The 139424-nt window shown below is 45.1% G+C and overlaps 1 protein-coding gene, 1 long non-coding RNA gene and 1 other non-coding gene across 8 annotated transcripts; 2 read left to right on the plus strand and 1 right to left on the minus strand.

The window, feature by feature from the left end:
• Positions 1–30142: 30142 nt before the first annotated feature.
• On the plus strand, positions 30143–30215 carry TRNAG-UCC (transfer RNA glycine (anticodon UCC)). The gene has a single exon. It is a non-coding gene; the product is annotated as a tRNA-Gly (tRNA).
• A 17599-nt stretch (positions 30216–47814) lies between these two features.
• On the minus strand, positions 47815–99712 carry XPNPEP1 (X-prolyl aminopeptidase 1). Of its 6 annotated transcripts, none has more exons than XM_070780804.1 (21): positions 99573–99712; positions 93016–93104; positions 87664–87788; positions 76339–76402; positions 74848–74952; positions 71469–71561; positions 71003–71146; positions 69234–69329; positions 67038–67119; positions 65367–65577; positions 63218–63307; positions 62887–62937; positions 61577–61635; positions 61362–61439; positions 59411–59482; positions 57299–57359; positions 54958–55027; positions 53923–54096; positions 52961–53037; positions 51624–51722; positions 47815–48379 (listed from the first exon to the last, which is right to left on the minus strand). In XM_070780804.1, the coding sequence occupies exons 1-21, from the start codon at positions 99602–99604 to the stop codon at positions 48251–48253; spliced, it is 2001 nt and encodes a 666-aa protein (XP_070636905.1). In that variant the 5' UTR covers positions 99605–99712; the 3' UTR covers positions 47815–48250. The 6 variants fall into 6 exon arrangements, with proteins under 6 accessions (XP_070636905.1, XP_070636910.1, XP_070636907.1 ...); XM_070780809.1 differs by having other exon boundaries at positions 99478–99582; XM_070780806.1 differs by lacking the exon at positions 99573–99712 and adding an exon at positions 97898–99118.
• A 71-nt stretch (positions 99713–99783) lies between these two features.
• Positions 99784–104067, plus strand: LOC139179977 (uncharacterized). The gene is made up of 2 exons (XR_011564280.1): positions 99784–100040; positions 101589–104067. It is a non-coding gene; the product is annotated as an uncharacterized lncRNA (long non-coding RNA).
• The last annotated feature ends 35357 nt before the right edge of the window (positions 104068–139424 follow it).

Genomic DNA, 139424 nt, shown 5'->3' on the forward strand with positions numbered 1-139424 from the left:
AGTACAGTATTGTTGACTATAGGCTCTATACTATACCATCGCTCTCTAGGACTTATTCATCTTATATACCTGAAACTTTGAATCCTTTGACTAATACTTCCCCACTTACTCTTTCCTCCAGCCTCTGGCAACCACCACTCTGTTCACAGCTTCTATGACTTTAAATACTTCAGATTCTTCATGATGGTATCACATAGCATTTTCCCTTCTATGGACGGCTTATTTCACTTAGTATAAGTCTCTTGAGAGTCCCTTGGACTGCAAGGAGATCCAACCAGTCCATTCTGAAGGAGATCAGCCCTGGGATTTCTTTGGAAGGAATGATGCTAACGCTGAAACTCCAGTACTTTGGCCACCTCATGCGAAGACTTGATTCGTTGGAAAAGACTCTGATGCTGGGAAGGATTGGGGGCAAGAGGAGAAGGGGACGACAGAGGATGAGATGGCCAGATGGCATCACTGACTCAATGGATGTGAGTCTCAGTGAACTCCAGGAGTTGGTGATGGACAGGGAGGCCTGGCGTGCTGTGATTCATGGGGTCGCAGAGAGTCGGACACGACTGAGCGACTGATCTGATCTGATCTGATAATGCACTCCAGTCCAGATTCAACCACCTTGCCCCAAATGGCAAGATTTTCAGCTTTTCAGGCTGAATTGCATTCCAGGGTACATATATACCATATTTTCTTTATCCATATCCATCCCGCCATCCATTGATGGACATTTAGGTTGCCTCCATGTCTTGGCTAATTTGAATGATGCCACAGTGAATGTGGGGGTGCAGATATCCCTTCAAGATGCTGATTACAATTCCTCTGGATATATATTCAGAAGTAATTGCTGGATCGTATGGTAGTTATTTTCTTAATTTTTTGAAGAACCACCATACCGATTTCCAGCTGACTGCATCAACTTACATTCCCACCATCAGTGTATAAGGGTTCATTTTTCTCAACATCCTCACCAGTATTTGTTATCTCTTATCTTTTTTATAAATCTGTGTTTTATTTTATTTACAGTTCATAGCAACCGTGTACTCCTTTTTGACTTTTGCATTTTTTATTGTGTACTGGGGTATAACCAATTAACAATGTTGTAGAAGTTTCAGGTGAACAGCAAAGGGACTCAACCATACATGTACATGCATCCATTCTCCCCCAGACTCCCCTCAACATCCAGGCTGCCTCGTAACATTGCACAGAGTTCCCTGTTGACGACAACCATTCTGACAGATGTGGGGCAGTATCTCAATGGATCTGGATTCTCCTAATTATTAGTGATGTTAAGCACTTTTTTGTAAACCTATTTGTCATTTGTACATCTGCTTTTGGAAAATATTCAGTTCTTTTGCTTATTTCTAATTGGATTATTTTGGTAGTTAGTTTTTTAATTTTTTGAGGAATTTTTTGAGTTTTTTTGCTTTTGATTTCTGTGAGTCCCTTATGTATTTATTTAGCATCATTGATGTACAAAGAAGTACACATTTTTAATGTGTACAGTCCATTGTAAGCATTTACCATATTTTGTTTATCCGTTCATCCAACAGTGAACACTTGGTAGCTTTTATTTCTTGGCTATGGTAAATAATGCTGCAGTGAACATGGGTATCATATACCTGTTTAAGCCCCTGCTATCAACTCTTTCGGGAATACTCCAACAAGTAGAATTGCTATATTGCATTGTAACTCTGTTTTTAACTTTTTGAGTGAATAAATAGTTGAATATATTTTAATTTTTCAATTTATATATCTTAAATTTTTTAGCGAGGAGTGACATTTAGAATAATTTTATAGGTCTTGGCATTTCTTTGGTTGTGATTTATGAGTCCACATTTTTGAACATTTATAATTTTTATGAACATTAATAACAGTAACTATTTCCTCTTAATAGAATTTGCAAATATTTTTCCATTTATTACTTACTTTTTACTTCATTAAAGGTGGTGTGTGTATTTCTGCATGTATTAATTTTAGAAGTGGGATGAAAGGAATGGAAACATTCTAAAATAAATATGTGCACTGTGAAAATTCAGAGTTCATATGCTGACATGAAGCACAGTCTGACCAAAGTGGTTTCCAGAGAACAAGACATGTGGCATTTGGTTCTGCCTTTGCCACGATCCTTGACAAGCAGGCACAGCTGTTCACAGAATAAGTTCCCTCTGCCCAGCGTTTAAGGAGGAAGATGTTCTCGCAGGAAAAGCAGTAAATCTACAGGAGAGATGCCCATAAAGTCTCATTCAAGACGCTTAGTGTGAGAGACTCTGGTGGAAAAAGAAAATTCCGACTATATTGTCACTGAACTGTTTGAAAAACAGGCAATCGGGTCTTGATTAATGAGCATTTCCTGCATCATCTGTGCTCAACCTCTCTGCAGCTCGCTTCTGTAAACTCTAATACATGGTCCCGGAGGAAGTACTATTTTCTCTGGTTTTGAGGTTTCTTTGCTTCCTATGTCACTCCTGCTTTCTTGATCACACTCATGGCAATCAGGTGACAAAAAGAGCAGAAGAATGATCAGGCTTAAAAAACAAAAAGACAAAGAAAAACCAAACAATTCTCAAATATGAAGAGTCTAGTTTAAACCTTCACCCACAGATATATTTAGATTTCTTAAGGCTCTTTTTCTTGATCTCTAGACTATCAATTAGCTGTTTTTCTTTCTCACAACTCAATGTGGCATCTGTATGAATTAGTCAAACTGAAAGGCAAGTGGGAAACCTATATCTTTGCTCTAATCCTAAGCTCAAACCTACTTCCTTTACAACAGTGTTTTCAAACATTTTTTCCATTATTATCCCCCCAAAGAGCCCTTTCAGACAATTTTTACTAATTACCCTCCTTTAATGAAATTCACTGGAAGGACTGATGCCGAAGCTGAAGCTCCAATACTTTGGCCACCTGATGCGAAGAGCTGACTCATTGGAAAAGACCATGATGCTGGGAAAGATTGAAGGCAAAAGGAGAAGAGGGCAGCAGAGGATGAGATGTCTAGATAGTACCATCGACTCAATGGAGATGAGTTTGAGCAAACTCCAGGAGATAGTGGAGGACAGGAAAGCCTGGCATGCTGAAGTCCATGGGGTTGCAAAGAGTCGGACAAGACTGGGGTTGCAAAGAGTCGGACAAGACTGACTGAACGACAACAACAAATGAAATTTTAGTATCACGGATACATTTATGAGCTGATGGGATTTACTTGCTCTATGCAATAAATTCCAGAAACATCTCCTTCAAAGTTCTGGTTGATCTCTTTTCCTAGGACAGAGTCATAATCCTAGAGCCTTTGGTGATAAATTAATTCCTTGACCCTAGGACTATTTCCTTGTGAAGCTTCTGATTTCATTGAGTGGTATCTGCATATCTCCTCTGTAGTAAAACCTCATTGACTTGTATAAGAAGACTAATAGAGAATAGGAAGATATGAAAAGAGAGGAAAAATAGGATCCACAGAGAATATATCCACTTGATAAATTCATGCAGCTGGATAAAGTCAATGAGGCGTGAGTCAGGCATAGAAAGTAGAGAAAGTCAGTGGTTGAGAAAAGGGAACGTGACCTCTGAGGAGGATGAGGACAGAATACTGAGAGAGGAGGTGATGGGCTTCAAGGAGTGTGACCTGGAGAGAGTGTGCACCAGTGTGAGATCTGCTCAACCACTCATGGGAGATTTTAAATCAAATGATTGGGTGTCTGCACATCTTTGGTATGATATCTGGACTAGCCCAGGGGGAGATGTTGACTTAAGAGAAATGAATGAGGTTGGTCCCATGGAGCTTTGCAGGGGAACAGGCAGATGGCTCTGGTGGATGAAACAGAGACCTTCCTGGCCGTTCTCTGCCACGGTCCCTTCTCTGGGTGGGGCGGGAGGCATTCCGTTCCCTCTGATACATTCTTTCTCTTCCTGTATCAGCCCACAAATAGATATTCTTTTGCCTCCAGATAACAACAACGACCCCAAAGCCATGCATTTTTTTCAAGAACTTTTATTTTATTTATTTATTTATTTTTGGCGGCACTGAATCCTCGTTGCTATGCAGGGGCTTTTCTCTAGTCATGGCGAGTGGGGACTGCCCTCTAGTGGTAGTGTGTGGGCACTCATTGCGGTGGCTTCTCTTGCCGTGCAACACGGGCTCTAGCGCACACAGGCTTCAGCAGCTGCGGCGCAGCGACTTAGTTGCTCCACGGCATGTGGATCTTCCCGGACCAAGGATCGAACCCAAGCCATGTGTTTTGATTCCTACCAATCTGTGCCCTGCTTCCAGCCAGGCCTCCTTGCTAAGTGAGAATGGAGGCAAACAAGGCTCTCCAGACTCAGGTTGTGCATCTTCCCCCAAAGCTTCCTGGCTGAGGCTTTACCAAGTGAAAACTTCCTTTTTAAAAGAGTGCCCTGCAAAGGGCAGCCCTGTATTTCTCTGTGACTTGAGCAATGTCGTTACTGCCCAGAGGATGGAGGGAGATAGGATTTACTGCTTAAAGGGCCCCTCCATAAGTCACCACCCTCGGCAGAGATGCATATCCATAATTTATGGAGGAAGTGATGAATCACTAGAAAATACATCCTGCCCATTAAAGAGAGCTGCTGGCCTCGGGACTCCTGTCAGCCCATCACGCTGAACTGAAGGGTCTGGGCCAAGGACATGATACTACCTTTCTCTGCCACTGGTATTTAGGGCACAGACAGGAATTTTGTCATTGTCTCAGAGGCTTCAGGGGCTTCCCTGGTGGCTCAGATGGTAAAGAATCTATCTGTAATGTGGGAGACCCCAGGTTCTATCCCTGGGTTGGGAAGATCCCCTGGAGAAGGGAATAGCTACCCACTCCAATATTCTTGCCTGGAGAATTCCGTAGATAGAGGAGCCTGGCAGGCTACAGTCCATGGGATCACAAAGAGTCAGACACAACTGAGCAACTAACATTTTCACTTTTCAGAGGCTTAACAACCTCTAATGGAGTCCAGGTTTGGAAAATAGGTTCATATAAGGGAAACTAGGAGAAGCAGAGGGATCTATACTTCATCAGGTCGACCTTAAAGGGAGAGAGAAACTGAAAGTGAAGTCACTCAGTCATGTCCGACTCTTTGTGACCCTATAGAATGTAGCCTCAGAGAAGGCAATGGCAACCCACTCCAGCACTCTTGCCTGGAAAATCCCATGGACAGAGGAGCCTGGTAGGCTGCAGTCCATGGGGTTGCCGAGAGTCGGACACAACTGAGCGACTTCACTTTCACTTTTCACTTTCATGGATTGGAGAAGGAAATGGCAACCCATTCCAGTGTTCTTGGGCCTGGAGAATCCCAGGGATGGGGGAGCCTCGTGGGCTGCCGTCTATGGGGTCGCACAGAGTCGGACATGACTGAAACAACTTAGCAGCAGCAGACTGTAGCCTACCAGGCTCCTCCATCCATGGGATTTTCCAGGCAAGAGTACTGGAGTGGGTTGCCATTTCCTTCTCCAGAGGATCTTCCCACCCAGGGATCGAACCTGGGTCTCCCGCATTGTAGGCAGATGCTTTACCGTCTGAGCCACAAGGTTCAGCTCTTCCTGCAGGTGATGGGGAAGCATGCAGGAATCAAGTCTTCTATATGTGGCCAGAAATGAGATTTAGAGATTGAAAGCTGGTGGTCAAGCTGAGGATACAGAGACACACAATGAGCGTTGGCTTATCTAATCCACTTGCAAAATAAGAGGAAGGGGCAAGAGGGACACTGAAGGGAAAGCAAGGGAACATGTGAAAGACAGAAATAACCACAGAAGAAAAATGAAAATGAACTCTTTACTCATTGAAGAACCAAAGGGAACAAAAAGTTGAAACCTAGAACCATAATATGTCTAGAATTGCTCAACAGTGTGGCAAATTTGGCCCAGATCTAATATTATTCTCATTTTCAAAAGCTCAGGAACTTTAAGAGGTACCTGTTTTGGGTCCCTAGAATTTACCAAAATGGAAAAACCCAGACACCAGAGCAATTCAGCAGACTTTCACAACCCACTGGCCTGAGCTCCTGCTGTTTCTTCAGACCACACACACCCATCAGGCCCTCTGGAGAGGAGGAGGCTTTGACCAATAGGAGCAGCCAGAAGATATTTTCCTCCTGGTTCCATTGAGGCAATGCTATAAGGGCCTCTATGGGCGGAAGTAAGAAGCAATGGCCCCCCGCCCCATGTTCTTTGTTCTTCATTCAGGACTCCCACTCTTGCCCTAACACAGCCTGCTCACAGAGACATCATTTATACCAAGATATCAGTGGAATTTCCTCTTCTCTGTGTTTTCACATTTTAATGGAGACCAAGACCTAAATCTAAAAGAATGAATTGCCAAGAATCGGATATTAGTAATAGCCAGCCTTATGAACAGGCTGTGCATGCGTGCATGCTCTTGCTCAGTCATGTCCAACTCTTTGCAACCTCACGGACTACAGCCTGCCAGATTCCTCTGTCCATGGGATTTCCCAGGCAAGAATACTGAAGTGGGTTGCCAGTTCCTCCTCCAGGGGATCTTCCCAACCCAGGGATCGAACATACACCTCCTGAGTCTCTTGCATTGGCAGGTGGATTCTTTACCACTGCATGACCTGGGAAGCCCCATGAGTAGGCTGGTTCCAGGCAAATCACTCTTGATATGGCCTGTTAGCCACAAGGATCCAGCCTCTGCCCAGGCTGACTTATGTCCACCTGTGATACTTGTCTCCCTTCACAAACACACCACCCTGTCATCAGCCCCAGGGCCTTTGCACTTGCTCTTGTATCTATCTGTAGCTGTCTTCCTCAGCCCTTCACATAGTTAATAGTCCACGACTATTTATCCCAGGACAAATGTCACTCCTTCAGGGAAATCCTCCCTGCCTCCCAAGACAAGGTCCTGCTCCCTAGTGGAGGCTCCCCAGTGGAGGCTCCCCAGGACTGTGCACCACACCTCCATTCCTTCTTTGTCCTAAAGGCCTCAGATCACAACAAGCTTGACAATCTCTGGATACCTTATAAAATATCAGTGCGACTGGGGTATAGTGGGCAGGAGGGCTCAGTAGGTCAGAGAGGCAAATTAGCCAGGCCCGGGAAAGCTTAATTCAGGATTTTATTCTAAGGACAATCAGAAAACACTGGGGTTTTAGGGCAGTGGAGTGGATTTATATTGTAAATAATTGCTCCAGCTACTGTGTGGAAATGGATGGAGGTAGGAGACAACCTTAGAGGCAAGGAGGTCAGTTGGAACACTGCTGTGCTATGTGCTAAGTCACTTCAGTTGTGTCTGACTCTTTGTGACCCTATGGACTGTAGCCTGCCAGGCTTGCTTCCATGGGATTCTCTAGGCAAGAATACTGGAGCGGGTTGCCATTTCCTTCTCCAGGGGATCTTCCTGGCCCAGGAATTGAACCCGCATCTCCTGCATCCCCTGAATTTCAGGCAGATTCTTTACCACTGAGCCACTAGGGAAGCCCAGTGAATTGTACCAGAGGTATTTAGTGGAGGTGCAAAGGAGCAAATGGATTCAGTGCATGTTTGGGAAGAAGACACCAAAGATGTATTCATAGATTGAATGTGGTGTTTGAGGGAAAGAGAACAACTAGTTTTTTACTTGAATACCTAGTAAATGCAGCATTGTTTATTGACACGAGGAAGACTGATAGGAGTAGGAAAGTGAGGGAAATCGATGATGTTTCGGGAAGTTAAATTTCAAGTCTGTTAGACCTCCAAGTGGAAATGTCAAGAAAGCAGATGGAATTGCTAGGAAAGGTCAGAGCGGGAAAAAGATATTGCACAATTATTGATTTATAGATTGGTTTACCAGGGCCAAGGTTCCTACTTAAGTACAGTGGAGAAAGGGACTGACATCAGTGTTTGCAAGTTAGAACCTTGGAGCCTGACTGAGTGAGAAGCGAAGAAAGGACACAAGAGCAGTGAGAACAGGGGAAACGTTAATAGCATAAGAGATTTGAAAGCATCAGTGAGGGACTTCTCTGGGGGTCCAGTGGTTAAGAATCCATCTGCCAATGCAGGGGTCACAGGTTCGATCCCTGGGCCAGGAAGATTCCACATGCCCCGGGGAGACTAAGCCCCTGTACCACAACTATTGAGCCCACATTCTGGTTCCCTTGAGCAACCACTGAGCCTGCGTGCCACAACTCCTGAAACCCACACACCAAAGCCCATGCTCCGAAACAAGAAAAGCCACTTCGACAAGAAGCTTGTGCACCATAGCTAGAGAGTAGCCCCCACTCTCTGCAACTAGAAAAAGCCTACCCTACATGCAGCAACAAAGACCCCAGTGCAAAAAAAGAAAGAAATCAAAAAGCAACAATGAGGTTGGCTCATGAAGCAGATCCAGAGTAGGCAAGATGGAAGCACAGAAGATGGTTGTCAGAGAGTGGATTTAAGAGACAGAGACCTTACACATTCCAGATCCCAAGCCTTTGCTATGGTGCTGGTGGTGTTGCCCTGCTCCAAAACATCTTCCCTCCTTTTTCAGCATCAGCCCCTCCATGGATGTTGTTACCCACTCTGTAGCTTTAAACCAGCTTGATGCCCATTAAGCCGCCTACACATTGACCATGAAGTAGGCACTGAACAGCTCCATCAGTGACCACCTTCCCACATCACTCCTGCTGCTGTGGCTCTGCCTGATTCCTCACCCTGCAGAACTCTGTGGGGCTCTTATCATCTTTGCTCTGGTCTGGAGCCTCGGTTCCTTTTTCCATGCGACATCATACCTCCAGCTCTGGATCCTCTCGGAACTACTGCTGCAGTTTGCTTTTTGGAACTCTGCCTCTGGCTGACAAGGCACCCCCGCAGGCTCCGCCTGGTTCTCCAAGAGGGAGAGGATGAGAAAACACCCACGACTTCCTCCATCCTCCCTTCCCCACAGCCTTCCCTCACAGATGCCACACTGATGAGCTCCTCTTCCTGTTTTCTCTCCACGCCTAAGAATACGTTCCCATCAGCTGTGTAAACATATTCCTCTGGCCTGCTTTGCCTGTAGGAATCTTATGCTGCTCCTTATTCCCTTTTTTTTTTAAACACTTTTATATGAAATTTGATCTTGATCTTTTTGTCATTCATTTTTACATGGAACTGGTTGTTTTCCTTCCTCGCTTCATGGCTCTCGAGCTCCCTCTTCTGCTGTTTTTGTGAAATGTTCAGAACATGTTCTTTCTGAAAATTTCACCCTGGTCTCTCCTCATTCCTTCGGAACTTTCTTCCTTCCTTGCCTCTGTTGACCCCTGCTGCTCACTTTGAATCTTATTCCCGGCAGATTCAATTCAGTGAGGGGTGTCATCTTAGAAGGAACTTCGTCTGGTTAGCATTGAAAGTTCACCGGGTCCTGAATGCCAGGACGCAAGGGTCCTGGGAACTCAGCAGAGGCACACAGGCTGGCAGAGTCTGAAAATCTCCTGGTTTCAGCAGCTGTTCTCAGGTTGGCCCTCCAACCTCCACTGCATACCTGTCTGCTTGTGGTACCCATCAGATGCCCACTGCTTTCCTTCGCTTTCCCAACACTCGTGTGGCTATAATTCCAGTTTTGGAATTTTGATGGTTTGACTCCACCTACTCATATTTACTGTTCATGCAGATACTTTGTCAGCTAGCTTTTTTATAGATGTTGACTATAAATTTGGAGGAGTTGGGGTTTTTCCTACCTAATTGGTCTGTTTAACTTTATGGGTATACTTGTGTTCAGTCGCTCAGTCATGTCCAACTCTTTGCGGCCCCATGAACGGTAGCCCACCAGGCTCCTCTGTCCACGGGATTTTCCAGGCAAAAATACTGGAGTGGGTTGCCATTTCCTTCCAGAGAAATGACAAAATTATGCCACCACTGCTGTTTTCCCAGACTCCCTTGGGTTACCTGTTTAAGCCTTTTAACAATCCTCTTAAGTACTTACCATCATTATTCTCATTATATAGATGAGAAGACCAGAGCCTAGGGAAGTTAAGCAGATTTCCCAAGGTCAAATACTATAAGCAATAGAAATCAGATAAGAAAGTGCCATTACACCACCAGAGGAATAAGTAGAAATTGGACAAATGATCAATAGGGAGAAACCTGTTCTGGGTTGAAAGAATAAAATAGACGAAAGCCCTGAGGCCTTCCTGCTTCTGAGGAATTAGACGCCAGCGTGGCTACAGACTTTCTGAGACACAAGGTGGTGCGTGAACAGGAATCAATGTAGATTATTCAGGACACTGCAAGACAGGAAGAGATTTTGGATTTTATTCTATATGCAATGCAAAGTCATTAACAAGGCTGCCTGCAGCATTCCAAAAGAGCTTGGAGGAAGGATCACTCTGCTCCACTTAAAGAACGGAGTTAGGTATCTTTGCTGTTTTATCCTTCCAGTTTTATTGATGTATAATTGACATACAGCGCTGTGTAAGTTTAAGGTGTACAATATAATGATTTGACTTACATACATCAAGAAATGGTTACCACAGTAGGCCTAGTGAACATTCATCACCTCATATAGATAAAAAAGAAAAGAAAAAGGAAAAACACTTTTCCTTGTGATGAGAACTTGAGGACTTATTCTCTTAACAGCTTTCATATATAACATTTAGCAGCATTAATTTTATTAACCATGTTGTACGTTATATCCCTAGTACTTATAACTGGAAGTTTGTATCCGCCGGCTGCCTTCGTCACCAAAGAGACTGCATAATTATGGACTGTATCCCTCACACTGCACTTTTCATCCCCATTACTCCTTATTTTGTAACTGGAAGTTTGTGCCTCTTAATTCCCCCATCTATCCACTCATCCTCTCACCCCCACACCTCTGAATTAGGTATCTTTGAACCTAAAAAATGATTAGGCCACAGACAAGATGAATTGTGTTGTTGTTCAGTCACTAAGTTGTGTCCAGCAGCACACCAGGCTTCCCTGTCCTTCACTGTCTCCTGGAATTTGCTCAAACTCACATCCGTTGAGTTGGCAATGCCATCCAACCATCTCACCCTCTGTCGTCCCCTTCTCCTCCTGCCTTCAGTCTTTCCCAGCATCAGGTCTTTTCCAGTGAGTCGGCTCTTCAAATCAGGTGGCCAAAGTACTGGAGCTTCAGCTTCAGCATCAGTCCTTCCAATGAATATTCAAGGTTAATGTCCTTTGAGATTGGCTGGTTTGATCTCCTTGCTGTCCAAGGGACTCTCAAGAGTCTTCTCCAGCACCACAGTTTGAAATTATCAATTCTTCGGGGCTCAGCCTTCTTTATGGTCCAACTCTCACGTCCATACATGACCACCAGAAGGGGAAGCATCATGAGAGAGGAGGCTAGAGAGCTTGTCTAGGGGCCAGACTGAGAAGGCCCTGGGCAAGTCCTTACTCAATGGGTTCCTGGGAGCAATGGCCTTTCTTCACACCAATTGCTTTTGGGAGAAGTGTGGTGACAGAGCCACAGAACCTGTGACACAGTCAGAACTAAAGAGAACCGCTGCTTTACACTGAAGAGAGCAGTGCGTTTTTTCAGGAGGCTGCTTCCACTTTTACAGCCTTCTAGACTCTGCCTCAGAAGGTCAACCACACTCCCCTGTTGAGATATTTTGGGTAGTAATGACTCCCTTTCTTGCTGTTCACATCAGTTGCCTTTTGTTACAGTCACTGAGGCTTTGTGAGCTGCCTTTGTGAGAAGTGTTCTTCACAAAATATATGCGGCATTTTCCTATTCTTCTTTAAACTTCACAAAAGTATCAGGGAAAATGAAAAAAAAAAAGGATGATGCCTATGACATGGGTATTATTTTTATCTACATCTCATGGAGGAAAGATGCTTAAATGTGGTGGGATTATTTTTCTTGGAGGTCACTATGCAGTAAACAGATAAAGCAGACTCCCTTTTCTATACCCTTGCTGATGAGTCTACTTCTAGAGCTGCTCTGGGTTTCTACTTGAAACCCTGCCTTCTTGTTTTAAGTCTGCAGTCTTTGGGAATTCTCTGTGGAAAGGCCACTGAATGAACAGACAAAGGCCATAAGCTGAAGGAAGATTGAGACAGGTCTAGTCAGCCAGGGGTTATCATGTGGAAGAGACTGCAAGTGTGAGTCACTAGCAGCAGCGGGGGGAGGTGGGCACCAACCCGACCAAGGCAATCTGGGTGAGGCACCAGGAGCACCCGCCACCTGGGCTTAGGTGGCACCACTGCCTTAATATTTCCAAGAACACTTTGGTCTGGTTATAAAGAGATCTACTCAGTAATCAGTCAGTTCAGTCACTCAGTTGTGTCCAACTCTTTGTGACCCCATGGACTGCAGCACCCCAGACTTCCCAGACCATCACCAACTCCTGGAGCTTGCTCACAGTCATGTCCATGGAGTCGGCAATGCCATCCAACCATCTCATCCTCTGTTGTCCCCTTCTCCTTCTGCCTTCAATCTTTCCCAGCATCAGAATCTTTTCTAGAGAGTCAGTTCTTCACATCAGGTAGCCAAAGGATTGGAGTTTCAGCTTCAACATCAGTCCTTCCAATGAATATTCAGGACTGATTTCCTTTAGGAGGAACTGGTTGGATCTCCTTGCAGATCAAGGGACTCTCAAGAGTCGTCCCCAACACCACAATTCAAAAGCATCAATTCTTTGGTGCTCAGCTTTCTTTATAATCCAACTCTCACATCTATACATGACCACTGGAAAAACCATAGCCTTGACTAGACAGACATTTGTTGGCAAAGTAATGTCTCTGCTTTTTAATATGCTGTCTAGTTTTTCATAGCTTTTCTTCCAAGGAGCAAGGGTCTTTCGATTTCATGACTGCAGTCACCATCTGCAGTGATTTTGGAGCCTACTCAGTAACATCTTAGTGTTTTCGGAAATGTTAACAAAGACCGTGACATTTGTTTGCTCTGCAATTTTGTCTTGGGGTCATGCTCTGGCTTTGGTCTTGGTGCTAAACGTGGTTCTGGGGGCAGAGGAGGGGGACTGCTCTCCTACATCCCACTTCATAAGAGATGATGGTGATTCTGTTCCTACTGCTGCTGTTTATGATGGTGATGGTGATGATGATGGTGACAGATTTGTCCTTCTAAAATAATGAGACGGATGTGCTGTGGAGGCTTACGGAAGGGCTCAAAAGACCATCTCCTCCAAGAATCTTCCCTACTACGAAAGGAGGCAACATTTTTCTCCTCTTGCCCATCACTCAAAATCCCTTGTAGAATCACTGGCATAAATGTTTGAAATAAATCTAAGCTGGAGGCACGGATTTTGTTCTTATTGTTGTATAGTATTCTTTTTTAAATAACATTTTGAAGTAGAAACTTTGGAATCAGAAAAATTTGAGCTTGAATCTGAGGCAACTTACTTATTGTATATCTTGTTGTCTTAAGCAGTTGACTTAGCTTTACTTAACCCTTCTAAGTCTTAGTTTTCTCATCTGTTTAGTGGAGATAATAATATCTGCCTTATAGCATTATTGTGAAAATTATAATAAAATTGCTTATGCTTACTAATAGAGTAAGTACTTTTTTGTCTCTTCTTTTATCTCTTTTGGGGCTTCCCTGATAGCTCAGTTGGTAAAGAATCCACCTGCAATGCAGGAGGCCCCAGTTTGATTCCTGGGTCAGGAAGATCTGCTGGAGAAGGAATAGGCTACCCACTCCAGTACTCCTGGGCTTCCCTTCTGGCTCAGCTGGGAAAGAATCCGCCTGCAATGGGGGAGACCTGGGTTTGATCTCTGGATTGGGAAGATCCCCTGGAGAAGAGAAAGGCTACCCACTCCAATATTCTGGCCTGGAGAATTCCGCAGACTGTATAGTCCATGGGGTCGCAAAGAGTCGGACATGACTGAGCGACTTACACTTTCTCTTATCTCTTTCACTTGCCTTGTGTAATATCACTGCACACAGGAACCCCAAGGGTGGGATTCATTTTCACAGGGGAAAATGAAAGGCATAACCTTGTACTTTCCAGTTTCCAGTAATCCTTATATTAGTAATGATCAAATTCCCCCACTGAACAGATACATTCCTTAAGCCTTCGAGGTTTGTGTACCATCTTTCTAGAATGTTAGAACCAAAATGGGTCTTCAAATTGGTCTATTTAATGAAAGCTCTTTATTTTTTAAATGAAAAAATAGTGTCCACAAAAGTTGAAATAACTAATTCAAAGTCATTTGGCCAGGTGGGAGCAAAGCACAGATTACAATTTGTTCTAGTTCATCTTCCTCTCTGTTATCCTAATAGCTGAAACTGAAGACACCAGGATTTTCTCCTGCTAAACTTTTAGCTTGAAAAAGGGAAAAGAATCTGATTTCTCTTCCCACTTCATCTTGGCTCCAGATCAGGCACCTAAGTTTTTAAAGCAGAGGACAATGGAATAGACATGATTATGGATGTATTCAGAGAGCAGCAAGAGCAAAACAACTCCATGGAACTCAAAATACTTTTTAAAAAAGAAGATAATCTTTGCAGAATCCAGTAAGGAAGCACAAGAGCCCTCCCAGACCACCCACATGGTTGTGCGTTCAGAAACATCCAGAAGGAGGCCAACAATGTGACCCAGAGAGAAGGCAAATTAAAGCACGCAGCAGGGAATGAAGCTGGCACACCTGCATCCTCAATAACTAGGGTTTGTTTGAACAACTGTAGCCCTGAGAGAAGAAAATTCCACTATTGTAGTTGATTCAGAGAGAGGCATGCTACAGTTTCTTTGATATTCTACCGGAGTGGATCTGCAACAAGCAGCCAGGCTTGAGAATACAGAGCTCTTCGGTGGGAAGGTTTAGCATTAAGACCAAACGATGTCAGGAAAGCTCAATGGGAGGGACCCGGTGATTTCTACACGTGTGACTTGGATGCAGGGCAAGGCTGTTTACCCCTGATAGACTTGTGTGGCATCCATCTCTGTACCATGCCCTAAGGTGGCCAAGACAGTGGCGGGAGGTAGACCATGGTCTCCTTGATCTAACTGGAGAGGGACAAGGCAGCCCCACACTAATGATACTAACTGCCAGGAACATCAAACCCCAGTGCCCGGTGAGTGAAACAGCAGTGACAGCAGGAGGAGTCCGGCTGAGCAAAGACCCCCTGGAGTGGAGCTGAAGGAGAACTTTAATTAGACAGGAGGTCCTCACTCTCTCGCCTTCCTGACCACCTGCTCCTGGGCCTGTGGAACTTCACCTTGATAGTTCATTTAGGGCCACTCTAGTATCATCCATTACTGCCCTCCTTGTTCCTACTCAGGACTGATAGAAAAGTTGGGAACATAAGCTCCAGCTCTCCTGCCACTTCCTCGTGTTCCCAGCACTGGCCAAGGCTGCCTGGGAGGCTCTTTACCAGCTCAACCTTAACACCATATGGTGATGATGGTATCATGGTCCTGCTAACACACTCTTCAAGCCACATGTCTTCCTCGCAAGGCCCCTAACAGTTTTCATCCCCATTTCTCCAAATCTTCATGACCCCTTTCCCCAAAACACCTCTGAAACAGTCTCCTTCCTTCCCCAAATTATTAGCTTATTGATGTGCCTCATGGACCCCTGCAACCACTGGGGGTTTCTACTCCCTAGTTCCCTTTATTCATATCTTTGAATGATGCAGCTTCTGGGTAATTGATGATTTGTGCTTATCTGTATAACATCAGTGAATCTCTTCACTGTTCTAATACAGAGTTAACTTGGACTTAAATATTCCAGTGAGCTACCCACAATATAAGAAAAATTAAAAGTTATCTAAAAGCTTCTTAGTTTCCCCAAGACATACTCCAAGGTTGTTATCCTTAAGTATTATTGTATTATTTAACAATGCACTGGCTTCTGGGAAGAAACAAAGGTGTGTTTCAATGAGTTAACAATTTAAATCAGAGAAAGAAAATACACATGCATATATGTATATACATATACGTATTTCTAGGAAGTCAGGGAAAGCACAACAGGAAAGGAAATAAAATACTGAGAGACTGTTAATTACTTTGTAAGAATGATTGAGATGCATGGAGTGGTGTGTGTTTCTGGGCATGTGTTTAATAAACCTGGGAACCCACCAGAAGGTACTTTTGAGACTCTTGGAGTGTTGCTTTGATGACTTAAACCAGCAGCAAATTAGTTTCCAAATGGAAAAGGTTTCCTTTACTCAGTTTAAACAGTTGGTGTTAATTGTTCTAATTACTTTGACCAGTCCACCCACAGGTCTCTGGATCCTGGTGGTTAATCTCTGGCCATTTCCAGAAGGGTCATACCTTTCTACAAGTAGGCTTGTCACTGAGCATGGGCTGTAACCTACACATTCTTCCTACAGGAAGGAGTAAGATTCCAGAAAGGACAGAAATTCAAAGGTCCAGGGGATACAGTGGTGAGCAAAGCAGACAAGGTCTCTGTCTTCTTTGAGTTTACAGTGCAGTGCAGTGGACACGTTCGCTTGTGCACATGTGTGATTGTGTGTCAAATTATACCTGCTCTGGAGGTAGAGTCCTAGGAGAGCTCAGGTGAGGGACAGGGATACAAACTAGTCCAGGAATGGAAGTGGCCAGAGTTTTCTTTGAAAATGGGTGATTAAGCAATGGTGTGAGAGGTGGAGATGGGGAGAGAGCATCTGGACGTCCATTAGCACAAGAAAGGTGACACATTTGAGAAAACCGAACAATGCTGATCAGTGTAACTAGAATGCAGGCAAGACTGGTCAGATACGGGTCCCAGGAGCCAAACCAGGACCAGGTCAGGCAGGTCTTGTGGCTCACATGGACAATCTTGAATTTTATTTCAGGAACAATGGTGAGTCACTGAGGTATGTGAAACGATTGGATTTGTGGGGCAGTATCTACGAAGAGTGGAGCAAGGCATGAATGTTCAAAGTAGGCTTGCATCTGACCGATACAAAATAGTTCTTTGAATATCTCTCAAAGGTGTGTATGTCTTTCTACAGGAGAACCTTAAAACTGTCAGGGGAGGCTTTTATACTCTCAACATCTTCCTGGAATCTCTGCCCTTGACTGCCCAGATGGGGTGAACCCGGCTCTGCTTTGGCTCTGGAGAAAGTAGAGCTCTCTTGTGTGCTGTACGCCTGCCTTCCTGTGCTTCCTTCAGAGATCTACCCCGTAAGCTGGAGCTCGATCATGGAGTAACCGGGGAGGTGACCTAGGGAGCGGGGCGTGGGTCAGGTCAAGTTCCCATGTGGAAGAGGGTAGCTGGTACTTCCTTACCCTCACTCCCAGCTCTTCAGGGACAGGTGTTCGAACCTTGGGTTATGCCAGCTAACATGGACAGCTATGGAGTTTGGGCAATAATTCAGTATCCATTTAAAGTTAGCAACCTAAAAATCGAGCAAATCCAAAAAGATAAGTGAAAGCGGTGTCTTGAGGCACACCTCAGCTTAGAGAGAGCTCAAAATTAAGAAGGAAACTTTGCTGCTGCTTCTGAACCCCTGCTGCCTTTTTTGGTTCATCCCTGAGGACCGTCTCCCTCCTCTTGCCCTTTCTTCAGGCACCTCCTGGCACAACCCACTTCCTCTCCTCCTCTTCCCAGCCAGCAACTCTTGCTCAACTACCCATTCTGTCTCCTAACTACTTTCTTTTCTTTTTTTTTAACTCTCAATGATTTCCTTACAGAATGGAACCGAAAAGGGAAAAATGTATGAAGAAACTGTACACAACTATACTATGTCAAGAAGAACTTCCTCAGCATCAGGTCCAGTACATGGTAGATTGAGCTTCCAAGAAAATTAATGAGACCAATCACCCGAGTTATTTAAAAATCAACTGGACAAAGACACAGAGGATGTGCTGGCAGGAAGGCCCTAGTCTCAGCCGCACTGGAATGAAGAAAATTATCCTAATCGGATTCTTCTCTCGTCATCTTACTTTTTCTCTAGGGTGAATTCTTTAACTCGTGCTGAAATCAGTTCTATCCAAAGACAGCAAGATACACTACTTTTCTGTGGCCAAATTCATCAGAAACTAGAACAAAAGCAAGGAGGGGGGATATTAAAGAATCCCTTTTTCTTTTATTTTCTTTTACCTTGGCCATACTGCATAGCATCAAATATCCTAGTTCCCCAACTAGGGATCAAATCCATGGAATTCCCTTGCATTGGAAGCATGGAGTCTTAACCATTGGACCTCCAGGGAAGTCACAAGATTCCCTTTTTCAACTATCAAGAAACACCGTGGTCCCATGGGAGAAAATCAGTAGAGCTCTCATTCTTGGCCTGTCTTGCTTCTGTGATCAAAGGAAAAACTTTCTGGAATCAAGAGGGTAAATTCTGCTAACATTTCACGGTTAAAAACTTCTATGTTATACATAGCTTCCTGCAGTGTTTGCATATAATTTTTGTCCATCAACAAGTAAAATTTTATCCCCCAAACAGCATGTGTTCTCCCATTACATGTTTATGGCAATTTCTCTGAAATCCATTTGTTTTTTTATACAGCTTTGCAGAACACTGCAGAAAACTTTCAGACTTAAAATGTATGAAATATGAGCATTTCTATATTGGGGCAGATCAATGTCCTACCACCTAGCACTCTACGATCCAAGCAAAGATGTTATGGTTTTCTATCTTAGCATCAACAGATAAACATATCCCTTTACTCGACCCAAGACATCAGTGAAAAATCTACCATGATTGGATAATCAGATAGTACCTCATACTTGAAGCACTTGTACTTTATAAACTCTTTCACTAGTATCCACTCTTTTGATCTTCAGTTTGAATGTTATTAAGTCCAGCTTACAAATGAAGGATCTGAAGCTCAAACACAGGGAAATAACTTGCTCAGTGAATGATACAGAGAGAGCAAGGGCAGATTGGAACAAAATCCTGGATCTGTCTCCAAAACCCTGGGTTCTTCCCATTCTACCATCTTGCCCTTCTTGGGGAGTTAAGGGAGCCTCAGCCTAGAAACATCCAGATGATGAGTTTTAGATGCTGAATGCATCCTTTCTATACATCAAACCAAAAACCTACACCCTCCAATAGACTGGTTGTATCAATAAAAACAGCGTTCTAATCACTGACCCAGATGAAATAGCTGCTTATCTGCTTTCAAGTATTTTTCATTCATGGGGAATCAAGTATGAAAATTAATTTGAACTTGTGTCTCTGGGTTGAAGGAACTCACCTGGTCCCTGAAAACAAGATCCATTCTGTTCCCTTTTCAGAACCCTCTCCTCCTGGCCTCTTTACACCCCCAGGGCACCTACAAGTGTTCCCCTAGTACTGAGAACACTGTGTGTTGGAGTAACAGTAGCTTACTGCTGATTAGATTTAAAGGGGAGATCAAGAAATGTAAACCCACACAATGCCTTGAGCAGGAACTTCCTGTCTCCTCCAGCTGATTGGTTCTCTTGCCATTTCCAGGGACCATCAAAAATGGCCAAAACTTGACCCTAAGTGTTGCAAAGAGTAAAGGAAGCAATCTTATGAATGTAGAATTAATGCCTTACTGAAGGGAGTGTTAGTCACTCGGTCATGTCTGACTGTGCAACCCTGTGGACTATAGCCTTTCAGGCTCCTCCAACCATGGGATTTTCCAGGCAAGAATACTGCAGTTGGGTTGCTGTTCCCTTCTCCAGGGGATTTTCCCAACCCAGGGATCGAACCTGAGTCTCCTGGATATCAGGCAGATTCTTTACCACCTGAGCCACGAGGGAAGCCCTACTGAAGGGAACCTCAGTAAAAATATTAACAAGGTTCATCACTATCCCTGAGTGCAGGCAGGACCTGACACGTGCTTCTAACTAATAGAATATTGCAAAGGTGGTGGGATACTATTCCCAGCTGGGCTTGGTGAAGTAAACATCCATGTTCACAGAGCTCATCTCTTAAGATTAAGATGATGGTGTGGGGCATTGTTTTTAGTTTTCTGTTGCTCGCAACAGGAGTTATCCTCACTGATATTATACCACTGGCAAACTCAGAAGTCTGGTTTCCCAGGTTGATCTCCACAGCAACACAGATCAATCAGAATTATAGATTTTTAAGGGCTGAAAAGAACCCATTGGGTTTCTAGTCCAGCACACTTTCTTTATGAATTAATAAAGTCTACAGTGTTTGGAAAAGAACCCTCAAGTAGGTGACAAACTATATATCAAGACCAAATTTCTTGACCTGAAGTCAAATGAACTTTTTCGACTACTCCACACTACTTCAATAATACATTAAGAATCTTTTAGATAGTGATATTTGATAATCAACTATGTGCTCAGATTTCTGCTCTCACTTTAAAAAGACAATATTGAGAAATACTGCCCTTTGGAAAAATCAAAGAAAGACATACGAACATCTGTGCAACCAAGAAAATAGCAATAAAAATTCTGTGCCCCCTCCAACACTCTAAGATGATATAAGATTTTGTGGGACTTATATTTACCCACATCTAATTTTCTTATTTTTTCCATTTTTTTACTGTGGTAAAATACACATAGCATAGTATTCATAATAAAAGTAGTGAGTAGAAATCTAGCTGAACTACACTTGTTAAGGACCTCTTAACTATGTGTTTAACTCCAATACTTTGGCCACCTGATGCAAAGAACTGACTCATTGGAAAAGACCCTGATGCTAGAAAAGATCGAAGGTGGAAGGAGAAGGGGACGATGGAGGATGAAATGATTGGATGGCATCATCAACTTGATGGACATGAGTTTGAGTAAGCTCCAGGAGTTGGTGATGGACAGGGAAGCCTGGCATGCTGCAGTCCATGGGGTCACAAAGAGTCAGACACAACTGAGCGACTGAACTGGACTATGTATTTGCAATTACTCCCTCGTTTCCTTCCTGCTATCATTGTCATGTATTTTAATTTTACGTGTGCTATAAACACACAAAATATTGTTACTATATTTGCTTTAAACAAGCATGTATCATTTAGACCAGTTAAACTTAAGTAACTTTTTATTAAAAATAGGGTATTATCCTCTCTCTCCTGTCTCTTCTTCCCTTTTCTCAGCCACCATATCATTTATTGCAAGATATATTTTAGTCAATGAACTTGATCACAGTCTAATTTAATTGACAGGTTCTTAAAATTTATTTTAATAGAGCTATTTTTAATGGGATTCTGGATATAGGGTGAAGGTAAGAAACTCCCTATTTGACCATAATTTTCAATTCCTTTGTCATGTAATAAGTAATTTCTGAATTATAGCTATTAATAAAATTAAATTATCTATCCACAAAATGTAATATTATCTAGAAATTGTAAACTTTTCTTTGGTCATTTTTTTTTTAATACACAGTTCTACATGGTGCTGGAGCCAGAAGTGATCATTTGAACCTCCTATTTTACTTGTTTTCAGTGGGAAAAAAATTATGTTGATACCAAGAAACTATTCTTTTTAGAAAGGAACCAGCTAAAAGCACTGGATCAGGAATCATCTCTAAATATGGATTAGTATTACATCTGCTTCAAGAGGGCTTTGGGGACCTGTTTCAATCTGGTTTAATTATGGGATGTACATTCAAATGTAAAGGAAAGAGATTTTGCTTCTGGCTGTAACAGAATAGCTATAGCATCCTATCTTTTATTCTGTTCTGTAGCCAGCTTGTCCTAATGGATATCTACAGAACATCCTACCCTAAACTGCAGAATGTACGTTGTTTTCAATTTCACATCTGATACTCACCATAATAGATCAGATGCTAGGCCATAAAATAAGAATCAACACATTTGAAAAATTGAAATCAAGGAAAATATGTTCTCTGACCAAAATACAATTAAATTAGATATTAATAGCAAAAAGATATCTTTAAAAATCTCCATGTATTTAAAAATTAAATAACATACATCTAAATAGCCTATGTGTCACAGAAATCACAGAAGAAATGAGAAACATGAGAAACATGTTGCATTCATGAAAATTAAAATAGCATGTCAAAATATGTATGACGCAAACAAACAAGAATCTGCAATGAATCCATGCGCAGCACAAGGAATATAACCAATATTTTGTGATAACTATAAGTGGAGTGCATATGTGTCAGTTGCTCAGTCATGTCCAACTCTTTGCAACCCCATAGACTGTAGCCTACCAGGCTCCTCAGTCCAAGGAATTAATACTGGAGTGGGTAGCCAAGGAATTAATACTGGAGTGGGTAGCCATTCCCTCCTCCAGAGGATCTTCCCAACCCAGGGATCGAACCTGCATCTCCTGCGTTGCCGGCAGATTCTTTACCATCTTGCCACCAGGGAAGCCTATAAATGGAGTACAACCTTTAAAAATTGCAACTCACTATGTTGTACACCTGAAACATGTAATGTTGTGGCTCAACTATACTTCAATTTAAATAAATAATAAAATAAGAAGAAGTGTCTGCAGGAAAACGTATAACTTTGATTGCATTTTTAAATGATAAACATATAAAAATCAGTGTATGACAAAGATATTATAAGAAAAGAAAACTACAGGCAGACATCCCTTCTGAACATGGATTTTTTAATTATTTTTTTTATTTATAAGGTAAATCCAGAAATATATTAAGAAGCCAAGAAATTATGATCAAGTGGAAGCAGACATTTCACAAAAGAAGTTACATGAATGGGCAATAAGCATATGAAAAGATGCTCAACATTATTAGTCACCATGAAAATAGAAACACAATTACCACTTCACATACACTAAAATGACTAAAGTTAAAAGGCTAATGATACCATGTGTTGGTGAGGATACAGAGCAACTGGAACATTGTGTGTTGCTAATGGAAACATAAATTAGTACAATTGCTTTAGAGATCATTTGGCAATATGCTAAAAATTTAAATCTACATTTACCATATGATCTTGTAGTTCTTCTCCTAGATACTCACCTAGGAGAAATGAAAATGTATGTCTAGAAAAAAGACATTTGTTCACAGAAACTTCATCTATAGCAGTCCAAAACTGAAAACAATGCAAATGTCCCTCAACAGGTAAATGGATACATTGTGCTAGATTTATACAATTGTGTCTGACTGTGCAACCCCACAGACAGCAGCCCACCAGGCTCTGCCTTCCCTGGGATTCTCCAGGCAAGAACACTGGAGTGGGTTGCCATCTCCTTCTCCAATGCATGAAAGTGAAAAGTGAAAGTGAAGTCACTGAGTCGTGTCCAACTCGCAGCGACCCCATGGATTGCAGCCCACCAGTCTCCTCCCTCCATGGGATTTTCCAGGCAAGAGTACTGGAGTGGGGTGCCATTGCCTTCTCCATTTATACAATGGAATACCACTCAAAAACAAAAGGAAAAGACTACTGAAACGCACAATATGGAAGAATCTCAGAAACCACAGGCTGATTAAAAGAAGCCAGAAACAAAAGAGTGTGTGCCATATTGTTCCATTCATTTACAAATTTTGAGTAGGTACACCTAATCCATAGTAACAAAACCCAGAGGTTTCCTGGAGCTAGGAGTGAGGGGCATTGAGTGGAAAGGGACATGAAAACATTTGGAAGGGTGATAAAAATGTTCTGTATCTTGATCATGGTGATGGTTACATGGATGCATATATTTGCCAAAATGTTAAACCGTACACTTAAAACACATGCATTTGATTGTAGACAAATCACAATAAAGTTGGTTTTTAAAAAGAAAAAACAACAACAAAAAAGAAGAGTCAGCTGCAGGGGCAAAAATACTCTTCCTTGTTCAGATTACTCCCCAGATTACTCCTCCAGTTACTCAGATTTTTCACATGATATTGGCCCTTCCAAAGGACAGAGTGCTGAATGTGCTGATGAGCCCATGTGCCAAACTGACAGCTTCCTTTTAGTGACATCCAACTGTCACAAGCAGTGCCTGAGAGATGCCTTGAGATGTCCTTTAAATGGGTCTTATGTCTATGAACAGTGGAAGGATGGCAGTTCTGCTTTCCTGTCCCGGGGGATGAAGATGGCGTTCTGATTTAAGGACTGAGTAACTTCCTTGTCAGCATAACCAATGTGTTCTCCCAGTGGCTGTGATCAAGGGAGACTTGTTCTCTGGCCCCATGAGCAGACCTTCTCCCAGTTTGTTAGGATGGAGCAGGAAGAGCTGGCCGATTATGCAGAGGGAAACCAGAGGTGTTATATATCACTGGTGCCACATAATTCTCGCACTTGTCGACATCTAGTCATCTCTATAACTCAGCCATGCTTTAAAATGGCAAGCAGTTGTTTACTGGAGCCAACAGAGGTCTAGCAATTATAAAACTAATTACTAAGATGTCCCTGCAAAAAAAAAAAAAAAGCAGTAGTGAATAAGTATTCTCCTTGCAGTTTTTTTTTTACTAAGTTGTTATCAAGAAGCAAGTAACTTAGCTGGCATCCCCAGAAAGGGTCATGGTATGATTTTAGAGAATACATATAGCTGAAAGGACTTTTTCATGAATATTTTCCACTTAAATTTACCAGGGATGTTGAGAAGCATACTGCCAGGAAGAAATAAACCAGACAATGAAGGATACTTTACTGAACTCAAGGATTTACTAAATAAAGTGGCTCAGCCAGTAAAGAATCTGCCTGCAATGCAGGAGACCCAGGTTTGATCCCGGGGTCAGGAAGATCCCCTGGAGAAGAGAATGGCAACCCACTCCAGTATTCTTGCCTGGAGAATTCCATGGACAGAGGAGCCTGGTGGGTCACAATCCATGGGGTCGCAAAGAGCTAGACATGACTGAGTGACTAACACTTTCACTACTTTCACTTAACTTCCTCATCAAAAACTGACATTTGGTTCAGAATACAGTGAAACAAGGAAAGGGTATGTGGGTTTGTTGGGGGAGAGGGCAGTCTCAAAGGAGCCATCTGCTTCAATTCTGTTTAAAAAATTGTGAAGTTTGGTAGCTAGAGGGACCTAGAGCCTTCTAGTTCTGAGGTTCTAACCCTAGAGGAATGAAGTGGTAATGCCTGTGGGGGCTAGGAATCCAAGGCATATATGTCTCTGCTTCCAAGATAATTCTGTGCATTGAGGTTTTCTGCAAACACATTCTGTATTAAATAGTACACACACAGTTGTACTAAGTCAAGTGAGGGATTTGCCTGACATTTTTTAAGCGACATTGTCAAAGTCATCCAAGCATGAGTTCACGATTGCCTCTTCTGTCCCTTGCTAAGCCAGGCCCCTCCTTTAGCTGCCTGCCCGCCTCCACATGCCGCAACTTGGTGTCCCTGTCTAGACCCACTGGTCCAGCCCCACCTCGAGCCAGCCTGCCTCTCGGCTCCTTCATACACATCATGCCCTTTCTGCCCCTAGCTCACCCATAGTACCTTTGCTGAGAACGTCCCCTCTCCCTTCTGCTCCCCCTCTTTAAGTCACCCTGGCCTTCCCTGATCACTGTCTTCGCTGAAAACCTCCTCTAGCTACTGCACTCCACAAGATCCCGACATCCACACATTTCATGTCTCGGCAGTCCTCAGCACCGTAGTGGTTGACTTAATTGTTTTCCCTCTTGACTTGCTATGTCTGTGCTGCTCTCATCTTTCCACAGGTGATATGTCCTCTGAGAGCGAGGTTTGTGTCTTATATGGCTCGCCTGGTCCCCTGGGTGTCTTTCTCTGCCCTTCCTGATGCCCTGTGTTTCCCTCCATCCTGTTGAAGGAGCGAGTGCCAGGGAGCAACTATGCTCATCCCCTGGACCTTCCAAGAAGGAGAAGACCCTAGATTTCAGAGGCCAACCAGCCTCTAATAGTGTGGCAAAACCAATGCCAACAAACAATTTTTGATGGGTAGGTTTCGTCTCAAAGCATCACTCTATCTTGCCATTCACTACATCTCCATGCTTTGCTCTTTTTTTATGGCAACACCTTTCCCTTTCTGACTCACAAGATGGGATTGTCTTTTTCTGCTAATCCAGTGAAGTAGGAGCTCTGGATTCTCAAAGACTAGGATTGACAGACCGGAGAGGGCAATGGCACCCCACTCCAGTACTCCTGCCTGGAAAATCCCAAGGATGGAGGAGCCTGGTGGGCTGCAGTCCATGGGGTCGCTAAGAGTCGGACACGACTGAGCAACTTCACTTTCACTTTTCACTTTCATGCATTGGAGAAGGAAATGGCAACCCACTCCAGTGTTCTTGCCTGGAGAATCCCAGGGACGGGGGAGCCTGGTGGGCTGCCATCTGTGGGGTCGCACAGAGTCGGACACGACTGAAGTGACTTAGCAGCAGCAGCAGCAGCAGGATTGACAGACACCAGCTGGGTTTGTGAGCAGTGTCGTGATTTCTCATCCAGATTCTTCTTATCCAGTTAGGAGATTACAGAAATGTTTTGTGTTTACTTCATTACCAGAACTTTAATACTTAGAATTTTGCTTGATCCTTGCCACAAAGTTATGAGGATTTTTATTATACCAAGGAAGAAATGTATTCAACCAGTGTTTACCGAGTGTCCTCATGGGCCAACACTATGTGGTGGATATGAAGGGGAACCACACAGACCTCTTGTTTTTTAAATAAATGTATTTACTTATTTATTTGGCTGCTCTGAGAGTCGCAGCACACAGACTCTCTAGTTGTGACATGTGGGCTCAGTAGCTGTGGCTTGGACTTAGTTGCTCCTCAGCATGTTGGATCTTAATTTCCTGACCAGGGAGCACACTTGTGTCCCCTGCAAGATGGATTCTTAACCATTGGACCATCAGGGAAGTCCAGTTTTGTTTTGTTTTGATCCGAATAGTTGTTATTTATTAATCAGACACAAATTTAATCAGCAATGGACTTCAGTTGTGTCTCTCCCTGAACAGAAAGATGAGCGCATGTGCTTCTACTCTGCCATTTTAGAAAATCACCAGTTTCCTGTTCACTGTCTTGTGTTGTATCCAAAGAAAACGCATCTGAGAGTTCAGTTGAGCTGGACTCAGATTCCTCTGATGGAAGTGCCTGGGTTCCCAGGGAGCCACCAACACTTTTCCTTCGGCCTCCTTCCTCCTGAGAAATCTGTATGCAGGTCAAGAAGCAACAGTTAGAACTGGACATGGAACAACAGACTGGTTCCAAATTGGGAAAGGAGTACTCCAAGTTTGTATATTATCACCCTGCTTATTTAACTTGTATGCAAAATACATCATGAGAAATGCTGGAGTGGATGAAGCAGGAGCTGGAATCAAGATTGCTGGGAGAAATATCAATAACCTCAGATACGCAGATGACAACACCCTTATGGCAGAAAGAGAAGAATACTAAAGAGCTTCTTGATGAAAGTGAAAGAGGAGAGTGAAAAAGTTGGCTTAAAACCCAACATTCAGAAAACTAAGATCATGGCATTAGGTCCCATCACTTCATGGCAAATAGATGGGGTAACAATGGAAACAGTGAGAGACTTTATTTTGGGGGGCTCCAAAATCACTGCAGATGGTGACTGCAGCCATGAAATTAAAAGACACTTGCTCCTCGGAAGAAAAGCTATAACCAACCTAAACAGCAAATTAAAAAGCAGAGACATTACTTTGCCACCAAAGTTCGTCTAGTCAAGGCTTTGGTTTTTCCAGTGGTCATGTATGGATGTGAGAGTTGGACTATAAAGAAAGCTAAGTGCCGAAGAATTGATGCTTTTGAAATGTGGTGTTGGGAAAGGCTCTTGAGAGTCCCTTGGACTGCAAGGAGATCCAACCAGTCAATCCTAAAGGAAATCAACCCTGAATATTCATTGGAAGGACTGATGCTGAAACTGAAACTTCAATACTTTGGCCACCTGATGTGAAGAACTGACTCCTTGGAAAAGACCTTGATGCTGGGAAAGATTGAAGGCAGGAGGAGAAGGGGAAGACAGAGGATAAGATGGTTGTATGTCATCACTGACTCGATGGACATGAGTTTGAGTTGGTGATGGACAGGGAAGCCTGGTGTGCTGAAGTCCATGGAGTCACAGAGTTGGACACGACTGAGCGACTGAACTGAACTGAACTGAACAGAAAGTTTGGTGAGAAAGCATGCTGGAAAAAAAAAGTCAGTAAAAAATATCTGGTAACAACAAAAGGAAGCAACCACTCTCCTCTCAGAAATGCTGTTATGGCTTTCCCCTGAAACGGTAGCAACAAGAATGATTCCAGGCAGCTTGAAGAGGTGATTATTTTCCATCCAACCTGAAACACTGCACCTGACCCAAGGGATGATGATGTCCCAGTGGGTTGTACAGCTGCCATGGTGCAGACTCAGTCACAGAGCAGAGGGAATGTGACAGGTTGTTCTGGATCCACTGGAAACCCCATGTCCAGCTCTAGGTCTAAATGGAGAACTGTTGCCATGTCTTCCATCTCCTGTCTCCTGAGGTCCTGGGGAAGACCCCTCATCATCACCACAAATTTCTGCTATCTCATACTTGGAACCAAACTTCTTTTTTTTTTTTAATGTCTTTTTTACTCACACCTAACTCTAACCAAACTTCTTTTTTTTTTTTAACGTCTTTTTTACTCACACCTCCTGAAGGTGTGAGAAAAAAATAATAAAAAAAAAAGTTTGGTCAGCAAATAAACAAATAGAGCATCCCTGGTGGCTCAGATGTAAAAAATCCACCTGCAAAGCAGGATACTCAGGTTTGATCCCTGGGTCAGGAAGATCCCCTGGAGAAGAGAATGGCAACCCACTCCAGTATTCTTGCCTAGAGAATTCGATGGTCAGAGGAGTCTGAAAACAAGTTACACTCCACGTGGCTGCAAAGGGTCAGACATAACTGAGCAACTAACACACACACAAATAGGTAAATAATTCTGTGATAAGTGAACCCTGCTAACACCAGACTACCTTATGTGTGGTATTAATAAATGTGGATGGTTGTCCTTAGTCATCTGCTATACCCAGAGAGACCAGGGCAAAGTCTAATGATGGGATGCTCTTTTTTGAAGGAAGACAGTTCACCAAGTGGACGAAGCTTTAGAGAGAAAGAAGAGGGCTTTCTCTACAGAGGGAACAGGGTATGCAGAGATCTGGCAGCACTGGTTTGATGAACAGTGTTCAAAAACTTCATCCTGGGGGCAGGGCTAAGTTTCTTGGATACAAGATCCTGCTGCTCTTCAAGGCTTGACTTTAAGGATAATTCTCTTTCCATGGCACCTTTATCCCTAGTGGGACATGCCAGGCTCTCCCAAACACACTGAGTAAGCTTCCTGAAATGGAATGCTGCCGGCCCATTTGCCCTCCAAATGGGTACTCACGGCAAATCATCTCTGTTATTCTTGATTTCAAGCTGCCTCTCTCCAGACAAGTCGTCTCTATATACTAGCAAATTGCAACAGCTATGATCATAATAATAACATCACAAGAATAATCAAATGCTATTGAAACAAAATGCACCAATTTAGGCCAGGCTTCAGCTACTGTAATGTGCATTTAAGTTCATGCATATTTGTGATTTATAACAAAGACAGTGAGTGCCCTTTATGATTCCCTGGAAGCTGTGATAGACTACACTCTGCAATCCAGTTTTGTTTGGCCATTTATCTCCCCTTCCCCCCATCCTCAAGCTTGAAAGGAGGGAAACCACCCACTTGCTGCTATCTGAGCCCAGGTATACTAAGGTGAAGCTGAAGCCATGTGCGTGCGTGCATGCCAAGCTGCTTCTGTCATGTCTGATGCTCTGTGACCCGATGGACTGTAGCCCACCAGGCTCCTCTGTCCATGGGATTCTCCAGGCAAGAATACTGGAGTGGGTTGCCATGCCCTCCTCCAGGAGATCTTCCTGACCCAGGAACTGAAACCGTCTCTTATGTCTCCTACATTGGCAGGCGGGTTCTTTTCCACTACCACCACCTGGGAAGGCCAGGTTGGAGCCATGATGAACCACTAATTGATGATTCCATTCAATCCACTTTCCTCCAGCAGGACCAGACTGGGTCTGTGTAAATTACCTTCCCTCAGTCCCTTTATCACTTCTCTGAGGCTGGGTGGACTCTATGTTCCCCATGTCAGCTGGTTTCATGCTGCCTACTCTGGTAGCTTTCAGACTCTTGAAAGCAGACAGCATCTGCCACTAATCTGCTCTATGGAAAGAAGAAGTCTGGTTGCAATAGGAGCCAGAAGACTTTTTTTGAAGCTATATTTGCGTGTCAAGGACACTAGCTTTACTCCAATCATGTGTTTACTTGGGATGACCTGAGAAAAGCTGATGGAAGGTGGAATTAGAACTCTCCCAGCTCAGGGTAGGAGGACATGGCAACCCACTCCAGTATTCTTGTCTGGAGAATCCCATGGACAGAGGAGCCTGGCAGGCTACAGTCCATTGGATAACAAAGAGTTGGACACAACTGAAGTGACTTAGCACACACAAACACAGCTCAGGGACTTCCCTGGTGGTCCAGTGGTTAAGACTCTGCACTTCCAATGCAGAGGACATGAGTTCAATCCCTGGCCAGGGAACTAAGATTCTACATGCTACATGGTGTGGCCAAAAAAACCTTTTTATTAATAATAATAAAAGAGAACTCTCCCAGTTCAGGCCTCAGTACAGCTAGCAGGAGGCCCCATTGCTCTTCCACACCCATTTTAAATTTCATATTCCCCAGGTAAAGTCCTCTTTCCATCTGTAACGTTATCTGGGTACTCTTCACCTAGCTGAGCACTTTTTACAGTCTGCCAGGTACAAGGATTCCTTTGATCTATGGATCTTTTCTCAATTCCATAATGAGCTCTGAGAGAAGAGAATCATAGTTATCTCTGCTGCCCCCATCCCCGCAAGTATATTAGAGGTTCAGTAAAGCCTGGGCAGCTTGTCAAAGGCAAGAAACAGTCAATCATATCTCAGTAAAGCTGAGGGAGGAAAACAAATGAATATGAAGACTGATCGTATTCAGGCTATTGCAATAAAAAGATCTCAGGATCAGAATGTCTGCACGGCGGGGGGCGGGGAGAGGGGTTGTTTTGCTTCCCTTTAATGGGAAGCAAAGGAGAATAAATAAGCTACAGATAAGGCGATTTACAGTCAGGTTGTTTTGCAAGCAGGGCAAGTTTCAATCAGTTGTCAGACCAGGAAATGTTTTTCTCTGTGGTTAGCTAGTTTCGGGGGACAAACGGTTCTAACCTCAGCTGATCAATCATGAGACAAAGACCAGGAAGCTGGAGGGGCTGTGTCCAGCCTTGTCAGCAGGCTCAGACAAAGGGGGCACGAGCTGTGCTTGGCCTTGTCACAGGTAAATAAGGCAGCCACCCACAAGTCTGGCGAGAGTCCTGGGAAAGTGTGCACTGTCGGCTTCATCTAAGCCACATGCGGAAGGCTAATTCTTTGTGGTAAACTGACTATAGGGATGCAAAGGTTAGGGGAACTTCTTAACTGCCACTGTTTCCAGGAGCCCAGGGCTCAGGTAAAGTTCAACGTTGTCAAACTGAATGAAAGAAAACATGCAATATAGATAAATAGACAGACAGACAGATAGGCCAGTGGTCTCTTCAAAGAAAGATTATTCCTGCTCTCTGTCCCTGACTCAGCTCGCTATTTGTGAACTACTAAACTGGAAAACAAGAGAGAGAAGACAAGAACTTCCAAATGGAAGAATTACCTTTAAGGTTACTGGACTTTTAAACTTGCAGTATAAATGTCACACTGTAATTCTGCAGTTTGAAGATGTGAGAAGCAATGAGCGTAAAGGATGCTGCTTCTGCATGTGTATTCAGGAGAAGATGGTGGTCACAAGGACTGTGATCCTAGGAGCTTTAGTCAAGGAAGTCATTGTCATTTAGATTTTGTTTGTTTGTTTTTTTAGCTTATTTTATTGACGTACAGTTGATGTACATTGTTTTGTTAAATTCTGCTGTACAAAAAGTGATTCAGTTATATTCTTTATACATGCCGTGCTAAGTTGCTTCAGTCATGTCCAACTCTTTGTGACCGTATGGACTGTAGCCCTCCAGGCGCCTCTGTCCATGGAGTGGGTTGCCGTGCCCTCTGCCTGGGATTTTCCCAACCAAGGGATCAAACCAGGGTCTCTTAAGTCTCCTGCATTGGCAGGCTGATTCTTTACCACTAGCACCACCTGGGAAGCCCCCTTTATACATATATGCATTCTTTTTTATATTGTCATTACAATTTGGTTTGACCCTTGCTTACTCAGCAGAGATCCATTACTCACCACCCCTGCAGTCTGAAGCTCCATATACAGGTTGTTTCTGCAACCACCAACCTGTACCTGAGGCTCACTGGGTTAGGGTCCCAAGGAAAGAATGCAGCTCACTCAGAAATCAAACATTCTTCCTCCTGACACACTTTTGCCTATGTTTCTAGCCCAGGCTTGAGAGGAGAGAGTCAGGAGGCTTGAGCCAGAAGGAAAAGAGTTGTAAGCTGAGGAAGTCCTTTGAAAATCAAGCTTTGTTTGAAGTCTGGGCAGAAGTTCTAGTTGCCTCTCCTCTTTTATTTTTAATCACTTTGTTTATTCCTAACAGCAGACAAGCAATGCTGGGAAATTTCTGTTGTTCATTCACTAAGTTCTGTCTGATTCTTTGTGACCCCATGGACTGTAGCAGGCCAGGCTCCTCTGTCTTCCACTATCTCCTGGAGTTTGCTCAGATTTATGTTCATTGAGTTGCTGATGCTATCTAGCCATCTCATCCTCTGCCATTCCCCTTTTCCTTCTCCCTGCCTTCAATTTTCCCCAGCATCAGGGTCTTTTCCAATGAGTCAGCTCTTCGCATCAGGTGGCCAAAGTATTGGAGTTTCAGCTGCAGCTTCAGTCCTTCCAAAGAATATTCAGGGTTGATTTCCTTTAGGATGGACTAGTTTGATCTCCTTGCAGTCCAAGGGACTCCCAAGAGTCTTCTCTAGCACCACAATTCAGAAGCATCAATTCTTTGGTGCTCAACTTTCTTTATCGTCCAAGTCTCACATCCATACATGACTACTAGAAAAACTATAGCTTTGACTGTACGGACCTTTGTTGGCAAAGTGATGTCTTTGCTTTTTAATACTACCTAAGTTTGTCAGGGCTTCCCTGGTGCCTCAGACAGTAAAGAATCTGCCTGCAAAGCAGGAGACAAAGGAAACTCAGGTTCAGTCCCTGGATTGGGAAGATCCTCTGGAGAAGGGAATGCCAACCCACTCCAGTATTCTTGCCTGGAGAATTCCATGGACAGAGGAGCCTGGCATGACCCGTCTCCAAGAGAGAAATCAATCAATAGAAACAAATACAGAAATGAAAGGCATAATGGGAGTAGCAGAAAGGGCTTTAAAATAATTATTACAGGAGATAGAATAACGCCCTAAGTAATTTTCAATTAATCTTAAAGAATGCAGGAAAGGAGGTAAAAGAACGCTGCTGCTGCTGCTAAGTCGCTCCAGTCGTGTCCGACTCTGTGTGACCCCATAGACGGCAGCCCACCCTGGGATTCTCCAGGCAAGAACACTGGAGTGGGTTGCCATTTCTTTCTCCAATGCATGAAAGTGGAAAGTGAAAGTGAAGTTGCTCAGTCGGTAAAAGAATAGATGGCCCAAATAGAAAACAAACAGCAAGATGCTAGACTCAAACCCAGCTGAACGTACGTAGATCAAACACTCCAATTAAAGGGCAGAGGGTGTTTGGATAAAAGTAAAACTGGAAATAATCATGTGGGTCTACTTCTTTTTTTGTTACATTCACTATGTTTTTGTATTTTTTTAACGGTTACCAGTGAGGGGGGAGGGCACTATAGGAGTAGGGGATTAAGAAGCACAAACTATTAGGTATAAAATAAGCTACAAGGATATATTGTACAATACAGGGAATATAGCCAATATTTTATAACTATAAATGGAACATAACTCTTAAAAATTGTAAATCACTATATTGTATTCCTGTAATTTATATAATCAGATCAGATCAGTCGCTTACTCGTGTCTGACTCTTTGCGACCCCATGAATCTCAGCACGCCAGGCCTCCCTGTCCAGCACCAACTCCCGGAGTTCACCCAGACTCACGTCCATCGAGTCAGTGACGCCATCCAGCCATCTCATCCTCTGTCATCCCCTTCTCCTCTTGCCCCCAATCCCTCCCAGCATCAGAGTCTTTTCCAATGAGTCAACTCTTTGCATGAGGTGGTCAAAGTACTGGAGTTTCAGCTTTAGCATCATTCCTTCCAAAGAAATCCCAGGGCTGATCTCCTTCAGAATGGACTGGTTGGATCTCCTTGCAGTCCAAGGGACTCTCAAGAGTCTTCTCCAACACCACAGTTCAAAAGCATCAATTCTTCCGCGCTCAGCCTTCTTCACAGTCCAACTCTCACATCCATACATAACCACAGGAAAAAACCATAGCCTTGACTAGACGAACCTTTGTTGGCAAAGTAATGTCTCTACTTTTGAATATGCTATCTAGGTTGTTCAAAGCTTTCCTTCCAAGGAGTAAGCGTCTTTTAATTTCATGGCTGCCGTCACCATCTGCAGTGATTTTGGAGCCCAGAAAAATAAAGTCTGACACTGTTTCCACTCTTTCCCCATCTATTTCCCATGAAGTGACGGGACCGGATGCCATGATCTTCGTTTTCTGAATGTTGAGCTTTAAGCAACTTTTTCACTCTCCTCTTTCACTTTCATCAAGAGGCTTTTTGAATCAATTACACTTCAATTAAAATAAATAAAGATACAGGAGGGGGGAAAAGAAAATCAAAAAGCAACATAAAATAAAAATGTCTTCTTATAAAACTACAAAAGAATCACGTGGGAAATGACAAATGTCCAGTTTAACCAACTCATCAGATTTGGAAAGATTAGAAACAAGAGATAAGCCTAGGAAGTTTGATGAAGCCAGATTATGTTGCGTCATAGAGGCCAAAAACCTATACTCGCGCCTTCTGTGTGCAAATAAATAGTTTACCTTGTAAAATGAAATGACCTTCTGGGAGAACAGCTATAAAGCTGACTTACTTTCCAGAATAATTTATTTCATAAGAAAAGCAAATATTTCTCCTATCTCCTGGTTTTCCATTTCCTCGTGAGAAAACAGGGTGGCTATAGTCATGCATTTAGCTGCCTGAGCCCCCACCTTGCATAAATAGGCCAGGTGACAAGCAAAACGTTCACCTTCAAGCTACATGCTATGATCTTTCTTTTAAGGTGAAATGTACTTGGAAACTGAAGAAAACAGTAAGTCTAATCTTCCCTTGTCATTAAATCAATAAAGAAATTAAAGACAACATTACTCGAAACTGTAGTTCTTAAAAGACATCACTTTTTTATTATTGTCATTATTATTATTGCTATTTCATTTTTCAGTGGCCACCAAGTATGAAGGTTTCTGAAGTTAAAGGCATAGCAAGATATAGAAAAGATATTGCTTTTGCCTGAGTTTCATGAAGCTGATGTCAATCTTTTATTTCATAAACTTCAGGCTGGTTATTGCTTTCAACACATGCTTTGGTGCATTAAATGTGGCTCTGAGAAGGATACAAATAAGAGAATCCCCAATGATACTCAGCAGGGGTGGGGGCGCTAAGGAAGAACCGACTTCCCTCCCACGCCCGGAGAATGGAATTCAAGAAAGGTCACAAAACAGCCAGACTTCGGGGATAAATCTGAGCTAAAGTGACTCAATGAACAACACAGAGGGACAGTTTTCACTGTTGTTTTTTTCCCAGGAAGAAGAGAAAGGACAAAGGATTTAATTGAGCCTCCAAAAGACATCTGACTGTGTGGAGGCTGAAGGGGCCCAGACCTCAGAGTCAGACGATCTGGAGTTTACCCCTATCTCAGCCCCTAAATAGCCCACCCCTCTGAGACTAGTTAGATCTGTGAGATGACAGCATTTGGCAGCAGTTAATCTCTAAAAACCCTTTCTGGCTTGAAATTTTAAGGCCCTAGTACATACCTCCATGGAGCAATCGTTCATATTTGGGAAATACTTTCCAAAACACCAGTGGCCTTGATACTAATCCCAGCCGTGAGAGGAATAAAGGGTTGAGCTGAGTGAACTGACGTTTAGCTAAGCTGAAGGACACACAGGTAGCTAAACAGCGACAGGTCTGGTCCTGGGCTGCAGGTCTCCTGGCTCCTAATCACGTGTCTCTTAATCCCATCCCACACTGCCTCTCAACAAAGAGAAGATGAGTCTTATTTAAAGGGAACATTCAAGCCAAACAGGGAAATGGTGCTTTTGAGTTGCTCAGGATGGATATCGGACCAAACTGTGAAAATGGAATGGGATTGTCCATCAGATCAGGATGAAGGGAATTTGCCCACTTCTGGGTATTTGCACAAAAGAATTGAAAATAGGTGCTCAAATCATCTATGAATGTCTTTAATATCAGAGGATATGAACAGGAAATCTGGATAATTTCTTCTCGGACTACAGGTTAAAAGACAAAGTCCTTAACTTCCCAAATGCCCCCAGTCTGGCCTTCTCTTGCATCCCTAGTCTAAGCTTCACTCTTCCCTTCACGCACCTGCCTACGCGTCCCTCTGCCACGCCCTTGCTCACACTAAACCCTCGGTCCAAAGCTGTATCCTTTTGTTCATCTAAACCCATCTCCATTGTTCCAAGTGTTCTCTGATTCTTCCAACTGTAACAATTTCTCTCTTTCTCCTAAACACTTGCCTCTTTCTCCTCTACAGACTCGACTTCTCTCCTTTATTCCTGAACCTGCCTTATTTCCCCTCTTAAATGGTACATTCCTTTAAGGCTAGAGGAATATGGACTTTCACAGACCATGGATTTAGGGATTCAAATCCATCTAAACTCGATCTCTGAGGTACCAGGAGCTGCTAAGTGTCATCTCAAATTGGATAATAAACAGCTCAATATATAGTACGTGCTCAAAAAGATTTGTTAAACATTATTTGGTTTTTTCATTTTATTTCAAAGCCACTTCAACACTTAAACCTTGTCTTCCATCTTTATTGGTTAATTTATTTTAAAACTGGCTTTTGGAGTAATATTAGCTAATATGAAACAAATTTGTAAAATAGCTGAGAACATCTGTGAACATTTTAGGGAATTTTCTTCTATAAAAGAAAAATAAGAACCTAAAGTCCAAGACCCAGGATCTTTCAGCCATCAGTTGTGTTATCACCAGGAGAAACTCAGCTTTTTTTCTTTTTTGGCTGTGCCCAGAGTTAATTGCAACATGAGTTGCAATTTAGTTGAGTTTCTTGACCAGGGACTGAACCCTGAGCCCCCTGCTTTGGGAGCATGGAGTCTTAGTCACTGGACAACAAGGGAAGCGCCAGGAGAACCTCAGGTTTGAAGATAGAATTTTTTCTATGACGTATTCTTAAAGCCCTCAGATGAAAATATGCTGAACTTGAAATATTTTCATTTCATTGCTTTAAGCCCGTATTCATTTAACTACCAAAACACACACCTAATCACGGCATATATTTAAAGCCGTGAAATATTTACAATGCAGTGCCTAAGGCAGATGATGTATAGTGTATTCATTCTACGCTTCAGTAAATTCTGGATACAAAGACTCAAACTGATGCTCTCAAGTGATTGTGTCAGTGCAAACAAGCTTCCCTTAAAAGACAGTTCTTCCCCACCAGAATTTGATTTCCATTCTGAAATACGGTCTTCTCTAGATACATCTTAGCTGACAAACAAAGCTAGGCTCTAGCTCTTTCCTACAGTCATCAGAGTCCATTCTGCCTTGTGATTGAAAATCTGAACAGCTAAGACTCTTCCCATTGCTCGTAACATTTAAGGGCTACCCCATCAAAGACTCTGCCTAGGTACATATCTGCTAATAAAAATTCTCCGTTGAATTTCCCAGAGTTCTGAACAACCCCCCACTACTTACCCAGACCTCTTGCTAAAACTTTTCTAAGGCAGGTTTTCCAGCTGCTTCACCTTCTTGGTCTGCCTTCTCTGACCGCTAGATCAAGGTGCTCAACAGGCTGGCTCAAGGTGGCTTTATCTCCCTAATCAGTCTACAAGCCCCGTAAGAATGGGGACCTTCATCATAATTGTGTCTATAATGCTCATACATCCTGGCATCTTGCATCACTTAATGTTAGACCTATCTTGTTTTGGGATGTAACTTGTGATTTAATTAAGCACTGCATGCCCAGCCCTTACAGAGCCTAGCTTGCAACATCCCCCAGAGACGGCAAAGAGCTTGCAGCTCTGGAATGGTATCCTCGGCTGAACTGAGCATTTATATGATCACCTGGCACTCCAGTTCACTGTGTCATTCTGCCTCCTACCATCCTGGCAGGCTTAGAAAACTGAGGCTCACATGACTTTCCCAAAGTCACTCAGTCAATAATGAGGAGGATCCAGGATTTAAACCCAAGTCACTCTGACAAGCAAGCCTGTGATTGTGGTCACTAGGCCATGATGTAGGCAGATAAGGAAACAGAGACTCAGAGAGGTCTCATAGCTGGGATGGGAATTGTCCCTCCGACCAATGAGGAAACAGATCCAACTGCCCCCTCCCAGGGTCCCACTTCCTGCCAGCCAGTCCCCCATGTCCCTGCCTCTGGTCTCTGTGCAAACCCTCTGTTCTGCAGAGGCTCCTGGTTACCCACGAGGTAAGCCTTTCCCACTCTGCAGCCTTTCAGAACTCATCAGTTCTCTTGGGTGCTGCCTCAGCTGCCCAAGAGTATGTGATGGGCTTCTCTGAGAATGTTCTTAAGTCGTGTGTGTGTGCGTGTGTGTGGTGCACATACATGCACGCAGGTGCACGTGTTCTTTCCCCAACAGCTTTCTGTCCCCTTGAGGCAGAGAGACTAGGATGGTCTTCACAGCACTGACCTTGGAGCCTGCACACAGGCCCTGCACATAGTGGCATTAAACCGCTTCTGTCCTGGACACGCCGAGGGAGACAGCAGGGCTAATGACTACAGGCAGGAGATAAGAAGACACAGGAACAGTGGCAGGTGACCTGTTGTGGATAAATTATATTCAGACAAAATGCAGAGTAAGAAGTGCAGTAGCCATCGGAGAGATTCGGAGTTCTAGAGAAAACTTCCTCTTTGGGTTATAATAATAATCCGGGCAGGCTACAAGGAGAGGGTGACATTTCCTCTGGGCTTTGAAGGATGGTAGAAGTTGGGCATCTGGGAGGGTATGGGTGTCTCAGAGGCCAGCGGGGACAAATCTCTGAGGTGGGTATCACAGGGAGGATGTGAGAGAGAAAGATCAAGTCCATTGAGCTGGTTCATCCGGCACAGGCAGGGCACAGCAGTGGAATGAAGTTGGTTAGGCAGGTGGGGTCCAGGTGGTGAAGCCAAAACAGCTACACTGGAGATTTGAGATCTAGTCTGTGGACCGTAGGAGGTTTTAGAGCGGAAGAGTGATGCAATCGAAAATGTGCTTCAGAAAATATTCAATTGCTATTCACATGGAAAAAGGACTGGAAAGGGAGGGGACTTGCAGCAGAGATATGGGTATGAATAGGTCAAGAAGAAACAAGGCTCTGGAACAGTTAGGGCAGCAGCAGTGGGAAGGGAGAGGAGAGGGTTTTGGGGGGCCCCAGGAGCAGAATGGATAAGATGGGGTAAGGGAGAGGAGGGAACCATCGGGACCCCTGAGAGGCTGGGACTAGCACAGCACTGATGGGATGTTCACTAGTGGTAGGCACTCGGCGCAAGTCTCAGCCCACAGGATCCTCACTACCCGCTAGAGGGAGGCTGCCCATTTCACAGGCGTGGTCACTGAGACACCAAGAGGTTAAACAATGTGCCCGAGCACACTCAGCTGGTGAAACGCCACTAGGATTCGAACTGGAACATCTGTTGCCACAGCCAACACTCTTCATAACAAGACTGGACTGAATCACAGAAATTGGGATGCTGAGAACTCAAGCAAGTTAGGGCAGGAGAGGCTGAAAAGCCAGAGAAGAACCTAGAAAGCCTCAGAGAGCTGGAGGAGCCCCTGGGGAGTCCAGGCGTCGAGGGAGGAGGGAGCTTCAGGAAGCTACTTACCAAGCACTTACCTCATGCCCAGAGCCACACCAGCTACTTTAAGCACTTCCCTCTCTGAAGCCAGCAGCTGCCCTATGAAGTAGGTAACTCTTGTTCCTCTGATTTCTGATAAAAACACTGAAGCTCAGGGTTTGTGTATAGATGAGGTTCTGGGATTTAAAGTCACACCTGTTTTTTATCAAAGCCTGAGCTCTTAATCAACACTTGGCCAAAACTGACACAAAGTTAACACAAACGAGCAAAAGAGGCCACTGTACATGACTACCAAGAGGCAGTGTGGCCAGAGAGCTCAGCACCCACGTCAGAGCGCTGCCGCGAGGGCGACACGGGGCGCTAGTCCTAACCGTGCTACGAGAACGCGGGCGAGAGGGGACCGTCCCAGGCAACCTACGCGTGTGTTCATCTGGCTCAAAGGACGCTGGCTTTAAAAAACAAATTAATTAAACAACAAAGCAAAATGGTAGTGAGGGTGGAGTCAGTTAACAGTGAGTGGAAGAGAAATAGGGGCATGAGGAGCCGGAAAGAGTGCAGAGGGCTGCAGCGTCCTCAGAGTCTGAAAACATTGAAAATAACTTGCGAGGCAGCAGGACCTGCCGTCTGTGACCGGGGACACTGTCCATCCTGTCCTTGTACAGGGCCCAGCACAGGCACTTCCCACGTACATACTGATTCATTAATCAGGACCAGGAAAGGGGTTGTTTGTTGGAGAGAAAAATACCGAATATATTTGTAGTCAGAAGGATACGACTCTATGGGGGGAAAGAGATAAAACATGCAAATACAAAATAATTCAGTAACAATTTGATTATCATAAATTAATAATACCCTCAAGTGTATAAGTGGGCAAAGAATTTGCCTTGAAAAGGAGAAGTTTCTTCTCTTAAGAAATAAATAAAATGAAGCTGCTGTGAGCAAAGGACTTGCCGATGGAAGCAGACAGCTCTTCAGCAGGGGAACTGAAGAGCCTCAGGGTAAGGACAGCTCCCGTGGTGAGGGTATCAGCAACACCCACTCCACACTTCAACCATCAACTGAGCCCCACCAGGTGAGCCTCTTCACCTTCCTTGAGCCCCACCCACCACCCCAGACAGCCAGGACCCATCCTGCACTAGCGCAGCCTTCAGCTCCATGGTTCCTGAAAAACAAGGAAGCCGGAAGCAGCGAGGGGTCCCGGAGCTAAGCTTCAAGCTGCAGACTCACTTTGGCCAGTGACTTGCTTTGTCACCCAGAATGGGTGCCTCCCTTCTCAGGAGCTCCGTTTCCTCCTCTATCAAACATGGAGGTTGAACTTGATCAGTGGGTCCCAAAGAACTAAAGACTCAGGGTAGGCAATGATGAAGCATGTGTTTTTAACACTTAATTCCTGTATAAGGCATACAAAAAAGTACAAGTTTTATAAGTACAGAGTTCTCTGGATTTTCACAAACTGGACATGCTATGAAACCAGCACCCAGATGAGGAAGCAGAGCATCACCAGCAGCTTTAGAGCCTTTCATGCTCCCTTCCAGTTACTTACCCCCAAGCCCAGGTAACCAGATCTGGCCACATAGACCAGCCTTACCTGTGTCTCCTGGAGGGAGCCTCACCTGTGCTCATCCTTTCTCTATGTGACTCCTGGGGGGTGCCCTATTTTGTGCCTGGTTTCTTCCATTTAGCATCTTCCATGGTTCTGTGTGTAATAAGGATGTTTGCAACAAAACAATCCCCCGAAATGAAAAAAAAAAAAGTGAAGCCAATATCATAAGTTTTACCATGAGTTAAAATGTGTTTACGTTAACTGTCCTCTATTCTGAGATGATGTTTGCATATCTATTTTGTAATAGTGTCCTGGAAGTTTGGTTGGTTTTTGTTTTGTTTAATGGTTGGTATATTGGGGTTTGTCTCTGTTTAGCAAATTCTCTCTTTACATTATGTTGGCTTGAAATTTGACTGGGCCAGGATGGTGGGCCCTGCTGGTCTGAGCTCCAGGGTTCTGGGCCCTGTGATGTACTGGGCAGAGTTTCAAGTCTCAGCTTTCTGATTGGAACCCCCTCTGATGACTGATTCTGAAAGGAGAGAAGTCCACAGATTTTCAGCTGTGCCTGGGAAGCTGCAGAACTAAAACGTCTGACTTTTCTCGGAAGGAGACAGAAATTGGGGAAGGGATTTGTAGCCTCCATGTAGTGGGTCCACACAGTGACCCATAAACAATAGCTTCAAATTCTCTTTTTAAAAAAGACTGCTGTTCAGTTGATAAGTCATGTCCAATTCTTTGCAACCCCATGGACTGCAGCAACCCCAGGCCTCCCTGTCCTTCACTATCTCCTGGAGTTCACTCAAATTCATGTCAGTCCTTATAAGAACTTTGAAACAGTATGCCTCCATTTCTTTCTTAGTCCTTCATGCTGTTGTTTTATATTTTAACAACTTCAGTCAGTTCAGTTCAGTTGCTCAGTCATGTCCAACTCTTTGCGACCCCATAGACTGCAGCACACCAGGCTTCCCTGTCCATTACCAACTCCCAAAGTTGATCAAACTCATGACCATTGAGTCAGTGATGCCATCCAACCATCTCATCCTGTCGTCCCCTTCTCCTCCTACCTTCAATCTTTCCCAGCATCAGGGTCTTTTCCAATGAGTTGGCTCTTAGCATCAGGTGGCCAAAGTATTGGAGTTTCAGCTTCGCATCAGTCCTTCCAATGAATATCCGGGACTGATTTCCTTTAGGATTCACTATATAAACCATACTCTCCTCAGCTTTTATACCAAGTACATCTCCTCTAAGCAGTACATAAAGGTACCAGTTTTCAACATCTTACCAATATGTTGGAACTATCATATCTAAAATTTTATGTCAACGTAAGTGAAGTGAAGTTGCTCGGTCGTGTCTGACTCTTTGCGACCCCATGGACTGTAGCTACCAGGCTCCTCAGTCCATGGAATTTTCCAGGCAAGAGTACTGGAATGGGTTGCCATTTCCTTCTCCAGGGGATCTTCCCAACCCAGGGACTGAACCAGGGTCTCCTGCATTGTAGGCAGACGCATTACCGTCTGAGCCACCAGGGAAGCCTCAGTTATGTCAATGTGGTATTTATGAAATAATATCTCATGATTATTCTTCATTTCCCAGACAAAATGTTTGGGATAGAGCATCTTTTCATTCCTGTTCAGTCGTTAAGTCGTGTCCAACTCTTTGTGACCCCATGAACTGCCGCACTCCAGACTCCCCTGTCCTTCACTATCTCCTGGAGTTTGCTCAGACTCATGTCCACTGAGTCAGTGATACTATCTAGCCATCTCATCCTCTGCCATCCCCTTCTTCTCCTGCCTTCAGTCTTTCCCAGCATCAGGATCTTTTCCAATGAGTTGGCTCTTCGCTTCAGGTGGCCTAAGTATTGGAGCTTCAGCTTCAGCATCAGTCCTTCCAATGAATATTCAGGATTGATTTCCTTTAGGATTGACTGGTTTGATTTCCTTGCAGTCCAAGGGATTCTGAAGAAAGACTAGATGAGGTTTCTTCAGGCAAGGAAAAAGTTTGTAACCCACTCACAGGACAGGACCAGAAAACAGAGCAAGAAAGCATCAATTCAAGTCTGATAGTCCTCAGCCCAGGGTTTCAGGGAAGAGGAGGATGGGCCAGGGGCTGTGTCCTCAGGCCCTCAGAGCCAAAGCAGGACTTTGAAGAGATGGCAGTGCCTTGTGACAGGCACTCAGGTTTAAAAAAAAAAAAAAAAAAGACATTGCACTGACTTCTGGGGCAGAAGGTAAGAAAATGGTCCGGGCTGCTATAAACATACCATTTGTGGTGCAGTTGAGCCTGTCTGTACCAGCATCCAGAGAAGGCAATGGCACCCCACTCCAGTACTCTTGCCTGGAAAATCCCATGGACAGAGGAGCCTGGTAGGCTGCAGTCCATGGGGTTGCTAACAGTTGGACATGACTGAGCGACTTCACTTTCACTTTTTACTTTCATGCATTGGAAAAGGAAATGGCAACCCACTCCAGTGTTCTTGCCTGGAGAATCCCAGGGATGGGGGAGCCTGGTGGGCTGCCGTCTATGGGGTCGCACAGAGTCGGACACGACTGAAGTGACTTAGCAGCAGCAGCAGCATACCAGCATCCATTCAACATGCACCCTATGGAGAAACCTCAAAAGAAAAACTCATCTCCTCCCCGCCCCTGAAGGAGCCATGGAGGCAAACGGACAAACATGAAACTAAAAAAAGTAAGAAAATCCCAGTGTTCCCAGGTCTCAAAAAATAACTGTCTGGTGAGACGATGGTGTCTGTGATGGAATCTTCCATCAAGATCGATTCAAGGAGAACTTCCTTCCCTAAATGTGTGCAGTTACAGAGGCATCTGCATCTCCCCACCCCTACCATCATGGTCCAACCCATTAGCTCTAATTTTACCCACCTGGTCACTGTTAGGTTTTAACATAATTATTGCTAAATCAGCACAGATACAAAACACGTGAAAGAAATTTGAGGCTTAATAAACAATGACAAACACCCTGTAACCACAGCCCTGTGTTACTCCATTTCTTCTTCTCCAAAATGTTGCTGCAAAAGCTAATGACAATCTCATATATTTTCTACTGTGTGACTGGATCATTCATTTGACTACTAAAGAATTCATTTTCCTTTAAGGTAGAATAATTTTTCTGATGGTTATTTTGGGGTTCTCGAGTCCATTGAGCACCCCTTCATAATTTCCTTCAGTGTCCTTCGGCACAGCTGCTGACAACACACTGGCTACCCTGCACTGACTCAGTTTAAGAAGGTGAAAAACTCAGGACGTGGATGATTGTTGACAGTTGCACAACAATGTGAATATACTTAGTGCCACTGAAATGTACAGTTAAATATGCTTAAAACTGTTTTATAATATATGACTTTTACTACAATTAAAAAAAATTTTTTTTTAAGTTTGTAGGGATACATGTCCCATATACTTGGTATAAATCTCATCCACGAGTTTTAGTGTGCTATCCCAGCTTCTCTGTGTTTTTAGGGAATGATTTGAAGAGATTCAAAACCTCTGACACAACAGCCATCACCTTGCCAGAATCTGAATTTTTGTTTTCAAATTCTGATCCTATGAGTTTCTCATTCTTTGCACTCCATCTGCTTTCAGGAACCAGCCGCCACAGTACTGGCATTAAAATTACCAAGCACCCCTCCTGTCTTCTCCCAGCCCTCTGATTCCCCGCTTCTGTCTCTCCCTAGGAGCCAGCAGGGCTCAAGCTGAAAGGTGTCACCAAAGGCAGCCTGTGAGTCTTTGTGTCATTGTTGGTATAAATCCCCAGCTGCCAGGAAAAACCAAGGGCAAGCCCTCGCTCTCAGCTTGTGAGTACATGAATACCTGCTCCAACCTGACAATAAATGGTTGTTACTGCGGGGTGGCTAAATGCTGGCACCAGCCTTTAGGCTGGATAGGTGCTGAGAGTGAGGATGGTGGGGTGGGCTCCTCTCACAGCATAAGCAACACAGATTTTTTTTTTTTGGCTGAACCGGGTCTTCGTCGTGATGCTCAGGCTTCTCACTGCGGTGGCTTCCTTTGTTGCAGGGCACAGACTCTAGGGCGCACTAGATCAATAGCTGTGCAGGAGCTTAGTTCCTCCACGGCATGTGGGGTCTTCCTGGACCAGGGATCAAACCCACGTCCCTGGCACTGGCGGGCAGATGCCTAACCACTGGGCCACCAGGGAAGCCCCCCAGATGGATTTTTAACCAGAGGGTGAGCCAGCTTCCAAAAGGCAGCCTCTGGGCTATTCACAGCAGAGGCCCCGTATCATAGCCATTTTTGAATCCCATCTTGTACCTAAAACTTCAAGAGACAGTAAAGGAAACAAGACAAAGACACAGAAGAGCAGCTTCCCTGAAAATTTTCCACAAATTTAGCACAATGCCTGCTTTGCAGCCAAACTTTTGTTTATCATTTAAAGTGAGGAACAGTGATTCATTTGATCCTCATTTTTAACTCCCCATCGTCTCCTCTGAGCTCTTGCACATCACAGTTTTATTTTGGTCCTCGGTCTTTTTGGGGCCATCTTGCCTAGTTTATGTCTCTTGAACTTCATGCCAAGACACGCAGGTCCGGGCAGGAAGCTCTTGGCACCAGGGAATTTTTGTTTCTTGGGCTTGAGCCAATTAAATCAAACTCTGCTCTGAGGCTGCCTTGGGAAGTGACAGGCTTAACAGCCTGGTGAACGAACAGTGGAGTTGCCGTCACAGTTGAGTTACAGTCTGTTTAAACTCCACAACAGCTGCAGTTCACAGCTCCCATTTCCTGAGAAAGGGTAAGTTTCACATGTCACAGAGGAGAAGATGGTCTGGGTGCTCAAGGGGGTAGGGGTGTGGCTCCAACTTTCAGGTGGATGAGAGGGTGATTAGTAAGTTCTATCATCAGAGGGAAAACGCCTGTTTTAAGTCTAATCTTATGGAACATATTAGAAATATGAGCAAGAGTGAACCAAAGGCATTCAAGGATTGATCTCTGGCTGATCAAAATATATCCTGTCACTGTGTGGCACTGCTTCTGTGTTTTCCTAGCTTTGTTACAAATATAGCCCGAGAACTGGCTGTCTATCTTGCTTCCTCCCACACAGCAAATTGGAATCAATGATCCTTGAGAGGAAAGAAGGCAGGAGGGGTGGTGTAAATGTTGACAAGTCCATTCGTAGGTATTCTGGCAATTTAGGTTCACCCTCTCAGTCAAGTTTGCTTTGCTGCCACCCTGGTTCAATACAGATTGAAGTGAATGTGTTAGTTGCTCAGTCGTGTCCAACTCTTTGTGACCCCACGAACTGTAGCCCACCAGGCTCCTCTGTCCATGGAATTCTTCAGGCAAGAGTACAGGAGTGGGTAGCCATTCCCTTCTCCAGGGGATCTTCCCAACCCAGGGATGGAACCTGGGTCTCCTGCATTGCAGGCAGATTCTTTACCATCTGAGCCACCAGGGAAGCCCTAGTAAATACAGATTAGTTCGTTTTCTGCTCCCCAGCTGGAGAAAGTAATGGGCACTGGCCCGTGCCAGCCATGCTTTGGTGAAAAGCCAACATATGCTTCTACTTACCTCTCACAAATCAAAGATGATTTGATTTACCGCCCAAATCAAAGATGTAATTTAAGATTCAATGAGACTGGTTTTAAAAAGATACAGCCATGCAACAGAATAGTCTACAGTCATTAAAAACAACTGGATCTATGTGTACCAATATGGAAAAATAACTTGGATATATTGCCAAGTTAAAAAAGGAAATTGCATATGTATAGAATGGCCCGATGTCTGTACATGATGTGCATGTGTGCAAAAATATTCTTTTATCTGTGCACACACATTCTACATACTACTGAATACTAAATACAAAGAAAGAAACTGGCAAAAAATATGCTGCAAATAGTGGTTATACGTACAGGGTATGTCTTGGGTTCCTAAAGAAGCAGACCCAAAGACAAGGATTTGCATGGAAATGGCCTCTTGGGAGATGACTCCAGGAAACACTGGGGGGAGAAAAGGAAAATGAGTCCCAGGAGGGAAGGAAGAAAATAAAGGGTGCGTCACTGAACAAGATCCCACGTCAGCAAGAAGGGCTCAGTCCCGCTGAGAAACCCCAGTAGACAGCGTAGACCACACCTCGGACACCCCGGCTAAGGGCTGAGGGGTTCATTTTCCCAACCCAGTCCTCACAGTCTGAGGCCTCAGAATCATAAGCTCTGCCAGCCTTTCAGGCTGCCCCACGTGTGCAAGTCCAGGGAAGGCCCAAGGACAGGAAGTCGCAGGCACCAGCCAAAGACCACTTCCTACAAACAGTGAGACAATGGGACTTCCAAACTGTCCACTGTAGACTGGATCACAGAAGGCTGTCACTGTAGACATGGTTTTTTGGTGGTTTTTTTTTTTTTTTTGGTATATCAATGACATTTTAAAACCAGAGGCAAGGAAGGAAAATAAAAATACTCAACAAAAACATTGGGCTTTTAGAGAAAAGAAAAAGAAGCTGAAAATTAAGTCAGAAGAGATAGAGGGAGGCCAGGGATGTCTCCCCAAAAGGCACCCCCGCCCCCGACCTAGAACATGTGCCCTAAAGAGGAGCCTACCCCACACACAGTAGAGTATACGGTGCCAGGAGGACAGAAACAGCGGAGACGAAGCCCATTCTGACATTTTAATCTCAGGTCATAAATACAGTCTCGTGTGCATGAAGGGGATCATGAATGAGGGACTAGCACCGGGAACGTGGCCGTCGCAGAGCCCTGCCTGCTTCACCAGCGCCGGCCGGAGGGCTCCCTGTGGCCGCTCAGGGCGCCCACCCGATCGAGCGCTCAGCTTATAGGTACCCTCCTTCTGGGACAGCAACTTATTCTTGGCTCATTCAATTAAAAAAAAAATCATAAAAGATTGAGTGTCTGCAAGAAAATATCAAAGAGGATAAGAACATTCTCATTTCTTCTCAGAGTCTAAAAGTAAAAAGGGGCAGTAAGGAAGAAGGAGGGGACATGGGGGAGATGTCAGGGGTGTGCCGGGCTTCTTCCTTTCCCCAGAGCATTTTTGTTTGGTTCTTTGTTTTTTATAAAAACCAAGGAGGTATTAAGGCTGTTTGGAGATGGGCTGCGTCTCTCTGATGAGCCACTCGAGGGCTTCCTGGCGGCCCTGCTTTTGCAGCTCCTTCCCGATCACGTCCCTGCAGGTCAGGTGGTAGCTGTTGAGCCAGTCACACTGCAAGAGGGAGGGAAGACAGACGCATTTTCACCATCACACCTGCACCAAAGCCTGCCCATCGAGCAGCGGGGCCCCACATGCAGAGCTCACAGGTTGAGAGTAAAGGAGCACAGGACCCTCTCTCCCTGCCCAGGGACAGCGATTTCCTTGTGTTCTGCCTCCCTGGAAACAGACAGGATGAGCCACAGGGCTGATGGTGAAAACGTTCCCAGAACCGTCTGCCGCACACGGGCTTCAGTGACTCTGGGGGAACGGTGAAAGCCTGATGGCAGGCTGTGGCTCTGGGCTCCCCTGAGTGCAGGGAGACTTGCAACCAGAGTTCCCTTCAATAGCCCCCCTGCCTGGAAGCCACGATGAGAGAGAGAGGGGCAGGGCTTCTCGTGGCTCCTGCACCCACCCTTACTGCCTCAACCGCTGTGAAGACACATCTGAGGCTGTCCTACCGAGGCACTGAATTTCCTATTCTGTATCCACCTACAAAGCTGAATAAAGGAGGATCAGCTAGGTCCATGACAGTCTCGCCAGTGTGGCCATCCAGATGCACCCAAAGCCTCTGGTGGTCAAGGGCTGTGCTGCAGAGTGGGGTGGGGAGTAAGCCTGACTTTCAGACGCTCAAGTGAATAGGACCACCACACCAGGAGATAAAAAAGGAGGCAAAAAGGAAGGACTTGGGGGATGTGTGTGTGGGGGGGGCAGTGTTGACGTGCTGGACCTGATGACAGAGGCTGTGCATGTGTAAAAGGTTAGATCTCCTCCTCATGAGGAGGGAGGGAGGCTGAAGTATGGAAGAAAGCAAGTTCTACCTAGAGCAGAACCCACTCTCTACTGTCCATGAAGGGGGCCTGCCCACTTCACATTAGACAGATGGCATGATGCTGCCAATGGCTTTGACCCAATTGGGACTCCAATTCCCACTGATAAGAGTTACTAGTCTGTCTGGGAGGTGGGGGCCTTGGGGGGGGTGTGGTACCAAAAACAAGCAAGCTGCTACATGTCACCAGCAAGGCCAGGCAGGGGTGTAAGGCAGCTCAACAGTGCAAGAGACAGGAGCAATGAGGGGCCACAGAGAAACTCCCAAGACCCTTTTGGTTGGGGGAAAAGGGGACCCCCATCAGAAGCCAAAGCATCACCACAAAGGCCCTGGCAGCCTGCAGCACCCACTCGTGTCCAAAGTCCTCTGCTGCCACCTGGTGACAGATGGATGGGAATGCAGCCCCAACCCCAAAACTGCCAAGACTGTGAGGCAGTAAAGGGCAAGGACTGCGAGTTTCAAAGCCCAGTGGGCAGTATCTTGTTGTGGGGTATCTCTATGCTTAAAGACAGAATGAAGTCCCAGATTTACTGAGTGGTATATGGGAAATGAACCCTTTTTCTACAAGAGATAATAAATGTACTCTGCTTGGTTATATTAAATACTGTCCTCTACTTGTTATTTGTGGAAACTTGCTAATGATTCCAAGGTAAGAAGATATTCCCTGTCCTACAAAAACTGACTGACTAAAAGAATAGTTCAGTGATTTGAGTCCATAAGATATAGTCATGAACACTGGACCAGACAGAGTGTACTAGTCTTTGCCAATGTCATGGGGGAGTCACAGGGTAACAAAACTCTCCCTCAAGGAAAAGCTGGCCTCGCTTAACTTTCCTCATGCGCTGTTTCCCTGGATAAAATGGAAAGTCACATGGGAGAAATGTCTCCTGACCGGTACAACTCACATGGACAGCAAGGCCTCTCCAACCCGGGATTACTTGGCAGACGACACAGCCTTCAGCATCCAAGAGTGCAAAGCAGCTTCTTAGTGGAGACTCTTTTGCTAAGACCCTGGAAGCTGCATTTGGGGGCCATGAGAAGAGACTGGTTCCTTGGGGCTGAGGGTTGTAAGCAGGGGGGCTCCCATGCTCACTTCTGCGTTCTCATCCGCTCCCACCTAGGCTACCCCTGCGGGGACCAGGGAAGAGCCCCGGGACCACAGGAGAGAGTCTTCCTGCTGAACAGACACAGCTGGTGCTGCTTCCTGTTCCATATCCATCTCCGACCTGAATGAATAAAGCAGCCTCAGGGGCCTGTGTCAGTCCTGTGAGCAGGAAAGTTTGGCTGAACTAAGGGCACTGAAGGTCAAGAAGAAGTGCCCACACACAGAGGGCATCAGACTGAGAAGTGGATGACCTTCCTGTCAGCCATCTGTGAACTGGATGAGGCAGAAGAAGGGGCCTCTGGTGGACAGAACCCCATCCCACAGGCCTGTAGCAGGGGCTCCTCAGCCCGCAGAGGCACCTTCCTCTGGTGCCAAGAACAAGACCCACGTGGGGCTCCACTGAGGATACAGTCCCATCTCACAGCCCCTGGGATGAGGCCAGCAGCTGCCCCTGGTAACAAACACCTCTTATTCCCACCACGCTGGCCTGCCTTTGGCTCCTGCTAGGCTGCTTTTTGCTGGGCTTCCAGCCACCTGCTTTGCTCTGGAATTGGTATCCTTTTGGCTTCTATCTTCCTGGCTCAAGCCTGATCACTTCACAGCAGATAGCTGGAGTGATGGTGTTTCTACCATTTTTGACCCTCATCCCTACTCTGACCTTGATCGCCTGCCTGACCCTTCCAGTCTGCCTACAGAATTCTGGATCTGAGCCTGGGGACCCACCCGAGGGTCTGAAGGGGTTTCAAGACCTATCACCCTCTGAGCTTGACAGGTGAGCACGGCCATGCTTCTGCTCTGTGAAGGGTTTCAGAGCCCAGAGCAACCACCCACCTCCTCGTCTGTGTGAAAACCACGCATATGATCATAGACTGTGCTTCTCAGTTCCTTAGTGTTTCAAGCAACACGAGGAAACAATCTGGTGTGTGCAACAGCCAACAGTCCTCCTGCCCACCTGGCTTTTTGTGGGAAGACACATGGTCCATGTTTGCTAAACATGCCTCCCAGCAGTTATGGCTCCTGCCCTCCCGAGAGGCAAGAGCACGCTGTTCATTCCCACCTATGAACACTACAGCCTCCAAGGGGGGGCAAACGGCTGCTACCTACCTCGAAAGCCAACAACTACAGGAAAAGCACCTACAGTCCTTGGGGAACCTAGGATGTTCCAACTCAACCGGCCTAGACTCTGACTTCAAAGTGAGGATGGAGGGGAGGACACAGGGCAGAGAGGACTTAAAAGTGAGGATGGACGGGAGGACTCAGGGCGGTTCTCCACCCCCGACCCCACACACACACTTCTGCCCCCTGCCCCAGGAGTCCCTTGTTACCTCTTTGTCTGTTAGAGAATCCACATCTATCATTTTGGTCTGTATTGGAACCAAAGTCAGAGGTTCAAAGGTCAGGCTTCCCCGGTTGTTGAAGTTATACTATGGGAAAGGGAAGACAATAGGAGCGTTTATTCCTCTTCATCACGATGATCCACCCTGAGGTCACCCACCCAAGACATGACCACCCCTCAGCCAGGTGTAGCAAGAAATCAAGAGTGGTTAGCCGGTCACCATTTCTAACAGATGAAGGAGACAAGAACAGGGCAGGGCCACTTTCCAAGCGCTGCTCCGCTGTGCAGACCACAGCCTGCGCCTTCAGGAAAGCCCAGACTGAGTGCTGAAGACCTGGTCAGCAGGTGCACAAGGCTCCTGTCTGCTGTGATGGGAGAAGGCATCGGGGTGGGGGGGGGGCGGCGGGGCATCTAGAAGCAGGCGCATCTCTGGTTTGCTTCTCAAGCCTCTGCTAAGCCATAAGCCCCCAGTAGATCTTTTTTTTTTTTTTTAACATCAAGTACGCGGCCTGCCTTGCCCCAGCCAGGCCCCTCAGGTGACGTTAAGAGGTCCGTCCAGTGCACGAGGCATGGAACAGCAGGGCACATGGGCCATGCTGGGTCTCCCTTCCTGGCAGGGCCTGTGGGATGGGGAGAGGCGAGGCTGCACCAGAGATGCCAGTGTGCAGGCAGAGAGCAGACCCCAGTGGCCAGCCTCCCTGCAGGCCTAGGAAGTCACTTCCCTCCAACCGTGGAGGAGGAGCAAACAGGTCTTGGAGGTAAAGCCCAGCACCTAAAACCTGCCTCCTCTTGGTACTGTGATGGGGAGACGGCACCACACCTGTCTTATCGCCTATCTGTGGTACCTGACCCAGCGGCTAGCTCAGGCGTCCTCAGTTTTACCTGGTAACAACCATCTGGGGCATTTGTTGAAAATAGTTTCCTGGTCCCAGTCATGGAGGTTCAGTTTCAACATCTGGAGGGAGCTTTTAAACAAGCACCCTCCACCCTTGCTCCCCCGACGCCCACACACACACACAGTGAAGGTTTCATGATGAGACCGTGCCTCCAGTAAACTCAGAGCCCCACGTTACATGAAGCAGGGGCCTGCCTGAGGCTCCCTGAGGTCCCGTTCAGGGTCCCTGTTCAGGGTCCCCGTTCACTCAGGATTTTCTTTCTAGCTTTGCAGAAGAGAACGAATTCCAGGAAAGACCCCAATACCAAGGGAAGGAAACTCCATTTTGGCCCCAGAATGGCATGCTCTTGGTTTGAAGGACAAAAGCCTTCATCTTCCCCCATGAAGGAATAAGGGAATTTTTAAAACAAAATAAATACATCATTACTCACCTTGGTCTTAACAGGCACCACCAGGACAACATTCTCAATGCGAATTCCAAAAGCCCCATCTTCATAATACCCTGGCTCTAAAACAAACCAAACCCCTGAATGAGGAGCAGCCCGCGATGAAGACATGCAGAGAAGCTCTCACTGCTGGGCAGACCACACTTCGAAGGAGAACAGAGGAAGGGCCACTCAATCCAGTGCAAGAGCCCAGATACACCCCTTTCCATGAGGCATTTTTATCTAGAAGTCCAGAGACAGAAAGGCTTGGAATTCCTGAGAACTGGCTGCAGGGTAGGGAGTAAAATAACAGAAAATCGGCCAAACGAAGTATGGGGCAGAGCCGTAAGACACAATGATGCAGGTGTTAAAAGACATTCACCAAGATTTGGTAACGATATAGGGACATATTAGGTAAGAAAGCAGAATACAGACCATATGTCCAGTGTAATTTCAATGATACTAAAAAAGGTATGCACATATATAAAGAAACAAGAAGTTAACATATACAAATGTTAAGTCATGTTTCCCCTGAATTACAAATTGGATTACAAATAATTTCCATTTTCTTCTTTATATCATTCCACAGTCTCACATTTTCTAAAATGAATATTTATTACTTTTATAATTAGCAAATGTGGTTGTTGTCTAATTCAAGGTGACGGGAAGTCAAAGTGTTAGTCGCTCAGTTGGGTCTGACTCTTTGTGACCCCGTGGACTGTAGCCCACCAGACTCCTCTGTTCATGGAATTCTCCAAGCAAGAATCCTGGAGAGGGTTGCTATTCTCTTCTCCAGGGCATCTTCCCGACTGCATTGCAGGCAGATTCTTTACCATCTCAACCATGAGGGAAGCCCAAAGTGATGGAAGGGGAAATTTTTTCCACTTTATAATAAAAAATAAGAAACAACACAGAGCTTTCAAAAAGGCAGAGGATCCACGCGCAGCCTCTAGGTGAGGGACACCTACCATCAGTGACGATCATGCCGGCCTCCAAGGGCTCATCAGAGAATGTTTTATAACTGATGCCACATGGACCCTCATGAACATTCAGAAAAGACCCAACACCATGCCCCGTTCCATGCAGGTAATCCAGGCCAGAATCCCATAACGCTGAGCGGGCAAAGGAGTCAAGGAGGTGGCCTGAAAGACACATAAAGGACCACTTGGTGATATCTGTACACTACTTTCCAACTTGCAAAGCACTTCAGAGATTAGATTTGTTAGGTTTGGCTCCAGAAGATGAAACAGAAACCAGAGGGTAAAAGTTACTGGAGGATTCAGGTTTCAGTCCAGCACAAAGAAGAACTTTCTGACAACCAGAGTTCCTGAGTAGGACGGCTCCCCCACCAGTTGGAGCTCACTCTACAGCTGAAGGATGCTGGTCAGGGACGTCGCCAGCAGCAGGTAAAGGCTGCAGTAGATGGCACGAACGTTCCCTTCCCAGTGCTGGAACCCTACAGTTCTGGAACTGCAAAATGAGATCCTAACCAGACTGCAAGCATGAAGAAAGTGGTACCGGGGAGATGAGCGCCAGGGCAATCTAAGCAGATTCGAGGACCAGGTCTTATCAACTTCCCATGCAATGGTCCACCCACCAGTCCTGAGGCAACAAGGTGTAGTTCTCAAGTCAGGCTCCCAGTAAAATAAATCCCAACATGAGTCCTAAAAGGAGCGCTGGCCCAACACCCGGGGCAGACAGGAGGCTGCACCAGCTTCCCCGGGGGCCTTCATGCCTTGCTGCCCTCTCCTGAGAGCCACCCTCCCGAGGTCACCCAACACAAGTGGTCAGGAGGGAGGTACAGCTGACCCTGGGCCCGATCCTAAGTCTGGCTCCCTGGAGGTCCTCTCCGCTCAGTGCAGCAGCAACCCCACTTGCCCAGGCTGGGCCTGCAGTAGTCTGCGGGCTGTTATGGCAAGGGGAGGACGTGTGTTTTCACCCAAATTTAGACATGCTCGATGCCTGAACAAGAAGCCTGCCATGTGACACAAGGCACCACCTACCTTTGGTTCCAGTCGGGAAAACCGCTGCGCTCACAGCTATGTGGCCCTTGAGGACGTATGTGAAGCATTCCTGCCAAAGAAAACCCAGGGGCATGTTCAAGATGGGCATAGATGCTTTCATCCTGCAGTTTTTAGGTAGTTCTGAAAACCTTGCCTCTTAAGGTTTTATAGCAATCAGTTCAGTTCAGTCACTCAGTCGTGTCCGACTCTGCAACCCCATGAACTGCAGCACGCCAGGCCTCCCTGTCCATCACCAACTCCCAGAGTCCACCCAAACCCATGTCCATTGAGTCAGTGACGCCATCCAACCATCTCTGTCGTCCCCTTCTCCTCCTGCCCTCAATCTTTCCCAGCATCAGGGTCTTTTCAAATGAGTCAGCTCTTCGCATCAGGTGGCCAAAGTATTGGAGTTTCAGCTTCAACATCAGTCCTACCAATGAACTCCCAGGACTGATCTCCTTTAGGATGGACTGGTTGGATCTCCTTGCAGTCCAAGGGACTCTCAAGAGTCTTCTCCAACACCACAGTTCAAAAGCATCAATTCTTCGATGCTCAGCTTTCTTTATAGTCCAACTCACACATCCATACATGACCACTGGAAAGACCATAGCCTTGACTAGACAGACCTATGTTGACAAAGTAATGTCTCTGCTTTTTAATATGTTGTCTAGGTTGGTCATAACTTTCCTTCCAAGGAGTAAGCATCTTTTAATTTCATGGCTGCAATCACCATCTGCAGTGATTTTGGAGCCCCAAAAAATAAAGTCAGCCACTATTTCCACTGTTTATAGCAATACCACAGAGAAAATCAGAGGAACAGGAAAAAAATGGTGGGAAAAAAACTTGGCCTTGGGACCAATTTTCTAGAAAATCTTGAAATTCAATGTAGTAAAAGAGAACTGTCCAAGAGACGACCCCACTAGTCTTTCCTTTGAAATGAACTCTCTGCCATCAGAGCCTCAGAAAGACTGAGAAAAAGTAGTAAGAAGTCCTGATGACACTACTTAACACTATCAAGCTACTCCTCGGTGCCAGGCACAATATTAAGCACTGCATGTCTAACCCCACACTTCAGGACAGAGGCACTCCTGCCATCCTCACTTCACAGGGGGATGAAGTAATCAACATGCCAGGTCACGCAGTTCATAAGTGGCAGCATCTGGCCTTGGAGCCAGGTGGTCTTGCTGCTACTCTGTGCACCTCGCCACTACCTATACTCAGCGTTTAGTCCTGACCGCCCAGACAAGAAAAGCGCTGTTTGGATGGGTGGTGGCTTGCCAGTAAGGTGCAAAATCAGCACTAAACCGCACACTGTCCAATCTGGTCCAGACTGAACACAGCACAGGAACCCCACACGCCAAAGGGGTGTGTGTGTTAGTCACTCGGTCGTGTCTGACTCTTTACGACTCCATGGCTCCTCTGTCCATGGAATTTTCCAAGCAAGAATGCTGGAGTGAGTAGCCATTCCCTTCTCCAAAGGATGTTCCTGACCTAGGGATCGAACCCAGGTCTCCTGCACTGCAGGCAGATTCTTTACCGTCTAAGCCACCAAGGAAACCCCAAACTAAAGGTATCTGGACCCAAGGTCAAATTCATCCAAGGTGCTGGTGCCAACTAATGAAAGACACGAGGGACCAGCACTAGGAAATCTGCCCTGCTGCATCCCACAGAGCCCTCCTCCCTGGACAAGCTTCCTGAAGCAGCTCCCAGGGAAAAGAGAGAGACTCAGATTCAACCAGTATTTGCCAAGCAGTGGCTAAGATCCAGGAGCCAGCTAGGCTCACAGAACTTTCCCAGCCAGCCTTGGAGGTGAGTACTCTGCCCCCATTTTTATGATGGTCTAAGTGTCAAGGATCAAGGTCATGGAGCCTGTGAACAGCAGAGGTCTGAAGCCCAGTGTCTAGACTCCTAGCATACATCTCTCTACCTTATAGCTATATGCCAGAAAGCCCAGACACCGAGCAATGCATGTCATTTCAGAGGGTTCCTAGAGAGCTGAGCCTATAAATAGGAACACTGAAATTGAAAAAAGAAGGGGGGTAGCTTTCAGAATCAAATCTAGACACGTTCATTTAAAAAAAAAAAAATTCACTACCCTGCTCCCTTCCCCAAAGAAGGCCAAAGTTGTTTAAACTTGAATCTGAGCCTGACCTTAGCAGACAGAATGCTCTTAAAGTCTCTCCAATAATCAATTAAGTGGATGTCATAAAGCAGATAAGCCTGACTCCACAGTAATGAGCTATTTTACTGTCCCACGTGTAACTTGTACTTATTTATACAATCCCTTTTCACGAGAGGGGACGGTCAGAGAAAGTAGCGGGCCTCTCGAGTGTTCTCTTACCTTCTCGTAAGCTGTAGGAGTTCCAAAATGCATGGTGCGGGTGACGTCTGTGGTTCCGTCCCTGCCCAAAAGAAAGGACAAGCTACAGTGTTCACTCCAGAGAAGCTCTTCCTCAAATAAGAGACAGGTGAAGATGTGGAGAAAAGTGAACCCTCATGCGCTGACTGGTGGACGTGTAAATAGTACAGCCACTTAGGAAAACAGTTTGCTCGTTCATAAAAGGTTTCTTAAACATGGAGTGACCTTATGACCCAGCACTTCTACTCCCCCAAGTAAACCCCCGAGAGAACGAGAACGTCCACAAAAACAGGCGTCCACTCATGTTCACGGCAGCAGTGCTCTTCACATCCCAAACATGGAAACAACCTAAGTGTTCAACCACTGATGAGTAAACGAGATGCACTATATACATGCAGTGAAACAGCTGCCGCTGCCGCTAAGTCGCTTCAGTCGTGTCCAACTCTGTGCGACCCCACAGACAGCAGCCCACCAGGCTCCCCTATCCCTGGGATTCTCCAGGCAAGAACACTGGAGTGGGTTGCCATTTCCTTCTCCAGTGCATGAAAGTGAAAAGTGACAGTGACGTCGCTTAGTCGTATCTGACTCTTAGCGACCCCATGGACTGCAGCCTACCGGGCTCCTCCATCCATGGGATTTTCCAGGCAAGAGTACTGGAGTGGGGTGCCATTGCCTTCTCCGAATGAAACAGCATTCAGCAATAAAAAGGAATGAAGCACTGATGCGTGCTAAGCATGGATGAACCTTGAAGGCATTATGCCAAGTGACAGAAGGCAGACACTGATGCCATATATTAATATTACATAATTCCATTTATATGAAATGTCCAGAACAGGCAAGTGCATACAGACTAAAGCACATTAGTGGTTCCCTGGCTGGGGGCAGATGGAAAGTGACTGCCAATGGGAATAGTGGCTCTTTTTTGGGGGGTGATGAAAATCCTCTAAAATCCATGGTGGTGATAGTTGCACAGCTCTATGAACAAACTAAACATCACCAAGTGTACACTTTACTAAGTGGAACTATATTTCAATAAAGTTACTATGAAAAATAAAATGAGACAGAGTGTGAAAGCAAGGACGGCCCAGTGCAGTGGGAGTGAACCCAGTCAGGCCTTGATACACACACACTCGAGTCTACAATGTGAGCGCTGTTTCATGGAGGACACCATTCCTGGGGTCATGAATGAAAGGGAAATGGACCTTCTGGCAAAAGAAGGTCAAACTCATTCCTCCTGTCAGGATGGCAAGCAGTTTACTAGAACCTAAAAATACCCAAATGCATCTTTTAGAACACCCCAATCCACCCCCAACAAAAAAACGATAACTTCTAGAACGCTGCTAAAATGTAGAAGTGACCCAAAGTTACACCATTACCCAAGTAATCTCAATACTCTATGCTCTGGGCTGTTATTAACACCAGCCCATACTTCCCAGGCTAGATTGTGGCTTCCACATACTTGGCTGAGCTCATTTAATAACAAGGTTCTCCACCAGGCCAAGTCCCAGCTGCAGTGGAAAATGGAGGATTAAAAGGCCTGGCTCATGCTCTCTCGTTGCAGACAACACCTATTCCAGCTCCTCCTCATGGGTTCCACCTCAAGACCCAATCAAATCGTGGGTTCTCTGGGGAACTATTCTAGCTAATGACTGTGAAAGCAGCAGGGCATGAAGAAAGAAGTTCAAAAACTCAGGGATGACCCTCATTTCTCATTCATCCTTTCAAAACTAAGCCCTCACTCCCCAAGGCCCTGAGGTCACTGCAAGTTGGGGAGCTGGCAGGTGGTTTATGGGCTGAGGCAGAAGACTTCCCAGTGGTTCTGAAAGCTTACTTTCAGTTATTTATTTAGTATTTAACAGCTTCCAGCCAAGGACTAAACATTTCTAACAAACAGTCTTTTGTGGGAACAGAATCACAACTGGGCTATTTCAACAAGGGGTGAGGAAAAGGACAAGACATGGGAACAATTCCATCAGTGACCGGCGCAGAATGAGATAACCCGCTGAGAGATCTCGGCTGGAGCCTGGCCTGTCCACCTACTCAACTGCCCTGACTTAGTGGAGTCAGGCTCTCCAGTAGCCCCGATTCACTTACTTGTATTGAGCACCCGAGTCAATGAGGTACACCTCATCCAGAGACAAGGTCCTATTCGTCTCAGGGACCGGCCTAAGAAAATTAATTACAAAGTAATTATTCCACAAATGTAAATGCTTCCTGAAGCCGGGAGGGAATACGAGAGTTCTTTGTACTAGTCTAACAACTTATGTAAGCCTGAAATTATATCAAACCCAAGTTTCCCCAATGGTTAATTACTGCAAGTAATATTAACCATCTACTCAAGACTAGTCAACCTATCTCCCCAACTAGATAAGGAGCTCAAGAGAAGGAGGAATAACATATTTCTTTATATCTACCTCCATTTGAGACTAGAACAAAATAAGTGTTCATGAGATAACTGTAAAAACTACAAAAATAATCATCAACAGAAGCAAGAGGACCAAGCTGGAAAATGTGAAGAGAGCAGTCTGGAGTCATTTGTCTTTATTTGGCAAGGCGGGGGCGGGGGAGGATGGTTCAGTCCCCTGCCTCAAGCCTCCACTTCTCTCCCTCAGACCTAACCCCACCGGGAGCCTCCCCACTTGCTTCCTAGACTACCAGAGGGGCAGAAGGCGAGTGTCTCACTTTGGGAGAAAAACTAAAGGGACTTTTGCTGGGGGAAGGAGTAGATCATGATGCTGTTATACTAGAGCACTATTTTCAAATGAATGTGAGGTATTTTTTAAAGTAGTTTGATTCCTCCATATCTCCTTCCAGACAATACACTTCACTGGGAAAAGCTAAATGGGACATGAGCGTTCCAAGTCTCTGCCCTGCAGTGCAGAGAGGGTCTCACAGAGGTTCTCCTTCATTTGCAGGCAGTAAGGGGGCCAGTAGGCACTCGATCCCAATGACTAGAAAAGGCCACCAGATATGGGCCCAGCACCCTGCTTCTCAACAGGCTTCCAACAGCCACAATGAAAAAACACAAAGGGAAAGTGAGATCCTCCCCTCTTGGACTGAAATTTTTTTTTTAAGTTCTAGGGTCATATCCAGCCAAGAAATTCATCACCTGTGCTAAATATAAGACAAGAACTCAAGTACTTTTGATAGTTTAATGTTGGAACAGAAGCATTAATATGAGAGAACCATACAGCCACACCCGTGACTAACTCCCACAGAGCAGCTTCAAAATTTGTCCCAAGACTAAAAACTCTAAAAGCGATTAGTAAAAAGGGTGGAGGGGGGACTTGTGCCCAAGTACAGCACAGTGAGACAGCCAGAGTGCTCCATCACAATGCACGTCACAGATGGGAAGCAAAGAACTCAAGATACCCCACACGAGGCAAAACCATGTGAGCCAGGCGAAGCTGAAGCTGGAGCCCATGCAAGAAGCCTAGATCCATTTCCCACCACCTCCACAGGTGGGTCTAGCTCTCCCAAATTCATCATTGCCCTCCTGGTCTCACAGTGGAAGGAAGCTTGGCTCTGTGGGTCCACAGGCTCATGTGGTACAAATAAATCCCCAAAGGCTGGGGAGGAAAGAGACGGTACAGATTATCTCCTTAAACACAACAGGGTGCTCCACAACCTAATGGTAAGTTTGTTTGGTATGGAGGTCATGGAGCTCACAAGATGTTTGGACTAGTGTGTCAAGAAGGCTGCCACTGTCAGAAAAGAAAAACACTAAAACTTCTAACGGTTAAGATTCGGGGATTATGACAACAGACACTGCAGTCTCAGAAGGAAAGAGGGATGACCCATTTGACTACATCATGGACAATGTCGATGGGCAACATCGGTGCCAAAGAGTCGCTCCCAAAAGGCAGAGGCTTCGGACTGAGAGACAAGAAGACCTCAAAGATCTTATTTCACACAGAAGAACAATCTCAACAGACACATGGAGGTGGGCGCAGGGGCCTTTGATAAAACAATGTCTCTCCCCTGCTCAGGCTCCTGTGCAGAAGCAGCAGCAAAGCCAGGCAGCGTGCTCCTCCGCATGCCTTACGCGTAGTGAATGATGGCGCCATTGGGTCCCGTACTGGAAATGGTTGGGAAGCTCAGGTCCACAAAGTCGGCCTGCTGCCTGGAACAGAAAGACACACACAGAGCAGAGTGGCCTAAAGGTTCTTACTGTGCCAGGAATCAGGGCCCTGCCCAGCTTCCCTGAATGTGCCAAGGACAGGAGCACAAGACTCACAGGGCCCCCACAGTGATCCTTACCTGCGGAATTCCTCAGCTTTGTTGGCAGCTGAGATCTCTGTCACACCACCTTTGGGCACCTACGAGAAAGTTCCTTATAAATGACTGGGGAGTGATAAATTCACGGGTCTCCCACATACTATGAAAAGTGTTAGTCGCTCGGTCGTGTCTGACTCTTTGCGACCCCACAGACTTAGGCTGCTAGGCTCCTCTGTTATAGGGAGTACATTAAAAGCTTACTTTTTCCTCAATCTCCACATTCCAACTGTCCAACCTACAGGACACAGCGTATGTCTCATCTTCAACAAGGAGGGAATTCCCAAAGGCTCTTAACCAAAGCTATGTAAAAGTAAAAGGACTTCTATCCATTGAATTTTTCCCCAACTGTTTCCCTCAGTTTTATATCCTAAAACTTCCCCAAATTTAATACACCTAAATTTAAAACTTCAAAAGCATTCCCACCTACAATATCCTAAGAAAAAGATCCTAAATAAAGATAAATGCAAAGATATTATAACAAGGTGCTTGGTAATTACAAAAAAAAAAAATTCAAAAAACACTCTTAACATTTGAAAATAGGAGGAATGGGTAAATAAAGCAGCCTAGCCACTAAACACAGTCTCCATTTTGATTATTTATTTAAAATCTCAAAGAAAATGGGAAATGCTCACACTATGATACTAAGGGAATAAAACAGAATACAGAGTGATAGCGATACAGTGAGAGACACGTGAAAATGACCCACGCTGAAAAAAAAACAAAAAATGACATACACAGATGAACAATTGCCAGACGGGAAAAACTTGTGGGAATCAAAGTATTTTCTTCTCCCAATGTAAGCTACTTTCAAAGAGTTGCTCATAAAGTATTTAAAGGGAATACGATACCGTTTAGTAAGAGCACAAAGAAATCATGTCCCTATCAGCTACAAGGAGTGAAAAGGCAAGAAACTAATGACCAAGAATCAATTTAATATAAAAAGCTTTATGGCTTAAAGTTCAGAATATACACAAAGACCTTTTTTCTCTTGATACAAGCAGCTTGCCTGTAGTCATTTTTCCTTATAATGAAAGTCCACTTCATTACAAGACAATTTCTTAACCCAGAAAGGATCCATTCTATTAAGGAATTTCTTTCTTCATCTTTGTTACTATTTTCTACAGTTTTTAAAAACACACACAACAAATTTCCACAAAGAACTCTTAAAAGAGAGTACTAAAATTAGATCAAGATCTTAGACCTCATGGTCAACCAGAGTCACAGTTAGAATCACATGTAGATAATTTCTGAATAATCTATGTCCACGTGTTAAACAAAAACTAAGAACCAACCTCTTTTTCCAGCCAGTTAAAGAGTTCACACAAGGCAACGGCATCTTTAATCTGTGCAAATAAGAGAGACATTTTTTAAAGTTGTGACTGAAAATCAGATGGGCAGATCCAAGGCCCAGCCCTAACGCAGAGGACCACACACCACCAGCAGTCAGGGCTTTCCATGCAAGCAATTCCCACGACCCCTCCAGTATTTATTTCATTCTCTCATTAACTCTGGAAGGCTCAGAGACATACCCACCTGCACCACGGTCAAAGCCACAAAGCAGGTAAGGGAGTCGGGCCTTCTGACCAGCACACACCCCTCTTCTGCACAGGCTGCTTTACTCACGTGAGCTCGCCTCATGCCTTCTGATTCAGCAGAATTCTTCACAGCTTTGGCGATGCAGATGGGGGTGTAAGGCATACAGCAGCGATGATCCTGGGGCGGGAGGCGGTACTGTGGGACTCACGCACCCCAGCCCAAGATCACCCCTCCAGCCAGGACTCCTCACTTTAGACAGATCGCAGAGAGCTCCCACTCAGACCCTCCCTGCTGTCCCCTGGGGCCCAAAGACCTGCCCTTTTTGGGTGGTGACTCTGGGCTGGAGAAAGGGGCTTGAGCTCATCCAAAAAGATAAAGTACATCAAACAAGCTATTTCTCATCTTTCCCCCCACCCCCTCAGCTCTCTGAGACAGCTGGCTGCCAGCCAGCAGCAAGATGCTGCTTTTCAAACCTCCGTGGTCATGGTCAGGGTTCACGAACGGATCAAAGCTTGATGGAAATAACCCCTTCCTGGCTGCACAAAGGAGGCCTTTCCCACTGTCTGGGGATGCATGTGACCCATGAGGTGGGGGGGGCTCCTGTTCCTTCCCACCTCATGCTCAGGCATCAGCTACCATTAAAGTCAGGTCTTAAAGGGCTGGGGAAGAGCCTTCCCAACTGAGAACAAGTCAGAATCCAGCCCTGTGTTACAGGGAGCAGGGAGTAATTTTGTATCACCTTGCGCCTGCATGGAGCTTCCCTCTCTCCACACTGCTTGTTCTCTCTCTCTTGCATACCTGCCCCTCGTGAAACAAAGGCAGGCATGACCCCAACGGAAGCAAAGCTCTGAGGAACTCCATCACACAGCGTGATAGTGACAGGGGTGCAATGGGAAAACCGGGCTAGAAGGCCAGGCCTGGACTCCTCCCAGCATGGCCCCTGCTTAGTGGAGGAGACAGGATATTGCTGGCTTTGCCAAAGGCCACTTGGCAGCCAGAGGCCCAGAGTAGGACAATCAAAAAGTCTCAACTAAGGCGGCATGGACTCCTGCCCCAGGCCTCAGTGAAAATGAGGGGGGTACATGTCAGCTGCTTAGCACCACCCAGCAGGGGTTCGGTCAAGGGCATCACTATCACTATCACTTGACCTTTGATAAATCCCTGGGCCTCAGGTCTCCTTAACTATAAAATATGGTGGGGGAGGCAGATATAGAGTAGTGTTTCCCAAACTTCAGACACTCTCACACCATCTGCACAGGGCTTACCTGGGTTGCCTACTTGCTGGACCCTTATTTACTTAAGACTCTTCTTTAGATGATCTTTGAATCAACAGTCTATTGAAATCAACTCTCTCTTAAGAAATAATTTTTATAATACATGGTCTCATATGCTAATTATATTTTTTCAACTACACACTAAAATGCTTTTTTTAATTGAAGTATGCTGCTGCTGCTGCTGCTAAGTCACTTCAGTCGTGTCCAACTCTGTGCGACCCCACAGACGGCAGCCACCAGGCTCCCCCGTCCCTGGGATTCTCCAGGCAAGAACACTGGAGTGGGTTGCCATTTCCTTCTCCAATGCATGAAAGTGAAAAGTGAAAGTGAAGTCGCTCAGTCGTGTCTGACTCTTCGCGACTCCATGGACTGCTGCCTACCAGGCTCCTCTGCCCATGGGATTTTCCAGGCAAGAGTACTGGAGTGGGGTGCCATTGCCTTCTCCTACACAATATATTATATGTCTTAGATGTATAATAGAGTGATTCACAATTTTTAAAGGTTAAACTCCATTTAAAGTTATTACAAATATTGGTTAAATTCCCTGTGCTATATAATATATCCTTGTAGCTTCTTTTTTTATACATAGCAGTCTGTACCTCTGAATCTGGTACCCCAATCTTGCCCCACCTCCTTTCCCTCTCCACATTGGTAACCACTGATTCATTCTTTAAATCTGTTAAAATGCTTTAAAAATAGATACATTTAAATAAACCTAAGTATGAATGTGCACCACCTAAAATCATCTCTCATGCCACATCTTGGAAAACACGGGACTCACTGGGTTCCAAGAGCCCAAAGGGCTCATTGCGGGGATGACACCTCTGATATGACACCCAGTCCTGGGAACCTGCCTGAACAACCAACCTCTCTCTGCTTCAGAGAGAAGCCGCACGATGCCAGGACTTGGAAGGGCCTGGTAGCCAGAGTGGCAGGTTTTGATCGGCTCTGGGGCTACCAACCTTGGGGATGGCCTCGCTCACAGCATAGCTGGCCTTGTCACTGACCCACACCTTCTCCCTTGGGGAAAGGCTGGCACACAGGATCTTGAGCTCGCTCAGGATGGACTTGTACGGAAGCACCTGGATTCTGTACTCGGCCTCCAGGCCCAAGTCAAGCAGTAGGTGTTCCTTCACAATGGGGGCGTCTATGCGGTCACCATCAATGAAGAGCCTGCAGAGGGGCCAGAGGAGAGGTGAGAGGAAAGGTGGGCGCAGGAATCAGAGGACAAGAACACAGACCCACACTCAAGAGACAGGCTCTACCTTCCAGCATCCCAAATGAGCAGCTTCTCTTCCCTCCATGCCCTTCCCAAACCTGTGCTCCCTGCCCCATGCCTGCTACCTTCCACCCTGTCCCCCAAGCCAGGACCTGGGCACTGTCCTCCTTGATGCCCTCTTTCCCTCCTTCATGGAGATCTTTGAACTTACGTCCTAAGCACCCCTCAAACCTCTCCTGCTTTCACTGTAGCCTTGCCCACTTGCTGCCCAGGTCAGGGTTAGGGTTAACCACTACCAACTCCCATGGATCAGTGCCATGGCCTCCTAACTGGTCTCCCTGCCACTAGTCTTCCCTATCCACCCTATTTTCCAATCATCATAATCCACCCCATAATTTCACTCCGATCATAAATTCTCTATGATTTACAAGCCTGACCATGTGGTTTCCTGTGGAAACTCACAGCATCCTCAGGACAAGGGCCCAAGCTCCTGAACCTGACTCACAAGGCCTTGCTTATGTGGCCCTGACTACCTGCCGGTCTCCCGCTCCAGGTTTCAACCACACTGGACCACTCTGGGTCCTTCACCTGCACTGCACTCTCTCCTGCCCAGTCTCTGAGAATGCTGCTCCCCAGCTTAGATCACCTGTTTCTCTTCCTCCTCATTCCCTCCTCACCGAGCTAACTCCCAAGTACCCTGAATCTCTGTCTCAATATTACTGTCTCCTCTGATCAGGTCAGGCCCCTCCAATAACATCCATACCTGCCCCACTGACAAGTGAGTGCCAACTATGCATCGGAATCCCCAACTCTAACCCAGGACCCTGTCTGCCTCATTCATCCCAACACCTAGTGGAGACTCTAGCGCATAATAGGCACTCAATAAACATGCCTGAATGCAGAAAGCCACTCAAACAAGAAGAGCAATGGCAGGAAGGCCGCAAGCAGCAGTTTAAAAGACAATTCAACAAGGCACGACTCAGGGGTGTTTCCTGCATCACTTCTGACTTTCTGAATGGTGAGGTCTATTTGCATTGTGGACCCAGGACTGTGTATAACAAAGCCCATATCCCTCTCTGCCTTGGCTGCAAGGAGTCCAATGTGCTGCCTAAACAAGTCTCTGCAGCAGGAATTCTGTGAACTAAGCTTACTCTCTCTGGTTTTGTTCTAATGTCCTCGACACTTATTTTTTTATCTTCTAGCACTACCAATAATTTTCAGGATTATTAGAGAGGCAGGATATAAATTAATAAGTATTGTTAAGGAAGGCAGAAGGGAAAGGGAGGCAGGAAAGGGCAGGAGAAAAGCAGGACCCTGGCGCACATCAGGCGGAGACCAGTGGGCCCGGGCCAGGGTGGTGGACTGGGGCTCCAAGGAGCTGGGGAAGACTTTCAGGTGCGGGGCCAGCACTCACATGATCGTCTCTAGTCCTAAGATTGCATAGGAGAAAAATACAGGATTGTGCTCTACGTCTGATCCTCGGAGATTGAATAGCCCTGGAAAAAAAAAATTCCTGTCACCCGCCTGACTGCGAGTTAAGGGGCAGCTGGGAGGATGCAGGGAGCGCTTCCACTGGCCGGGAAGGGCAGGGTAGACCTCTCAGAGAGGCCAGGAGCCTCCCTTCCCTGTCTCGCCTCTGAGCTGCAGTTGCACATATCCACCAGATGAGGGCACCAGAACTGTGTCTTTCGCTGCCACATCACCATCCCGGGAAGGGAACGGAAAGAGTTATTAGTCAGAACACCCGAGAATTGCCCTCCAGACAAAGAGTTGAAATGGTCCACCCAGCGGTGACCCGCCAGGCCTGGCCTTGCCGCAGAAAAACCTCTGGCACTCCGAAGTACAAGGGCGGGAGCCAAGCACTCGCTCCCTTCTGAGGCAAGAGACTGAGGGTAGAAAAACGGAGACCCACCCACCAGGGAGGCCAGATGAGGCCCTCTGTGTAAGGGTCAGGAGCCCCGGGGAGGCGGAGCTTCCCAGCAGAGGAACAAAAGCAGTGAGTCAGTGGGACTCTGGGCCCATGAATGAAACCCGAGCCGGCGGCCCACCCGGAACCACGGCTGGGTGGAGGACCTGCATGGCCAGTGTCAGGGCCCTGATGAGGTCACTGCGTGCTGGAGAAACTAGAGGGACCGGTGCTGAGCACAGCTCTCATCCCAGGCCTCCCGCAGCCTAACACTTGCTCTCCTGACGATCAGAGTGCAAAAAAGATCCTGGCATCAAACGCACTGCCTCTATTTGAAAACCATGGCTTCTTCAAGTACAGCATGGAGGCAACATGTTTTACCCATCAAACCCAACTAGCATTCTTTTTAAATGATAGTACCTGGGGTCGGTGAAAGTGTGGCAAGAGGGATGTATTCATACATGCTGTGCAACCTCTCTGGCAGGTACATGGCAATAAGGTCAAAGGCCCTACCATGCACACACCCTCCAGCCCATAACACCACCTCCAAAAGCTGAAAGAAAATTATCAGAAACCAAGACACAGATTGCGATGCACCAAGACTTTGATGGTAGTCCTGTAATACAATCATGAGAAAATGTGGAAATAACTCAAAGGTCATCCTGAGAGGAATGGTTAAGTAAATTCCACTATAACCACATGACGGGATATTTAATATTCACTTAAAATTATGTTTATATATGCTTAGAGTAAATAGAGTGGAAAAAATCAAGTTACAAAATTATATATGCACAGAAATGTTAACTGATTTTGTGCAAGAAGATTATAGGTGACTTTTTTTTTTATTTCTACTTGCTCTGTACTTCCCAGATTTTCCACAATGAAAACAGGGGATATTTAAATAATCAAGGGGAGAAATTAGCTTCATATGTTATTTTCTCTGATGTTGATGTTATTAAGTTAATTAGGAATATAAATCACTGATACACGTGACAAAGTTTGGGGGCTAGGCATTAGAGATTGTGCAGTAAGCCATCTTTCTCTAGTGAGAAAATAAAAAGATAAAGCAGTGTCTCTTCTCAGGTACCTTGGGTCAAATCCAGTCAGGAAATAGAAAAAGAAGGTTCAACCTTATTCATTCAGGTTCTAGAAGGCATTGAACAATTCCATGAGGATAGTCTAAGATCTAAAGATTAAAAAACTGCTATTGCACCAAAAGGTTTGGTGAACTTTCAGCTCCTGAGTTTTCCGAAGTAGAAGTATTTCTAGAACATCCTCATTGTGAAGAATCTGGGATATACAGGAGAAGTATAAAGAAAAAAATATCTCCTATGAGCTCACTTCCATACCTATAGAGACAAACGAATGTTAACAGACACAAAAAGTTCGGAGAAAGCGCCCCTGCTCGGAGGTGTCACAGTCCTGAGTAGACTGGCCAGAGGGGGACACCACCGCATATTCAGCATCAGCGCCTCGCTGTGATACTGCTCCAGACCAACCACAATCTCCTCCCCAACGCCCTGTAATTCTCCATCCAAAATAATCCCTTCTCCATCCCACCTGGCATGCCATATACCCACTGGTGATGGTCTTTTGCTTATTCTCTGACCATGCAGAAAACTGAATTCTGTGAGCACACAGATTCCCAGAGAACCAACTGAGAGACTGGGTAACACACCCCAACAGTGAAACCAGAGCACTCACACGCAATCTCATCCAGGGCAGTGACCACAAACCACACGACGTTCCTCTCAGCCATTTTCAACCGAAGGTCTGCAACCTTGTCCTTCCAGGAGATGCCTGCAAGAAACAAACACACTTGCCACTCCAGCCCCTGGTCTGGTCCCGGGGACTGTTGAGAGCCAAGTGAAAGAGCCCATTCCAAACACTCTTAACCAGCACCACATCCAGGGAGCATGTTATCTGAGCGGACAGAATGCCTGGATACCAATCCCATACAAGAGAAGTGACTCCGTCTAAGCTAGTTGACTATCCAGAGCCCAGACTGCCTCACAACAAAATTAATCCATTTGTTCATTCAACAAATGTCTATGAACCATCTCTCCTGCCCAGGCATCAATATCTGCAGATGCTTTACTGGTCACTGCAGTTACAGCTCTGAGCTACACACAGGCCCTGTCCTCATGGGGCTTACAATCTGGAAGGGAAGACAGATAATTAAACCAGCAATTAGTTACACTTCTGTATAAAGACTGCTGCCATAGAGGAAGCACAGGGAGCTTTGAGAAGACGCTAACCAGCAGAGAGAACTCACCGAATCTTTAGAGGTCAGGCAAATATCACCCTCTACCTTACATTCTAGAGCTTCAAGACCTGCCTTTCAGTGCTAAGATCTAGGAATTCTCCACAGCCTGTTTCAGTGCGACTACCACTTCCAAACCACACACGCACTGTCAGACATACTCCTGTGGGCCCCAGAGAAGCTCACCACCACCTGACGTGAGACAGCACTTGGACCTCATGGTACAGCCACCTGTGAACAGGGCAGGCATCTGTCTCATGCACGCAGCCCCTGGCAGCGCCCTGCACATGGCAGGCACTCACGTGTCTACTGACCCAAAGTCTCACCAGCCAAACCTGCTCTCCCTGCTCTGTAAAGAACAGGTCAGAGCCTCTCCTTCAGTTCACAGAATCCAAAGCATGCTGCTGGACAATGTTTAGCTGACCCAGGGCCCCTCACTGGACCCATCCCCCTCCCCAGTCTGCAATACCCTCTGTGAGAGTGTCACAAGGAAGCAAGCTGGGGGCGTCCCCACAACCAAACGCTGCTGTGACGATCAGCTCAGGAATTCTGCTTAAAACTTGGCTGAGAGTCTGGATTGTAATGCTTTCTTCCCAGGACCCCTCTGGGCAATGTGCCTGCATTCCAGACATCCCCGCTCCACCTCTCCTCTGCTGTTTCTACAGCAAGATTCACTCCCCTCTGCCCCACCTCCAGGCCTTTCCCTCTGCACTCCTCACTCTTCCATAAATCCACACTTTCATCTCCCACAGACTGTTCACAGAACTTGCTCCTCACTCACCACTATCACACAAGCCAAAGAAACCCACCCACTCCCCAAAGCCTCTACGGCAGAGGACAGATAAAGGGCAGGGGGCCTGGGAAGGTAAACCTACAAGTGCTGGCAGAAGAAAAGGACACGGAATCTAGAAACCTCTAGGCTCTGTGTCCAATATCAGATGCATGAGAGGGGCAGTGAGCAACTGAATGGTAAAAAAAAAAGCCATCTCAGCAGCACCCATGGGTCTGCCCAGAAGAGCTCTGCGAGAGTTAAACTATGCCCAAGCAGGTGCCAACAGTGGAAACAAACTGAACTCCTGCTGCCCCAATGCCCCACGTGCCCGAGCAGGGCCAAATCCTCCCATCAGCTCGATGACCTGGCTCCAGAGGACTTGCGTTCAGGTGGAGGGGACGATGGCCAGGGCCTGCAGGGCGTAGCCGTGGTTCTGACCTGTGTAATCCAGGCCCAGTGTGATGAGCGGTTTGCAGGGACGCTCGGGGCGGTCTGTCCAGATCTTGTCCACTAGGTTGTCCTTGACAGGAATGAGGTGGTGGCCAGCACTTCTCAGAACCTTGGCCATCTTCTTCCAGTAATCTGAGGAGAAACACTGGTGGTCTAGCTGTGAACTGAACACCCTCTACAGGCAGCAGGGCTCTGAGAGCCTGGCACCTTCTGACAGGCGATCCTGCTGTGAACTGAACACCCTCTACAGGCAGCAGGGCTCTGAGAGCCTGGCACCTTCTGACAGGCGATCCTGCGGCCCTCTGCTAACTCTTCTCCTCACCCTGACCTCCGCTGTGACCTCATGTCATGCTGAGCCCCCAAAGGTTCCACCACCCACAAGCAAATAAGGAGGCTGGGGAGGCATCTAGAACCCCAGTCCTCACCCAAGCTGGCAGGGCCTCGGCTTACTCACCTGTAGGAATGATCAGTGGGTCTACACCAACCCTGGATCCTTCAGGAAGTACACTCACCAGCCAGTCTTCCTGAGTTGGTGTGTCCTTCAGACCTACAGAGGGAAGAACTGATGAGAAACAACTCCCAGGGATCCTGAGCTCGCTATCCTACCCAGAAGGGTGCAATTCGCCAATAGCATGAGAACAGGGTCTTTATCAAGCACCTTCTTTAAAAAGGATTGACAGCACTTGGAAAATCTGAACTTCTCTTCATCCTGGAAGGCTAGAAGAAGAGTTAGATGCTATAAAAGGAAAGCATAAAGTAAGATGGTATATAAGGGGAGGGTGAGACAGAAGAAAGAAGCAGGATTTTCCCTGGACCCCTGGTAAAAGGCATCCTGGGAATCACTGCAACACAGGTGCATGATGTCATCCCGAAGATCATCTCTTCGGCCTTCTGTGACTTCCCCACTAATGGTGATGAGAGAATGAGTGGTGAGACGGTGCAGGCGGAAGCTCAGAGTCCCCCTTACGTTCCACCCAGGTAAGGCAAACACACGCGCAGGGCTCTTGCCTCACCTGGAGGGCATCATTGCAGAGGAAAGGCCCTGCCAGACAATCAGCCTGACTGGAGGGCTGAGCTCAAGTCTCAGCAGCAGAAACCTATCCAAAGACTGTAAGAGGAACGCACAGGAACCCAACATCGTGTCTTTAACTGGCTCCCTGGGCTTTCCAATTACCAAGAGCACACAACCCTTTCTGTTTCTAAGAGACTAGTCATAGGACACGGAGTAAGCTTCACAAAAGGAACTACAATTATTTGTGATATCCCAGTTTTTCTTTAATCCAACCCAGTATATCTTGTACATTTCAGATGTATACTTTTTCATCAGATTTTTGCTAAACAATTAACAAACATTTCGGTAAAATATCAAAGAGTGAAAGTTCACATATTCCAAAACAGTACTGACTTCTACTACCTTCCCTGAGTACTGATAACCACATAACGGACGGTCAAAGGTTTATAAAGAAATGAGCTCACGAATCTCAATTCTAAAAGCCTGCCTAGAAACTGCACTGAGTGATTTTCCTATCTGATTCTTTCCTATTTTTTCCTCAAACCGCTAAACAAGCCAATTATTAAGCAAGTTCCTTGAATGCCCCTAGTATAACTTTCACAGGGTGAAGTCATATCATCTCCTAGCAGACAGATGCTGGGCAAAACCCCAGGGATCAACCACTCCCCAGCCACACCCACCAGAACCTCCCTACACAGGAGAGCCAGTGAGGAGGCGGGCTGCGGGCAGAGGCTAGAGACGGCTTGGAGGGAAGAAGGACTCCTCCCCCAGGGCTGGTCTAGGGAAGAGGCAGATAGTATTTGCTCCTCTGACACTCTAACCCCCAAAGCACTGACATATCTTAACAGCTGGAGTATAGGCCCCAAAGAGAGATGCTCACATCCCAGGAGCACATTAAAAGAGACCCTGGGGTGCAAGCAGAAAGTATCAGAACTTCCATTTGTACTTCTTCTGAAAAATTAAGATATTAAACTTTGCTTGTATCTGAAATACACATGGACATAGCACATGCATCTAACATATAAACAAATATACATACATGCTAAGGGCGCATGAACCAGCAACAGAGAGGCATGTAATCAAAAAGTACGAAGGCCTAGAGGCCTATCCACTTCTAACAGCCCCACAATCCCGAAGGCCTGTGCGTGTGTGTGAGAGAGAACGCAACTGGGACAACACCAACCTGCAGTGTTGACGTTTCTATATTTTAAAAGAATTTTGAGAAACCCAAGTTTAAAATAAACCCATTGCCAGGATAAAAACATTCTTAATTCCTCCCTAAGCCAAACATTCATACATGCATATGGAAAGTGTGTGGAGCATGCAGGCGTGCGCGCGCGCGCATACACACACACACAACCTCAGTAATAGATCCTGGGGTCAGCTCAACTCAGTATCAACAGCCCTCTGCTCCCTGAACTGTGAGTCTGGTAACAACCCGATTTCCTCATAACTTCCAACAACAAACAAGAAACATCAGGGATTTGGCCTTTTCTCCTCTTCCTCACTCAGCCCTGGCAGCTGCTTTCCCCTCCTTCTATTGTCCAAGTTCAAAATGCAGCAGGCTGCACCTTTGTACAATCACTAAAACCATATTTCAAAAGACTACTCTGATGACAAGGAAAAATATAGCACGCAATTAAATGAAAAACCCGTGTACACACACACACACACATTATCCTTATCCAATAAACACTGAGCTCCATGCTTTCCATATGTTATTTCTTTAATCCTTGCCATTTTATGGTACAATTATCATTCCACTTTATAGATGAGGAAACTGAAGATGAAGTAACTTGCCCAAGAAAGCTGCAGACCCATGCTCTTGCCCTGTGGCTAAGCTGCCAGGATTCTCAGAGGGAGAGCTTCCTAGCTCGGCTGCCAGGGGCCCCTTACCTTCACCTCATTTAAAATCATGAGGCAGCAGAGAGCAGTGGGAAGGCCCCCAGGGCATGAGTCAAAGGCACAAGGTCCTCTCTGGCCCTCAGCTACTCCTCACTGAAACGAGGGTTCTGAGCCAGGGCCTTCCAAAACTGAATGCGTGATGGTATGTATATAGAAGCCTGTCACTTCCTTGTTCTTCCTTGTACCATGAACTGGACTGTTTCCCCTCAAAATTCATACATTGAAACCCTACCTCACAACGTGACCAATGTTTGGAGACAGGGGCTTAGGAGATACTGAAGGTTAAATGAAGTCATACAGTAGAATTCTAATCCAGTAGGATTGGTAACCTTCTAAGAGGAAGAGAGAGAGAGAACCATGTAAGGATAAGTGAGAAGGTGGCTGTCTGCACGCCAGGAAGACAGCTCTCACCAGTCTGACCACACTAGCACCCTCATTTCAGACTTCCAGCCACTAGCCATGAAAAATTAAATTTCTGTTGAAAAAATAATTTTTCCCCCCAAAACTTTAGACTTTTAGATTTCCAACCACCAGCCATGAAAAGATAAATTTCCATTGAAAAAACTCTCCCGCCAAAACTTTAGACTTTTTATTTTGTATTGGGGTATAGCTGCAGTCCATGGGGTCACAAAGAGTTGGGTACGACTGGGCAACTGAACAACAACAGCCGATTAAAAATGCTTTGGTAGCTTCAGGTGAAGAGTGAAGGTACTCAGCCATACATATACACGTATCCCTTCTCTAAATTTCTGTTGTTTGAGCCACCCCATCTACGGTAGTTTGTTACTAAGACACCTTGGATTCTAAAAGCGGTCCCTGATCCCATAAAAGGGTTAAGATCCAGAAGCCCTGAGGAGCTCCAGGGTCTCCTCCTGAGCCAGCCAGCTAAGCTTGAGATGGCTGTGCCTCTACGCACCCATCTTCATGAGTGTCCAGTTGCTGTCCATCTGCTTGGCAGCCTGGAGAAAGTAGCGCCCGTCAGTCCACATGGCCGCATGTTCTTCTGTGACGATGGCTGTGCCTGGAGGAGGGGAGCAAAGGAATGAGAGAGGTTCCTGACAAACACCTAGAAGCTGCCCAGAATGGCAGCAGGCAGGCGAGCACAGTGAGAGGCCCCAGACTCCGTTTGGCCCCCCACCCACCCCCACTTTGAGGGGAGCAGGTAGGCCTCTGACTCCAAGGAAACCTCCAGGCAAGAGAAGATGGTACCACTGACAACCAGCTGTGGCCCAACCGCTGAAAGCAGCAGTCTGGAGGCAGCCCGGGTACTGGTCCCTGCATAGAAAGGACCCCATGTGCATGACGTGAGTCAAGGCCAGGAGGACAGAGGTCTGTGGACAGAGGGCCAGGAGTGAGCTGGAAATGGTTCCTGCTCAGCAATCACAGCCACCTGCTCCAACAAACGCCCCAAGGGAGGTGTTTTGCCTTTCCCAAGAGAGACCACCTGGGCGCTGTGAGCATTCAGGGAGATGCAGGGAGTTTATATCTCCACCTCTACCCACCCTCAGCTCCCACAGGCCCAGAAGAACTCAGGGTTTTCAGCAGAGGTGTCAGCCTAAACCAGATGGAATGTGCCAACCAACACATGCACCTACATCAATGGAAGCAGTGCGCTAATTGTGAGAAGAGAGGCTCCCGTCAAACCCAGCCACTTAAGAGGATGGGAGCCTGAAGGGGAAACCCACCCTGAAACTCAAGGGCGCAACAGCTCTTGGAAAATTAATGCAGCGTGCCAGTGTAGCTCAACATTAATCTTTATTATTCAAGTTGAAAGGGAAAGGGGAGAAACCAAGAGTTAAGCGCTTAGAGAAATACAGAGGACCAAAAAGCGAAGGAAGGGGTCCTGAGGATGCCATTCATGTCCCATTTCTTATCTGCAGTGCCAGTTACGCAGGGGTATTCATGATATACTTATCTGTGTGTATGTTATATTTAATAAAAAGTTCAACAATATTTTTTTTGGCTGTACTGGGTCTTCATTGTGGCAGGCAGCCTCAAGAGCCTGCAGGCTTCCCTGGTTGCAGCAGGAGGGTTTGGCTGCCCCAGGCATGTGGGATCTTAGTTCCCCCACCAGGGATCAAACATGCATCCCCTGCTTTGAAGGCGAATTCTTTCCCACTAGATAACCAGGGAAATCACCCAAGACTGTTTTTAAAATAAAATTTTTTGACTTGAAAAGCAAAGAGTCATTAAAAAGAAGCATCATTAACACGAGAGAAGAGAGTCACTAACACGTAAGCTTAGGAGCTGCAGGCGCCGGGACCACGCCCCCTCTGCAGAGGGTCAATGGGGACGTCTGGTCTGTATTTTCTCTTTGGTTCTGTATCACAGACTGAAACTGGGTCCAGTTATTTTAGGGAGGCGAACACAAGTACCACAAGGACAGAGAGAGAATTTAGTGACTCACCTGCAGAGCCATCAAATCCAGAGACAAAGGCGCGCCGACAATCACACGGAGCAATGTACTCACTCTGGAAAACAGAGAGGTCAAGAAAGTGGACCTTGATCAGTCACAGCCCAGCAGGACCACAGAGGCTGGCAAAAGCTGGGCACCTTCCTTCAAGGAACTGACAATCTAGCCGAAAAGGCAAGCTGAACATTAAAAAAAAAAGATTAGTGCACGCTATAGGCGACCCTAATTAATTAAGGGCTAAAAGGGCTGCTCCCTTGAACCTCGATTTTTTTCACCTGGAAAACAAAGCAAGAGAAATAGATCCAAACCGCTCTTTCCTTGCTGAGATCTTACTCAAAAACAATCTGATAGCCTTCTCCCTTCCTTGCCACTGACATTCAGGCATCTGTTATTTTTCTGAAAAGCCTGAATTTCTGTTTTATGTGCCAATAACTCTCTAACTTAACTCTCTTTAGCTATCAGCTTATTTCTGAACTTCCTGTCTGTATCCCCCATCCAAGGCAGTGTCACCAATCTCTCCCACGCAGACCCTGTCCCTTCCTGTTAGGGAACAAATGCTTCCTCCAACCCAGAAGGCTTCAGCAAAATAAAACGTCATGTTCAAATCCAGGTCCTCCCCAGCCTCTGAATGGAATGGGATCAGGGAGAAGAAAGTAAGAGGTTCCATTCCTGGGGAGAGGGTACGAGGCCACAGTGTGTACTTTTGTGCCAGTAAGGCACAGAGACTCAAGGAACTTGTCCAAAATCACACAACTCAAAAGGAGCAGAGTCAGGATTTGAACCTGGGCAGTCAGCTCCAGAGCTCAATTCAAGCCCTGTGCCACACTGCCCCACTAAATACATCATCTTGCATCCTCAAAATGACTCTCCGGGATAAGACCAATAGCAAATTAGAAAATTGAGGTTCAAAGACAGAATCTTTAAGTAACTAACAGGCCAGCAGCAGGGCCAGGATCTGATCTGCTTGAGCCCAGAGCTGCTGTTGCTTCTGTCAGCAGGTTGTTCCTGAGCTAAAGGACCTGGCAGGGTTAAGAATGCTTAGGAGAGGGTGCTCCAGGGGCTAAGATTCTGTGCTTCCAGTGGAGGCGGCTCAGGTTTGATCCCTGGTGGGAGAACTAAGACCCCCAGTGGTGCAACCAGAATGCTCAGGATAGAGAAGGGCGGGGAGGGTAGGCACTGGCTGGACCCGAGGGCATTTGGGGACAATCAACACAACATAGGGGGAAAACTGGCTCCCGGGTTTCATTCCTGCCACGTAGATGAAAGCCTCCCCTTTCACCAAGGCAGTCATAATTGCAGCCTCAGACCAGTCACAGACCATGACCCACAGAGGTGCTGGAAAGGCCACAGAGAATCACAATGGCAGCATGAAGGAGCTCTGTGATCTCTGAGCCCCAGCTGCCCTCCAGCAGGCCCAGTTACGTGCTCTGATGCATCTCCCCGGCTCTCTCAGCCTCAGTCCTCACTTCCACAACGGGTCGTTTCAGATGGTTGACTGCAACGGCAAGCAAATGTTTGATCCCCGAAACACAAAGGAACATTGACCAGATAGCACTAAGCACACAGAAAGAAATGGCCACCAGCATCAATGATGAACTGTAGAGTCCTTTGTTTATTAACCCAGTAATTATTGAGTGCAAGACTAGAAAAAAAAAAAAAAAGGCCAAGATGGGGGAGTGGGTTCCCACCCTTGTCCAAGTTCTGTTGTGAGGAATAGCAAGTACAGGTTCCGCACAACTCACCAGAAACCTGAGGGTACTGCACATACACAAGAGAAGAGATGATACCAATGTCTCCTTCCTGAGTGCTGAAAAAGCAGGAGAGAGGCTGGGAAAACTAAACCCTTGTGCTAACAATCACAGCACACAAGAGGACGCAGCACACAAGAGAGAAGACCCGGAACGGACACGTGAGTGACAACAGGTCCCCTTGGCTTGGGGCTCTCCCGCTTGACACACAGCAAGGACTGGGGTGAGGGGCTGGCAGAGAAGAACTGCTGACCTTGATCTGGCTTGGCTCTGGCACACAGGGACAGAAGAGTGCCCGCTCCCAACCTGGGGAAGCCTGGAAGGAGGCATGGGGCCCCCAGGGGTTTACCTAGAGTTTCTCTGAAGAGAGGTGGAATTAACAGCAGGTGGACGAGTTTGGTTTGGGATCAAGATGAGGGCTGGGGTAAGAATGTCTAGACATGACCTAAGTGGTCAACATGCCAGAAAGACATCGCTGACCGAAGCTGTCACCTTCACACCAACAAGGCTAAGCAGATGCCAGACAAGCACTGGCCCAGGCCTCCCCCACTTTCCTCAGCCATGAGGCTGGCAAAGCCTGGGAACATTCTCCCTAGAGAGCAGCAAAATGCCTAAAATACGCCAAAGCCCTAGCATACTAGGGAAAAGGCTCAAAGAAACACAGCCATTGGCTTTTTCTCCAAAACTATAATGTCTCTCCATCTTTAATACCCCCATCCAAGCCTCCCTCATCTCTACTTGGACCACTGCCCCTGCAATCCACTCTTAACTCACAGCGAGCTTTTCAAACTGTGTGTGTGTGTATATATCATATTAGCATGTGTCTATGTGTGTGTGTGTATATATTAGCATGTGTGTGTATATGTGTGTGCATCATAATAGCATGTGTGTGTGTGTATATGTTATGGTTTTCAAGGGGATGCATGCTTAGTCATGTCTGACTCTTTGTGACCCTATGGATTGTAGCCCACCAGGCTCCTCTGTCCATGGGATTTTCCAGGCAAGCATACTGGAGTGGGTTGCCATTCCCTACTCCAGCAGATCTTCCTGACCCAGGTACCAAACTCATGTCTCTTGCATCTCCTGCACTGGCAGGCGGATTCTTTACCACTGGCAGCACCTGGGAAATCACATCTTGTTAGCAGCATACTTACAACCCGTCAGTGACTTCCCAACACACTTGGGGTAAAATTCAGACCCCAGCACAGTCCCCAGAACATGGCTTGATCAAGCCCTGCTCTCCTCCCAGAACGGTCCTCCGACAACCCACCCATTCACAGCACTCCAGCCACACCACCTGCTTCTTGCTCCTTGCACTTTCCGATCTCACTCCTCCTTCAGGGCCTCTGCACACGCTCTTCCTTGTGCCTGTCAAAGCCTCCCTCTCATCATGGCACGGCTAGCTCCTTATATTTCAGGTCAGCTGTTGCCTTCAAAGAGAAGCTTACTATCCAGCTCCAGGAGCCACGCAGCCTCTTCTGTGTCTCGGTTTAGCACGTGCTCTCCTTCATGGCTCCTTCATGCTGTTACTGCACTGTCCTGCCCACCAGAATGTAACACCAGGAGATCAGGGTGTTTGTCTGTCTTGTTTGTCACTGTCCCTGAACAAGGCACAGGCCCACAACCAATACTTGTGGAATAAGTAAACAAGCAGGAAGAAAGATGAACCTTTCTTCATACTTCAGACTTTAGCCACCTCTTTGAAAATGGGGGAAAAGCTCCGAGGCAAGAAATGGAGGTGGCCTCTAGAAACTGGAGAAGACAAGGAAATGGACTGTCCCCAGAGCCTCCAGAAGTCACCAACCCCTGCTGATTCCAGCCTTCCACAGCTGGAAGATAATAAATGTGTGCCAGGATAAGCCACTAAGTTTGCTACAGCAGCAACAGGAAGCTAATGCTTTGTCCAACAGGAAGAAGACCAGAAGGGATTATAACTGGGGTTCTGAACTCATAAGCCGTAGGGTACGGCAGGTAAACTAAAAGAGTAAAGCAGGACAAGGGACTGCCTTTTCTAGAGAGCAGCTCCTACTCAGCTCTGATTCCTGTCATGCTGCTGTGTGGGCTCCACCTTCAGTATTTCAGGAGAGGCTAAATAGATGTATGTTCGTGAGATACCATCCCATTTTTAAATGTTGGCATCTAATTCAAACAATGAAATAACACACAGCCAAATAAAGCGTATCAGTAAGCTACAGGAAAAAAAAGAAAGAAAGCCTCAGCCGTATCTCATAATCCAGCTCACACTTGCCCCTTTCCACAAGCTTTCTGACCTACCCAGCTTTCAGAGACCTCCCACATCTCTGAATTTCACAGAACCATCCACATTGGCATTGATCCATGCCCCCCACCCTGGGTGATGATAACAAATAATACTGGCTAAGACTGCATAGTTGCCAGTAACTATCTTCATTCCCCCTAATTCTAATCTTAACAGCAGCTCTGGAAGGTATCATCCTACCTACTTATAGGTTAAAAAAAAAAGAAAAGAAACAGCAGCTCAGAGAAGTAAATTACCTACTTACCTCCCCAAGACACCACTGCTCTAAAAGCAGAGCTGAGATCTGATCTCAGGTCTGACATTCCAAAGTCCATGCCCTTGCCACATTGCCAAGCAACATCTTTTATTCTGTATAGAGACTGCACATCTGGTCTGCACAATTGGATTATAAACTCTGAGGGAACCAGGAACACAGGTATGCCCCCCATTCACCTCTATGTGAATTCACCTCTTTCATCAACCATGTGACAGGTGACTCCCACACCCAGGAATCAAACCTGTGTTCAAGCCTGGCTTCCGCACTTACTGGCTGGGTAAACCTTAAGGTTCAATTTTTCATCTGTAAGGCAGGGATGATAAAAACACCCATGTGGGAGGGTTGAGGTGTAACATAAAGAAACTAGCACATGCTAAGCTTTTGATAAACTACAGCACTTATTACTACCAGATGATGACCTAGACCCTATGGGAAACATAAGAAAATATCTTCTCAGAGTGGACAGTCCAGCAAACAAAATAAGACAGGTGTCAGTGAAACATCAGCCCTAATAATCAGCACATGAATTATGCTGCATATGCAGTATGGTATCTGCTATAGTTTCAAACTCAGATGTGCTCTGAATCCTTCAGGCCAAGCTCAGAGGTTAGACCTGGCCCACCACAGACAGGTGAGGAGAAGCAGGAAGGTAACACAGGGAGGGAGAAAGTTCAAGAAGGCCCAGAAGCAGAGGTTTGTGGCAGGACAGTGAACGATTAGCCTGACTGCTGAGGCAGAACGTTCTAGGGAGTGGCAGCAGAGATTCCGGGAAAGGCAGGCTGAAGACAATGGTCAAGGACCTCAAACACCACACTTAGAGGCTTGAACTTTCTCCTGCAAGTTCTAGATAGAGAACAAAAGTTCAAGAGTGGGTAGTGACGTGACCAGAGCTGGGTTTTAAGAAGAGTGAGCAACATGGACACATGCAGACTGAACAGGGCAAGCAAGGCAATGGCTGGGTGCCATGGTAAGCATGACTCAAGTTACGTGAGCCTGTGCGGGGTGACATCTGTGCCCCCCACTGGCCCTTCACCTCCATAAGCCATAAGCCTGGCACAATGCCTCAGATATATGAGGCTTTCAAAAAAAATGAAACCGAAAGACTAAATGGCTGTGTGTGCACAGGAAGTCCCCGAGTTCAGACTGTGAACAGAGATGAGAACCACCAAACTCCAAACACTGAGGTAACATCCCGTCCTCAGTATTTTCGTCTCTTTTAAATGAAACCAAGAGATGGGGAAACAGTGGAAACAGTGTCAGACTTTATTTTTGGGGGGCTCCAAAATCACTGCAGATGGTGACTGCAGCCATGAAATTAAAAGACACTTACTCCTTGGAAGGAAAGTTATGACCAACCTAGATAGCATATTGAAAAGCAGAGACATTACTTTGCCAACAAAGGTCCATCTAAGCAAGGCTATGGTTTTTCCTGTGGTCATGTATGGATGTGAGAGTTGGACTGTGAAGAAAGCTGAGTGCCGAAGAATTGATGCTTTTGAACTGTGGTGTTGGAGAAGACTCTTGAGAGTCCCTTGGACTGCAAGGAGATCCAACCAGTCCATTCTGAAGGAGATCAGCCCTGGGATTTCTTTGGAGGGAATGATGCTGAATCTGAAACTCCAGTACTTTGGCCACCTCATGTGAAGAGTTGACTCATTGGAAAAGACTCTGATGCTGGGAGGGACTGGGGGCAGGAGGAGAAGGGGACGACAGAGGATGAGATGGCTGGATGGCATCACTGACTCGATGGACTCTGAGTGAGTCTGAGTGAACTCTGGGAGTTGGTGGACAGGGAGGCCTGGAGTGCTGCGATTCATGGGGTCGCAAAGAGTCGGACACGACTGAGTGACTGAACTGAACTGACTGAACTGAAGTCAAGGTAACAGGAAAAACACTGGATAGCAGTCCAAAGAGTCAAAGATACCCTTTCCCTACTGTACAGTCACTGAAAATGGTTGGTTTCCCATCTAGGACTTCATTTCCCAGACCCCCTTGCAGCTAGGTGGGGTCCCGTGACTGGTTCTCACCAATGCAGATTGGTTGGGAAGTGCTGTCTGGGTCAGGGCAATGCAAGACGGATGTGCCCTGTCCATACTACTCCCCTTCCGCCAGCTGGAATGGTGGCATCATAGGATGGAAAATGCCTGGATCCCTGAATCACCCCTCTTTCTAGTGGAAGAAAGTCACCCACCAACCAGGAGCACCCACTCTGGACTGCCAAAGGAACGAAATAAGGCTCTATATACAGCACCGAGTCACTGCAACTTTGAGATGTGTTCCCACAGCAAACATTACTCCAATTAAGACAGTGGCTGAAATCACTGTGGGATAAAAATCACTACCTCCACCCCAGGAGAGAGCCTATTTAAGAAATAAAAAACAGGAAGCCAACTCCGGGAGGAATGGGAGTAGAATCCAAAGAGTCTAGGAAAATCTGATTCATGTCTTCCAGAAGGAGGAACCATAAACACAGCCAAAAACTCAAGTTGGCGGAGTCAGCCCTGCCAGAACGTGATCTTTTGACTAAGCTGTGCCCAAAAGCAGAATGAGGGGCCTTACAGAAGGAGGGGATGAAGAGTTCAGATTTCTCAAAGGTGGTGCCAGGGCAGTTCTGGCCCCAACCAATGATTCTCCTGGTTTGGGGCCAGCGGTGCCCACAAATCCCAGCATTTGACTTCGACAGTACAAGAAGATTACAAGAGAAAAAGGACACAGCCTTGCTGTAAAAGTCCCTCAGGGCCCAAACTCATTAACACCAAAACCCTTGTTCTGAATTTAAAAGAAAAAACCCTTAGAGTTGCAGAGGACAGAGAAGAGCAGACCCCTGGAGCGCCCAGACCTTGCACAATCATGCATTTGGGATGCATATTCTCTCCAGCAACAGTGTGTGGGTGTCTGCATTTCTGGTTTGGAAAGTACACAAAGGACAGAATTCAAGATTCTTCTTCCTTTCTCCAACACCCTCCCTCCCTGACCCAGAGGAGAAATCCCATCAGCCCAGAATCCAGCCTGAAAGGAAACAGCCGGGGACAAGAGCCCCAGAGAACAGCAGCCCCTCTATTACTGAGGAGGCTGCTGCGGCAGGTCACAAGCAAAGCCAGCCCTCCTTCCTGGCCTCAAAGTCCTGGCGCGGACCCAGGCCCCACTTCACAGTCATCCCAGCTTTGCCCTTCCTCTTCACGGACCCGAAACAAGAACGTGGGTCTTCTCATTTCTTTCTGTGGATGGCACCACAAACCCTCCCAGTCTCCGAACTTCCCCATTCCCTCATTCATCTGCCTGCAAGGTTCGTGCTCAGTCTATCTGCTGCTGCTGCTGCTAAGTCGCTTCAGTCACGTCCGACTCTGTGCGACCCCATAGACGGCAGCCCACCAGGCTCCCCCGTCCCTGGGATTCTCCAGGCAAGAACACTGGAGTGGGTTGCCATTGCCTTCTCCGAGTCTATCCACTGCTTCTCCTCTAAATCCTTCCCTTATTCGCTGCTCCTAAGGACAGCACCAAAGTCCAGGACCTCTGCACCCTCACTCCAGGATCCCGCAATGACCTCCAAATAGGGCTCTCAGTTCCCAGTGTCTCCCTTCTCCAATCTACACTGAACACTGCTCCCACTGACTGATCGCATCACCCTCTTGTCCAAAGACCCACAGTGGGTCCCCGCTACCTTTAAATAGGAATGTGAACATGATGCAATTCCATCATGCAGCCTTCCTTACCCTGCCAGCTTCAAATATTCTCTCTGACCAATGAGCTCAGTCTGCACTTTACCTAAATCTGTGCTGACCATTACAGTAGCCCCCAGACACATGTGGCTACCAAGCACCTGAAATGTGGCTAATGTGACTGAGAAACTAAATGTTTAATTTTATTTCATTTCAATTAACTTAAATTTTAAAACTGATGCTCAAGACTCTATTATTATAAATTTTTTTAACTATGTTTGGAAAAACTTTGGCACCTAAGTCCACTTTTCAACTGTAGATCTTATGAAATCTAAATACAGATCAAATATTTCCAATGAACAGTCTACACTCTACACTTAAGTTGAGATGTTCTGTAATAAAGTAGATACCGGAATTTAAGCCCTAGTGTAAAAAAACGAATGTAAATTATATCATTGATGATTTTTATACTGATGATGTGATGAAATGACAATATGTTAGACATACTGGGGTAAAAAAATTGTTTCACTGTTTCTTTTTCCTTTTTTCCACCATAAATATTAGAATTGCTAAACTACATACATGCCTCACATATTTCTATTGGACTGACTGGGTTCTTCCCTATGAGATTTACTAGTTGAACTTTGTGTTATATTTGTGACAGGGGCTATCTACTCTTTAAGGGAACATTTCCCTTCATTCATCGCTATAATAGTAATAATAGCAACAAATATAAAGAGACTTATTAGGTGACAGATACACTTTAAGCATTTATATCTTTTAACTCATTTAATCCTAGTAACAGCCCTATGAGATAGGTATGTCACTATCCCTTTTTTGCTGATAGGGAAACTGAGACCCAGAGAGTTTAACTACCACTTAGGAATTTGAGGTAACTAACTTGAGATCAAGCAGCTAGTTAAGTGACACATCTGGCACCAGAACCCAGACAGTTTCTAGAGCCCATACACATACCAATATGCCAACTGCTGGCCCTCTACTTAGCCAGTACCCAATACTTAGCCCTGTTATGGCAGTCAGGAAACATGCATCAGACACACAAAACATAGCTTCTCCTGCCTGGCAAGGCGGATGGCTAGGCTACAGCAATAGAAATGATAGTCAAAGATTATAAAAGAAAAATGGGGGGCGGGTGTGGTGAAAGAGAAGAGGACAGCAAGAGTCCAAGAATATAAGTTTATGAGCCTAAACAGTAACTTCTGCAGTGAAAAATCACAGCTAATATCAAGCAAGCTTAACTTTCTGTTTTCAGGACATTTTTCCACGATTAGAGATTCAGCTTTCTTATCCATGGAGGGGCCATCCAATTCTGAAATTCCAGACCCATTATAGGAGATGAAACACTAAGCGGAAGCCTGGAACATCACCTGGGGTTTGGCCAGTGTCGCTGCCATTCCCAAAGTTGAATAAGAAATTACTTTGGGCCTATTTGTTGTTATTTAGTCACTAAGTGGTGTCCGGCTCTTTGCGACCCTATGGACTGTAGCCTGCCAGGCTCCTCTGTCCGTAAACAGGCAGATTTTATCCTAACTTTAGGCAAAAGAAAACTGAAACACCAACATCACAAAGTTTCCATACACTCTTAAGTGGAAAAAATCTTCAAAGGTTGAAGCAAGTAATACTAACAGGTCACATCTTTCCATACAATGAGGCCTCACCTGGAGGTGAAGGTTCACAAATAAAGCAAAGCTATTAGGAGTTTGGCTGGGGCTCCATGACAGCTTGTGAGACTCTGAAAGGACAGACCCGATTTCAGACAACAGTGTGCGAGGCTGTGAGGGTTAATATTAGGTGGCCTTGACTGGGTGAAGGGATTCCCAGATAGCAAGCTGGTAAAACATTATTTCTGGGTGTGTCTGTGAGGTTGTTTCTGGAAAAGATTAACATTTGAGTTGGCAGACCCAATAAAGATCACCCTCAGATATACAGGGGCAGCATCCAATCCGTTGAGAGTCTAAAAAGAACAAAAAGGAGCAGAAAGGGCAAATTTGCTCTCTCCTGTTTGAGATGAGACATCCATCTTTTCCTGCTCTCAGACTTCAGCATTCCTGGTTCTCAGGCCTTTGATGTGAAAACATCCCTGGTACCCTCTGCAAGCTGAAGAACCAGGAAAGCCAGAGGTGTAACTCCAGTTCAAACCGAAGCCTGAGAACCAAGGGAGCTGATGTTGTGTGAGCCACTGCTCAAAATATCATAATCTCTCTCTCTTTTCTCTCCCTCTCTCCCCATATGCATGTGTTTGGTTCTGTCTCTCTGGAGAACCTTACTGATACAGGGACTTACGGAAGACCCTATACCAACTGCTACCTGATGTGCTCCACCATCCCACCCAATACTGAGATAGGACAGTTACAGTCATATCAGTCCAGGGCAACTGCCTGATGCTTAAAAGGCAAGAGAATGAAAAACACCACTGATGAATCCGGCAGAGAATCCATGTGACCTGAAGCCCAAGTCCAAAGGCTGAACTCTGGGACAGACAGGAAGCAGGTAAGGGCCCATCAGAAGTACCCAGGCAGGGGAAGAAGAAAGGAGTTCCCTGAGGATAAGGCCAAGGTCTGTCCTTCTTAAATGGTGGATGCCCGCCTCCTCTGCTACCTACACTCCTAAGGCCCGACTTGTGCTAGCTCTGCTACCTACTCACGTTCAGTCCTCAGTCAAGACGAAAGATGAAACTCTGAATCCTGTTCATCTAAACAACAGAGGCGAATGGAAGAATTCCATTACCAAACCCCCACCCTAAATCCCACGTCTCTCTCTATCTCCCCACTGCCTACTAAACTTAACATTAATGTACCCGGCCACCACGTCTTCCCACATCCAACAACTCCCTGTCCTGCTTGATCTTCTGCTTCTACACTTAACACCTGCTCTCCCACCTCCTCCTTCAACCTTTCAACCACTTTCACTTGCCAGATTCTCCTCTTCAGCGGCCTCTCCTCTTTACATACTATTCTCCCCTTTCTCTCCCCTCTTCAAGGAGCAAGTTCGAACCCATTATTGTATAGAAACTGCTACTGAAGATCAACAGACAAAGGAATTCCCTGGAACATGGAGTCCCCTACTCCACTCTGAGATGACTGGAAATTCCACAGACATTTAAATCTGGAAAATGCTGAGTATTTCATCTGCTTCTTAGAGTTACACAGTGCACCCTAGTATATCAAAGGCTCTGAGAAATCCTATGGTTAAGAAACTGTTCAAATGGACACAGTTCCCTGTGCCGAGCCCTGGAGGACACACTTAAGATGTGGTTTGACAACTAGAATCCTAGAGTACAAACACGCTGAGGGGGGAAAGGAGGAAACCAAAGGAGGGGTTGATGAATCCCATCACCAGCCCATCTCCACTCAGTACCTGATGGGCGTCTCCCGACGGGATGATGTAGGCCTGGATTGGTTCCGTCACATACTCCAAGTTCCTCATGGCTTGTCTCAGCTGCCGAAGCAGCTCTGAAGTTATCTTTGGAGCCATTCTGATGTCTGCAACAACAGGAAGAGTTTGTTCCAAAACCAGTCAGACTGCCCCCACGTAACTCAATGACCAGCCGAGTTCCAGAGAGGTACGTGGTATAAAAACTGATGATCTACACTGAAACGCCATGATCCTCCAAAGTCCATAGTCTACCCTGGAGTTCACTGTTGGTGCTGCACATTCTATGGGTCTTGACAAATGTATAGTGACGTGTACCTATCACTATGATTTAAGAGTTTAATAGTTTTCATTGCCCTAAAATCCTCTCTGCTCAGCCTATTCATCCTTCCTTTCTCTCCTCCAATCCCTTGGTGTGACTAATCTTTTTACTGCCTTCATAGTTTTGCCATCTCCAGGAAGTCACACTGTTGTAATCATACAGTATAAAGCCTTTTCAGATTGGCTTCTTTCACTTAGCAATGTGGATTTAAGGTTCCTCCATGTCTTTTCATGACTTAATAGTTCATCTCTTTTTATTGCTGACTATTATTCCATTGTCTGGATGTGCCACAGCTTATTAATATTTATCCATTCACAAACTGGAGGACATCTTGGTTGTTCCCAAGTTTTGGCAATTTTGAATAAAGCTGCTATAAACATCCATGTTGCAGGTTTTTGTATGGATGTAAGTTTTCAGTTCCTTCGGCTAAATACCAAGGAGCATGACTGCTGGATCATATGGTAAGAGGATATTTGGTTTGTAAGAAACTACCAAATGTCTGCTAATGTGGCTGTACCATTTTGCATTGTCACCGTTAATAAATTCACTGGTCCACATCCTAGGCAGCATTTGGTGTTTTCAGACTTTGGGATTTTACCAACCAATTTTTCAAACAAACAAAAAATACTTGGCTTAACCAAAAACATCCTAATGCACCATCCTGTAAATAACGGAGAGTTATATTGAGGCCATTGTACTACAGGTTATCTTTAAGAATTTATACCCTGAGCTTCCCTGGTGATCTAGTGGTTAAGAATCCACTTGCCAATGCAGGAGACATGAATTCGAGCCCTGGTTGCAGAGGCTCCCACACGCTGCAGATCAGCTAAGCCTGCCTGTGTGCCACAACTACTGGGCTATTGCTCTGGTGCCTGGAAGCCACAACAACTGAGCCCATATGCTGCAACCACTGAAGCTCACACGCCCTAGAGCCGATGCTCTGCAACAAGAGAAACCACTGCTATGAGAAGCCCACGCACTGCAATGAAGAGCAGCCCTCTCCTGCTGTAGCTAGACAAAGCCCAAGTGCAGCAAGGAAGACTCAGCACAGCCAAAAATAAAATAAATCAATAAATCTGCCAAAAAAAGTGTATACTCTGACTCATTGTAGCTTATAGTCTGCTAGGTATGGATCTCTTTTTTTATTTTGGTTCTTTTTCTTTAACAGTTTTATCTGGTGCTTCTCCATCACCACCACCACCTTGGGCTATAAAAGCCTCAGTCTCTATGGTTATCTCCAATAGATTCCCCTACAGGGTATAATACTAATCTTGGGACTCACTGGGAAAGTGCCCCATCTTATTCATAATCTGCAAGGGCAGCTTCAGTTACTGGCCTTAGGGCTCCCACTCAGAAGTTTCCAAAAGACAGAAGTTTCCAAAAGAGAGAGACACCAGAAACAGTCCTGTTCATGAATCAAGCATGTCCATGATCCCTGCATTACAGTTCCTTCTGAATACTTTTCAGAGGGACATCCTTTCCTTTTGTCTGTCCTACTGAGCCTATAATTTCTTATGTACATAAAAAAGAGGGATCAGAAGTATCTAATGACCTAAACTTATATATTAATACCTCCACTGGGTTCAAAATAAAACCTATTGTGACTTCACAAGCTTGCTAGCATCCGAAAACTTTATTATGATGTCTTTCGGGGTTTCAAAATAAATTTGTGCTTCTGAATCATATTTCTGAGCAATTTAATATTTTTAAAAGTCAAGCTAAAACGTAGACATCCTTTGGAACAGTTCCAACCTTGGTGGCACATGAGAGCTACCTAGGGAGGAGTACAGCCTGAGCATCTGGAATTTTAGAAAGCAACTATATGATAGAAACCAGTGTATTTTCTTTTGACATCATTAATTTCCTCTGTTCTTCCAAATAGAAGAATGTGACTTCTATTTGGACACATCCTGATTTAAGGATTTTGCTGGCACTGACTAGGTGTTTATTGAGCTGACTGTAGTACGGATCAATAGTATCAGTTACTGACTTCATCAGTAAAGTCAACAGACCCAATGGCAAGCACAAAATCTTCAGTTATAGGTGGCACTAGTGGGAAAGAACCTGTCTGCCAATGCAGGAAACATAAGAGACATGAATTCAATCCCTGGGTCAAGAAGATCCCCTGGGGGAATGGCAACCCACTCCAGTGTTTATGCCTGGAGAATCCCACAGACAGAGGAGTCTGGCTATAGTCCATAGGGTCACAAAGAGTCCAACACGACTGACATGACTTAGCACGGCAAGCACACACTGAAAACCATCAAAGGCAAGATGGAGCCGGTCAAGGACATCTCTGCTTCCTGGTCAACACAGCCTGCTTCCTCAGCACGCACTCTGACCTTCATCACCATCTCTCGCCTCATCAATGCATTCCTCCTCCAGACTGGCCTCCCTCAGGATCACCAGCATCCTTAGTTTCACTCCACTACAGGGGCATCTTCACTCTTTCCTCCACAATGCCCCCTGCCACCCTCACCACTATTAACATCTCCCCTGAGCCTGCCTTCCTCATCCTTCGTGCCCCTCACATTTGGTCAGTGTCCTCGGTCTGATGCAGACATGTCTTTGTCACCTGTATGAGACTCAATGCAAAGATTCCCAATACCACAGCCAGAAGATAGGATGGCTGTGGCTGAGGCAACAAATGGGCTGTGGCCATGGAGGCAGCTATCATGGAGATGGACACAATGAGAAAAGGTGGCTGCAGGACAGCAGGCCTTACAAGTGAGTGAACGGGTGAGCAGCTAGAGTTGCGGAGGAGACAAAGCAGGTATAATCACGAGACCCAACCACTGCGCAGGCAGCTGAAATGACAGTCAGGATGGATGAAACGAAAACCATGGCTGTGATCCTCATAGGCTAGTTTTTATGAGGATTAAATGGACTGCCATGTGGAAAGCATTTAGAAGCAGTGCCTGGCACATAGTAAATGTTGTGTTTGCAATTACTAGAGGTAGATACACAATTAACTACAGTAACTATGAAAGCAATATGAAAAATGGTGAGAAATGGTGGCTATATTGCTTCTCCTTAAGGCGGGGGCCATGTCATCTTCATCCCTGAATCCATGTATCTAGCCCAGCATCTCATACACGCATAAGCTCACTCGAAGATGGCTGAATGAGTGTCACAGCTCTGTGCCTATCTTTTCAGACTCAACATAACAGCGATGAATCTTCTGTGAAAAAAAGCTAGGATCCTAGAAGATGCCGTATTTTAGCATCTGCTCATTCCACATCCCATTACTTTTCAGAAACGTTAGAAGCAGCCAAGAGCTAATCAGGGTGTGCAGAGACGTGGGGAGCCAAGAACAACAAACCTAGTGCATGATGTAAAATTAGCGCATACATTGCCAGGTATTTTTAAATCATGCTCTAAAAAGAATGACTCATTTGAAAGTCTCTTGCATATGTGGATCTGCTTTTAGAAATAAGTTCCTAAGCCTTCAACCTTTATCACAAACAAAAGACTTTTCGCTGCTTGGAATTACATGAAGAGCACCCCCTATTTACCTCACTGGGTGGCTAGAAGAATTTAACATGACAGCCTGTGTGTAAGCACCATACACGGCAACGGATACGCTGTAGAAGCTCAAGAAATATTACTTCAATCTGAATCTGAAGCACCAGCTGGGATTCCTACACATCTTGTTACGAGAATAGAAGGGGCTGGTTTACTCCAATTTCGGCATCTTAGCATTTTCACAGATGCCAAGCTGCTCCTCCAGCACCCAGAGCTTTAGAGTTTGTTGCTCTGTCCCACTGCTGAGGAAGGGCCAAGAACTTTACATACATTAGTGGTTAATCCTCATAATAATCCCTGCCCAGGGAGGTTCAACTCTTCCCATTTTACAGATAAATAAACAGAAGTCAAATACTTGATGACCCAAGTCAAGTGGGTCATCAGGATAAGGACCCAAGGATTCAAATACCAAGCCCATGCACTGATACATCATCTTATCTAGAGAACATAACAGAGGCAGCTCTCTTAAAGCAACTCTAAAACCAAAGGAGTCAAAACAAGTGGGCTCCAGTTTCCAGCTGGAATTTACAACCTCAGACAACTGAAGCTCCCTGAAGCTCTATTTCTTCATACGTAATAAAAAGAGAGAGAAATTCTCACCAAACTCTAAATCCAATGGTTCTATCACTTTTCCCTTTCCTACTTCCTCTTCTTCTCATTCCTTCCTCTCCTTCCTCCAACATGGCCCAAAATGTGTTGGATACAGCTACATTTTTAAAGAAAAAGGACCTAAAACTGCATATAGTTACAGCATTGATCTTCCAAAGAGAAATCAGTTATAGTTTCTAATGTGCTTCGTGGGATTGATCTTTTTCAGTAAACTACAAGGTAACACTGTAGTTCTCCTGGGTAGTCCAAAGAAAAGGGACTGGAAATATAGAAATATACCACTTTTTTTTGGAATTTGGGTTTCTGGCAACCCAACAATATAACTAATCAGTTCTGGGAAGAGGATATGGTTCCAGAAATTTTTCCCCAGAGGATTTTCCTGAATGCCTGTTCAATTTATAAAGCACAGTAATGCATTATAAACTTATTTCATAGTCTTAAGATGAAAACTGAAAGCCAATCTCTAAGGATGTCAATAAATTATATTAGAAATTAGAAAAATCAGACTAGAACTTTTTCAATAACAACCTATCTCTACCACTACCACCACCATCACCACCATGCCAAGAACAATGAATTCAAAAACCATCTCTCTCTACTTTCTACTGAAAAAAGTAACATATATATGTGTATACATACACACACACACACACACACACACACATACATATACATAAAATACATACATACACACAATAAGCAACAACTCAGGAAGCCAAAAGACAAAATGGTTTTTAATTTCTGGGCATACATCCCCTCAGCCCTAGTCATGATCAATTATTAATCGCTTACCCTCCCTTCTCTCTCAACTTGGTGCTGAAGTAGAGGAATCTAAAATCCTTCTGAGATGTTACATCTAAAGTAAGAGGCAAAATTATTACCTGTTTCCACACCTGGGTCTCCAGAGTATGTCAACTCGTTAGGTTCAATTATTCTTAAATTTTTCAGCTGAAAATCCTGGTAATTTGCCCTAAGGAAGAGAAAGAATAGGCTATTGCAGACTTTGACCTCAGTAAACGTGGCAAGGTTTAGTCAGAGAGGAACATCAACTTGACTAAGCAATTTTCCTTTATGAGATGGAAAATCTCTCACCCCAATATCAGTGATGAAATAAGTAAGTTTCAGATAAAACATCACCATGGCAGGTAAATCTCAATCTCAGTCTCTAATTCATGAATTTTCTTCCACTATAAGCAGATCCTAAATTCATACAGAAATGCAAATAATCCAAAATAACCAAAACAATCATGAAAAAGAACAAAGTTGAAGGATTCAGCCCTTCCTGATTTCAAAATTAATAAAACTACAGTTATCAAGACAGTGTGGTACTGGCATAAAGATAGCCTTATGTATCAATGAGGGCTTCCCTGGTGGCTCAGTGGTAAAGAATATGCCTGCCAATATAGGAGACATGGGTTCAACAGACATGGGTTCAACCACTGGGTCAGGAAGATCCCCTGGAGAAGGAAATAGCAACCCACCACAGTATTCTTGCCTGGGAAATCCCACGGACAGAGGAACCTGGCAGGTGGTTACAGTCCATGGGATCACAAACGAGTTGGACACAACTTAGCGACTAAACAACAACAACCAGATCCACCTCCTAAGAATCTGTATGCAGGTCAAGAAACAACAATTCGAACGAGACAGGGAACAATGGACTGGTTCAAAATTGGGAAAGGAGTATTTCAAGGCTGTATACTGTAACCCTGCTTATTTAACGTACATGCAGAGTACATCATAGGAAATGCTGGGCTAGATGAATCAAGCTGGAATCAATAGTGCCAGGAGAAATATCAACAACCTCAGATATGTAGATGATACCACTCTAACGGCAGAAAGCAGAGAACTAAAGAGCCTCTTGATGAGGGTGAAACAGGAGAGTGAAAAAACTGGCTTAAAACTCAACATTCCAAAAACGAAGATCACGGCATCTGATCCCACTGCTTCATAGCAAAAGTTTGGGTGGGGTCGGATGGGGAGGGGCGTGTGCGGAATGCAAACAGTGGCAGACTTTTATTTTCTTGGGCTCCAAAACACTGCTGATGGTGACTATAACCACAAAATTAAAAGAGACTTGCTCTTTGGAAGAAAAGCTATGACAAACCTAGACAGCATATTAAAAAGCAGAGACATCACTTTGCCGACAAAAGTTCGTATAGTCAAAGCTATGGTTTCTCCCGTAGTCATGTATGGATGTGAGAGCTGGACCATAAAGAAGGTGAGTGCCAAAGAACTGATGTTTCTGAACTGTTGTGCTGAAGACGACTCTTGAGAGTCAGAGTCCCTTGGACTGCAAGGAAATCAAACCAGTCAATCCTAAAGGAAAACAACCCTGAATATTCATTGAAAGGACCGATGCTGAAGCTGAAGATCCACTACTTTGGCCACCTGATGCAAACAGCTGACTCACTGGAAAAGACTCTGATGCTGGGAAAGACTGAGGGGAAGAGGAATAGGGGGCAACAGAGAATGAGATGATTGGAAGGTATCACCAACTCAACGGACATGAGTTTGAGTAAACTCTGGGAGATGGCGAAGGACAGGGAAGCTGTCCCCCATGGAGTTGCAAAGAGGAGGACACGACTTAGGGACTGAGCAACAACAACAACATCTAATGGAGAAAAATACAGTCTCTTCAACAAATGATGATGGGACAAATGGATATCCACATGTAAAAGAAGGAAGCTGAACTTCCACCTTCACACCATATACAAAAATTAACTCAAAATGGATCACAGACATAAATGTTTTCTTAGAAGAAAACATAGACATAAATCTGCCTGACTTTGAATTAGGCAATGATTTCTTAGATATGACATCAAAAGCATATGCAGCAAAAGAAAAACAGACAGGACTTCATTAAAGACTTTAATGCTTCAAAGGATACCATGAAGAAAGTGAAAAGACAACCCATAAAATAAAATATTTGCAACTCAAATATATGATAAGATTCTGGTATCCAGAGTATATGAAGAACTACTATAGGGACTTCCCTGGTGGTCCAGTGGTTAAGCAACCACCTGCCAATACAGGGCACAGGGGTTCAGTCCCTGGTCTGGGAAGATCCCACAAGCCAAGGGGCAACTAACCCCATGAGCCGCAACTACTAAAGCCCACATGCCCTAGAGCCTGAAATGAGAAGCCGCTAAAATGAGAAGCCCATGCACTGAACTAGAAAGCAGCCTCCACTCACCACAACTAGAGAAGGCGGCACCCAGCAACAAAGACCCAGCACAGCCAAAAATAAATAAAACTTTTTTTAAAAAGGACTATTACAACTCAACAATAAAAAGAAAAATATTAAAACTTTTAAATGGTCAAAGACTCCAAATAGACATCTCTCCTAAGAAGATAGAGAAGTGGCCAATAATCAACATGAGATTTTCAGCATCATTATTCATAAAGGAAATGCAAATGAAAACCACAATGAGATACCACTTCACACCCCCTAGGAAGATTATAATGAAAAAAAAAAAAAAAAGACAGTAACAAGTATGGGCAAGGACATGGCAAAATTGGAACAACCAGAAATTCACTGGTGGGAATGTAAAATAGTACAGTAGCTTTGGAAAACAGTCCAGCATTCCTCAAAAGATTAAATACAGTCTTAGCCTATGACCCAGCAATTTCACTCCTAGGTACATACCAAAGGAAACTGAAAACACAAGTCCACCTAAAAACTTAACAACAAAGTTCACAGAAGCATTATTCATGATATTCAAAAAGTAGAAACAACCCAAACATCCATCAGTTGATGGATAAATAAAAGTGGTCTAAACATATAATGGAATATTATTTGGCAATAAAAAGGAATAATTACTGATATATGCTGCTGCTGCTGCTAAGTCACGTCAGTCGTGTCCGACTCTGTGTGACCCCATACACAGCAGCCCACCAGGCTTCCCCGTCCTTGGGATTCTCCAGGCAAGAACACTGGAGTGGGTTGCCATTTCCTTCTCCAATGCATGAAAGTGAAAAGTGAAAGTGAAGTTGCTCAGTCGTGTCCAACTCAGTGATCCCATGGACTGCAGCCTACCAGGCTCCTCCATCCATGGAAGTTTCCAGGCAAGAGTACTGGAGTGGGTCACCAGTGCCTTCTCCAACTGATATATGCTGTAGTAATCAGTAGTAATCCAACATAGTAAAGCTGGAAAACATTTTATGCTAAGTGAAAAAAGCCAAAGACGATCATATATTGTATGATTTCATATGCAGTGTCCAAAAGAAACAAATCCATAGAGAGAGAGTAGGCAGTGGTTGCTTAGACGTAGGATGGAGCTGGAAATAAGGAGTGACTGCACTGTGTACAGGGCTTCTTCCAGGGAGGATTAAAATGTCCTAAAAACTGATCATGGTGATGGTTGTACAACTCTGGGAATATTCTCAAAACCACTGAATTGTACTTTTTAATAGGTAAATTGTGTGGTACATGAATTATATCTCAATAAAGTTGTTATAATATTTTACAAAGTAAAAAACCTCTTTTCCTTGGACAGAAAACAAGTCACATTCTTACCTGATTTCCCTTGACTTCATATACACATTTAAAAGACGGTGAGCCAAGGAAGTCAATTTCTCTACATACTCAACTGATTGGTTCACACACAGGACAAGAGAGCTGGAGGGAAACTATTCAAAAGTAGCCCTATTATTCACTTTACATGAGACGAAACAACTCGCCACAAGCCATAAACATTAGGAGCTGCAAAGACAAGACGAGAAATCAGTCTGACAGGTGATGTTCCCAGAGAACTTGAGTTCAAGCACTCTCTGTCAGCATCACCAACTCCATATTCCTGTAAGGATCAAAGGAGCCACAAAGCAGCTAAACATTAAAACAATCATGCTCCTGTCATATCCTGGTCTCTGCAGAGTCCAAAATCCATCCACCCTTCACTAACTTGGACAGACACATTCTCAGGCTCTCGGAGCAAGGTTATCATTAAATATTAGAGCTAGAATATACCTGAGGGATGATCCAACTCAGCTCCCACCTCTAGAAAGAAACTGAGAAACAGAGATCAACAAATTGCTCAAGGCCTCAGAGCTATCTGATGAAACAGCTAGTCTAGAACTAGAGTCTAGGCCTCCCAAGGTTCACTTCAGTGCTCTTCTCCTGCCCAGGACTTCTTCAGCCTGTGGCTGTTGTTTAGTCACTATCGTGTCTGACTCTTGCAATCTCATGGACTGCAGCCTGCCAGGCTCCTTTGTTCATGGGATTTCCCAGGCAAGAATACTGGAGCAGGCTGCCATTTCCTTCTCCAGGGGATCTTACCCACCCAGGGATCGAACCCATGTCTCCTGCTGGGCAGGAGATTCTTTACCACTGACCCACCTGGGAAGCCCCTTCTCCAGCCAACACGTTCTCGATGTCATGATGTGCCATTAGATGAGTAAGAGGAAAGAAGCATGCAGAGAACTTCCTATTCAATCTATTTATAAGATGGTTATGGCACATTTTTCTCCCTCTCTCTTTTTAAAGAAATCCCAGCAGTGTTATTACCCTCCCCATGCCCCCAGCCTAGGATGAGAATCACACATGTATATCACTCAGGATGGGGCAAAACAAGGACCAAGATGCTCAGTCATGTCCTGTAAGGTGAGACAAGGGTAGAATGGAACAGATTCTAGGGTGAAGTGGGCAATGTTATTTTTGCCTACCCAGAATCCAACCCTCCCTCTTTTGGTCAGAGCACCTTGGTTTTCCTTCTGAAAATGTCTCTTCTCCACTTTCAGCCCACAGCGTTGGAAGAGTCTCACCTGTTCACCCACCAAGTTCTGGGATCCAGGCCCGCTCAATCCATCCTTCCAAACCAGCGAAGGACAAAGGATCAATCCATCCTTCCAAACCAGTGATGAACACAGGATCAAATCGGTCCAGTGAGGATCAGATTTGGAATTTCTGCTCCAACCGTTAGGTAAAAAGACCCTATTTCTGCTGGGGCTGTCAGACTACAATTGTCATAATCTGCCAAAGGAGAAAGTCTGCCTGACAATGAAGCCAACACTAAAGAAATCAGAGCCAAGAAGTACAAGAGAGAAACCAAGGCTGAAGCTGGTGTGGTTACCTGGACTCAGCTACACTAGAAGCTGGCTCAACCCCTTAACTAAGTCAATTTGAGTTCAGTTTCCATCATCTAAACCGAGTCATGTTTACAGTGATAGCACTCAAGTTCTGCCATTAGGGGAAATACATGGGGCAAATGGCCCCCTTCTCTCAGCTCTCAGTGGCCTCCTGTGTGAGGTAAAGAGGCTCTCTCAGTTATGCCTAAAAACCCTTCTATCCCTAAAATGTTGTGAGTCTATGAAACCAGCAAAGACCAACTTGGTCCTCAAAGGCTACTTCTCAGCCTAGGGCCCTAACTCAGGATCCACTTGTCTGAACCCACCTCCAGCACTTAACACACAGGCAGCTCCTTCCCTGTGCAGGTTAGCCACACATCAGACATCCTTTCACAGGGTGGGCAGGTTCTCTACTCATCTCTAACACGCTGTGGCAAGGCCAAGTTCAACTCAAGGTCGGCTTGGGATCCCTCCACTCACAAACACAAGCACAAGCCTTGGTCTGTGTTCAGCAAGTGAGTCTGCCCAGGCTGCGAAGCCTATTCATTCAAGTTTCAGCTGGTTAGAGGATGGCAATCCTGTGGATTGCCAGGGTGCTTGGCTTCTGACCTTTGTGACCCTCAACTTATCTCTCCCCCATTTTGTTAGCAGCCTCCTCCCATTTTGTTAGCTGCTCTGATAAGTATTCCCTGGGTATAGGGGAAGCACAGGCTGCAACCTGTTAATGTGAGACCAGGGGATTATCCTTCTCACCTCCCTGAATCCAGGGAGAACCCAGGGCAGGTTACCGGTGGGACTTCCCTGGAGATTATGCCCAAGTATTATTCCCTAGCCTCTGAAAACACTTGGGTGGGGAAGGGCCCGCGGTTGCCTATCCTTGTGGCGGTGACAGATCAGTAAGGCGAACTGCAGGTGTCATACTGTCAGGGTTGTAATTTGAGGATTAGATTACCAGGGTAGAGGGGCGAGGGCAGGGATCGCCCGCCTTCCCGAACCCCGAGAAGAGCCAGTAGGGGTCAACTTCCTGCCAGAGCGGGCCTTCTCACCCGGCCGGGGAAGGGGCTGCGATGGCCACCGCCCCCTCGGGCCGATAGCCGCAGCTCCGCACACACACACGTCCGGGGACCTGGCTCGGGCTGCCTGGGGGTGCCCGCGACCGCTGGAAACCAACCGGAACTTGCCCGGCTGCATAGTTCCCTCCCCTGTGGCCTCGCTCGGGGGGCTCCAGCCAGCCCCAGCCGGCGCCCGACTGCGGTGGGCCGCACGCAGCTCCTCACCCGCTTGTCCCTGCCCTCCGGGGTGCAATATGCGTGCCCAGGCCCGGGGGGCCGCGCGCTGCCCGGACGCCGGATCCCCGGCAGAGCGCCCTCACCTTACTCGCGGTGCCTTTCTGGAGGCTGCCATTCGGCGGTGACGTGCCGGGCCCACGTCAGTGGAGCGCAGACCAGCTGATCGCCGGCGGACCTGCAGGAGCAAAGGAAGCCAGCGCGCGCGCCAGGCCGGCCACGCCCCTCTCTGAGGCGTGCGCCCGCGCCGCGGCCCCGCCTACCCCAGGCCCCGCCCACTCACCCCGGACCGCCCCATTCCTCTGAACCCATCTGCGTTCCCATCCCGATCCCCAAGCTTGTTTCCTCGCGGCTAGTGAGGGAATGGAGGCCGTGCCGTGGCTTGTGGTTTCGGTTCATTTTTCTCGCCATTCCCCAAAGAGGAAAAAGAAGGGCTTTGTCGGCCGAAGGGGCTGCAGCGGCGCGATGAGCTGCCCTTCAGGGATGTTCTAGCTTTTAGGAGGAGGACGTGCCCAGTTCTGAAAGTGCCTCAACACGATCTCACTTCCTGAAGCGTAAGCATATTCCCAAAATCAATTTTACAGGCAAAAGCCAGCTGCTCACTCCACTTAGATAGCTAATAGGCATCTCAAACTTATGTCCGAACGGCACTCCTGGCCCAACGCACCAAAACAGAACCGTGCTCCCGCAGTCAGTGGATAGATGTTGGAGGCATCCTTGCCTCCTCTTTCACACCCTACATCCAGTCTGTCAGAAAATCGTGTTGGTCCTGTCTTCAATACAAATCCGTAATCCAGCCTCTTCTTCTCACTACCCCAACCTGTCCCCCCTCCAGGTCTGTGTCGTACCTTCTCACCCTTGTGATTGATTATTCTGGCTTCGCTAATACCACCGGCATCTGCACAGCCGAGCCTAAACTTACCAGCCAGGTCAGCCCTTTCACGTCTGAGATCATGTCCTTGCTCTGCTTAGCACTTTCTGTTGGTTCGTCATTTCATTCAGGGTAAAAACTCTGCTTGACTTGTCCCTAACCATTTCCTTCTGATCTCACATTGCTCACTCAGCTCCAGCAAAACTGACCTCCTTGCTTTCTTTGAAAAAGTTGGGCACACTCATGCCCCAGAGCCCGTGGACTTGCTCTTCCCCCAAATATCCAGGCTCCCTTCCTCACCTTCCCGTCCTCTTGCCTTCAAGTCTTTGCTCAAGCATCACGTTCTCAACAGACCTACCATGCTCACCCTATTTAAAATTGTAACTCCCCCCCAAATTCCTAATCCCCTTACCCTGCTCTGTTTTTTTCCACAGCACTTACTACCTTTTAACATGATAAAAAAATATATGTATGTGTATATTGTATTCTGCCCCCACCTTATACACACACACATCATAGCCATTAGTGCAGAAATGGTGTCTGTGTTGTTTAACGATGAACAATACCTGACGTGTCCTAAGTTCTCCTTACATATTTTCTGCTTGAATGAATGTCCCCAGAATGTGCAGTACTCAAGGGTAGGGACGGTGGCTCTCTTGTTCATTGTTATGAACCTGGTGATTAAACCAACACTGGGAACAAAGTCAGCACTTCAGAAACATTTGCTGAATGAAAGCAATCTACACCTCTTCCTTTGACCTTGGTGAAGCCCTGATACATCTGTAGCAAGCAGTTACACTGCAGCAAGAGCTTGGAGTCCTAGTTGTTATTCAGTCAGCATCTAGACAAGCTAAATTAGGGCCTGCAGAAAAAGTATAAAAGAACTAAAAGATGTGGCGCCTTGGAAAGTAGCAGATGTCTGTTTCATTTCCCCAAATTTATGAAGCCAAAAAAAAGATTGTAAATAAAATGACTGGTTCCAGCCCACATCTGAAAGATGGTGGGAAAGATCAAGTTGTAAGGGAAAAAAAAAAAATAGATGTCAGAGAGACAGATTAAGTGGAACCTAAAGGGAGCAGGTATTTCATAATCACATCGCCTAGAGTCTGCTCAAGATTTATCGCATCTGGCTTTAGGGGAGAAAGAGAAATGCTTTGTGTTCTCTGAACCGGATTTGAATTTCTGTTTGCAGGATAACAAAGCATCCCTCCCCATCTTGAATTTCTTTCAGGAGAACCTCAGGGAGAAATTGTTGAGCCGAATCACCAGCAGAGGGTGAGAACACTGGGGTTATGTCAGGCTCTCCTCCCATCTCTGAAGTCCGCACATGTCTGAACAGTCACGTTGACTAATACTTACTTTGTGCCTCGACCACAACAACCCAAGGAGTAAAAGACTGTCATCCTCATCTTACTGTTGAGGAGACAGATTTGCAGAGGTTAAGTCACTTGCCCAAAGTCCACAAGCTGGTAAGTGGTTGGACTGAGATGTACATTCAGGCGACAGGATGGGTTCCTCGCCCTCAGACACTGAATCATCACTAGGTTATATGGAAGGAACCCTAGAGGTCACCTCATACAATCTCATAGTCCTCATACAATCTCTTAGTCTCACATCATGTATGGATGTGAGAGTTGGACCATAAAGAAAGCTGAACGCCAAAGAATTGATGCTTTTGAACTGTGGTGTTGGAGAAGACTTCTGAAAGTCCCTTGGACTGCAAGGAGATCAAACCAGTCAATCCTAAAGGAAATAAGTCCTGAATATTCATCGGAAGGACTGATGCTGAAGCTGAAGCTCCAATACTTTGGTCACATGTTGTGAAGAACTGACTCATTAGAAAAGACCTTGATGCAGGAGGAGAAGGGAAATGATTGAAGGCAGGAGGAGAAGGGGACGACACAGGATGAGATGGTTGAATGGCATCACCAACTCGATGGACACGAGTCTGAGCAAGCTCCAAGAGTTGGTGATGGACAGGGAAGCCTGGTGTGCTGCCGTCCATGGGGTCACAAAGAGTTGGACACAAGTAAATGACTGAACTAACTGACTAGGGTTCACCTCATACAGTCTTTTAGTCCATACAGTGGAAAGCAGGAAGCAACTGGATTCATCATTCCAACTCAGACTGGATGGATTTTAAATGTAACCAGAAACATTGTAGTCGCTCAGTTGTGTCCAGTCCTTTTCGACCTTATGGACTATAGTACACCAGACTCCTCTGTCCATGAAATTCTCCAGGCAAGAATACTGAAGTGGGTTGCCATTCCATCAGGGGATCTTTCTGACCCAGGGACTGAGACTGAGTCTCCTGCATTGCAGGCAGATTCTTTACTATCTAAGCCACCAAAGAAAGACCCTGATGCTGGGAGAGATCTAAGGCAAAAGGAGAAGAGGGCAGTAGAGTATGAGTTGGTTAGATAGCATCACTGCATCAGTGGAAGTGAATTTGAGCAAACTCTGGGAGACAGTGAAGGACAGGGAAGCCTAGCATTCTGCAGTCCTTGAGGTTGCAAAGAGTCTGACACGACTTAATGACCAAACAACAACAACAAAGAAACATTTTATGGATATATGTTATGGCTTGAATTGTGTCCTACCAAAATTCATATGTTGAAGCCTCAACCCCAAAACCTCAAAAGGTGACATTATTTGGAAGTAGAGCAGTGTAGATATAGTTAGTTAGAATGAGATTGTACTCAGGTAGAGTGGATCCCTAATCAAAATTACTTATGTCCTTATAAGAGAGAATTTGAACACAGAGAAAATGCCATGTGAAGATGAGAACAGAAATCAGAGCAATGCCTCTATAAGTCAAAGAACTCCAAAGACTGCCAGCAAGCCACCAGAAGCTAGGAGAGAGGCTTGGAACAGATTTTCCATCATGGTTCTCAGAAGGAACCAATACTGAGTGCGCCTTGGTCTTGGACTTCCAGCCTCCAGAGCTATGAGTTAATAAATTTCTGTTTGAGCCACCCAGTCTGTGGTATTTTGTTACGAAAGCCCTAGGAAACAATACAAAGTGAGTTCTAAACGTTTCAAGTATATGAACTGTGGAACTGTTATTTTGGCCACACAGCACTCACCCATTATCTTTCTGGTAACCGTTCTTGCATTTCCCCCTGAGGATCCATCTTTGCTTCCATCCTTCCCTCTCTTACTCTCAGTCCAAGTTATTTGGTGAAACACTTGGATTCCAGGACAAGCCACAGGGACAGGCTCAGAAACAGGACCAATGCAACAAAATTTCCGAGGCAATTGCTGGAAGAGAGCCTTGTTCTCCTTTGCCAGGCAAGAACCCAAAAGCACCTACTCTGGAGCTGCTGGCTCTCCATGCAACATGTGAATGGCACTAAAGCAGCAGAAGGCAGAGCACAGAGAGAGAAAGAGAAGCAGAAACCTCATAATATCATTTGTGCCCTGTATCCTGAAAGCCTGAAACCAGATCTCCCTCTGGACTTTTTAGATCTCAGCCAGAAAGTTTCCTTTTGTGTTTAGGTCAGTTTGACATGAATTATCTGTCACTTGCAATCAAAGAGCCCTCACTGAATCACTTAAGTAAGTTATGTTCCTTCTGTACAACTGGATTTTATGTATGAAATGGGTATAATTGTATTAATATTGACAATTGTGAATTAAGATATTGGGCTTCCGAGGTGACACTAACAATTAAAAAAAAAAAAAAAAGCCTACCAATGCAGGAGACATAAGAGATGCAGGTTCAATCCCTGGGTCGGAAGGGGTCCCATGCCCCTAGAGGAGGACATGGCAGCCCACTCCAGTATTCTTGCCTGGAGAATCCCATGGATAGAGGCGCCTGCTGGGCTACAGTCCATAGGGTCACACAAAGAGTCAGACATGACTCAAGTGACTTAGCATGCACACCTATTTAATACTGATATAGATTTATTTTTTACAATAAAAAGTAATCGGGGACTTCCCTGATGGTTCAATGGTTGGTACTCATGCTTCCACTGCCAGGGGTTAAGGGTTCGGTCCCTGGTCAGGGACCTAGCATCCCACATGCTGTGCAGTATGGCCAAAATTTTTTTAAATAAATAAATAATCAAGAATAAAAAGAAAGCAATTCACAGAATATTAATAATGCTTACCTCAAAGTGGCAGAATTTGTGATGATCTTAATTTTTCTTTGCTTCTTTGGTTCTTCTGAGATTTTTTTAATCTAAAAGAAATTCGAAGTATCAATACTGATCAATTCTCTGATCCTTTCACCTTTGAAGAGAGAAGGTAAAAGAAGGGAAGTTGTTCCATCCCTCAAATATGAGCATCACAAGTTATAGTAGTCCTTCAATGTTCAACTTGATAACTGGTTGATGGCCTGACCATTGATTGGGGAGGTGGGACATCCCTGTTGGTAAACCCCCAAATGAGAGGACTGAAAAGATAGAGATTCCTGTAGGCTATTAAACAAAATTACAACTTCAGTGGATGATTTTAACCTTTTCAAACATTTCAATTTGTTCTAATAAAATTGATAGTTATAGGAACAGTGATGAGTGAGGCTCTCATAAATTGTTTTAATATGGTCTTATTCTCTGTAAAGTTAACTAAAAGATAGGCCTGTGGTTACACCCTAGAAAGGAATCAGAGAAGAAAAGCCAACTTTCAGGATCGTAGAGCCTGCCAAAACAATGTACTGTAAATTAAGGGTGGGAGAATGCATTTGGCTCAGATCAGAATCCACTCACCCTTTGTATTCAATGAAAACTGAACTCAGACCTTTGATATCTGAGTTCCATTTACTCTTGGCAAAGCTCTGTTTTCTGGTTTAAAAAAAAAAAACCTCAAGAGGCCCAGAAGATTTCTTGGACATCAAAAGTTTCTTGCACAAACAACATATTGATGAGCTAAGTGTAAATGAATCAGAAACATACTGAGTAAGTGACTCTAAAATACACACACCCTCCCATGCTATACAAAAAAAAAGAGACTCGGGGAAGTGCAATGTTTGTCTCTTCCCTTAAGGAGGATTCCTTTTAACCGTATTTTATCCCTTTCTCAAGAAGTCTTGGGGGGACCTTTGTAAGATGCAACAAAAGAAAGAGTATATTTCGCTGCTCCTGACATTGACTTCTCACATTCCCTTCCTGGCTGTGCCTTGCAAGAGGGGCTCTGGATAGAAGGGCTTCCCTGGTAGCTCAGCTAGTAAAGAATCCACCTGCCCTGCAGTAGGCCCCAGTTCGATTCTGAGTCAGGAAGATCCCCTGGAGAAGGGAAAGGCTACCCACTTCAGTATTCTTGGACTTCCCTGGTGGCTCAGTCGGTAAAGAATCCTCCTGCAATGTGGGAGACCTAGGTTCTATCCCTGGGTTGGGAAGGTCCCCTGGAGAAGGGAAAGGCTACCCACTCCAGTATTCTGGACTGGAGAATTCCATGGACTATATAGTCCATGGGGTCACAAAGACAGGACACGACTGAGTGACTTGCACCTTCACTTTCACTTTTAGCATGGCCTAATGGTCAAAAATCAAAAGACAAACTCCGGTCCTGGCTCTGCCTCTAAAAAGGCACATGACTTTAGAACTGGTAGAGCAACTTCTTCCTTGGTTTCCTAAAAATTAGATGGGACCAGCCCCTTCCAGACCTGTTGTTCATTTGATCAAGTCCTAGTAAGAGAACCTGAAGTTGGCAGCCTCGCAGATATGTTTTATTGTGGCCCTCACTGTATTCTTTTTTAGTACAGCTTTATGGGTATATAATCCACATACCATACAATTCACCTATTTAAAATATGCAATCCAGAGGCATTTTAGTATATTCACAGAGCTGTGCAGCCATCACCACTATCAATTTTAGAACATTTTCATCACACCGACAAGAAATCTACACCCTTTAGCATCACTCCCCAGTTCCCTTCATCCTCCCCATTCTAGGCAACCACTAAGCCACTTTCTGTCTCTATAGTTTTGCCTCTTCTGGACATGTATGAATGGGATCATAATATATGTGTTTTTTTTGTCATTGGCCTCTTTAGCTTAGCATAATGTTTTTAGGGTTTATCTATGGTGTCATATGTATCAGTACTTGATTCCTTTTTATTGCCAAATAATATTCCCTATAATGTTTACCTATATTTTAACTGATGAACATGTGGGTTGTTTCCACTTTGGGGATATGGTAAATAATACTTCTATGAACTTCTAGGATAAATATGACTTCTATGAAGTCATGTTTAAGTTTTTGTGTGAACATGTGTTTTCATTTCTCATGATTATATACCTATGTGTGGAAACATTGAGTCATATTATCACTCTGTGTTTAACCATTTGGGGAACTGCAGAAATACTTTCCAAAGTGGCTACACATTCTGCATTCCCAACATCAGTGTATGAGGAATTCAGTTTCTCCATATCCCCACCAATATGCGTTATTATTTTTCTTATTGATTCTGGCCATCTAACTGGATGCGAAATCGTACCTCACTGTTTTGACTTGCATTTCCCCGGTAGCTGATGATGTTGAGCTTATTTTCATGTGCTTTTTGGTCATTTGTATTTTTTCATTGGAGAAATATCTGTTCAGATGTTTTGCCCATTTTTAAATTGGATTATTTCTTTCATTATTGAGTTGTAAGCATTTTTTATATTTCTAGATGTAATTCCAGCATCAGATATATGACTTAGAAATATCAATTTTTTTCTCCCATTCTGTGGGTCATTGCATCCTTTATTCTAGTTAGATAGCAACATTTCAAAAGGAGACATTCTCTCTTTAAACACACACACACACACACACACACACACACACACACACACACATCTTGGAAATTCCCTGGTGATTCAGTGGTTAGGACTCCAAGCTTTCACTGCCAGGGGCCTGGGACCAGAGGTCTAAGATCCCACAGGTCACATGGCATAGCCAAAAGAGAAAAAAAAGGGTTGGAAGAAAAGATGTGAGTTCATTAAATAAACAAATAAAAATGTAAAAGTTACGTCTTCATCTTCTTTTTGAAGATCAGAAGCTTGGTTTGGCAACACTCGTCCTTTCTCCTATGTAGCCGCAACCAGCCAGAGAAGGGGCTACTCCCTTGGGATAGGGTGACGTGATCTTGTCTATTTCACCTGCTAGGCCCCTGTATACATCTTAGTTTGTAATTCCTTCTCTTAGAGAATTTGACAAAGCATGAGCTGAATTTACACTCCACTGAAATAACCCTTGCAATTAATCAAGCACTTCCTGCTAGGCGTCCCTGGTGGCTCAGAATGGTGAAGAGTTATTTACCAACGCAGGAGACCCAGGCTCGATCCCTGGGTTGGGAAGAGCCCCTGGAGAAGAGAATGGCTACCCAAGCCAGTATTCTTGCCTGGAGAATTCCATGGACAGAGGAGCCTGGCGAGCTACAGTCTATGGGGTCGCAGAGAATCAGACACAACTGAGTGACTAACACACATACTTCTTGCTAGAATGTTTCTCACCTTTGGCACTTAAACACCAACTCCCCCAAACATAGCACAATTCAGCAAAATCCCCCACTCTTCCTGTTTTGTGATTTGGATTTTGTAAGGCGTGGGGCTTGGCGAGGGCTCCAGAGTTTTGGCAGCCCTATTGGTACTGATGTCATGAGTGTCCCTTGCCATAATGCATCCTCATCACTAACTCAAACCAGCCAAACTCAAACAAATGTAGTTGAAAAATAAAGTAACAGGCTGCCTGAGCTTCAAAACACTGCATAAAAATACCAGAAAAACAATTTTGTGCTTAAAACCATTGCCAAGAGTGGAAAATCACAATTTCTGATTGCTAACCATCCTTTTCCCTAATCATAATTTGCCTGTCAAAAAAAAACCAAAAAAACAGTCCTCTCTTAAAATAAAATGAAATCTCTAAAAAGATATATTAGTAATTTAACCTGGTCATAGAACACTCTTTTCCCCTGTTTCTCATTAATTTTTGTTCAACACTGTACTCATCCATTCCTTCATTTAAATATTTTTATTCTTACTCTTTTTTTTAAATTAATTTTTGGCTGTGCTGAGTCTTCATTGCTGCACATGGTCTTGCAGCGACCATGGGTATTCTCCAGTTGTGGTGCATGGGCTTCTCACTGGGGCTGGTTGCAGAGAATGGGCTCTCGAGCACAGAATCAGTGATTGTGGCACACAGGCTTAGGTGCTCCACAGCATGTAGGATCTTCCCAGACCAGGGACTGAACCCATGTCCCCTGCATTGGCAGGTGGATTCTTAACCACTGGACCACCAGAGAAGTCCTCTTACTCTACTTGTTTAAAAACAGCTTTATTGAGATATAATTCACATACCAAACAAATCACCCTTTAAAGTGGACAAGTAAGTAGTTTTCAGTATATTCACAGAGCTGTGCAACCATCAACACTGTCTAATTTCAGAACATTTTCATCACCCCAAAAAGAAAATTCTTACCTTTCATCATCACTCCTCATTTCTCCCATTTTTTCCTCTGCCTTCGGCAACCACTAATCTGTTTTCTGTCTCAGTAGAGTTGTCTTTTCTGAACACATCATATAAATGAGATCATACAATACGGCGTCTTTTGTGTCTGGCTTGTTTCATTTAGCCTAATGCTTTCAAGATTCACCCATGTTGTAGCATGTATTAGTGCCTCATTCCCTTTTATTGCAGAATAATATTTCATTGTATTCCCTGGTGGCTCAGATGGTAAAGTGTCTGCCTGCAATGTGGGAGACCCGGGTTCGATCCCTGGGTCTGGAAGATCCCCTGGAGGAGGAAATGGCAATCCACTCCCATACTCTTGCCTGGAAAATTCCATGGACAGAGGAGCCTGGTGGACTACAGTCCATGGGGTTGCAAAGAGTTGGACATGACTGAGTGACTTCACTTTCTTTCTTTCTTTCTTTATGGGTATTGGGAGATACAAGGAATTCATACAAACCAGTAGCAATAATAATAATAATCCAATTTAAAAATGGGCAAAGTACCTGAATAGAGATTTTCCCAAAGAAGACTTACAAATAGCCAACAGGTATATGAAAAAGTATTCAATATGACTAATCATCAGGAAAATACAAAACAAAACCACAAGGAACTATCATCTCACACCTCTTATGATGTCTATGATTTCAAAAAATTAAAAATATAACAAATGTTGGCAAGGATGTAGAGAAAAGGAAGCACTTCTACCCAGTTGGTAGGAATGTAAATTGGTACAGCCATTTGGAAAATAGTGTGGAGTTTCCTCTAAAAATTAAAAATAGAATTACCATGTGATCCAGTGATCTCACTTCTGGGTATACTGCCAAAAATAAAATAAAATCACAATCTCAAAAGAAAAATCTGCACTCCCATGTTTATTATAGCATTGTGCACGATTGCCAAGATATGGAAAAAATCTAAGTGTCCATCAATGAATGAATGGATCAAGAAAATGTGGTATATATACAAAATGGAATATCATCCAGTCTTCAAATAAAGGAAAGACTCTCATTTGAGATATGGATGAGTCTAAAGGACATTATATGATGTGAAATAAACCAGACACAGGAAAAACTAATATCACACAATCTCACTAATGTATGAAATATTAAAGTCAATTTCTTAGTAACAGAGTAGAACAGTTATTACCAGGGGCTGGTGGATAGGAAAAAGAGGATATATTGATCAAAGGGTTATCTTAGTTATAAGATAAATGAGTTCTAGAGGCCTAAGGTACAGCATGGTGAATAGAGCTAATAATAATGTAGTATACAGTTGAAATTCACTGAAAAGGTAGATCTCAAGTGTTTTTACCATCAAAAATATAGCCATGGGAGGTGATAGACCCATTAATTTGATTATTGTAATCATTTCACAATGTATACGTATATCAAAACATCACATTGTACATCTAAATATATATAATTTTTACTAGTCAAAAATTAATTAATTTGATTTTTAATCAATATTTGAGTTGTTTTCACTTTGGGACTATCATGAATAACGCTGCTATGAACATTCATGTATAAGTTGTTTTGAGTAGATACAAGTTTTCCTTTATCTTGGATATATACTTAGAACTAGACTGCTGGGTCAGCTGGGTCATATGGTAACTCTACGGTTAATATTTTGAGGCACTGTTTCTTAAAGTGGCTGCACCGTTTTATATGCCCACCAGTGATGAATACGGTTGCAATTCCTTCACATCCTTGTCTGTCCTTGAAGAAGGAATTCATAGGGCCTGGACTCCATCTTAGGCCTGTTCATGCTGATCATGCTCAGCCACCTTTCCAATGGACTCTGAACTCTGTGTTTAGTGCCTATGAAAACAAACAGAAGGATAAGACGCCCTCCAGACTGGGGAACCTTGAAGATCATATCTAGGTTACTCATCACCCAAGAGAAAACATACACTAATCACCTTTTCCTCCAGACATGCCATAAATTTTTCTGTATCTATCAGAGTATAACCTTGGGTTTATTGATTATTGGCTAATTGTTTGACTGTTTGAGCACATAGCACGTGAATGATGGGGTTATTGGGATTCCTTGGTTTATGTAAGTCTCAAGGAATTTGGAGTGGTGGGTTCAGACACGTACACATGGGGTATAAAAGATTTTCACAAATGCTGGTTGGGGTCCTTGGCTAAGAGGAGACTCTGCCTTGGGCCCGCCGGTGTAATAAACTGCACTCCACTATCTGCATTGTCCTTCTGAGTGAGTTTGTTTCCCGGGACGTGTGGCTACAACATCCTTACTATTCTTTCATATATGTATATATAAATACACATTAATGTTTATTTGGCTGCATCGGGTCCTAGTTGAGGCACGCGGGGCCTTCGTTGCAGCAGGCAGGCTTAGTAGTTGTGACATGCAGGCTCTCTAGTTGTGGCACATGGGCTTGGTTGCCCCACAACATACAGGATCTTAGTTCCCCAAATAGGGCTGGAATCCACATCCTGTCCATTGCAAGGCAGATTTTTAACCACTGGACCACCAGGGAAGTCCCTGTTCTTACTGTTCTTGATTGAAATGTTTGCCCTCCTTCTCCATTAACTCTCCCCAAATATCACTGAAATTCCAAATGGTTTTTGCCACTATGGAAGTGAAGAGGCACTTCATTTTAGAGAACCCAGTCACTTTAGCCTCTCTTTTCAGGGAAGTCATTGGAAAAATTATACTTCAAAGGTCCCCATTACTCTAGTAAATCAGATGTGTAGGTACCAGAGTCTGTAAGTACCTAGTCTAGATATTTTAGATACAAACAAAGGAAAGTAATTCAATTATGTAAATTAAAGCTATAGATTTATGAAATTTAGGAACTGGAAGGAACGCTAGCAGTCCCTCAACCAGCGATTTCATTTTTATCAATGAGAGTGCTCAACCCAGGAGATTCATGTGAGCAAGGCCACACAGCTGGTTTCTTGCAGAATAAGCCTGGATCCCAGCACTGCTGGTTCTCTACTGTCACTCACTGATCTGAGCAAACCCAGCTCAGCAAACATCAGGACAGTTATAATTTCAAGAGCAAGGACTGCATCCATACACACACCAAGCAAAGAGAAGAATGAGATGATTCTCTGGATAATTCCTACCACAAAACTGACTCAAGTCAAAACCTAAACCAAAGATTGTGAATTGGGTACCCGAGAACTGAGCCTAACTCATAGGTTTTTTTAGCTTAGGCCACGTGGTATTTGGGGCTCGCACAGAGTCGGACACGACTGAAGCGACTTAGCAGCAGTAGCAGCAGGTGGCACTGATGGTAAAGAACCCACTTGTCAATGCAGGAGACATAAGAGACATCGATTTGATTTCTGGGCCAGGAAGATCTCCTCCTGGAGAAGGGCATGGCAACCCACTCCAGTATTCTTGCCTGGAGAATCCCATGGACAGAGAAGCCTAGTGAGCTACAGTTCATGGGATCGCACACATTCAGACACAACTGAAGTAACTTAGCACACACACACATGGTATTTTAAGGTTTTTTAAAAATAGTTGCCAACTCATAAAAATGAGATTTCACCTCCCTGCCCCCCAAATCTATTAATATTGGGTCTGTGGTTCCTGCAACAAACAGGCTGGAGTTGAGCAGGACCACTCAGTGCCCATCCCAGTGGGCTCCATTCATCATGCAGCCTGCCTTGTTCCTGAAAGTACTTGAATTGAGGGCTCTTAGTCCAAGTAACTGAGACCTATGTGAGGCCTCGGTGCTTTTGCTGTCTGCAGGAGTTCTCCCACTCTGCATGGGACCCTGGTTAAAGAGAAAAGATGCACACCAGACAGCCTGCCAAATACTGGTGGGCAGCTGAGATCTTTGCAGGACTTTTCAGGGGAGCCGACAATCAAAACGGGAACACCAGAGTGCTGGGAGAAGCAGAGTCGGGGGTGGGGGGGCTTCGGGGCCTCCTTTTTGCCTCAGTTCATAAAATAAGCAGCAGATGCTGCAAGGCCGCCACAGATTTCAAAGAGAAATGGAGATGGTATGTAGCCTCAGAGCAAGAGAAACTCTTGGGAACAGCAGGCCATCTCGTGAGCTGGGGCCCTTCACCACCCCCCACCCCCTAGGTTTGAGGCGCTGGGCTTTGCTCATTTCCAGAAAGTGCCATCTAGTTTGCTCTGCAATGCAGCACTCTCCTCTCTTCTAATCAATTGCTAACTGGTGACCCAGGGAAAAGAATACGCAGGACCCTAAAGGCGATTCCGAAGACTAAACAAAAGAACGCTCTGGGCTCCAGACAAGCACTTTGCACTGTGTCTGGAGCCCGGAAAGAACACAAGCAGTGTTGGTACTGTTATTACTGGTGAACTCCCACAGTGCATTTTAAAAAGCTGATATCGATACATCTTCGTAAAATCACAACTGCCAAAACCTGAGAAGACCATCCCTGCTTTACAGGGAAAGCAGTTTCCTCCTCCCTCAGAAGAGGCGGTGGCCCCGATTCGTGTGTGGTCCCTCAGTCTAGGGTTCCATCAATGCCCCTATTGTGTACAGCGAGGCGCACCTGTAGACTCCAGGGTCGACTTGCCCGAGGGGTGGGCCCCACTGTTATGCTAAAGACTCACCTTTCCTGGCAGTTTTGGCTCACCACTTAATAGTCAGAACTTAAGAGGCCCCTGGGTGAGGCTCAGAGACAAATGAGCCAGGAACACATGTGGGAGAGCATGATTTACATCCTTCCCCTCTTCACTGGGGTAGCCCAAGTGTGTGAGCAGTGGGATGGACAGCTCGGGTGGGAGTTCAGCACAGCTGTGAAAACAGCCCGTCCCCCTGGCGGCCCCCAGCTCTCTGGCACAAAGAAGCCATGGAGTGGCTTCAGGAAGTAGGAGCATAGGAGGAACTGCTCGTCAACAGAGAGAGGAAAACAAAGTATTCAATCATATGACCTCATCACCAACCAGGTCTTTCTTCCTTTCTTTGAAGTTAGGTGGAATTGGAATCATGTGGGTGTTAAGTAATAAAAAATAAATGTAATAGATTGAAACTGTCTAAAGATCTTGTTGTGCTGTTACCGAGTCCAAGCTCGCTCTGCTCACTGAACAACAGGCCAATGAATCGAGAAACAAGGTGTTGGGGCTAGGGAGAGACTTTAATTGGGGAGCCGGCAGACTGAGAAAGTGGCAGGCTAGTGCCTCAAAATAGCCATCTTCTTGGGGTCTGGATGCCAGGTTCTTTTATAGGTCAGAGAGAAAGAAGCAATGAGGAACTAAAGTCAAAAGGCAGAATAAAGAGGGAGATGCGGTGGGGAAGTAAAGCGAAAGAGTCTTGAGTCTTGCAAAACATCTCAAGGGAAAGGAAAGCCTTCAGAAGGGGTGTGCAATCTCTTTAATCTCTTCTATTCACAGGTGGCAGGGACAAACTATATCTCCATGAGCTGAACAAAGGCACTTTATTTACAGTTAAGCAGAGGGGAAGGGTCCGCCTGGCAAGCCATTGAGTATGATTATAATAATAAAAGCAAGTCAAACAGTTTCCAACTTGAAGTCAAAATTGGCTTCCTCCCTGCAACAGTGTGACATGATCACCTGTCTACTGCAAACAGGATTTGAAAGTCTAAAAACCTTAAGCTGCTGCTGTCCTGGGCAAGGCTCTGTCCAACGCTCCACCTCACTCTGGGCTCCAGCCTCCCCATCAAGTTCCTCAGTGGGACCTTCCCTTATGCCTCAGGACCTTTGCACATGGTGAATGCTCTAAAAGGCTGTAAGTTCCCTGGAGCAGCAGCTGTGTATGTGTGTGTGTGTGTGTGTGTTTGGGGGTAACAGAGGGTGGGGGACTGGCATGGCACTTAAGGAAAAGGAGATCCAACTGATTTCTCAGAGAAGCAGAGGAAGAATTGGAAGGAGAAAGTGTCTTTGGAGACCTGCTTCTGTCAATTGCTGAACTGTGTGACCTCAGCTCTGTAATATGGAAGATCGGATGTCCTTCAAGCCCTGCCCTGCTCTAGCATTTGGTGACTCTAATATCAAGTGAAGAATGGCCAAGATATTCCTCTCCTAAGTCTGCACAGCCTACAGACAAACAGACATATGTTCACCAAGAGGCACATACAAATGCAGCACTGTTTATTGTAGCCCCAAATCAGGAACTGCCCGCATGTCCATAGACAGTAAAGTGGATAAATTGTGGTATATCCATACAAGCGATGGAATAAAGCCATGAGAAAGAGCAAACTACTGCTCATGCACAACATGGATGATTCTCACAAACAGGACCCAAATATCTAAAAGGTATTGTTTGAATCTGCCTTTATAAAGTTCGATAACAGAAAAAACTTTTTTGTAACATTAGAAGTCAGGTTAGTAGTTACCCTAGCAAGAGAGCAATGGGGACAAAATGTGGCTTCCAGGGAATGGATGATGTTATTTCTTGATCTAGATTTTTGTTCACGGATGTGTTGACTTTGTGAAAATTTACAGAGATGCACTATTACAACTCACACAATTGCCTATAAGCAAATTAGTGAAAATTTTACTTAAAGGCACTTTCAGAATAAAATCCAAAAGACTGTCTTTAAGATCTTAGGGTAAGGACAGTTTCTAAAATAAAACACAAAGAACACAAGTCTTTAAGGAAAAATGATTAATCAATTACACAAACATTATCTAAAGAGGGAAACAGAAACAACAGCAATGAACATGCGGACAGCTTCAGTCTAAGGAATAACATCATGAATGGGTAGCATTTATTTTGTCATAAACTATGCCACACCTTTTGCAAACATTATCCTTTGAATATCCATTATACATATAATTACCCTATGAGGTCACTGCTATTATCACCCCTATTTTGCAGATGCTTAAACTGAGGCTTGGGGCTTCCCTGATAGCTGGTAAAGAATCTGCCTGCAATGCAGGAGACTTGGGTTTCATTCCTGGGTTGGGAACACCTCCTGGAGAAGGGATAGGCTATCCACTACAGTATTCTTGGGCTTCCCTGGTGGCTCAGCTGATAAAGAATCTGCCTGCAATGCGGGAGACCTGGGTTCAATTCCTGGATTGGGAAGATGCCCTGGAGAAGGGAACAGCTACTCACTCCAGTATTCTGGCCTGGAGAATTCCATGGACTGTATAGTCCGTGGACTCGGAAAGAATTGGACACAACTGAGCCACTTTCACTTCAAACTGAGGCTTGGAACTAAATTATGTGGCTACTGAGCCAGTACTTGAATTCAGGTGGGCCTGACCTCTAGGCTTACCCCACTCCCTACTCTGCCAATGAGGTTTAGGGGTCAGCTCATCAGACATCCAGGTTGTAGAGAGAGGGAGGTCACAGGTCCAGATTCCCATCCTAGTCCATTCTCAGCAGTCGTTTTGAAAAGAGCAGATGACTAGAGTTATGATGCCAAGATGCCCCTCCCCTGAGATTAGCAGCTAGGGTCCAGTCAGAACCCTCTCCCCCTGAGGGGGTAGAGTGAGTGTGAAGGATGGCATCTGGGGCTGAGAACTGAGAGGAGGTGGATGGCCTTGTCCCTTCCATTCTCACACTGGGAATCTGTGCTGATGGCTTCTGCAGTTCCTCAAGAGGAATTCTGTGTTCCAGCTCATTCTCTCCCCCCAGGTGCCTTCCCAAACTCTCAGGTTCACTCCAACCTCTGAGCATAGTCTCACAGTTTCTCCCACTTGGAAGACCTTCCCCTTCTCTTCTACTTAATTCTGCTGTCTGTCCCAGCCCAGCCCAAGCCATACCTTTCGAGTGAAGTTGGTCTCTATTAATAAAGGCCAGCCTTACCAAATAGAACTTTCTGGAGAGGAAAAATATTCATTTTGCTCAGTCCAATATGATGGTCACTAGCCACATGTGGTTACGGAGTACCTAATCTAGCTCTTACAGAGTAGTACTTACCGAGTACCTACCCATTTAATAAGTAGTAACTCCAGAGAAGCAACCTGTATGTATTCCTAATACTTTGCTCACTTGCATTTGAGTTTAGAATAAGCCCCAAGTGAAACAGTGGACCAGATGGACGGGTCATAGTGGAGGGTTCTGACAAAACATGATCCACTAGAGAAGCGAATGGCCAACCTCTTCAGTATTCTTGCCTTGAGAACACCATGAATAGTACTCTGGCTGGTATGACTTAAAAACTGAGCTAATTTTATTTAGTTTTACTTTACATGTAAATAGCCACATGTGACTAGTGGCTGCCTTGACTTAGGGTTCCCCATGTAACTCAGCAGGTAAAGAATCTGCCTGCAATACAGGAGACCCCAGTTCAATTCCTGAGTTGGGAAGATCCCCTGGAGAAGGGAACAGCTACCCACTCCAGTATTCTGGCTTGGAGAATTCCATGGACTGTATAGTCGATGGGGTTGCAAAGAATCAGACATGACTGAACGACTCTCACTTTCACTTCTTTATTCCTCAAAGAACAGAATACAATGTTGATTGGTTCTCTGAAGATTTTATTTGCCTAAGTCTTGCCATTAGCATAAAGAGGGAATTAAAAGTAGAAAAAAAATCTACTTTAACTGCCCTACTATGCCATGCGGTTGCAAAGAGTCTGACACAACAGAGTGACTAACATTCATGCTCAAGCTAAGCAAGATCAGATTGGTCTCTTGCTAAAATAAGTTGTTGTCAGAACAGGCAGAGGCAGAATGCAAGGCCGGAGCACTTGGAACCCAGAGTAGCTGATGCTGCACTACAGGGGGAGGTGCAGGGTGGGGGCCATTCCAGGGAAGAAGCTAATAGCTCCCCTGACACAAGAGCAGCGCCCAGTGTCCAGATGAGGGCCGCTTTGGTGCCGGCCAAGGACTTCAACTCCTCTGAGGCCTCCTGCGTTTCCTGGAATCCGCTTCTTGCACCTCAGAAGTGGCTCGCGCTTCCAGGAACTGCCCAGGTCTGAGGCCAAGTGCAGAGATGATTGCAATGCAACGGGACGGCAGGCCCTTCGAAGAGCCTGGTAGCGGACTGTGTGCAGGAGCCTCTCTGGTTGCTAATTAAAGGTGTCAAGTATGGCATTCCGTGAACTCCCCTTCCTTTCTCCAAGTCTCAGAAACACCCTGGGGAAATTTTCTCTCTGACTCTCTGAAGTGCTGACTGACCAGCATGTCCCAGTCCCCGTAGCTTGAACTTAGGCTCTGCCCACCTGCCTAGGGTGTCTTCCTGGGGACAAGCAGGAAGGAAGGGGGTCACAGGGGCATCAATAGCAAGAGCTAGAAAGGAGAAGGGCCTGTGAGTCCCATGAGACTGGAGGATGGAAGACACAGGGGCTAATGCCTATTGAAGAGTATTTGTCAGGTGCTGTGTCCCGAGGCCCAGGTGCTCCCAAGCTCAAACAGGAACTTTGAAACAGGTGTAGGTTGAGTAGCAAGATGGAGCTAGAAATGAAAGGGAGAGGACTGGGGAAGCTTGGACATCCTGGCAAGTAGTTTCCACATCAATCTGGGAGGTCTTTGTATGGAGTTGGAGGAGCCTCAGGACTTCCTTTGGTGGCTTCCCTGGTGGCTCAGAGGGTAAAGAATCCACCTGTAATGCAGAAGATGTGGGGTCGATCCCTGGGTCGGGAAGACTCCCTGGGAAGGAAGTGGCAACCCACTCCAGTATTCTTGCCTGGAGGATCCCATGGACAGAGGAGTCTGGTGGGCTGCAGTCCACAGGGTTGCAAAGAGTCAGACAAGACTGAGCAACGAACACTTTCACTTTTACTTCAGTACTTCCTTTAAGTGGAGGTGGAGAGGAGTACAGATACCTTCTACCACCTAGGATGCCCAAGCTACCACTTGAAGATGCCCTTGGGCTGTTTCAGGTGGAGAGGAAGAGCAGGAAGTTACCTGGGTTCCTAGACGCATTAGAGATCACCCTGGGGCACCATCAGCCCTTACCTAGTCTAGGAGAAGGAAGGATTTGGGATCTGCCATCTGTAGAAGACCCCAGCCCCACCTCCTATGCCCACACATGCCCTCCTGTCCAGAGAGAGGAACATCAAAAGGTTAAACAGCCTGAGACAAAAAGCACTAACCTGTGTAAGACCCTGTCAGGAAAAAGGTAGTCTTCTCTGAGTTTTGCCCTCACTCCCTTTGACCTTCTGAGACAGGTTTACAGGGTGAGGAGCCCTGTCACTGCCTTGTCCCCTCACTTGCCCCTCTCTCCTCGCTGGCTCTCTTCCACCCTCTGCAGACCTCCCGGCTGCCAACCTGAACAGACACTGTGGAGGCCTCATCTAACTCGGCTTCTGAGATGATTCCTGCCTCCTTCATGCACTGCTCTCCTCCAGCCCTTCTTGAGACAGTGCTCTTCTCACTTTCTCCAGCCCCTTGGGTCCCCTTTCCTTTTCCCACTTCTATAGGTATCAGGGTTCCTTCTCACTCACCCTGTACCACCCTAGACGTTGGTGCTGAACCTGCTTGCCTCCATGGTCATGTCCTTAACCACCTTATCTAAATCTCTAGCCCAGACCTGATTTTCTGATTTTGTTATTATTTGGTTGCTAAGTTGTATCCGACTCTTTTGTGATCCCATGTACTGTAGCCAGCCAAGCTCCTCTGTCCATGGGATTTCCCAGGTAGGAATACTGGAGAGGATTGCCATTTCCTTCTCCAGAGGATCTTCCCAACCCAGAGATCGAACCTGCATCTCCTGCATTGCAGACTAATTCTTTACCACTGAGCAACCAGGGAAACTCCGATTTTGCGGGTACTGGGTCCTTATTAACTCTCTACTCGACAATATTGCCCAAATATTCTGCAGGTACTTAAAACTCATATGCTCCAGATTAAAATTATTCTCTCCTCTCTCCTTGAAAATTGATTCTCCTGTTGTGTTTACAAATGTTCAATACCTTTCTATTCATTAACAAAAAGCCAGCCCGTAATGAGATGCATTTTATTCCCCTTACTTCTGTTGACAGTACATGGAGTTCCATTCAGGCAAGAACCCTGCCCACGCTCACCCCCAACCCAGCCCATGTTATCTTTCCCAGTGTCTGGGGAAGAGCAAGTCAGGCATGGACCTTGCTTACCAGCATATCCCATCCTCCTGGTCACAGGGTTTGGTTCAGGAATAGGCAGTACATGTCCCAATTTGAAATAATGAAATATGAGGAGGTTCTCTGGGGAAAAAAAAAATGCCTCACCCTTATAAATTCCTTGGACAACTGGTTTTCTTCTGATAGAAGTAAATAAGGAAACATGTAGCTCTCAGAACATTCTGGCAGCTATCCTTAGGGTGAAGCAGACAGCCTGGAAGTCTGAGAAGAAACTGGGTCTTTGGTGAAGTTCTGAATCAAGCTTCACCTAAAGGCCACCTTAGCACTGAGCTTAACAATAATTTTTTAAGACTGTTGGAGCTGGATTTTCTTTTCCTTGCAACCAAAAGCACCCTAAGCAATACAGCTAGTAATAAGTCCTCAATAATGACCTGTTGAATTGAACTGATCCCTCACAGCATATTAATTATGCATTGGCCTCCAGGCAGTATAATGCCCTGATGCTGTTAAACTACACGCATCTCATTAAAAGAGCATTTCAATGACACCAAGTGCTTGTTTAGAGATTTCCAGAAATAGGAGGCCTTGAGAAGTACCTCAATCATAACTCTGGGCGTAGCTAGTCATGTTGCCTACACATAAACCTGGTTTTCTCTCTCTGTTTCAATTTCCTGGCCTCTAAAGTCAGGTGATAAAACACACTTCCTTCTATGGCTCCTGGGTATGAAATAGTTGGGAAATCAGAGGCATTAAATTTTGTGAGATCTTCTTCCCACAGAAGTACAGGTGCTATCTATATACAGGAGACCTTAGCCATCTTCTCACCTTTGGAGGGACAATTTCTTTCTTGGAAATGTGAGAAGAGCCTTTAGGTTGGCTCCTTATGTTGAGAAAACCTTTAATGAGGTGTCAAAATCACACGTAAAACTTCAACTCTTTATGCTTGAAACAAACTTGTTAAAATACAAGAAAATCTGGAAAATGAGAGGGTTGAACTAGATCAGAGGTTTTCAATCACACTATTCTAACACACTGGTAAATCGCAAACAATTCATATTGTATGTTGTACTTTCTTACAACATGATATCATGTTACCGTAGTGAACCTCTATTGGTTTTGCCCACCCAGTTCAGTTCTCATTTCTAACAACAGCCCCTCAATTTTCCTTTAGGAAATACCATACATCCACTCTTAGTCTACATGGTTCAGCAAGACTGACCCCACCTCCATCCCCCATCCTGCCACAGCAGAGAAAGAGCGAGGCAATATAGTCCCAGCCAATCAGCACATCCCACTGGCCAGAGCCCAGTGGGTGATTCAGGGGCAGCGGAAAGTGCTTCCAAGTCAACCCAAAGAGTCTTAATCCTAGGATTTGTGATAGGACTACAGAACTGAGAACATAAAGCTCTCTTTTCACAGAGGGTGCTAAGCTTTGAGAATACAAACCTAAGGCTGCCAGCAGCCATTTATCACTCATGAAGAGATTCTGTCTGAAAATGTCCATACAAACTAAAGTAGAACCTAGAGATGGATAAATAGTCTAAGCCCTGATTAAACCGCTGTGTCTCTGAATGCAGCAGAAGCCTCTGTGCCTGCTTATTCTTTTTCTTTTTTTTTTAATATCTGTTATTTATTTGGCTGCTCTCGGTCTGAGTTGCAACATGCAGACTCTTTAGTTGCCGTATGTGGAATCTAGTTCCTGGACCAGGGATGGAACCCAGATCCTCTGCATTTGGGAACAGGGAGTCTTAGCCACTGGAATACCAGGGAAGTTCCCTTGCATATTCTTATATGATACAGGTCATTGCATTTGCTCTTTTGCTTAAGTCAGTTTGGGTTAGGGTTCTTTTACTTACAGCAATCACGAGTTTGCATCTATGGAAAAATAAATGGAAAAAAAATAAATTGAGTGAAATCAAGGTTACTATCATAATAACATCTCTCTTGCTTACATTCTGATATGCTCTCCTGAATGAGACAGAATGAGGTGGAGAAAGAGCCAACACAGACAAAGGCATTTGACCTATGATTTAGGTATCACTTGAAGTGAGAGAGCAAAAATCTGAATCTACAAAAGAAATGTGTCCTGTTCACGACCACCATTCATCTGTGCGTCTTCACAAGAGAAAGGTTGAAAAACCCTCATTGTTTTATTTCTAAAGTTCTTTCGAGTGTGTAAATGACTTTTATCATGACAGCATATTTCTGTCTGTAAGAGATATTTCAGATTTGGTTCTAGACCACGGCAATAAAGTGAATATCACAATAAACAGAGTCACGGATTTTTTGGTTTCCTGAATAGAAATATTATAGTTGTAGTACATTATAGTTTGTTAAGTGTGCAATACCATTGTCTAAAAAATGCACATACCTTAATTTAAAACTATCCTACTGCTAAAAAAAAAAGTACTAACCATCATCTGACAACACAGGGGTCGCCACAAATCTTGTTTGTAAAAAAAACGCAGCATCTGTGAAGCATAATAAACTGAAGCACAAGAAAATGAGATAAACCTGCAGAGCTTTTAGGAGTTTTCCAAAGTACTTCCCCATTCAGATCATGGGCACATTTGCACTTATCCAACTACAAGAACCCAACAGCGATTGTGGTACCACTTTACAGATGGGAAAACTGAACCTGAGAGAGGCAAAGTGACTTGCCTGGACCCAGAGCAGGAGAAACTAAGGTTAGCTGGTCCCAACCACCTCCTTTTCCTTTTCCTCCTCCTGTGAGGGCAAAATGAGGTCATAAATAGGAAAGCACTTGGAAAGAAGGAAACTCTATCGATGCCAGATGTATTATTATAAAGCCAAACCTAAGTACAGAATGACCTTGTTATCACCCCTACAGTGGGGATGCTTACAGATCAGGCCTGCTTAATCTCCTGGTACCCTGGGGAGAGCATCTGGGGCTTTCTCCAACAGGGTTAAGTCTTGCATGTTTCTGACATTATTTTCTGCAGTGGGAACCCATCAGGAAGAAAAGAGTGACATCCCCTTTGTTCCTTAAAAACGTCGTCTCCAAATTATGCCCAAGTCAGGCCAATCCAAACGTCAGAGGGTTATAACATCAGGATTCAAAATTTATAGACACTGTGGACATGCATGACGGTTTGTTTGGGGAAATGGATTCTTCATGTGCAAGATATATGGCACCAGATAAAACATCCTGACAAGATTACACACTTGGGGGAAGTGAAGGGTGCACGAGCATATGATTTTGCAAGTACATTGTTATGACATTTAAAAAATTCCAGAGTGAAGGCTGAGCAGATCCAGAGGTTAATGCAATGCGGGAACATGCAGCTGTGCGGGACCATGAAGAATCTTTCATTTTGAATCACAATGTGCATTTTTCATTTTCTTCTCTCTCAAATCATGGAGTTCGGTATATTTTAAGCAAATTTGATTGGAGTATATTTAAAAGTGCACAATGTGAAAGTAACAATAAAGACTCATTTTTTGAAAATACCCTAAAATTTAAAATCTGTTCAAAATTGCAAAATTTTTAACTCAAGAGCCCGGTGAATTGGAAATTCTGCTTATTCTCTTGCCAGCTGGCCATCATGATGGCTACCATCCTCTGCCAGGAAGAGTCTTGCATCATGAGACTTGTTTTTCACTTACATGAGGTCTTAAAAAGTACAACCCGCATATAAAATGCAACTTCCTAATACTCAGATGCACTAAATGTTTTTAGAGAGCTTATTACGTATAGGCATTTAACACATCTGTTATTTTAAACTTCACAACAGCCTAAGAAGTAAATAATATCGCCTCACTTTACAGAGAAGAAAATGGAGGCTTAGAGGATTCTAGTAACTTGCCTAAGTTTACACCAACAGGAAGAGGCAAAGCCAGAACTCACAGGCAGGGCATCTAACTCCTCCTACCACAGTCACCTCAACCCAGAAGGGACACAGAACATTCATGTGTGCGTCCACTGAACTCTAGCCTTGCACCAGGCACTGGGCTAGGCGTTAGGTCAATGGATGCAGGGTGATGCCAGGACCAAGATTTCAGAGGGGCAGGCAGGGGTGCAAGATGTGGGGAGCAAAGTTCCAGGCTGAGTCCAGCAGGTTTCAGTATCTGGAGATTCACATGGCAGTAAGACCTGAGGGGTAGTGGTGGGAGGCTGTTTCTCCTACCAACTGACTCAACCTTCTCTTATTGAGTTCAAGAAGGTTTAGTCGTGAAGTCGTGTCTGACTCTTGTGACCCCGTGGACTGTAACCCACCAGCCTCCTCTGTCCATGGGATTTCCCAGGCAAGAATACTGAAGTGGGTTGCCATTTCCTTCTCCAGGGGATCTTCCTGACTCAGGTATTAAACTTGTATCTCCTGCATTGCAGGCAGATTCTTTACTGACTGAGCCACCAGGGAAGCCCTGAGAACTCAATAAGAGAGAACATCTGATTTGTTTACTTCATCACTGTCAATCCTCTTGTGCAAAACTTTTGTATTGATGCTTTTGAACTGTGGTGTTGGAGAAGACTCTTGAGAGTCCCTTGGACTGCAAGGAGATCCAACCAGTCCATTCTAAAGGAGATCAGCCCTGGGTGTTCTTTGGAAGGAATGATGCTGAAGCTGAAACTCCAGTACTTTGGCCACCTCATGTGAAGAGTTGACTCATTGGAAAAGATTCTGATGCTGGGAGGGATTGGGGGCAGGAGGAGAAGGGGACAACAGAGGATGAGGTGGCTGGATGGCATCACCCACTCCATGGACATGAGTTTGAGTGAACTCCGGGAGTTGGTGATGGACAGGGAGGCCTGGCGTCCTGTGATTCATGGGGTCGAAAAGAGTCGGACACGACTGAGCGAATGAACTGAACTGAACCTTATAGACTGTGGGCTGGGAACCCTTCACTGACAAACGTAAGTTGGTGCCAATACATCAGAGTAGGAGGAAAACCACACTGCTTGGGGCAAAAGGAAAGATTTCTTGGTTTTTCTCCTAGAATGGAGGCAGTTGAGCAATGAGGTCTTAGGAGCAAGCTGGTAGGCCCCTGTCTGGAATGCCAACCTAAAAACAGCAGTGAAACCTCATTATAAAATCGACCCTGCAAATATGAAAGGAAAGGGAAATTTGAGATTACCAAAACTTCTCTCAGATACAGAAAGGTAAGTTTATGACAGATACTCTGATAAGCCATGTGGGTTGGGAAGAGCCACCAGGAACATGATTGTATAAAAACAGAAAACTGGTTTTAAAACAACCTTTTAGGAGGATGGGTCAAGTTACACACAATATGTTTATTTTACTCAGTGAGCTATGCATCTTTGGGACCAGAGTGGAATTGATCAGGATGATGAGGCAGAGGCTGAGTGTGCTACTCCTCCTTTGCTCTGCCCTCTTGCACCCAGGCAAGTCATTGCCTCCCCTCCACATACCCATTTGAAAAGGCATCCAATTCTTTTTATTTTATTATTGGAGTCTAATTGCTTTACAATGTTGTGTTAGTTTCTGCTATACAATGAAGTGAATCAGCTATATGTATACACATATTCCCTCCCTCTAAAACCTGCCTCCAACCCTCCCATCCCACACTTCTAGGTCATCACAGAGCATCGAGTTAAGCTCCCTGTGCTACCCAGCAGCTTCTCACTAGCTATCTATTTTACACATGGTAGTGTATATATCAGAGAAGGCAATGGCACCCCACTCCAGTACACTTGCCTGGAAAATCCCATGGACAGAGGAGCCTGGTGGGCTGCAGTCCATGGGGTCGCGAAGAGTTGGACACGACTGAGCGACTTCACTTTCACTTTTCACTTTCATGCATTGGAGAAGGAAATGGCACCCCACTCCAGTGTTCTTGCCTGGAGAATCCCAGGGACGGGGGAGCCTGGTGGCTGCCGTCTATGGGGTTCACACAGATTCGGACACGACCAAAGCAACTTAGCAGCAGCAGTGTATACATGTCAATACTACTCTCCCAATTTGTCTCACCCTCCTCCTCCCACTCTGTGTCCACATGTCCATTTTCTACTTCTGCAAATTCCTGCCCTGCAAATAAGTTAATCTATATCATTTTTCTAGATTCCACATATATGTGTTAATATACAACATTTGTTTTTCTCTTTCTGACTTACTTCACTTTGTATGACAGACTCTAGGTCAATCCACACTACTACAAATGATCCCATTTTGTTCCTTTTTCATGGCTGAGTAATATTCCACTGTGTGTGTGTATGTACGTGTGTGTGTGTGTATATACATATATATATAGGGTGTGTGTGTGTGTGTGTATACATCTTAATTATTCATTCATCTGTCTATGGATATTTAGGTTGCTTCATGTCCTGGCTATTGTTAACAGTGCTACAATGAACATTGGGGTGCATATGGAAAAGACATCCAATTATCAGTCTTCCCAGGGTGCCAAATTGTTAATCCGTCCATTGCATCCAAGAGCTTCTGTCTGGCTCTTGGTATAAAAAAGGGGAAAGAGAAAGAGGGAGGGGGAAGAGTGAAAACTAAAGAGGAAAGTTCAGGCTAGGTGAACTGAAGGGCTAGTGAGGCTCACCAGGGGTGGGTGGTTTAAGAATGGTGACACCTACTGTTTCATTGAAGGTTTACACTTTGTGGTTGTAAGCTCTTCCTCCATTTTTCCTCACCATTTTCTCTGTAAAGTTTCTCATGCTCATAAAGAATTTGTGTGAATGAGTGGTGTGTGTGATGTATATGTGTAAGTCAGAAAAGGGTTAAGTTTCATGTCTGATTACTGTGGAACAGAACAAAGACCATTTGAGCTGCGGAGCTTCACAGGGAAAGGAATCCATAAAAACAGCAGTTTCACTGGGAATTTAGAGCTATCTTGGGAAAGTCTTTGGATATTGATAGAACAAGAAACTGAGGGTCCATTCCAGTCTCACCTAGAACTCAAGGAGAAGAGAAGCTTCAGCTAATATCTGAGTTACATACAGAAGTGCAACGAAAGCCCATCTTCAGAGAGAAAAAGGGTTGAGCAGACACAGAGACCATTTTGCTTCTTGTATTAATTAAGTAAGCTAAGCTGGAGTGACAAATACACAACATTTTATGATTGCTCAAAAACAATAGGAATTTATTTTTTTGCTTACTCAACAGTCTGAAGACAGCTCGTTTCCATGTGATGATTAAGAAACCCAGGCTCTTTCTAGCTTGTGGTTTCACTATTCTCCAGGGTCTAGGAGCTCATCATTATCTATATCCAGGCAACAGTAAAGGAACGAAGCAAGGATGGGACATATGACCTTCTTGGCCTTGAAATGGCTTACATCACTTCCACTCCCTTTCTTTTGGCTGAACTCACTCATGTAACTGTTCTACTACATATGTAGCCCAGGAAGTATGGTCGAGCTGTGCATTCAAGAAGAAATGGATTTTTAGTAGATAGCTTCAATCTATCATGGTCCACCCTTCCAGACACTAACTATCCACTTGCACCCTTCTTTCCACATAAAGAGCCTGCACTTGTGCCCTCCCCAAGAAAGACAACCAAAGCTCCATGTAGTCACTACATTCACCTCAAAGTATGGGATTCTCGAGGAGGCAATGTTTTCTCAATCATATCTGTGGGTGGCTCCTCATATGCCCATGATATATTAACTATCAATAAAAGACAAGTTATCTGGCCTGTAACACACATCCACTATAACATGATGGAATAGGACTTGATAACCTTGGCAAGACCCCAGTTCAGAAAAAGGAACGCTAGGAAAAACAGAGTCCTTGGTTAACAGCATGATGGAACCCTGCTAGGTGGATGGTATGGAGACCCTTTGGTAAGAAGGAATAAATTTCCTGCTTAGTCCTTTAATCTGCTCTTTGGGATGAATTCACTCTCTATTTTTCTCTAGGGCCCCTTTCTCCATCCTCTCAATATCCTTCCTTGCTCACTATGCTTTTGGGCCACTTCTGAAGTGCCCTCTTTGAAGACTCCACAGCGTTCATAGTCCACTTTCTACTCATGCAAATTTAGGACAAAAGGGTAAGATTTGACCAATCAAAGATTATTTCATACAGGTTTGTGACTCTTTTAGTAATACAATCCCCTCAAAAATTTTAGTCAGTTTGTCATTAATTTGCTTCTAGTAAATTCCAAAGGCCCCAAGTTCTTTCCTGAATGTGGTTCTGAGTCTCTGTAGATTTCTCCCAACTTAGGGACAGATACAGTAAGGCCATCTGAAAACCTAACTCAAGTGGAAAGGCTTGAGTAGAAACCCTTAATCTGATCTTAACTGCAGAGACTGAACTGCTATATTTAACTGAGAATTCTTAATGGGCTTTTGTCCTTTTTCCAAGTCTGGGGTTTTAATTTTTTCTTCTAATCTTATTTCTTATTGTTTGAGATCCAGAATCAAGAGGCGTTTCAGACTTGGAGGCCTTCTTCGGTCCTTTCTATTTCTGCTTATAAACTAGTCAAGTATTGCCAGGGCTCATATTTTTCTAGTAGTAACTTGTTTTAAGTAGCAAGGAACTCAACTCTAACATACACTAACATTCTGTATCTTTCTAATAGCTTCCCCTAGAGATACAGGTTCATATTGATCTGTATTCCAAATGACTGCTGGCAACAGTTGAATATTCTGCCACTGCATTACATGGGTCATCATTTTTGCAGCTCACTCTATATTCTTGTATCTCACTGCACGACTGCTAAATGAGTGCCACATAATGTAAGTGTTTCTTACTTAGCAGTCCTTTTCGAACACCAGTTTCTGCATTACTTAAGGTAGGTAAGCTCTGTCTGCTAAGGTGCTTCAGTAGTATCCGACTCTTTGTGACCCTATGGACTGTAGCCTGCCAGGTTTCTCTGTCTATGGGATTCTCCAGGCAAGAATACTCGAGTGGTTGTCATTTTCTTCTCCAGGGGTTCTTCCCAAACCCCTGTCTCTTACATCTCCTGCATTGACAGGCAGGTTCTTTACCACTAGCGCCTCCTGGGAAGCCCAAAGGTAAAATGATTTGAGCAAAATTGAAATTGATTTCCCACTCGCCTAATAGTCTAAGGCAGGTGTTCGTGGCCATTGAATGTCTCCCCTCCACACAGTGATTCAGGAATCGGACTCCTTTATCTTGTGGTTCTGCCACTTCTGGAACTTTCTCGTCCTCTGTGTCCAATCCCAGAGTGAGACAGGCTGGGACTCCAATATCCTCTACCAGCGTGCTCTGCACCTGGACAAATGTTTCCTTGAGCAATAAGATATAAATAAACTTTAAGAGACTAAAAATAACTGCATGCATGTGCAGTTGGGGAAATCACGAGCAATAAAATATAAAAAGACCACCACAGGCAAACTTCCATTTTTGAGATGCTGGGAGCAAAAGCAGGGTGCTGTCCATGATTGCTACACACAGAGCCACCAAGAGGTGGACAGACCACCTAAGTCACTACCCTGCCCATCCCACAGATACACCCTGTTACCCCATTTAAGGACCCAAGTTTCTCCTCTTACGAAGCAGGCAAGGGGACCTGTTTCTTGGTTTTGCTCCCTTCAGCTGCAGCATGAACCCCAACAAAGCCTTGCCTGATCTCTATGACAGTGGGGGAGGGGTGGGGGTCCAATTGAGAGAGCAACATTAAAACATACACACTGCTTAGTCACTCAGTCGCTCAGTTGTGTCAGACCCCATGAACTGTAGCCCACCAGGCTCCTCTGTCCATGGGATTCTCCAGGCAAGAATAGTGGAGTAGGTTGCCATCTCCTTCTCCAGGGGATCTTCCCATCCCAGGAGTTGAACCTACATCTCTTGTGTCTCCTGCATTGTCAAGTGAATTCTTTACCACTTCGCCACCTGGGGAGCCCATGAAGGGGTATGCTGCTGCTACTAAGTCGCTTCAGTCATGTCAGACTCTGTGCGACTCCATAGACGACAGCCCACCAGGCTCCCCTGTCCCTGGGATTCTCCAGGCAAGAACACCGGAGTGGGTTGCCATTTCCTTCTTCAATGCATGAAAGTGAAAAGTGAAAGTGAAGTCGCTCAGTCGTGTCCAACTCTCAGCGACCCCATGGACTGCAGCCTACCAGGCTCCTCCGCCCATGGGATTTTCCAGGCAAGAGTACTGGAGTGGGTTGCCATTGCCTTCTCTGATGAAGGGTATACTTGCTTTTAAAAGTTTTGACCCAGAAGTGGTCCACATAACTTCCACTTGTGTTGCTTTGGCTAGAATTCAGTCATGTGGCCACACCCAATTATAAGGGAGGCTAAAAGGTCTTGTAGGTCTTCATAGAACCATTCAAGTTCAGCTTCTTCAGCGTTACTGGTTGGGGCATAGACTTGGATTACTGTGATATTGACTGGTTTGCCTTGGAAACGAACAGAGATCATTCTGTTATTTTTGAGATTGCATCCAAGTACTGCATTTCAGACTCTTTTGTTGACCATGATGGCTACTCCATTTCTTCTGAGGGATTCCTGCCCGCAGTAGTAGATATAATGGTCATCTGAGTTAATTCACCCATTCCAGTCCATTTCAGTTCTCTGATTCCTAGAATGTCGACATTCACTCTTGCCATCTCTTGTTTGACCACTTCCAATCTGCCTTGATTCATGGACCTGACATTCCAGGTTCCTATGCAATATTGCTCTTACAGCATCAGACTTTGCTTCTATCACCAGTCACATCCACAGCTGGGTATTGTTTTTGCTTTGGCTCCATCCCTTCATTCTTTCTGGAGTTATTTCTCCACTGATCTCCAGTAGCATATTGGGCACCTACTGACCTGGGGAGTTCCTCTTTCAGTATCCTATCATTTTGCCTTTTCATACTGTTCATGGGGTTCTCAAGGCAAGAATACTGAAGTGGTTTGCCATTCCTTTCTCCAGTGGACCACATTCTGTCAGATCTCTCCACCATGACCCGCCCATCTTGGGTTGCCCCACGGGCATGGCTTAGTTTCATTGAGTTAGACAAGGCTGTGGTCTTAGTGTGATTAGATTGACTAGTTTTCTATGAGTATGGTTTCAGTGTGTTTGCCCTCTGATGCCCTCTTGCAACACCTACCATCTTACTTGGGTTTCTCTTACCTTGGGTTTGGGGTATCTCTTCACGGCTGCTCCAGCAAAGCGCAGCCATTGCTCCTTACCTTGGACAAGGAGTATCCCTTCCTGACCTTCAACGTGGGATAGTTCCTCTAGGCCCTTCTGCGCCCGCGCAGCCACGGCTCCTTGGACGTGGGGTTGGTCCTCTCGGCCGCTGCCCCTGGCCTTGGGCACGGCTTGCTTCTTCCGCCCGCCGCCCCTGGCCTCGGGCTTAGGGGCGTGACGTAGCTCCTTTCAGCCACCGCCCCTGACCTTGGATGCAGGGTAACACCTCTGGTCGCCGCCCCTGACCTCAGACGCGGGGTAGCTCCTCTCCGCCGTTCCTGCGCCGTCACAGTCTGGTACTCTCGGCCACTGCCCCTGACCTTGGACGTGGGGTAACTCCTCTTGGCCACCGCCCTTCGGGCAAGGGGTCCTCCCAGCTTCTGCTTGGATGTGGGGTGGCTCCTCTCGGCCTCATGCCGGTCGCAGCACAAGACCTTTTAGAACTAACACCCAAAAAAGATGTCCTTTTCATTATAGGGGACTGGAATGCAAAAGTAGGAAGTCAAGAAACACCTGGAGTAACAGGCAAATTTGGCCTTGGAATACGGAATGAAGCAGGGCAAAGACTAATAGAGTTTTGCCAAGAAAATGCACTGGTCATAACAAACACCCTCTTCCAACAACACAAGAGAAGACTCTATACATGGACATCACCAGATGGTCAACACTGAAATCAGATTGATTATATTCTTTGCAGCCAAAGATGGAGAAGCTCTATATAGTCAGCAAAAACAAGACCAGGAGCTGACTGTGGCTCAGACCATGAACTCCTTATTGCCAAATTCATACTTAAATTGAAGAAAGTAGGGAAAACCACTAGACCATTCAGGTATGACCTAAATCAAATCCCTTATGATTATACAGTGGAAGTGAGAAATAGATTTAAGGGCCTAGATCTGATAGATAGAGTGCCTGATGAACTATGAAATGAGGTTTGTGACATTGTACCAGAGACAGGGATCAAGACCATCCCCATGGAAAAGAAATGCAAAAAAGCAAAATGGCTGTCTAGGGAGGCCTTACAAATAGCTGTGAAAAGAAGAGAAGTGAAAAGCAAAGGAGAAAAGGAAAGATATAAACATCTGAATGCAGAGTTTCAAAGAATAGCAAGAAGAGATAAGAAAGCCTTCTTCAGCGAACAATGCAAAGAAATAGAGGAAAACAACAGAATGGGAAAGACTAGAGATCTCTTCAAGAAAATCAGAGATACCAAAGGAACATTTCATGCAAAGATGGGCTCGATAAAGGACAGAAATGATATGGACCTAACAGAAGCAGAAGATATTAAGAAGAGATGGCAAGAATACACAGAAGAACTGTACAAAAAAGATCTTCACGACCCAGATAATCATGATGGTGTGATCACTCACCTAGAGCCGGACATCCTGGAATGTGAAGTCAAGTGGGCCTTAGAAAGCATCAGTATGAACAAAGCTAGTGGAGGTGATAGAATTCCAGTTGAGCTATTCCAAATCCTGAAAGATGATGCTGTGAAAGTGCTGCACTCAATATGCCAGCAAATTTGGAAGACTCAGCAGTGGCCACAGGACTGGAAAAGGTCAGTTTTCATTCCAATCCCAAAGAAAGGCAATGCCAAAGAATGCTCAAACTACCACACAATTGCACTCATCTCACACGCTAGTAAAGTAATGCTCAAAATTCTCCAAGCCAGGCTTCAGCAATATGTGAACTGTGAACTTCCTGATGTTCAAGCTGGTTTTAGAAAAGGCAGAGGAACCAGAGATCAAATTGCCAACATACTCTGGATCATGGAAAAAGCAAGAGAGTTCCAGAAAAACATCTATTTCTGCTTTATTGACTATGCCAAAGCCTTTGACTGTGTGGATCACAATAAACTGTGGAAAATTCTGAAAGAGATGGGAATACCAAAACACCTGATCTGCCTCTTGAGAAATTTGTATGCAGGTCAGGAAACAACAGTTAGAACTGGACATGGAACAACAGACTGGTTCCAAATAGGAAAAAGAGTACGTCAAGGCTGTATATTGTCACCCTGCTTATTTAACTTCTATGCAGAGTACATCATGAGAAACGCTGGACTGGAAGAAACACAAGCTGGAATCAAGATTGCCGGGAGAAATATCAATAACCTCAGATATGCAGATGACACCACCCTTATGGCAGAAAGTGAAGAGGAACTCAAAAGCCTCTTGATGAAAGTGAAAGTGGAGAGTGAAAAAGTTGGCTTAAAGCTCAACATTCAGAAAACGAAGATCATGGCATCTGGTCCCATCACTTCATGGGAAATAGATGGGGAAACAGTGGAAACAGTGTCAGACTTTATTTTTCTGGGCTCCAAAATCACTGCAGATGGTGACTGCAGCCATGAAATTAAAAGACACTCCTTGGAAGGAAAGTTATGAACAACCTAGATAGTATATTCAAAAGTAGAGACATTACTTTGCCAACAAAGGTTCGTCTAGTCAAGGCTATGGTTTTTCCTGTGGTCATGTATGGATGTAAGAGTTGGACTGTGAAGAAGGCTGAGTGCCGAAGAATTGATGCTTTTGAACTGTGGTGTTGGAGAAGATTCTTGAGAGTCCCTTGGACTGCAAGGAGATCCAACCAGTCCATTCTGAAGGAGATCAGCCCAGGGATTTCTTCGGAAGGAATGATGCTAAAGCTGAAACCCCAGTACTTTGGCCACCTCATGAGAAGAGTTGACTCATTGGAAAAGACTCTGATGCTGGGAGGGATTAGGGGCAGGAGGAGAAGGGGACGACAGGGGATGAGATGGCTGGATGGCATCACTGACTCGATGGACGTGAGTCTGGGTGAACTCCAGGAGTTGGTGATGGACAGGGAGGCCTGGCGTGCTGCAATTCATGGGGTTGCAAAGAGTCGGACATGACTGAGCGACTGATCTGATCTGATCTGAAGAGATTAGCCCCTGGCTGCGCAGCTATTTTTCCAGTACCAACTTTGCAGGTATCTGCAAACTATAGACCACAGACCAAATCCAGTTCACTGCATGTTTTTCAATAAAGTTTTATTGGAACACAGTTATACTCATCATTTACATATTATCTATTGCTGCTTTTACACTCTAAAAGAAGAATTGAATAGCTGCAACAAAAGCTGTGTGGCCCACAATGCCTAAAATATTTCCCATCTGTCACCTTTAAAGAAACGTCTTGCTGACCCCTGACCTAATACTAAAGAGGCTAGAACTATTGCAGCCACCTTGCCACCACAAGGGGGAGTCTGGAACTGCTGGGGCCCACCACCTGACCACTGAAAATGAAGCCAATCAAACAGAAGGCAGAACCTAGAGATGGAGAGAAACCAAGTCTTGCTGACCTCATTCAAGCCATGAAGCCAGCCACCCCAGAAGCCAAGCTAGCCTTGGGCTTTTTAGTTACTTGATCCAATTCATGTCCTGCTTCATTTAAACCAATTTGAACTGAGTTTCTATCTCAACAGAAAGGGCCCTATCTCATAAACTTTTCCACTCCAGAGTGGCAGTCCATGGGGAAGAGAGTGATCCTTCCCTTACAACTAAGAACAGTGATGAAACTTCAGTCTGACTTAGCACACCGATGGATCAGACTTGAACTGTGGGCAACAATTACATGTTATAACCACCAAGTGACACATCCCTAATTTAAACCCTGAAAACTGTTGAGACACCGGTTGCTGGAGCTTCCTTTGAATATTTCATGTCTCTGTCTGAGTTGATCAAATTTCTCAAAACAGGTGAAGTGAAAGTCAAGGGTTCAGTGAGGCAGTTGCTTAGTGATACCTCAGCCCTAGGAGACCTTGGATAAAACCTGGCCAAGAAACAAAGCAGAGATTTTTCTTAGTCCAGCCTGTCTTGTAAAGGCCCAGTGTCATCTACACAATGAAACATAATAAGCAGCCTCTCTTCCAGGCTGAGCCCTCAGAGCTCTCTGCAGGTGTACTGGCAGAGCATGGAGGGGTTGGCAAAGAGCAGGTGGCTTTGATCCCCCTGCTGCCTCCTCAGAAATTGTTCATTACAGAGTGAGATGGGGGTATTATATAACACTAACTTGGCCTAATTCCACCAGAGTCCAAAGGAATGCAAAATATATAATGTCTAAAGGACACAGCATACTGGGAGACCATATAGAGGGCCCTTCAGACTCCGACAGACAGGCAATGCATTGAAGTCAGAATCTGCCCTAGACTTCCTGCGAGGTGCCGCTTAAGAAGGCAAACACTTGTTGTATGATAAGAGTCTTCTAGAGCAGAGTCAACAACAGCAAAGCCTGTGTTTCTAGTAATTCTTGGCCTTGGCCAAGCAATCTCCCTTCATGGATCTCTAAGAGCTTTGCAAACATTTACTGTCAAATAACTTTACACACTTGCATGCAACTATGCTTACTTTTTAAAATCTCTCTTATGAGTAAACAAAAACTAATTGTACACACTCCCTTTTAATTAGCAAATATGTCCTTCTAGAGCCACATATTTCCTATGAAATGAATAAGAAATACACCCCCCCAGGAGATGGAAATGAGTTGGGCTGCATTTTAACCCTTTGTTAAAGTATGGGGGCATTGTAGAAAGAATGCGGCTTCTGAGCTTCTGTATGTAGGTCAAGAACACCATAAGCCACTGAAGCACAATAAGGCAGAAGCCCTGGAGACTGTGAGCATCGGCACAATGGTGCATGTACCAAGCTGATTTCAGTCATACCTGTTCAGGTCTCTCGGGGTCAATCTTTGAGGTCTCAGAGTTGGAGGCAGATCAGAAGAAGTTTTATTGAAGGAAATAAACAGTAACTGTGCCAAAAGAAAGTTAAAATCTTGGTCATCTAGGAGAAAGACACAAGGATGGAACTAGAAATGTAGAGGTGAGAGGTGAAGCAAGTTCCTGTGTAGAAAAACAAGCTCAAAACTGAGACGGTCACATAGGAAGGTCAGGTGCAAGATGAGTCAGCACAAATGGTCCAGTAGGAAATAATTCATATCAAGAGAAAGAGGAGATAGAGAGGTTTATTTTCAGAAATTGATTCATGCATTTGTAGGGGCTGGCAACTCCAAAATCTATAGAGAGAGCCAGAAGGCTGGAAATTCAAGTAAGAGCCAGTGTTGCAGGCTTGAGTACTAAATATGTGTGGCTGGTCAATAAAGTTTCAATTCAGGCAAAATTTCTCTATCATAGTCTTGAGACAGAATTCCTTCTTATCCAAGAAACCTGAGTTTTTGCTCTTAAAGTCTTCAACTGATTAGATGAGACCCACCCATATTATAAAGGGTATTCGCTTATTTGCCATGCCCTCCCCCAGGGAATCTTCCCAACCCAGGGATTGAATCCGTGTTTCTTACATCTCCTACACTGGCAAATGGGTTCTTTACCACTAGCGCCACCTGGGAAGCCTTACTTAAAGCGAACTGATTGTAAATGTTAAACACATCTATCTTGACAGCAATATCTAGACTAGTGTTTGACCAAACAACTGGACAGCATAGCCTAGTCAGCTGATACATAAAATAAACTTCCATGTGTTGTTTAGAGGTACCCAGCAGAAGGATTTCCCTGGTGGCCCAGTGGCTAAGACTCCTCGCTCCTATGCAGGGGGCCTGGGTTCAATCCTTGGTCAGGGAGCTAGATCCCACGTGCTGCAACTAAGAGATCGCATGCCACAACTAAAAAGATCCTGTGTACCACAATTAAGACCCAGCACAGCCAAATAAACAAATAAAAATACTTCTAAAAAATAATAATTAAAAAATAAAGGCTTCCAGCGGAACCAAGTTCCTTACATCAAAAAGATTCAGGGGTAGGAGAGACACTATAGGTGAGAAATCTAAGAGCCAGAGAATGGTGAAGAGTGACCTTGGGCCCAAAATAGAGGCTTGGATTGATGTTCTTAAAGCCCAGTCATTGCTTTTTCTCAAACTCTGGAGCGAAGCATCCTAAGTGAGCCCCGGTGCCAACTCCCACACAGTTTCTTTTTTCTGATCAAACTCGGTTGGGTGTAAAAACAGACATGTGCCTTTAAATGAATGCCAGCTAGATCACATTCTAATCATCCAAGTATCTATTTCTTCAATAACTTCAGGAGGAAGTTAGGGATCGCAGAAGGCTAAGGACAACAACAAAATGCAAGAGTTTCCAAGAGTCTGGAAAACATATGTGGACTTGGAGTCTTGCCCTTATGGGTTTTAATTTTGAGTCAACTACATCTAAGCAGTATTTACTTTGGGAATTCTCATTTGCACTCATGTTCATCTATTTGCAAAAGTGAGTTTCTTCAACATGGGCCTGGCTTATCAAGATAGAGTTGTTCACTTTTCCATTTGTTAGGGCTAAAAGGGAAAAGTCAGCTTATTTCTGACTTTTGTGAATGAAATAACAGTGCTTGCTGTGTAGAGCCATCTGGCCCAGGCAGAGCATGGATTGTTTGCATCAAATCCTGCCTGGCAACCCTCAGAGGTCAGAACCCTCCTGTGACTGGGGTGCCTCCAGGAAGGGCTTAGAGCAACACAAATTTGGCAAAAAATAACCCACAAGAGCATCATGAATACAAAAACTCTCCCCACAACAGAACAATTACCAGACAAGCCAAGTACTTGTCTGTGGGAACCAGGGTGTACTGGAAGAAACAAAGACCAAGGCAGAGAGAAGTGATCTGTTACCATTCTCCTAATTTGGCCCGCTTCTATTTCTCTGAAATCACAGTCTGCAGTGTGTGGGCGTTACCATGCTGTTTTTTACCGTAGTAGAAATGACAACCATGAAAAACTGTCTACCCTGTGTTTGAGAAAGTATCTATCAATTAGAGTGGTGTATATTGAGTGTGTGTGTGTGCACGCACACTCAATCTTTCAGCCATATCTGACTCTTTGCGACCCCATGGACTGCAGGCCACCAGGCTCCTCTGTCCATGGAATTTCCCAGGCAAGAATACTGGAGTGAGTTGCCATTTCATACTCCAGGGGATCTTCCCAATCCAGGGATCAAACCCGTGACTCTTTCGTCTGCTACATTGGCAGGCGGATTCCTTACCACTGAGCCACCTGGGAAGCCTGTGTATCGAATATAATAATAGCTAATTCAGTGCTTCTTATGTACCAAGGAATGGTCTGAGCATTTTAAGTGAACCAGAATTTTAAGTTATTCAGCATTATCACTGAATCCTCACAACAATCCCAGGAGGTAGGTACCATTATTATTTTTATCTTTTAAGTGGGAAGATGAAACAGAGAAAGGTTAAGTGAGAAAGATTAAATTTCCTAAACAAGTGCCACAGTTCATCAATTCAAAGACAAATTTTTGTCATATTTTAACATCACTGAAATTAAGGTATGCCCTACGATTGACAGCATATTAGCATTGTGTCATAATTTAGTTGGCAGCTCTTTTTCTTAGTGATGCTTAAAATAATGGTGTGCCCCCTGGAGAAGGGAAAAGCTACCCACTCCAATATTCTGGCCTGGAGAATTCCGTGGACTGTATAGTCCATGGGGTTGCAAAAAGTCAGACACGACTGAGTGACCTTCACTTTCACTTTTACAGTCAATGGCATCTTAAATGTAATAAGATGTGCAAGGTGAGAGAGCCAGCATATAGTCCAAGCAGTTTGGTTCTGACATCTGTGTTGTCAGGCCGTACAGTAAGAGATTCCTACTGCCCAGAGGGGGAGGGGGAAAATACGCTTTGATTTCAACTGGGAGTTCTGAAAGTGCTCTGAGAAGGATTTCTAAGAAGATCACATCATTTCCCTAGTTATTCAATTGGTCATTAAAAAGCTAAACCTTACTTAAATGGTTTTAAAATAGGGGGAAAAAAGCCAAAGTAGTCTAAGCCAATTTCTCAGTCTTTTTTATTTCGTTTAATCCTCAGCACTTTTTGATAAACACAAACCTCATATCGGTTCCCTCCCTCTGACACCCCCTAGGAATTCTGATACGCTGACCCTGCCGTCACCCCACTCAGAGTAAGAGTCTGTGGCCTGAAGATTACCCCAAAATGTTCTTGCTCTGTGTACAATTATGCATGGGATTTGACCCACCTTTCTACTTCCCTGTCTTCTTGAGCAGAGTAATATTCACACAGGACTAAACTTAAATTTTTAAAGAGTGAGGCTGAGTCAAGGGTGTGAGGGAAAGTTAAGTTTATATGAGTTTGTGTGTGGGTTGTTTAAATTTTTTGTTTGCTTTTTGTTTTGTTTTATATTTTGGTGGTTGGGGAGGAAGTCCCTATTTTAAACAAAAGAAGAATATCTGCAACGTAAACCAATTTATTGTTCCCAGTTTTTCTATCAACAACACATTGATTTTGTTGCCCCGGAAACTAGAGGGAGTTTCTGGAGAATTAATTACCTCATTCCAAACCAAGGGCTCACTAAACACGCTCTTTTCAGCTCTGTTTTCGTAGGAAACAAAGCCCATTCCTTGTAGCTCACCTGAGTCTCTCTTGAGTCTGAAACCTGAGCCTCTAACTCATTCCTGGGATTTTGCACTTCCTGCTGCAAACCATATGTTAGGTTATGACAGGAAAATGCTATACTTACAGTTTAGGGCCCGGCAGTGGAGGGGGAGGGGAAGAGAAAGGATGAGGTCACAAATCCCTGTAGGGAGGCAATCACAGCTCTAACCCAAAGCTCCTAGAAAAACATGTTCCAATAAATTAGATATATTGTTT

This window comes from Bos indicus, chromosome 26 (genome assembly GCF_029378745.1).
Source record: "Bos indicus isolate NIAB-ARS_2022 breed Sahiwal x Tharparkar chromosome 26, NIAB-ARS_B.indTharparkar_mat_pri_1.0, whole genome shotgun sequence".
NCBI classification, from domain to species: Eukaryota; Metazoa; Chordata; class Mammalia; order Artiodactyla; family Bovidae; genus Bos; species Bos indicus.

What these genes read in the sequence shown, in the direction of transcription:
- XPNPEP1 (XM_070780804.1), bottom strand. Translation starts at nt 99,604, where the DNA reads ATGGCAGCCTCCAGAAAGGCACCGCGAGTAAG. An exon ending in AAGGCATGAGGCGAGCTCAC is followed by an intron (nt 62,938 to 63,217) that starts GTGAGTAAAGCA and finishes TTATTTGCACAG; the next exon opens with ATTAAAGATGCCGTTGCCTT. An exon ending in ATTCTCTAACAGACAAAGAG is followed by an intron (nt 48,380 to 51,623) that starts GTAACAAGGGAC and finishes TCCCTCTTGCAG; the next exon opens with TGTGACTGGCTCAACAGCTA.